Raw genomic sequence first — 144,179 nt, 5'->3', positions numbered from 1 at the left:
GGGGTCTTCAATGAGAAAGGGTTGTTCAAGAGTGGAGGTTTCATCCACATCGGTCAGGAGGAAGAAGCTGCTGCTGTCTTGGAAGAGGATGCAGAGGATTCTGACAATTTCATCATCCCTGGAGGGGTCTGCAACAATTGGGTCGCTGTGGATGTTCCTACAGTTGTCCACAAGTCCACGTAATGATCACTTTGTTTAAAAACCCTTCTCCCATGCCAAAAGGAGAAGTGATGACATTGTTGGCAACATAAATACAATGATATTTTCATTCAATAAATTCATGTTAAATGTTTGTTTTTCCAATTATTTTCCCTTTTTGCTTTTTGCATGAAATTGGTGATCACATAAAACCCTAAAAAAGAATAAAATCAATCTTTTCATCTGCATAATGATTTGCCTTGTTTGATTTCTAAAAGCTTTTCATATCCAAAATCGTTATGCAGGTTGATCAAACCCATTGAACATAATGATCCAACGTCATCTCCTAATTTTGAGTTCCCTGTATTTGAGGCAGAGGAAGATGATGTTGAAGAGATTCCTGACGAGATTACCCGTCTACTTGAGCATGAAAAGAAGATCATTCAGCCGCATCTTGAGAATCTGGAAACAGTCAACTTAGGGTCTGATGATTGTGTGTGAGAGGTCAAGATTGGGGCACTCCTGGAGGAATCTGTTAAGAAGGGGTTGATTGAATTGCTGCGAGAATATGCCGATATCTTTGCTTGGTCGTATGAAGACATGCCAGGTCTAGATACAGATATTGTGCAACATTTCCTACCCTTGAAGCCTGAGTGCGTGCCTGTGAAGCAGAAGCTCAGAAGAACTCATCCTAATATGGCAGTGAAGATCAAAGAGGAAGTTCAGAAGCAAATTAATGCGGGGTTTCTGGTGACTTCTACGTATCCTCAATGGGTGGCCAATATTGTGCCCGTGCCTAAGAAAGACGGAAAAGTCCGGATGTGTGTGGATTATAGAGATTTGAATAAAGCTAGTCCGAAAGATGATTTCCCTCTACCACATATTGATATGTTGGTAGATAATACAGCTAAATTCAATGTCTTCTCATTTATGGATGGATTTTCTGGATATAACCAGATTAAGATGGCACCCGAGGATATGGAGAACACAACATTCATCACACCTTAGGGAACATTCTGTTATCGAGTGATGCCCTTCGGTTTGGAGAACGCCGGAGCCACGTATCAACGAGCTATGACCACCTTGTTCCATGATATGATGCACAAGGAGATTGAGGTCTATGTTGACGATATGATTGCTAAGTCAAGAATGGAAGTTGAACATGTAGAGCACCTGTTGAAGCTTTTTCAGTGTTTGAGGAAATACAAGCTTCGTCTGAATCCCAACAAGTGTACATTTGGAGTCCGTTCTAGCAAGTTATTGGGCTTTATTGTCAGTGAAAGAGGTATTTAGGTTGATCCTGCAAAGGTCAAAGCAATACAAGAGATGCCTGCGCCCAAAACTGAGAAGCAAGTCCGAGCTCCTCCGGAAAGGTCAAAGCAATACAAGATATCCCACAAGACTGCCACATGTGCGTCGATATTCAAGCTCCTCCGGAAAGATCAGTCTCATGATTGGACCGAGGATTGCCAGAAAGCTTTCGATAGTATCAAAGAGTATCTGTCTGAACCTCCAATCATGTCTCCGCCTGTAGAAGGAAGACCTTTGATCATGTATCTGACAGTTCTTGAAGACTCGATGGGTTGTGTCCTTGGTCAGCAAGACGAATCAGGAAAGAAAGAATATGCTATTTACTACCTAAGCAAGAAGTTCACTGATTATGAGTCTCGATACTCAATGCTTGAGAAGACATGATGAGCTTTGGCTTGGGCCGCTAAGCGTTTACGCCAGTATATGATAAATCATACAACTTGGTTGATATCCAGAATGGATCCAATCAAGTATATATTTGAGAAGCCTGTTTTAACTGGGAGGATTGCCCGTTTGCAGATGTTGTTATCTGAGTATGATATTGAGTATCGAGCTCAGAAGGCTATTAAAGGTAGTATCTTGGCTGACCACTTGGCACATCAGCCTATTGAGGATTATCAGTCAGTTCAGTATGACTTCCCAGATGAGGAGATTGTGTATTTGAAGATGAAAGATTGCGATGATCCTACAATCGATGAAGGTCCAGAGCCTGGTTCTAGATGGAGTATGGTATTTGATGGCGCTGTAAATCAGTATGGAAATGGTATTGGGGCAGTGATTATTACTCCTCAGGGCACACATATTCCTTTTACAGCAAGGCTAACTTTCAAATGCACGAATAATATGGCTGAGTATGAGGCCTGTATTATGGGATTGGAAGAATGCATTGATCTAGGGATCAAGCATATTGATGTTTATGGTGATTCGGCCCTCGTTGTCAATCAGATTAAGGGTGAATGGGAAACGAATCAGCCTGGTCTTATTCCATATAGAGATTATGCGAGGAGGATTTCAACGTTCTTCACTAAGGTTGACTTCCATCATATTCCTCGAGATGATAATCGGATGGCAGATGCTCTTGCTACGCTCGCTTCGATGATTGCGGTTAAATTTTGGAATGAAGTTCCCAATATCACTATGATGCGCTTGGATAGACCAGCTCATGTATTTGCAGTTGAAGAAGTAAAAGATGATAAGCCATGGTACTGTGACATCAAATGTTTCCTCCAGAACCAGGTTTATCCGCCTGGGGCATCTGTGAAAGATAGGAAGACTTTGAGGAGATTATCAGGTTGTTTCTACCTCAATGGTGATGTGCTTTATAAGAGAAATTTTGACATGGTTCTGCTCAGATGCATGGATAGACACGAAGTAGACCTGTTAATGACTGAGGTCCATGAAGGTTCATTTGGTACACATTCCAATGGACATGCCATGGCTAGAAAGATGTTGAGAGCAGGCTACTATTGGCTGACAATGGAGTCTGACTGCTGCAAATACGTGAAGAAATTCCATAAGTGTCAAATTTATGCGGATAAGATTCATATTCCTCCGACACTTCTAATGTGATTTCATCACCATGGCCTTTCTCTATGTGGGGAATTGACATGATTGGCATGATTGAGCCGAAAGCGTCTAATGGACACAGGTTTATTCTCGTAGCAATTGATTACTTCACTAAGTGGGTTGAAGCGGCATCATATGCAAATGTGACCAGGCAGGTGGTCGTGAAGTTTATCAAGAATCAACCCATATGCCGTTATGGTGTGCCAGATAAGATCATTATTGATAATGGATCTAACTTGAATAACAAGATGGTGGAAGAGCTGTGTAGTGAGTTCAAGATAGCACACCATAATTCTTCTCCTTATAGACCCAAGATGAATGGGGCTGTTGAAGCTGGTAATAAGAATATCAAGAAGATTATCCAGAAGATGGTTGTTACGTATAAAGATTGGCATGAGATGCTGCCATTTGCTTTGCATGGATATCGTACATCTGTCCGCACCTCAACAGGGGCAACCCCTTTCTCTCTTGTTTATGGCATGGAGGCCGTACTCCCAGTAGAGGTGGAGATCCCATCAATGAGAGTTTTGATGGAGGCCAAGTTGATTTATGCTGAATGGGTTCAGAGTCGTTATGACCAGCTGAATTTGATTGAAGAAAAGACATTGAATGCCATGTGTCATGGTCAGTTGTATCAGCAGAGAATGAAGAAAGCTTTTGATAAGAAGGTCAAGCCTCGTGTGTTCCGAGAAGGTGACCTTGTGCTCAAGAAAGTCTTGTCTTTCGCACCCGATTCCTGGGGCAAGTGGACTCCAAACTATGAAGGTCCATATGTTGTTAAGAGAGCCTTTTCAGGCGGTGCTTTGATACTTACAACTATGGATGGGGAGGATTTCGCTCGTCCTGTGAATTCAGATGCAGTCAAGAAATACTTTGCCTAAAAATAAAAACAGAACAATTCGCTAAGTCGAAAACCCGAAAGGGCGGCTTAGGCAAAAATGAGCGTCTCGGTGGATTGAAAACCCGAAAGGGCGATCCAGGCAAAAGTTAGAGACATAAAAAATGAATACATGCATTCCGCTAGATTGAGTACCTCATCTTGGGGCAATCTAGGCAAAAATTATGGATTTGGCAAGTAACTGCATCCTGACAAGACCGTGTTCTACAACTGTCATCCGTCAGAGATTCTTGTTCATTTGTCGTCAACCAAAGCTTCGAATACATCGAATTCAGAATTGGTGGAGAAATGGTCATTATGTTCAATGTATCCCGTTTCCAATATATATCACCAATTTCAAATTTGTAAAGATCTATGGGATCTTGCCATTTGCAGGCTACCATTCTATCAAATAAATTTGAGCCTTTATCCAATTATTTGCACTCTTATTTGTTTCTATTCAACAAATGTTTTGCATGTTTTAATTGAGAAAACATCATTGTTTTGAAAAATGAATTTTCATAACTTGTTTTTAAACAAAGTGAACATTCACAATGATGAAAGGATACTTAAGGGATCCTCAGTGCTCTTCCAAGGGTGGCATGATTTTCAACAGGGTAAGACATTTGTTCATGTTCCTGGCATGACTGTATCCTCTTCTCCCAGAAAAAGAGGGAATATCCCCAGCGGGTCCTCTTTCATTTACCGTTTGCCGGTGATGTTTGTTGCTCCCTTTGGATTGGTCATCATTATATACCTAGTTTTGGTATCCCGATGCCTTTCTCTTTCGATCAATTTATCCTTTATTAACCCAGTAACTGGTTGTGGATAATCTTCCATGCGAGTATATTATCTATGTTCCGACGGTAATAGATAATATACCTCATGCACTCTTTGGTCGAAGCCTTTTGTTCTTCCCTAGTCGAGTAAGATTCGTATCCCTATTTTGGAATCGAATGTCCATCCCATAATCGAGTTTGCGTTCTGCCCTCTTTTTGGATGATGAGTGTTTTGGGAATATTCCCCAATTCATGCTTTGGTTGGTCACCTATTATATGCCCAGTAACCGGTATCTCTGGTGTTCCTTCCTTCTGCTCCCTATTATGACTTTGGTCCCCTGTGGAGTCAGATTTTCCTGAGTTGAGATATACCTTTTAGGTTTTCCTCAGATGATTTGGTTGATTGATATCTCTCACCCTTATACCGGTCTTAGATATTCATTCTTCCCGAGCTTTTTGTTCTCTCACGCTTATACCGGTGATCAGATCACATGTCTCATTATGCTTGTTACCTAGTAATCGGTAACACCTCATCTCGCTGCTTCCCCAGGAGCCTCTTTTTAGACATCCCCATCGAAGTCCCTTAGTGGATTGTTTTTGTCCGGATTTTTATCCGAAGTATCCATTGCGGATAGTTTTGCTGTGTTGGCATATTCCCCAATACATGCACCTTCGAGTCAGCTCGAGTCTTTCCAATGGATTTATTCCCTTTGGGATTTCTTTTCCCCAGCTTTGAGTCGTGACCTGCTCGCGCAATTTATCTCCTTTTCTATCCTCATAAGAGTCCCCGGTAGAGTCCCTTCCCCATGGAGTGGATTACTCATCGGGATTATCAAATTCTTTCTGATCTTTTCTTCTTTGTGGACGCATATCCCCACAGAGTTTGTTTGTTTTGCATACATACATTTGTATTATGAGGTCTCTTAGGGACCAAAATTTGTCTCTTTGTTATTATTTAAGCCCATTCTACCTCGTCAAGACGAAGATTTTAACCTTCACTTCTCCGACTAGAATGACCTTAAATAGGGGCATCTGTAAGACCCCAATTTTGTCCCTAAGATCCCTCATGGCATCATAACATTGCATTGCATAGTCTCAAGGATCATTGAGCATATTGGCTCCCTTTCCCTTTGGGTAGGGATCTCCTGTGAGTGGTTTGAGATCACCAAGCATGCTTGAATTCTTTATCATTGCTTTTCTTATTTTGTTTACTAACCAAAAGCACAAAAATATGTCACTAACATCTTTTGTTTGTAGCTTAAGCAATCACCAGGTCAAGAGCTTCAAGAAGATCCTTTGTGCAAGAGATGAGGTATTTTCTTGGGATGAGGATCACATGATTATTATAAGGAGCTTACATGATCTAGGGTTTCATTTTGAAGAAATTTCACCAAGTGGTAGAGGCTCAAGTTAATCAGGACATTTCAAGGTCATCTGAGGACCAAAAGTCAACTGTGCAGTCAACTGAGCGCTATGAGATGGGGAAATGAGTTGAGACACTTCAATCATGTTCAAATAGAGTATATTCATTATTCTAAACATCCATCTTGAAGATTCAAAGGTCATGGCAAAAGTTACTAAAAATGGAAAATGACCTATAATTCAAAGTTTCCAAATTTGGCAAGTTTTTGGTCCACATTCAACTTGACTTGTCAATGTAAAAGAAGTTTCAAATGGATATTTGGTGAATATGAAAGTTGTAGAGCTTTGTCTCCCCTTTCCAAAAAGTCCTAATTCATGTCCATATGATGAATGGTTGAGAAGTTATGATCATTTGATCACAAGGTGTACATGGAAATTCAAAATGGCATAACTTTTGATACAATGCTCCAATTTGGTTCATTCTTTTTGCAAAATGCTTCACATGTTCAAGACCTCTCAAAATGACCTCATTTGGCTCAATTGTGCAAAGGAATCATGACCAAGAGTTCACTAGTTCACACATGTGCAAATTGAATCAATACTTCATTATTCATTTTTTGGCTTAAGATGCAAGCAAATTACTCTTCAAGCATGACCATTGGATGTTCTTAAGTGGATTGAGAGCTTAGCATGGGACTGTACACGTGGATTATGGCCTTATGAGCTCATTTTGCATTTTTGCAAATTGCTCCAATACTCACTAATCATGATTAACCAATGGAAAAGAGGATTAGCATGGTCATTAGCAAGGCATATAAATAGTGAAACCCTAACCCTAACTGCATAACAGAACCATTTCAGATCAAAATCAAGAATTCTCTCAAATTTTCTCTCACTTCGAATCTTCATTTTCTTCATACAAAGCTCAAAGATCTTGACATATTCTTGATCCTCATCCTTCATTGATCAAGAATCATCATCTGTTTGGACCAATTCAGCCAGAAATCGTTCAGTTCATGTGCATTATCATGTTGATGGATTTTGGAAATTGAAGCAGAATCAAGAGGTGTCAACCACTGCTTTTTGCTTAAAGCTTCGTAGGAAGATCAAAGGAGAAGATCTGGAGCATATGAGCGCTTGAGAACACGATTTCAGCAACCTTCACTTCAAGGTGATGCAAAATTCATCATCTCTTTTTGCTATTTTTAGATCATAGAATGGTAGATCTTGATTAGTAGAGCTTGTAGATATGATTAGAATTGAAAATGGTTAAGTATTGAGCATGTTATGTGAACTGGAGGTTTAGATCTCAGAAATGTTTGTCTTCGACTTGAAAAACCTAGGTAGAATAAGGATGATCCATCAGCATATTTGGAATCTACATTGAAAGGCGGTTCGAATGATATAGGCTTTGTGTATTTCTGGAAAAAAATTGTGACTGAGCCGCCGGAGCTGGCCGGAGAAGACGACCGGAGCTTAGCTCCGGCGTCTGCGTGTTAGGGTTTAGTCTGACTGTGTTTGCCATGTGTGATGCTGCATGTATGTTTGATTGGCTGTGATTTGTTTGACCTGAGCCACGCATGCGTTTGACTGATGATTGTGCATGCTGACTATTAAATGAAACGGTGCGTTTCATCTTTTAAACGTGAGCCATTGGATTGATGAGCGCGCCAAGATCTGTGGCTGTGGATTTTTCTGAGTTTTATTCAAATTATTTCGTTTCCCTCCATTTCTTATTATATTTCAAATATTTTGTTTGTTTTTTAAAATTCATAAAAAATTCAAAAATGATCCAAATGAGTCCCAATAGTTTTTCATAGTTTTGTTTTGATCTCTACTATTTTTTATGTTAATTTCATGAATTATTGATGTCTGGATTTTATTTGTGAATTTTTGAATCCATGTGGTGCTAAATTGATATATTGCATTCAATGCATTGTGAAATCTTCATCTTTAAGCCATTTGATCCAATTGTTTGCATGCTTGACACTCACACATGATATGAATTTTTTGTCACTGGTTTGGAATTTTTCTCACATGTTATCTTCATTTTTGATACATAGAGAATAATGTGACAATTTGTGTCACATTTTTGACATTGAATTGTTGCATTTTTGTTCATATATCATTTGAACCTTTCTAGATTTGATCTTTTGCATATTGATTGTTCATGACATGAGGAACTTGTACAAAAAATATCAAAGTCATTGCATGCATTTCTGATTTGATATGGATTTTATAAGTTGGAAGTTCATTTTGTGCATATTTTTTGGTCATTGCATTACATGAGCCATTTGAGACACTTGCTTATTGATTTGATGCTGGTCCTTTTGAGGACATTTAGTGGAGTGTTTGAATGTGTAATGTGTAGAAGATTGGGTTCTGTTTTGGTAATTTGGTTAGGTTTTGAATTCATCTCTTATGCCTTTGTTTGTTGATGTTTTGTAGTGTTATTTAGAAGCACATAAACTAACTTTGTTGTTTGTTTTAGGTTTGGATACTCATCATGGATATTGTGAGATACAAAATGCATTTGAGTACTGACCTATTGTTGCTTTGTAGGGTTCTAATTGATGTGGTGAACTCATGAGCTCATTTGAGTGCTATGGCACTTATGCACTGAATTGTGTAACTATTAGAGGGTTTCACTGTCTGTTTTCTGGTTGTATGACTGAAGTACTAATTGTTTAGTCTTTGTACAGGTACCTTAGTTGCTTGCTTGCTTTAGCTCTTGCTTGAGCATTGGATTGTGGTTGATACACCACTCAGGTAGTTAGCTTCTTACTTCATGTAGTCTGAAGTCCTGTCACCTTTTTGGCAGGCATTTTGCTGGCAAGTCCTCCTTCAGAGGCTCTGTTTGTGTTTTGTTTAAAATTGTGCTCAAAGACCTCCAAGAAGAGGCATGTTATTCTTGATAAGACCTCCAAGAGTTGAGTCAATTGACGGATAAAAGGGATTAGTAGCCAATCCCCCGTTATTCAGTGTGTCGTTCTTTATGCTCGCACTACGTGCTGATGCTTCTGAACATGTACCCAAGATCTTTGTCCAGTGTCTGTCAAGTGGAATAGGATTTCACTTTCTGGATCCCCACGCTTTCTTTGTCATGAGCTCACCCTGGCCAGGGTTAAGAGCATGAGGTCTCATCCTCATTACCACATTTTGATCAGCTTCACCCTAACGTTCAATGTTAGTGGTTAAGAGCTACAGATTACCCATTACAGTTTGGCTTGTTTGTCGAGGTTGACATGACCCCTCTTGACTAAAGCCCACCCATTGTTTGAGCCTCTAGTATGGGTATAGTGTATGATGTTTGTTTGCTTGTGAACTTTAGATGTGTGTGCTCTTGAACTAAGAGTTTCCATTTGAGCTTAATTGGAGAATCATTACCATGTTCATCTAAGTGGAAGATACAAGATACATTGAGGATCTCTTATGAGACTAGTTTGATTGCTTATGCTTTGTGCTTGCTTATTCCAAAGGATGGGATCTACTTGGATCATCAATATGATCTCAAGAGAGAAACTCCTAGTGTGGTTTCATTTCATAACCATCATCTTTTTGTTCTCCTTAGGACTTAGCCATTCTTCTTCATCTCTCCACCCTAACCCAAGCCAAAACCTTTTTGTGCAAACATTTGACTTTTGCTTTCAACATTAGAAACCTAAGCCTTATGCTTTTGATTTTCAAACTTTCTTTTTATAACACTCATTTTGAATTGAATCTTTAAAGTCAACTTTGACCATTTTTGTATATACTTCTAATTGGTAAATATAACTCATTCAAATTTCTTTTGTGGTTTCAATAGCCACTTCTTAATCAAATTTTTCATAACCTTTAGCTATTAGGTTTGAGTTATCTTTGTGGTAGATGTAATACTCACCTATATCCTTAGTGATGGACAATGAGTCTTCCATGCTTATTATAGGGTTAACCCCTCACTAGCATGTTGAAGCTATCCTCACATGGTGGATTTGTGGTTTCAGGTTGAGTTTTCTCCCTTTGATAACAAAAGACCTTAAGGCTTTTGGACCAATCAATCCACTCATTTGTTTTTTGAGATTTTTACCCCGAACTACGAGGTTTTGATCCTAATCTTTTTATAAGAGGGTACGTAGGCAATGGGTTTATCCATCCAAACACAAAATGTAAATAACTTGTACATTCTCTTCTCATCTCTTCAATCATGTTTGCACAAATAAAATTTTCACAAAACAACAACCTTTGCAACAAGTGTGAAAAGGGCTCCCTAGGAGTACCTAGGATGTTTTGGGTGCCTAACACCTTCCCATTGCATAACCAACCCACTTACCCAGATCTTTGTTTCTTTTACTAGTTTTGTTTGTAAAACTATTAGGTTTTTGTTCGCTTTCTAACCATTCCTTTGGATAAATAGAAGTGCGGTGGCGACTCGACTTTGTATGATTTACCTTGGATTTAGTCAATATCTCCAATGGTAACAAATACACCACTACAGGTAGTCTACTATATCTAATTGCAAGTAGACCTGATATTTCCTATGCAGTTGGAGTGTGTGCTAGATACCAAGCAGAACCCAAAGTGAGCCACTTAAATCAAGTCAAGAGGATTCTCAAGTATGTCAATGGGACTTGTGACTATGGTATGCTATACTCTCATGGCTCTGAGCCTGTCTTATCTGGGTATTGTGATGCTGATTACGTTGGGAGTGCTGATGACAGAAAAAGCACATCAGGAGGATGTTTCTTCTTGGGAAACAATCTCATATCATGGTTCAGCAAGAAACAGAACTGTGTATCACTGTCCACTTCAGAGGCTGAGTACATAGCAGCTGGAAGCAGTTGTTCTCAACTGGTGTGGATGAAACAGATGCTTATTGAGTACAATGTCTCTCAGAATGTCATGACATTGTTCTGTGACAATCTCAGTGCCATCAATATTTCCAAGAATCCCATCCAACACAGCAGGACCAAACATATTGACATTAGACATCACTTCATCAGAGATCTGGTGGAAGACAAAGTGATTACCTTGGAACATGTAGCCACTGAACTACAACTCGCTGACATATTCACAAAGGCTCTGGATGCTACTCAGTTTGAAAATTTAAGGGGCGAATTGGGAATATGCCTGTCTGAGGATTTATAGCAACCAATGATGTTTGGGATGTATTGTTTAATACCTCAATCTATTAAACAATTGAAAGTGTGCTATGACTGGACAACAGATCACAGCTATGTTACTTGCTGCAAGTGTGGTAACAAGATGTTAAGGGGATATCCTAACATGAGACAGCCTATGTGCCTGCTGGATTTCAAGAAAGTGTTCATGCAGGAGTGGCTCAAGATGTCAGACTCAAAGTCATGGCATCTGATATGGGTGTATCTGCTATAAAGCAGTGTGTGACTACTTGATCAAAGCTTTGAAGCAAGATCAAGTGGGTGGTGTCTTGATCAAAGTTGTAAAGCAAGATCAATAGGGGGTATTCTTGATTGAAACTGTGAAGTAAAATCAAGATTGTGTTTCTGTCATTTGTGTGTAATTCTGTTTATTTTGGTCTGTAATTTAAAGTGTTGCTTTGGCAACATTTTTGACAAAAAGGGGGAGTAACACCTGTGATGCCCCAGGACAACAAATTATTTGCTATGTGATTAAACAGATATTGAAGATCCTCTAATCTAGAGGTTGTGCTGCAGCTGATGCTCCACTTCTATGTGTGATGAGTGTGAGTGTGTTATCTGTATGTGTGATGTTGTTTGAAGTTTTTATTTAACTTCTGTATGTGTGCTGCTGTTAGAAGTTTTTATTTAACTTCTATATGTGTTGAGTGTGTTGCTGCTCTGAGTGTATTAGCTAGGTAAATTTCCCTGCTAGATGTGTGTTTTTCCGCTGCTGTGAACTCTGTTGTGATGCCAAGTTGTTTTAGCCAAAAAAATTCCAAAGGGGGAGTTTGTAGATGTTTGATTGGCTGCATTTTGTGTTAAAACATCTAACTGTACTATGATGTCTTAACTGATGTCATGACATACTTGAGTAGTATGTTGCAGGTTTAGCTAATACAAGATTCACTGAATGTCAAACTAGATGCTATGACATGCATCCCTGACAGCAGATACTGAGGTTTAGAATAGTTGGTTGTCTGTTATAACTCAGTATTTATCTCAGTCTGTTTATTCAAGAGAATACCAGACCTGGCATAAGGCCTACTGTCTAAATGTCAAACTGGATGTTATGACATTCATCAGTGACAGCATATACTGAATAATAGGAAGGTTGGTTTTTCTGGTTCAGTTTAGTATGTATCTCAGTCTGTTTATCAAGGGGATAACAGACCTGGCATAAGGCTCATTGTCAAAATGTCAAACTGGATGTTTTGACATTCATTATTGTAAGCTGATATTGAAGTATAGACTGGTTGGTCTGCTACAGTACAGCATTTAGCACAGTCTGTCTTCAGGAAAATAACAGACTTAGCATATGGTATATGTTCTGGTCGTCAAACTGAATGTTGTGACATTCATTCCTGACAGCATATGCTAAAGTGTAGGATGGTTAGTTTTTCTGTTTCAGCATTTTTCTCAGGCTATTCTTCAGGAGTCCAACAGCTGAGCTAAAATCCTGGAAACTAACAACTAAGCTACAATTAATGAACCTAACAAATAGCCTATTTGTTAGTACCCTAATATGTGGAAATTAGGTTAACTTGCTTAACCTTAGTTTTAGGAAATACAAGTACAAGGCCCAAGTGTTGCAATATAAAAGGATGGCAATCCTTCTTTTAGAACTCGGGGGTTTTTAGGCGTGAAGATTTTATTGGTCCATCATACTTCACTGCTGTATTTTTGTGTGTGTCTTGTATTAGGTGTATCTTGTGAGCCAAGCAATTATCACCTAGATGATTGCATTGGACTAGGGTGTTCATTGAGTTGTAAGTGTTGTGTCACTCTAAGCTTTTAAGCGTGAGTGTTGTGTATCTTGATTAAAGTTGTTAAGCACAATCAAGAGTTGTTTGAAGTGTGACTTCATCATTAACTTTAATCTAATTAAATGTTGTAATCACTGAGGTGATTGAGGGGGAGTGAGTAGGAACTCTGATCTTAGTGTAAGATTGAAATTGCATTGGGTAGGTATTAAGTGATAGGATTAAACAGTTGGTTTGAGGTCTGAATTAATACTACTAATAGTGGATTTCCTCCCTGGCTTGGTAGCCCCCAGACGTAGGTGTGTGTGACACCGAACTGGGTAAACAATTCTTTGTGTTATTTACTGCACTTAATTTTTAAGTTCTGCATAATTCTTGTCTGCGTAGAGTTGGATGTCATAACATCCCGTGTGACATCGAAAGTCTGTTAACTAGAATTTCAATTGGCATCAGAGCAGGCACCCTGCCTGTTAATTTCTGGGTGAGATCTAGGGAAGTTACTTTCTAGTACAATGGACAAGGATGTAGGATACTCAAATAGACCACCCATGCTGGATGGTTCTAACTATGATGACTGGAAGCCTCGTATGATAGCCTTCTTAAGGTCTCTAGATAGCAAAGTCTGGAGAGCTGTCAACAAAGGATAGGAACTATTAGGTGAGAAAATGGCTGAAGAGAAAGTTGTAAGAAAGATTCTCAGATCATTGCCAAAGAGATTTGCCATGAAGGTCACAGCCATAGAAGAGGCTCAAGATATCAGCAATATGAAGATTGATGAGTTTATTGGTTCTCTCCAAACTTTTGAAATGGGATTGTGTGAGAATGTTGAAAAGAAGAACAAAAGCGTAGCTTTTGTATCAAATACTGAAGAGGATTCAGAAGAAGGAAGTAATGGAGGTGATGAAAGCATATCAGAAGCCATAGCCATTCTTGGGAGACAGTTCAACAAGTTCATAAAGAAGATTGATCAAAAAGGTAGACCAAATGTCAAGAACATCTCGTCTGACATCAGGAAAAGATCAACTTCTGAAGAAAAGTTCAACCAAGGCAAGGGAATCCAGTGTCATGGATGTGAAGGTTTTGGACACGTTAGAGTTGAATTTCCTACTTACCTCAAGATGCAAAATAAGGGGCTAGCTGTCACCTGGTCTGAAGGAGATTCTGAGAGTGAATCTGAAGGAGAATCTTCTAAACATGTCACGGCACTAACTAGTGTCTGTGCATCTGATGATGACTCAAGTAGAGATGAACTTGCTGCATCATATAAAGAGCTATGTGTCAAAAGCGCAGAAGTGCGTGTCCAAGGAGAAAAGCAGAAGAACCTCATCAAGGAGCTGGAGGATGAGAAAAAGAAGCATCTGACAGTCATAGATGGTCTAAATGGTGAGATAACCTTGCTGACCTTCAAGCTATATCAAATGACAAAATCCATCAGAATGCTAAATAAAGGAACGGACACATTGGAAGAGATCCTAAAGGTGGGACAGAAGTCAGGAGCCATGTCTGGTTTAGGCTTTGTGAAGAAATCCTCAACTGAACTCAAACGCTCAAAGGCTGAAGTTCAGAAATTCAAGCAGAAGTCACAACCAATGTCTCAACATCAGGGAACCAGGATGAGTAACCATCAGAAGAAGAAATTTCAGAGATGGAGATGTCACTACTGTGGTAGATTTGGTCATATAAAAGCCTTCTGCTACAGGTTGCATGGTTATCCTAACCAAACCCCTCATGTCAGACCTAAGCATAAGGCATATAAGCACAATGCCCCCATCAAGAAACGTCAATGGGTTGCTAGGTTAGCTCACACAGCTCTAAGGGCCTCTACCAGAGAAGACTGGTACTTTGATAGTGGTTGCTCAAGAGATATGACTGGTATGGAGAATTTATTGGTGGATATACAACCTCACACTACCAGTTATGTGACCTTTGGTGATGGTTCTAAAGGAAAAATCAAAGGTGTGGGTAAACTGGACAGCTCTGGAGTTCCAGAACTGAATAATGTGATGTTAGTAAAAGGACTAACCGCTAATCTTATCAGCATAAGCCAGCTGCGTGATCAAGGGTTCTATGTTCAGTTCACTAAGGAGCTATGCGTTGTGACGAATGGAGATAATCAGGAAGTTATGAGAGGATCCAGATCCAAAGATAACTACTATCTATGGGAACCTAAAGTCTCAAACTACTCCACAATTTGCTCCTCAGCCAAGGAAGAACAAGAGGTGAAGCTGTGGCATAGACGTCTTGGTCATCTTCATTTAACGGGAATGAAAAAGATCATATCCAAGGAAGCAGTTAGAGGAATCCCAAAGTTGCTTATTGATGAAGGAAGAGTCTGTGGAGAATGCCAGGTTGGCAAGCAAACCAAGATGTCACATCCTAAGCTGGGACGTCCTACAACATCCAAAACTCTGGAACTTTTGCACATGGACTTAATGGAACCTATGTAGGTTGAAAGTCTGGGTGGAAAGAGATATGCATATGTGGTTGTTGATGACCATTCCAGATACACTTGGATAAGCTTCATCAGAGAAAAATCAGATGCATTTGACGTCTTCAAGGAATTGTGCATCAGACTTCAAAGGGAAAAGGACAGTTGTGTGGTCCGAATTAGGAGTGACCATGGGACAGAGTTTAAAAATTCCAAGTTTGATGAGTTCTGCTCGTCTGAAGGGATAAGTCATGAGTTTTTCTCTCCTATAACTCCTCAGCAAAATGGGATAGTTGAAAGGAAAAACAGAACCATTCAAGAATCTGCCAGAGCTATGATTCATGCAAAGAAGCTTCCTATGCACTTTTGGGCTGAAGCTATGAATACAGCTTGCTATGTTCACAATATAGTTACCTTGAGAAAAGGAACCTCGTCCACTCTGTATGAAATATGGAAAGGCAGAAAACCCACTGTGAAGTACTTTCATATCTTTGGAAGCAGATGTTACATTCTTACAGATCGTGAACAAAGAAGGAAAATGGACCCCAAAAGTGATGAGGGTATATTCCTAGGATACTCAACTAACAGCAGAGCCTACAGAGTGTTCAACTCCAGGACCAATGTCCTGATGGAATCCATAAATGTTATTGTGGATGATAAAGAGGAAGGAGTCGATGTCATAGAGGATGTTGGAACATTCCTTGATACTTCAACAGACATATCAGTCAAGTCTGAAGAAGTACAGGAGACTCCTTCTGAATGTGAGGTAGATGCATCCAACAAAGTGCCGTCTATCAGAATTCAGAAAGATCACCCTAAGGATCTTATCATAGGGAATCCCAATAGTGGTGTGACTACCAGATCAAGGGAAATTAGCTCAAATTCCTGTTTTGTATCCAAGGTTGAACCAAAAAATGTGAAAGAAGCCCTGACTGATGAATATTGGATCAATGCCATGCAAGATGAACTGGAGCAGTTTAAAAGGAATGAAGTATGGGAGCTAGTTCCACGACCTGAAGGGACTAACATCATTGGTACCAAGTGGATTTACAAGAACAAGTCTGATGAGAAAGGAGTAATCACTAGGAATAAAGCAAGACTAGTGGCACAAGGGTATACTCAAGTTGAAGGGGTTGATTTTGATGAGACGTTTGCACCCGTTGCAAGACTTGAGTCAATAAGATTGTTGTTAGGTATGGCCTGCATTCTGAAGTTCAAATTGTTCTAAATGGATGTGAAGAGTGCCTTTTTAAATGGCTACTTGAATGAAGAAGTCTATGTGGAACAACCTAAAGGGTTCTGTGATCCTAACCTGCCTAAACATGTGTACAAGTTGAGGAAAGCTTTGTATGGGTTGAAGCAAGCTCCTAGAGCTTGGTATGAAAGGTTGACTGAATTTCTGACCTCTCATGGGTACAGGAAAGGAGGGATAGATAAGACCCTATTTGTGAAGGATGAAGATGGAAAAATCATGATTGCCCAAATTTATGTGGATGATATTGTCTTTGGTGGAATGTCAGAGCAAATGGTGAAACATTTTGTTCACCAGATGCAATCTGAGTTTGAAATGAGTCTGGTTGGGGAATTGACTTATTTTCTTGGAATGCAAGTTAACCAAATGGAGGATTCTATGTTTCTCTCCCAAAGAAAATATGCCAAAAACATAATTAAGAAATTTGGTATGGATAATGCTAGACACAAAATAACTCCTGCACCTACTCATTTAAAATTAACCAAAGATGAAGGAGGTCCCAGTGTTGATCAATGCTTGTATAGAAGCATGATAGGTAGTCTACTATATCTAACTGCAAGTAGACCTGATATTTCCTATGTAGTTGGAGTGTGTGCTACATACCAAGCAGAACCCAAAGTGAGCCACTTAAATCAAGTCAAGAGGATTATCAAGTATGTCAATGGGACTTGTTACTATGGTATGCTATACTCTCATGGCTCTGAGCCTGTCTTATCTGGGTATTGTGATGCTGATTGGGCTGGGAGTGCTGATGACAGAAAAAGCACATCAGGAGGATGTTTCTTCTTGGGAAACAATCTCATATCATGGTTCAGCAAGAAACAGAACTGTGTATCACTGTCCACTTCAGAGGCTGAGTACATAGCAGCTGGAAGCAGTTGTTCTCAACTGGTGTGGATGAAACAGATGCTTACTGAGTACAATGTCTCTCAGAATGTCATGACATTGTTCTGTGACAATCTCAGTGCCATCAATATTTCCAAGAATCCCATCCAACACAGCAGGACCAAACATATTGACATTAGACATCACTTCATCAGAGATCTGGTGGAGGACAAAGTGATTACCTTGGAACATGTAGCCACTGAACTACAACTCGCTGACATATTCACAAAGGCTCTGGATGCTACTCAGTTTGAATATTTAAGGGGCAAATTGGGAATATGCATGTCTGAGGATTTATAGCAACCAATGATGTTTGGGATGTATTGTTTAATACCTCAACCTATTAAACAATTGAAAGTGTGTTATGACTGGACAACAGATCACAACTATGTTACTTGCTGCAAGTATGGTAACAAGATGTTAAGGGGATATCCTAACATGAGACAGCCTATGTGCCTGCTGGACTTCAAGAAAGTGTTCATGCAGGAGTGGTTCAAGATGTCAGACTCAAAGTCATGGCATCTGATATGGGTGTACCTGCTGTAAAGCAAGAGTGTGTGACTACTTGATCAAAGTTGTGAAGCAAGATCAAGTGGGTGGTGTCTTGATCAAAGCTGTAAAGCAAGATCAAGAGGGGGTATTCTTGATTGAAACTGTGAAGTAAAATCAAGATTGTGTTTCTGTCATTTGTGTGTAATTCTGTTTATTTTGGTCTGTAATTTAAAGTGTTGCTTTGGCAACATTTTTGACAAAAAGGGGGAGTAACACCTGTGATGCCCCAGGACAATAGATTATTTGCTCTGTGATTAAACAGATATTGAAGATCCTCTAATCCAGAGGTTGTGCTGCAGCTGATGTTCCACTTCTATGTGTGATGAGTGTGAGTGTGTTATCTGTATGTGTGCTGCTGTTTGAAGTTTTTATTTAACTTCTATATGTGTGCTGCTGTTAGAAGTTTTTATTTAACTTCTATGTGTGTTGAGTGTGTTGCTGCTCTAAGTGTATTAGCTAGGTAAATTTCCCTGCTAGATGTGTGTCTTTCCGCTGCTGTGAACTCTGTTGTGATGCCAAGTTGTTTTAGCCAAAAATTTGCCAAAGGGGGAGTTTGTAGATGTTTGATTGGCTGCATTTTGTGTTAAAACATCTAACTGTACTATGATGTCTTAACTGATGTCATGACATACTTGAGTAGTATGCTGTAGGTTTAGCTAATACAGGATTCACTGAATGTCAAACTAGATGCTATGACATTCATCCCTGACAGCAGATACTGAGGTTTAGAATAGTTGGTTGTCTGTTATAACTCAGTATTTATCTCAGTCTGTTTATTCAGGAGAATACCAGACCTGGCATAAGGCCTACTGTCTGAATGTCAAACTGGATGTTATGACATTCATCAGTGACAGCATATACTGAATAATAGGCAGGTTGGTTTTTCTGGTTCAGTTTAGTATGTATCTCAGTCTGTTTATCAAGGGGATAACAGACCTGGCATAAGGCTCGTTGTCAAAATGTCAAACTGGATGTTTTGACATTTATTATTGTAAGCTGATATTGAAGTATAGACCGGTTGGTCTGCTACAGTACAACATTTAGCACAGTCTGTCTTCAGGAAAATAACAGACTTAGCATATGGTATATGTTCTGGTCGTCAAACTGAATGTTGTGACATTCATTCCTGACAGCATATGCTAAAGTGTAGGATGGTTAGTTTTTCTGTTTCAGCATTTTTCTCAGGCTATTCTTCAGGAGTCCAACAGCTGAGCTAAAATCCAGGAAACTAACAACTAAGCTACAATTAATGAACCTAACAAATAGCCTATTTGTTAGTACCCTAATATGTGGAAATTAGGTTAACTTGCTTAACCTTAATTTTAGGAAATACAAGTACAAGGCCCAAGTGCTGCAATATAAAAGGATGGCAATCCTTCTTTCAGAACCCGGGGGTTTTTAGTCGTGAAGATTTTATTGGTCCATCATACTTCACTGCTGTATTTTTATGTGTGTCTTGTATTAGGTGTATCTTTTGAGCCAAGCAATTATCACCTAGATGATTGCATTGGACTAGGGTGTTCATTGAGTTATAAGTGTTGTGTCACTCTAAGCTTTTAAGCGTGAGTGTTGTGTATCTTGATTAAAGCTGTTAAGCACAATAAAGAGTTGTTTGAAGTGTGACTTCATCATTAACTTTAATCTAATTAAAGGTTGTAATCACTGAGGTGATTGAGGGGGAGTGAGTAGGAACTCTGATCTTAGTGTAAGATTGAAATTGCATTGGGTAGGTATTAAGTGATAGGATTAAACAATTGGTTTAAGGTCTGAATTAATACTACTAATAGTGGATTTCCTCCCTGGCTTGGTATCCCCCAGACGTAGGTGTGTGTGACACCGAACTGGGTAAACAATTCCTTGTGTTATTTACTGCACTTAATTTTTAAGTTCTGCATAATTCTTGTCTGCGTAGAGTTGGATATCATAACATCCCGTGTGACATCGAAAGTCTGTTAACTAGAAGAGTTTCTTATAGCTGAAGGGGTTGAGGATGCAGATAGGATGAAGAGGATACATCGTGCTTGGAGAAAAGTTCACGATATACGGAAAAAGCAATTGGGAAAATAGAACTTCATCGCCATATATTCATATACAAGAGGTATTGAAACCTATTAAGTATTTGAGTTCCATCAAAGTGTTGCATGGGTTCCCCAAGGAACAATCCAGAGATTGGAGATTTACTAAGGCTATCATTCAGGTTCCACCAAATTGGTTATGTGAATGTCACAGGGGTCCCACATAAGGTTGGTTTGAATACCAACAGAGTACCAGAGTCATCAAGTCCTTAATAATCCCCATATTCTACTAACTCTATGGTCAAAATTATGGTCTCTCTCTATATTTTATCTTCTTTTCCCGGGAGGATGAAGACTCACTGTCATTATCATCTTAGTTTGAAGCTGATTAAATAGAGGCAGTTGTCGTACCCCAAATTATGACAACCATAATTCTAGTCATCTTGACTTAAGATGTAGGACATTAACTTATCAGGGTCTCATGTAGGTCATATGGTTAACCCCAATAACCTAAAAAGTCAAAGCGGGACCATTTTGATTTTTTAGGAGTTTTTTATCTTATCACATGGTTTAGTTGTTATTTTGGGACTATTAGGGGTATTATCAATTTAACATATAATCATTACCTAATTAACTAATTAGAATACAATAACTAGGCTAAGGGTTATTGTTTATTATTTATTAAAAATACTTTTAAATAAAAAATTTAGGTCATTGGGTCATTCAGTCATTTGTTTAAGGTTTAGGGAAAAAAACTATTAATTATTTTGTTATTTATTGTTTAGTTAATATTATTATTAACTAATCAAGCAATTTTTATTATTAAGATTGTTTTGTAGAATATTTAATTATTTAAACTTCTATGATTAGGCCACGGTCTAATTGACCCCTTAGGATTATTACATTTTATTTAACATAGTTAAGTAGAATTAATGGGTTAAACTTTATTAAATCAAATTTTATCATCCAATTGATTTTTATTAACTTTATTATTAGGATTATTACTTATTAGTCAGCAGTAGTCAGATCAGATTATTAAGTTATTGTTTATTTTTTAGATAATTTATTTTTTCGTGTCACTTAGGGTGTTGCTAATTAGGATGAACCTAGTCAAACTAAGTGATCAGGTCAACTAAGGTCTTAAGGCCCAAATCTTTCAAGAAACCCAAATTTGCGCATAAGGAAGATCAGAGGTGAATCAAAATACTGAATAAGCAAGTAATCAAATATTTACATTCATAAGTGTAGATACATCAACAAATTTGATTTACAAAGAAATTGGTCTTAATATATAATCAAATCAGAAACATTAAAATTGCTAATTAAATCAAATCAGTCAAAATTATAGATTTCCTAATACTAACAATATAATTAAAACGGAAACCCTAAATATTAACCTATAAATAAGAATCAAAATCAGAAAGAAAGGGGACGGAAAAAAATCCTAAACCCTAAGTGGTTGTTGCTGCAAACCGAACCAAATCCACCAAAGCTCTTGAATTTTGATACTTAGGGTTTTACACTAAAACCCTAAGCATATGAGGTTAGCCTTCATCTCCATTGGACCTCGCATACACATAAGAAATGAAAAGAGAGTTAAAAGAAGTGTAGGCAGAAGAAAAAAATTGAATTGAAGGGATTGTTACCTTACCAGAGAAAAACTCATCTCTAAAGGTTAGTGGCTTTGATCTTTCGCCTTGATTATTATTGAATGCTTGTGTTTGATGATTGATATATGTGTTTTTTTGTACTGTTGAATAGGGTTGAGGTTTGGTAAAAGAGAATTTAGGGTTTTTGAATTGTTTGTTTGGTCTGTTGTTTTGATGTTTGATTGGGGTTGAGAAGATCGTGATCTATGGTTAGGTGGTTGTTTGAGGTAATTCTGGTTAGTTTCGGGGTTAATCTGGATTAGGGTTAGGTTTGGATGGAGGAAAAATACGAAGATTCATCTTCTTCGGGTTAGGGTTCTTCAATTTTAGGGTTAGGATTCTTCATTTTTGGGTTAGGGTTCATCTGAACCCATTTAGGATTCATCACTTGGGTTGGGGTTCGAAGGGTTGAAGTTAGGGTTCATAGGGTTCAAAGGGTTGTTGGGAATTTTGGATGATTATATGAAGTTTCCAGTTGAACTTCAACTGAAAACTAGGAAGGGCAGTGTTTGTAGAGGTGGTCGGGTGTTTAGAGGATGGTTGGAGTTGGCCTCAGAAGAGAGTACAGAGAGGGAAAGTAGATAGAATGAAGAAGTAGAGAGAGAAGAAAAATGGAAAATGAAATGGGGACTGAAGGAAATTCGAGTAAATACCCCCTATGTGGTCCTTTTGATATGCGTCAAGTGACGCTCCATAGTGACTTCAAATCAGTTTACTATCTCAGTCAACTAATGATCCTATGCACGCAATTATACCATGTTCCCTCTGTTCACTTACGTTCAAGGCCTTGTGATTATCTTACTTTGCTTAACTCCCTGATCCAACAATCCAGATAGGATTTGCATAGAGCCCTCAGATCAATCTCATGCTTTGGATTCATAGTCAACACTTTGACTCTCTTTTGGACCACACTTCAGCACCTGGGCCTCAAAGAGCTTTGGGATTTATTTTCTTTCTTTCCACACCCCATCAACTAGTGGCCCAATACATTTGCAACTAAATTCATACCCTAATTCTGTTTTTATTTTATTATGTAGTTTTTATTATTTTGATTATATATATTTTTTTAATTAGGACTATTGTTGGGTTAATTTCAATGATTAATTAGAATAATTAGGATAATTAGAAATTAGGTAAATTAAATAATTTATAATAAAAAACATTTCTTTTATTTCAGATAAAATCCAAAAAAAAAATAAACAAATAAATAATTAATATTTTGCATTTTATGATTAATTAGTATAATTTAAGAATAATTAGGGTATAACTCTTTAGAACAATTAGGACTAAGTAATTAAATAAATATATATAGTAACAATTAGGATTAAGTAATTATGATAATTTTGTCAAGTTTTCTTATTCAAATAAGTAATTATGTATATACACAATACACCCTTATTTTCTAAATCAAGTTAAGAACATTTTTTTTTGCAAAATCCAGTTGATTGGTTGGTGTAACACCTTACCAATCAATAAAATCAATCTAAAATCAACTTTCAACACACTTGAACTTCATGCTCTCTATTCTTGTGCATTGAGACATTTTTATCAAACTTTTCTCCATCCTGATGCGTTGAGAACTTTCCAAAATCTGAAACCAACAAACACATAAATATTTTTAAGACAAATTACGATACTCTGATCCTTCATATTTCTTGAGGGTACGTAGGCACATAGTTGTAACACTCTGGAGAGTACAATAACAAGAAATATTTTCTTTTTCCTCTTTCATGATTAAATTTTCTCTTATTGATAACTTAATTTTCTTGTAAATAATAATGAAATAATCCCCTGTAAATAAACCATTAGGCAAGTAGTAGATAACAATTAAGCAAACATCTAACAGATAACATAGTAACCCTAGAACTAGAGAAGACTCCCATTGAGTACAATGGAAGTGAGTGGTGCCTAACATCTTCCCCTTGCTTAACTAACTCTCAAATCCTATGTCTCATCCTTACTTTTAGGTTTTATAATTATTTCCCTATTCCTTAGGAACAAGTAAAGGATGATGGTGACTATGTAATTTTTCAGCCATGACAACTATCTTTTTTATTATATTTCTTAGTTTTTGTTTAAATGGACAATTAATTGTTGAATAAATAATGACATTATTTTTGTAAATAAACTTGCAAAAATACTAAAACCCTTGGTCCAATGCCAATTGTTTTTTTTTCAAAACCTTAGTCCAACGCCAAGTGAATTTTCTCTCAAATATTTTCCGCATTCCGCTTTGATGGAAATTAAAACCTCGATCAAAATCGAGTGTTTTTCCCTAATTAAAATTAAAACATCTAATCATACTTAAGCATTATTCATTAATGATGAAAAGGGAGATGGTCTAGAGGCTTCGATTCCTCTCCTTGATTGTTTGGATATGAGTTTCCTTACTCGACCATTCGAGCAATCGTCATCCATTAAAAATTTCTAATCTGATTCACTTCAAATATCTTTTATAATTAAATCTAATAAAACACATTTTCGTAATAACTTGGAAGAAAAAGGAGGTGGTTTAGATTCCTCTATCCCATTTCCTGGATATTTGGATACGAGTTTCCTTACTCTACCATTCGAGTATTCATCGTCCATCCAAAATACATTAACATTATCCAAATATTTTCATAATTAAATATTTTCACAATTAGAGCTTTCGATTCCTCTTCTCGATTGTTTGGATACGAGTTCCCTTACTCAACTATCCGAACAATTGTCATCCAGCAAAATATTCAACACATCAAACCTAATTTCTCTCCCCCGTGCGATCAAACTCTTTTACAAAAGAAAATTATTTAGTTCATTCTAATGTGAATACAAACTATAGCTTAAGCCTCCCACGCGAGCAAACAAGCTAATATCTAACCGTTAGAATGGGATCTAAACACTTGTTCAATAAAACCAACCAACAAACAAACGGTAGCCTTCCCAAGAACTGTGTAGCCTTGACTTTTCTATCGCACCTAGAGATACATAGAAGTGAGACCTGCAATCTCGATAAACACATTAATAGAAAACCTTTTTGCGACCACTTTCATTTTCCTTTTACATTCTTTATCACTTGAAGAAAACAATTGACATAAGCTAACATTCAATCATAAGTTTAACTAAAAGGTTCCCTTTGAGTACAAGGAATATGAGGGGTGCTAATACCTTCCCCTTGGTTAATCGACTCCTGAATCTGAATATGGTTGCAACGACCATAATTTTATCTTAATGATTTTATCGATATTTTACCTTTTCTTATTTGAAATAAATAAAGTTCAGTGGCGACTCTATTCAATATCATTTTCCGTTAGCATGTGATACGCTTAACGAAGGATCGTATTTTTCGAGATACAAAAAATAGGCACATGATTATAACTCAAATAATTCACCAAACACCACCATGAGTTAGCTTGGTGTGATAGATTTTTAATGCTTCAAACTGTGTCTCCTTTGGACTTACAAAACAGAAGTTACGGCAAAAATCGACAAGTGGGTCAACCATCCAAAACAGGGACCAATCGATTTTCCAAAACCTATTGACTTCATTTTTTTAAAATTTAAACTGAACCAATTGATTACACAACATGACCAATGGATTGCACAAGGAGGCCAATCGATTGATCTATGCTGAATTTGCCCAGAAACCCAATTTGAAGGTACATTCAGTATCATTTTCATTCCCTAACTTCCCTTCATCATTCTAATGAATTCATCCAAATTTAATATTCCCAAAAACTTGAATTAATAGTAATTCATATCATCATAATCATCTACATATACAACACTTATTTTATCACAATCCATGGGAATTTCACCAACACATTTAATAGCAACTTCATCAATTCATGAATAAAACTAAAAATTCAAGCATTCATCCATGGCAGAAAAGTACAAATACATGATTATGATCATTCAAACAATTCAATCATAACATCACATATAAACTCAAGATCAACAATTGATTTTCAGAAATTCATCATATAATAATTCATCAAAAGAAACTTAGAACCCTAATGAGATTAAAGACTTCTCATCACTACCCCATCATGTAATAAACCTAAATTAGTAGCTCTTTCTCCCCCCTTACCTTGATTTTCCAGAAAAAAGTTCCTTAAAACTCTTCAATGAAGTTCTTCTTATGCCCTAGCCTTTGCCTCTTCCTTTTTTCACCAAATTCTGATTTTACGTAAAAGCTTTCCAACACTCTTACTAGCCTTTTTATCACTAACTTAATCTCCTCCAATTAGAGACTTCCAATAATACCCTCACTTATCCTCTTATTTACCACGATGCTCCTCTTGGCTCTATTTTATCCACTAACTCTTATTTTTGTCCAATTTCTTATTTTAATTATAATAATAATAATAATAATAATTAAAATTCGGATTATTCTAATTAGTATCCAATTTATTTTATTTTCTCTCCATGCCCTACTAATTCCATTACACCCCATCAACACATAAGGTCATATCATCTATTTAAATTCACACTAATATAAAAAAATTAAATAAATTAATCTCAATAATTTGAGTTAACTAATTTAATCAAATCTGGGGTGTTAAAAATATCTTTGTTGCCCCTCAAGGCGATCATGTGACTGAACTTCCACAAGGAGATTCTGGGCGCCCTCTCGGGACTCAGTATCTCCTCGGGTGAGATCTCTCCCAATAAATCACGCCTAAGGGGCGCGATATATTTCAAGATCTAGAGACTTGGTGTCAAGACTTTCTAGACGGCTCGATAGAAGTCTCTCCAGAAAGGTTAAATCTTTCCACCTAGGGGACTCAGTGTCTCCTCAGCCAGGCTACAAGACACAATCTCTGAGGTACATAGAATCCTCATAGTTGATAAAGCTCTCACCTGGGAGACTTGGTATCTCCTTGGGAGAGATCACTCCCAAACAATCACACATAAGGGGTGAGATATATGTCAAGCCTTATAGACTTGGTGTCAAGTCGTGCTAGAGGGACAATAGAAGTGTCGTCGGAAAAGTTAAAACATCCTGCCTAAGGGACTATGCATATCCTTAGTTGGGCTACATGATACAACCTCTAAGGGACTTAGGATCCCCAAAGTCAATGAAGCTCTTGCCTAAGAGACTCAATAATTCCTTGGGCCAAATCACTCCCAAAAAATCACGCCTAAGGGGTGCGACCTATTACAAGCCCCGGAGACTTGGTGTCTAGTCTTGGCAGAGGGATCGATAGAATTCCCTCCTTAAAGGTTAAAATGCCCCGCCTAGGGGAATCAATGTATCTCCATTTAGGCTATATAATAAAACCTCTGAGGGACTTAGGATCCCTAGAGTCGATAAAGCTCTCACCAGAGAGACTCAGTATCTCCCTAGGTGAGATAACCCTAAAAAAATCATGCCTAAGGGGCGTAACCTAAATAAAGCTCCAAATACTTAATGTCAAGTCTTGATAGAGGGATCGATAGAGGTCCTACCTTAAAAGATTGACTATCTTCCTGAGGGACTCAGTGTCTCTCCTATCTGGATGCCTGATATAATGTTTAAAGGGCTTCGTGCATCGGCAGCCAAGTCATATGGTCGTAGGTCAATAAAAAATAGGAATTCCTAAAGGTTGATAAAATCCTCATAAGGGAAAATGCCAGTCCTCGGAGTACTCCCATTAACCGAGGGTGAAAAGCATTTTTCCCTTTGCTGAAGGACTTGCGTTTGAGGGACTGTGTAGTGTTATATTTTCAAATAACCTTGCCTGGGTTGACATCTTGAGACCGCCCTATGGAAGGGGCAATGACACAAGGTCGTACAAAGGGAGGTATCACCTCGCCCTTAGGTTTTCCTAGCCCATGGGAAGAAGAAATATGGTATAAGACGTGTCTTGGGTAATGGGAAAGGCAATATTATTTAGTGACCTACATATCACTTGGAAATAGGAATTCAATAGCCCTCCTTTAAACTATGTGGACAGAGACCTTTTCCAAGAAATCCCTAGGAATCAGGAATCTTTATAAATACCCCATCCCTCAAAGGGATGAGAAAGTTAAGTCAGATTCACTCAATACTACTCAAGACTACTCATAGAGCAATTAGCTCCTAGTAACCCTAACACCAATAATTCAACCGACTACATGCAACCTAGAAGCACTGGCCGCCAGCAGGGCCTCTCACCTCACATGATCTGGTCCCTGAAACAACCTCAAAAACCACCATACAGGGCTACTTGCCACCACGAGCTATCCCGTACCCAATTCGTGTAATATACATACTAGGACCTCTGAGTCTCCTTGCCCTTACAGGGGGAGCATGCACACACCCCTTACTTTTTTAGACAGTACACCTCTTTAGGCAAATTTTGACAAGCCCATAAGTTTGAACTAGAGTCTTATGCTCATTTCTTGTCTTTTGAACTGCATGTTTTTTAATAAGGCTAGTTATAATTTTGTTGGCTGCTTCAACTTATCCATTTGGTTGAGCATAATAAAGAGTAGAAGTTAAAATTTTGATTCATGAGTTTGTAGCAAACTCAACCATCTTTCGACTATTGAAAATTGTGCCTTGATTAGTGGTTAATGTTTCACGAATTCCAAACCTATAAATAATATGATTTTGAACAAAATTGACTACTACTTCCTGATCAATATTAATCAAAGGAACGACCTCTACCCACTTGGTAAAATAATTTATACCAACCAAAATGTATTTGTGACCTTTGGATGATGTAGTTCGAATCTCACCAAGTAAATATAAAGTCCAACCTCTAAATGGCCAAGGACTAACAATAGAGTGTAATCACTTGTAGGAACATGCTGAATACATTCATGTTATTAACATTCTTGACAACCCTTCATAAATCCAATACAATGTTTCAACATATTTGGAAAGTGCAAACCTTGTCGAAACAACAACCATTTCATCTTGTGGCCTATTTGATGAGCACCATATGACCCACTATAGAGAGTTGAAATTTCAAATAAGCTTCATTATCACTAAGGCATTTAAGCAAGATTCCATCAGGATTCTTTTTAAACAATTTGTTCCCAATAATCACATAACTTAATACCTTATATTTGATTTTTAGTCTATCACCCCTATTAGGTTTTCCAAAAAATACATAATTGAGTTTCGCTAATCATTTACCGACAGATTGTCAATGGCAAACATTTCTACATAATTCTTCAATTCATCAAACTGTCTTACCCTTATAAGTTTTGACTTTGACAACTCAAAGGGGAAAGGATTGGTAGAAGTCAACTTTTCTTTTACTTCAATTAATTCCTCTAACCTTTTCTTTGAAACTCTGTAACCAAAAGCAATATGTACAAACTCATTGGCTTATTGGTTTTCGATTCAAGGAACATGCTTGATGTCGACTTCATCAAATGTTCTTAATAATGAATTGGACTTAAAAAAGTACATCATCAGATTCTCTTTGATCGATTTATATTCTTTTGTCAACTGTCTCACAGTCAACTCTGAATCCCCTTTAATTTCGACTATTTGGCACCTAAATTCAAAATAATCTCAAGGCCTGCTATCAAAGCTTCATATTCATCCTCGTTATTAGATCAGAAATCTTTTATTTTGAATTTGAACTTCGTTGGATTCTCTTGAAGGAAAACAATCAAAATACCAATATCAATTCCATTTTATGTTTGGAACCATCAAAGTATAATTTCCAAGGTTTTAGACCGACATAATTTTATGTTTCTTCGACTATTATGTGATCAACAATAAAATCAGCAACAACTTGGCCTTTCACGACCCTTAAGGATGCATAAGTTAAGGAGTATTAGGTCAAGGCTAAAGCCAATTTCTCAATTCGACTATGTAAAATAGGTTTTTATAGCATATGCTTAATAATATCAAAATAGGAATAAATAAAAACATCAGTAGGCTTTATATAACATTTCAATTTGATACATGAAAAGTACATCCAAAGACACAACTTTTTTATTGGGTTATACCTAGTTTCTGCATCATTCAATACTTGACTAAGGTAATAAATGGCTCTTTCGATGTCATCATCATCCTCTTTAGATAACATACTTCGTATTGTCAATTCAGGTGCAGAAATATACAATTTTATAGACCTATTTCTTATGGTAGGTAACAAGATAGAAGGATTCGTCAAATAATTTTTAATGTTATCAAAATCTTCTTGATGCTCTGGTTCGCGTCTGAACTCTTCTTCTTTCTTCAAACGCAACATTGGTAAAAATACCTTTGTTCTTCTACTTAAAATTGAAATGAACCTCCTCAAGAAATTAATCTTGCCTAATAGAGACTGAAGTTGTTTCTTATTTGACGATGAGCTTATGTTGAGTATTTCCGTTTTCTTATTTTGATCAATTTCTATCCCTTTTTTATGAAATACAAAGCCCATAAAATCGGCTGCATGGGCGCCAATATAACATTTTAATAGATTCATTTTTAGTCCATATCTCCTCATTCTTTTGAATGATTGTCGAGGTGGTTCAAATGGCCATTTTTCAACAAGGATTTCACAACTATGTTATCATATAAACCTGTATAATGGTTTCAATTAAATCAAGAAATATAATATTCATTACCCTTTGGTATGTTGCGCTGACATTCTTCAGACCAAAAGGCATCACTACCTATTCATATGTTCTCAGGGTCCATGGGTATCGAAATTCTGTTTTTGGCACATCTTCTTATACAATGAAGATTTGGTTATTCCCTAAGTAGCCATCTAAAAAATTTAAATATCCAAGTCGTGTTGCTAAGTTGACCAATATTTCTGCAACAAGCATTGGATATTTGTCTTTTGGAGTAACAACATTTATGTCTCTAAAATCGATACAGACCCTAAGAGTTCAATTCTTTTTAACAACATGGACTATTTTTTATGACCATTCGACATATCTGGAAGTTTGTATGAACTATTTTCTTAGAGGCCTTTCAATATCATCATTGATCTTTGACATCACCTCTGGTGTAAATCATCTCGGTGTTTGCTTCACAAGCCTCTTATCAGGTCGAATTTGCAACTTTAATTCCATGAAATCTTGACTATGTCCTGACATTTCATCATAGTCCCAAGCAAAGTAGTTCTTGAATTCTTTAAGTAACTCGATCATATGTATTGTCCACCTTGGATCAATCATTGTACTTATATATGTTGGTTTCTTGATTTTTCCATCTCATAGATCGACCTCCTCTAGAGGGTCTTGTGCTTAGATTTTCTTGGCTGAAACTGACATATCTTATTCAAATCCCAAAGGCTAATTATCATATATGAAATCAAGCCTCTGGCCTTCTGATTTGTCTTTATATTTCTTAGCCATATTGAATGGTATTCTTCTATTAACTCAAAAATAAGATTTTCACCGGTCCCTTTTGTTTGATTTACTTAAATTAGATTGGTCTCGAGATCTAATCTTTGTTGGAAATCGTCCTTTAAGGTTGTCTTTATGCAATTTTTGGCCACATAGGCTGCAATTCGAGCCAATGTAATCGACTCATTCATCAATAACATTTATTAACCACCCACTAGCTGCAATAGTACCTTCCTTAGGTCCATTTTCCATGACCTCGTGTTCCCACATGAAACCATGAGTGAGATGTAGCTTCATTGAATAGAAAACATCTCATTGTAAATAAAATCATGTCTAAACAGGAAAATATGAGTAAATGTTAGCTAATCATTTATCAAAAAAAAATTTGTAGACATGATTTACTTCACTCATGAAGTAACTTTGGCCGACTTTAACATTTTTGATGATATCGTCAGATCTCCATATTAAAAGTCTCTGGTGTAGAGTTTAAGGAACTGCTCCGACACCATGTATTCATTCTCGTCCTAGCAATAAATAATAATATGCTTTGGATGAAGCGACAACAAATAATGTTGGTCTTACAATTGTTCCTACGACAATATCAACTTGAATAACTCCCAAGGACTTGCCAGTTTTTCTTTGATAATTCGATAACACCGTATTGTGAGGCCTTAAATTTGTATCATATTTGCCAATTCTTTTTAATAAGGAATGTGAAATTAAATTTATTGCATCTCGCCCATCCACTATAAAGAGGCGCTTCAAGTATTGTTTCATCCCTTCATCAGGCATGTAGAAGACGTCATTTTCTTCTTATACACAACCATTATTCATGACATAATAGTATAGAGACTTAAGATTCGCTATTTCTTCAGCAAAATAATCATCCTTTCATTTTGTTACCTCAGTAATTTTGTCAAACTTTATAGGTAGCAAAAAAATAATGTTACATATTATATTCAGCTCATCTTCTGAACTAGAATCAAAACTGTTAGTCAGCATCTCAGCATCTTCAAGTGGCATAGAAACTTTACCATTGGGTTTAACTACTGGTGGCAAATAGGGAAAAATTATTTCCTTCATGGGTCTCTTTGCCACTCTATCATCTATCAGTGTTGGAGATTTTCCACTATTTCTTGACTTTTCCGCCTCTAAAGCAACTTTCTTTTATCGTTGGTTCCTTCTCCATTATGTTATAGTAATCAGATTTTTACCTAGGCAATTTTCTGAACCATATGGGTACTTTTTCAACACCTAAGAGTTGTCGTGGTAGGATGAACATGCGCCAACTTCGATCACCTTCAATTTTTGTTGACCATCGTTGGGTTTTACAGTAGGCCGGATCCATTCACCAACAAGAATATTGGCAGGTGGAACATAAGTTTTGTTCACGCTTCTCTAATGGCTTGAAGGTCCTTCGTATTTCTTATAAGGAACTCCCCTTTTGTCGAAGGCAAATTGGGGTTGTCTTTCATCCTGAATGCTTTTCCTTGGTTGCTGATGTTTGATATTCTCGAGGCTTTTCGTTGCCTCGTTGTCGAACACTTCGTTGCAAAGAGGACATAACATTATTTCAAAGCCTTTCATTTTTCACATGTTTAAAAAGTCGATTAAATCCTCCTTAGCCTTTGGATAAACCATTTTGATTTTCTTAGTATAATCCAGCATAGTAACCTCTTTGACCTCTATGTCGAGATCTTCAATAGTCTCGACCATCATAATTTCTACAGGCTCGACCAAATGTGCCTCCCTGGACTTGTAGAGGGTTAGTGTCGAAACACTAAACTAAAAATTCTCAAACTAACACCTGGCAAATTAGAAACAAGTGGAATACATGACTGACTCATTTTACACTTAGATACATTTTCATCTCTTACATCTATATAAATAAGGGAATATTTGTGCTTACTTTTTTTGACAAAATTAGATCTCACTTGTAATTCTCTATCCATTTTTAAAACACACTAGAATGAACTTTGTACAAAATACACTAAGAATACCTTTTTTTTAGATTTACTTCTTTTCGATGGATTGATTATTGAGCAACTCTATTTTATACTATTTTGCCAACTCTCTTGTCATTATATTGGTATATACACTTAATAATTAAGTACATTATTTTTATTTCTTTTATATTATTTTCGATTTTAAAAAATAAATGAACCTTTTTCCTATTCGCAAGTATGTTATCCAAAATACTTCTTAGAGATAGTGGGGACAAAACGGATCTGATTTGTCGGGCATTCTTGTTTTGCCCGCATTTTTTTACGGGACGGACCAAAATTTTAAGTCCTCATCCTTTTGTATGTGGATTTTTAGATTTTTAGGTTTAAAATATACAATGCCAATAAATCTTCTCCTTCTCCGCATTCATTTGTTCATACGGGCTAAAATTTTAGGTTCGTACCTTCAACTACATGCTCATGCTCGCCTACCCCATTCCATTTTATTGCATATTTTTAAGGGGTGGAGTTATGGAGCGAGCAGTTTGCCACCCCTACAAGAATTTTTTTGACCATTTCAAATAAGTCGATTTCACGACTAGTCTGTTGTGTTGCTTCATAGAAATTTCCTTTCATACTTAATAAATATAACAATAAATAAAGCAACTTCCAGCATTCCAAACCTCAACCAGAAAAATAATCATCTCTTCTTCACTCTCTTGACACACAACCATGTCAAACTCCAAAAACAACAAATTTCACCCTAAAATCACTCTATTATCTCTCTTTTTGCTATTCTCCACCCTAGTTGTTAACTCATACAATCCTGATTACACTTTAGCAATCAATTGTGGCACCTCAGCAAACACTACTGCATACAATCGAACTTGGGTTGGTGACAGTAATGATAACTCCAATATCTTTTCCTTCATTGAACCAAAAACCACTGGCTCATCACTTACACCACAACCTAATTCCCTTTCCAGTCTCGAAACTCCATTCACAACCGCACGTATTTCTCTCTCAAATTTCACATACTCATTCTCTAGCATCACTTCTTCCCCTGTTTTCATTCGCCTTCATTTTTACTCAACTTCGTACAACTATAGTTTTGAACCTTCTAATGCAGTTTTTTCTGTTATAGTAAACAACAATCTTACCCTTCTTAAAAACTTCAACCCTTATCTTTGGCTTCATGATGACGATGAGGAGAAAATCACCAAAGAATATTGCATCCAAATCGAACCATCTGAGAAGCTAAACATAACTTTCATTCCCAACGACAAAAACCAATCAAATGTTTATTATGCTTTCATTAACGGAATTGAAGTTGTGTCTCTGCCTTCTTTTCTCTATTACACTGATCTCGATGACACAAACTATCACTTCAACTTACTCGGCTTTGACAACAGCGCTAACCCATACCAAATTCGAAGCGACAAAGCATTAGAGATGGTTTATAGAGTCAACGTTGGTGGTACTCAAGTTCCAGCAAATGATGATACAGGTATGTTTCGTTATTGGGACAACGATTTCTATAGGTACTTGCAGAAACGGTATCCACAAAGTGAATCATCTGATTTCAGCCATCATCTTAACTATTTACACAATACCATTCCAAATTATACTGCACCAGAAATTGTATACATAACTGGAAGAAGTTATGGAATGTATGAGACAGAGAACTTTAATGTAACATGGAATTTTGAAGTTGATTCTGCTTTTACTTATATGGTAAGGTTACATTTTTGTGAGTTTGACTATCATATGAAAAATAAAGGGGATAGAGTTTTTCAGATTTTTATAAATGATGTTATGGCTGAACAAGGTGCTGATGTGATTTATTGGAGTGGTGCTCCTTTGGTTCCGGTTCATAAGGACTATGCTGTGATTATGAACTCTCAAGAAGGAAACTCTCAAATTGAAAGAGTCAATCTATCAATCAAGCTTCAACGAGCACCGCAAACTATCTACACAAAATACCTTGAGGTCTTACTGAATGGAATTGAGATTTTTAAAGTAAGTGATGGAAGTAACAATCTTGCAGGATTGAATCCCAAATATTTATCACCAAAAGAACCAGTATTATCAAATCAGCCGCCGAAGTCAAAGAAATCACACATGGTCATGGTTGTTGCAGTTGGAGTTTCGTGTCTCTTTCTAGCATTTGCTGTTGTGGGAACAATAGTTTTTGTTAGAAGGAGAAGAAGATTTGAATCTCATACACAAATGGAAGAAAGTTCATGGAAAACAAGGAAAGAAAGTTCCTCAACTTTACCATCCCATTTGTGCCGCTATTTTACAATAGCGGAGATCAGAGCTGCTACAAACAACTTCGATGATGTTTTCATCATCGGAGTTGGAGGGTTTGGCGACGTGTACAAAGGTTACGTTGATGGAGCTACCCCCGTTGCTATAAAACGTTTAAAATCGGGCTCTCAGCAAGGCGAAAACGAGTTCTTGAACGAGATCGAGTTGCTTTCTCAACTTCGTCATAATCACTTGGTTTCCCTTATTGGATATTGCAACGATGGTGCAGAGATGATTCTTGTTTACGACTTCATGCAGCGCGGTACTCTTCGTGAGTATCTCTATGGTTCGGATTCGGGCAATGAACCTCTTACATGGAAGCAAAGACTCGAGATTCTACTAGGTGCTGCGAGAGGGTTGCATTATCTTCATGCGGGCGCGAAGCACACTATCATACATCGTGACGTGAAGACTACCAACATATTGTTAGATGAGAAATGGGTGGCTAAGGTTTCCGATTTCGGGCTATCTAAAGTCGGGCCAACAGGAACGTCGATGACCCATGTCAGCACTGTGGTGAAGGGTAGTCTCGGATATTTGGATCCCGAATACTACCTACGACAAAGATTGACGCTTAAGTCCGATGTGTACTCTTTCGGTGTAGTGCTTCTTGAGGTGTTGTGCGCGAGGCCTCCTTTAATTCGGACTTTAGATAAGAAAAATGTGAGTTTGGTTGTTCGTTTTCAAAGATGTTACAATGAAGGTGTGATAATTGAAGAGATGGTGGATCCATTCATAAAGGATTCTATAACAGATGAGTGTTTGAGATGTTACTGCCAAATGGCGTTGAGTTGTTTGCATGATGATGGAAGTCAAAGGATGTCGATGAGTGATGTTGTTGGAGCTTTAGAGTTTGCATTGCAGTTGGAGATGACTCAGGAAAAGGAAAAGAGTGAGCAGAGGATACAATATCCAAAGTTTGCGAGTGATGATGGGAGTGAGATGCGTTTCACGAGTAGTAGTGGTGACTATGGGTCTCATACAAGTAAGGTAAGCACCATTTCAGCAACCAGTGAAGATCAACCTTTGTTTTCTACTCATGTGTTTTCTGAAGTTGGGTATCCAAAAGCACGGTAGATAGGTGATAAATATGAAAATCCTAATAATTGTAGTGTGTAATTTCGTAACCACATGTCACTGTTACGAAAAACACCTATCGCAACGGTTGGAAAATGGATACCACCACGCTGAACCATACGTTGTTAGGTAAGGTGTGATTGTATGTACGATAATTTACACCACGTCCATGCGATCATGATTTAAAGATATATAGCGCGCGACCTACCACAATGATTAATTTAAACAACTGTTGTGATATTCTTCAAAGCATAAATTTAACAACGCTTGGTATAAACAACCGTTGTGATATATACAATTGAGTTTATTATAAATTATGGAATGCTTATTTCGCTAATGCTCACTAAACATATAATCTTTCAATATAATATGGAACATTATAATATGACAAATTAAGTTATATTAGAAGAACAAGATCACGTTCAATGTTTGACAAGAGTTATTTAACTCCTTATCCGCATTTTTCCCTTTAACAGTTAGAACTTTGTTTAATGATTGTAGATCTTCAACCGCCCATTCCTTCACCTCTATCTCATTTTTAAAAATATTATTTACTTTGCAAACAAAATTAGAGTTTAAGAGAGTAGCAGTTGAAGATCTACAATGATTAAATAAAGTTCTAACAGTTAAAGAACAATATGAAGATAACAAATTAAAGAAATCTTGTCAAGAATTAAACGTGTACTTGTTTTCTAATATAACGTTGACATATTATAATTTTCTAATGCAATTTGAAAAGTTATATATTCGGTAAGGGATTGGAAAAATACTCAAACCACATAATATATAATAAACTCATCTTTTAAATAAAAATTAACAACAACATTCATCAATAACAAACCATAAACAACATACACGAAGAAGGTTTCAGAAACTTACATGTTCCATTATGGCATTTATAATTAAATAAGAATGAAGCTGAAGTTAGAGATGCAAACTTGTGTCTATTTTGAATGGATGTTATTTTGGATCTTTCACACAAGTTGGCAACGCTCACTTTAGCATCAACCTCGTTATTGAAATAAGCATCCCTATCTACAAGCCAAAACAAGCAGAAAGTTCAAACATTATGAAATAAGCTATTGAAATATAAACAATAATAGATAAACAAATTTAATGACATAAACTATAATGAAGACGGACCTGTAAAGTAGAAATTTGCTAAGATTTGATAACACAAATGAATACTTCAAAGAATACGAGTTGGATGGATAAGTTTCGGGTTTCCATATGAGAGATACGGGTGAGAGAGATGTTAGGGTTTTGTTTTGAGAGAGACGAGTGAAAAAGATGTTAGGGTTTTGTTTTAGGAGAGAAAACTATAATTTAATGAAGCAATATATAATCTCACTTTTATATAAATAAGTAACATATTTCACCAAGGTTGAAAATATGAATCGTGATGAAATGATTGCAACTTACACCACAGTTGATTATAACAACTGTGGTGATATACAAGATCAAGCCCATTATGTCTGGAAAATTGTTGGTGTTGGGATTCAAATCATTTCACTCCAGGTACCTTTCACTATGGTTGATACATATGACCATTGTGAAATGTCCTTTAGTAAATACAAAAAAACACCTAAAAAGGAACTATTGCAACGGTTAATAGGAAGACCGTTGTAAAATTGGTGTTACGAAATTTTTATTTTGTAGTAGTGTGTATTATTCGAGATGGGTAGTGGGTGTTAGACTTAAGCCGAATTGGACGTACTACAACGCTTCTTGGGTTGCCAACCTGCATTGTACAATTGGGGATATCTGCTTCTTTCAGGCATTCACCACTCTTATTTCACTATCGAATTGACTTCCTTTTAGGCCTAGTAAATTATCTCAATCCACTGTCCCTCAAACATGAGGCCTTGGAAAGGGAGAAGTCATTTAACTTGACCATATTTTCATCTTAAAGATCTTATGATTACCAAGAAAATACTCGGGGCACGTCCCTCAAGAGAAGTCAGGGGTGAGTCCCTCGAGGAATACTATAGGAGGTGTATTCCTCGGGCATTGCTTAGATGCATATCATATGTCGAAAATCATGTTCTAGAGTTTTGAAATGTTTATGGAAATTAGTTTGATGTTTCCTGGATTTGTCATAGTGTTTTCTGAAGTTTTATACTGCCTTTGTTGTGCTAGGAATTCACTTAAGACGATTCCCTTAGAGGGAGAGTTTCCTGGGTGATGATTCTTTAGTGAAGGTCTGACTAATATTACCTTATGGGCCGGAAATGGAAATTAGTTTGATGTTGCCTGGATTTGTCATATTTTTTCCCGAAGTTTTATACTGCCTTTTGTGGTAGGATTTTTCTTAAGGCGACTCCCTTAGGCGGAGAGTTTCCTAGGTGATGATTCTATAGCAAAGGTATGACTAATATTACCTCATAAGGCATAAATGATTCTTTAGCAAAGGTATGACTAATATTACCTCATAAGGCATAAATGATTCTTTAGTGAAGGTCCAATTTATATTGCCTCATAGGGTGTCAAGGATCCTTCGTTGAAGTTCCAACATATAGTTCCTTATAGGGCGACAAAGATTCTTTAGTGAGGTTCCAAATTATATTTCCTCATAGAGAGGCAATAATTCTTTAGTAAAGGTCAAACATATATTACCTCATATAGTGGCAAGGATCCTTTAGTGAAGGTCCAACATATATTGCCTCATAGATTGATAAGGATCCTTCATTGAAGGTTCAATGTATATATACTCATAAAACAACAAGGGTCCTTCAATGAAAGTCCATCATATATTTGCTCATAGAACAAAAAGGATCATTTAGTGAAAGTCCATCATATAATGGCTATTGAACAAAAATGATCCTTTAGTGAAGTTCCATTGTATATTACATCATAGGGAAAAAAGATCCTTCAGTAAATGTCTAATGTGTATTGCCTCGTAGGGTTATGAAAAAAGTTACATGAGAAAGAATATTAAAAACTTAAGAAGTAAAATATAATTTCAACTAACAGGAGAGCTACTGCAAAATATTTAATATTGCAACATCATTTTAACTTGTCTTTTTCTATAACTCAAATACAAACACTTTCTATCATTTTGAGAATCATTTATATTGTATTTTGAGAATTATTTTGAGCCCTCCCTTTGGGTTGTTCTAAGACTGGAAGGTAAATTCTTATTTTTATTGAACAAGTTAGTCTAAGGACAAGAGGGGAGGGGGTGAGTTGTGGTATTAAAAATTTGCGATTAATTTAAGATTGATTTCTAAAAACAACAATTTGTGTTAGTATAGTTAAAAAGAGAGATAAAATCAGTGGAAAATGGAAGGAAAGAAATATAAAGGAAATTAAGTGACTGAAAGTAAATATAGAGGAATAAGAGTGATTGCACCAGGATTTATAGAGGTTTAGACGATCTCTTGACCTAATCCTCTACGCAAGAAACAAACTTCTTGGGAGTTTCACTAATACAATATTTTGAGATTTCCCTAGGTTATTCCCACAAATCTTATTAGAATCGAATGAGGGATTTTCCCAGACTCATTCCTCAAACCAAGTCGAGCTTTTCACAGGCTAAGCTCACGAACCAAGAACGATATTTTGGCTGGCTAATCTCGAAAACCAAACATAGGTTTTGTAAGGAAAAACTTAACAACCAACCAAGAGAAACTTTAAGAAAATCACACTTTTGATAAAATAGTTGAGCACCAGTACAACTATAACCTCATACATGTATTTCAATCACAAAGACACAAAAGCAAATTTTAGTGAAGAAAAATATGAGAGATAGAGGTTAAAATGAGAGAAGAATGATTTAAAATCAAATTATTGTGTGAGAAATAGTGAGGAGTTGCCCTTCTTATATAGGAGAAAATGTAGATCAAAAATAAAAATGATATATGGGCTTCTTAATGCTCATAATCGATTATGCCTCAAGGATAATCGATTATGCAATGTAAAAATAGAAAATTTCAAATTGCACCGTTGTTAATCGGCTATCGGCCCTAATAATCGATTTTGAGGCATTACATTGAGATATTGACTAGGCATATTAGTTAATCAATTATTCAGTGTAATTTTTAGTCATAATTGATTATTTGGATTTCTAGTTAACTAGTTATATGCGAAAAACATTTTTTTGGTGATTTTATCAAAAAGAGAGGGTCCTCAAGCACATATTGTTAGTGTGTGAAATTTTCCTTAGCAACTATTGAGTTACTCCATCATTTCACATTACTCTGGTCACTTAGACATTGTGTTAAGCGCACAGTCGACCAAGAAAGTCTTCACACTAACTCTATTTTACAACTTTGAATATTTAAGTTCCTTGCTACATTATCTTTGACTTTAACACTTCAATGGAAACTTGAATCTTCTTCCTGATGAGGTTTGAGACAACTTCATCAGAGACAGTTGGAAATACATCACAAGAGACCAACTTTATTAAGCACATGATCAACCATCATGATCCAACTAAACATCAGATTCATCATCAAAACCATTATGACCACTCAAAGGATCAAGGAGTCATCAACTATAGTACATGTAAGCACATAAATCCATAGTTTTTGCATTGGGGTTTTGTACCAGGGTAGAATTCGAAAATTTGTTAAGTATTTGATTTAGTATTTTATCCGTTTGTAATTCTTATGAGTATGTTAGTGAAGATATATTTGAATATTTCATTTTTCATTCATATATTATTTTTTATTCTCTAATTTTGACTTTGTTATTTTTCCATTTTAAATCGATCTAATTTTTGAGAAAATTTATTAATACGTAGTTCCTTTTACAAGGAGGATTTTTATGCGGGCCGACACTTTTTCAGGGTAGGCTGGCGTGTAGAAGGTTGAAGTTGGTCTCGTTATGGGAAATGTTTATCAATATGAAATCCCTTTTATACGAACGGATCTTGATGAGCACATGGAAATGGTCATCGTTCTTTTGAGTGACTCAGAGGCAATGCCGACCTTTTTTGCGAATTATTTGGAGATATGTCGGGCATAGACCCGAGCATAGCATTCCATCATTTTAATATAGATCCTTTCGCCTAATACGTGGCCCAACGAAGAAGGCACTCCCCCGAGAAGGCTGAAGCAATCATGAAGACACTCAATGGCTTGCTTGATGCTAACTTTATCTCCAAAGTGAGATACACTGAATGGCTCTTTAATGTCGTACTAGTAAAAAAACTTAGGAAAATGGACAAAGTTTGCTGATTACACCGGTTTCAACTAGGCATGCTACGAAGATTCGTACCTGCTCCAAAACATAGAGAAGTTAGTAGATAGTTTAGTCGGTTACAAGCTTTTATCGTTCATGAATGCATAATCTAGATATAATCAAATATCCATGTATGAGTCAGACAGAGATAAAACAACCTTCATGACTGAGGAAGAAAATGCTTTCCTATAATCTACATCTAAAAAAAAAGGAATGTCTATAGCTGTCCCACATATATATAAGGCATCTCACAGAAAAACTTGAGATATTCGTCATAATACAACCCTACGCATCTATCACCACGCCGCCGTACCGAAAATTTATTCCACCCCTTTAAAATTCTATTTCTTCGAACAATTTTTTTATTTCGTAGCGGAACAATAGAATATATATCCTAAACAAATCCATGCCAAAATCACCTTAAATTTCAGCGACAATTTAAATCAAATTTAATTGCCCCTAACTATTGTTTCACCAAGTGGGACACAAGAAAAATTCCTTAATTCAACAAATTTGGATAAAATTTATCAGCTATAATATAACTATTTTCCAAAACACCTTATTTTGATTTTTTCAAAGAATACAAAAATTGTCCTACCACTTTAAGAAAGGAAACAAAAAAAAGCCTAGTCCTCATACATGTGGTCCTCGAACGTCACCGACAAATTTCTAATATTAATGGTCAATTTTACTGAAAAAAATAAATTAATTAAAAACGACGTTTGGGAGCTTTCTCTGCGACTTTGTTCTGAGTGTTTCAAACCCAAAGATATTCCAATGACTTCCCCTGGCCATCGTCTTTCTCTGCAGTTTTTAATTTAATTTTAGACAATCGTATAAGATATTTTATTTAATTTTTTTAGCAAAATATCAAATAAATTTAGTTTCAAATATTGATCAAAACATATTTTATTTTCTAAATTAAATTTTAAAAAATATAATATTATTTTTATTTTAACATAAAAAAACTTTAAAACAGTTGAGTCTTACTTATATTGTTGAGATAATTATGGATTGTTGAAATAACTATGCATTGTTGAGATAATTATGGATAGAGATAATTGTTTGTTGAAGGAAACTATGGAGTAGAGTTTTAGATGAATTAAAACCATGTATTATTTATGGCTTGTAACAGTGTAATCTAATCAATTCAAAAGACAAGAGAACTATAACTAATCTATATTCGTAGACGTAGACAGTTTTGCTGAACTACGTGAACAAAGTTTTAGTGTGTTTCTCTCTACTCTGATCTGTATTTGCGTTACTGTTCTAACAATTGGCATAACAACCCAGCTAATCCTAGAGGTGCAAAATTCTAAGTGACTCGGTTTGACGTAATGAGAAATTTTAGTTTATGGAAGAGAAGGGTTAAAGATTTGTTGGCTCAACAAGGTTTATAGAAGGCGTTTGTGATGAGAAACTGACGAACATTGCAACCATTGATTGGAACGAGATGAAGAAGAAAGTCGCGGGAGTGATGAATCATATCTTGGACCTCACAACTCTGAAGGTTGTCTGGGATAAATTAGAAAACCAGAACATGTCCAAGACGCTCATGAACAAATTGTTTGCGAAACAACATCTTTATAGCCTGAAGAAATTTGCAGGCTCATGTCCAAGATTTCAACACCATCCTCGTTATTTCTACATGGCTTTGTGTGAAGGTTGATGATGAGGATAAAACCATTATTTTGCTGCACTCTTTACCAAGTGCTTATGATCACTTGGTGACCACTGTCACATATGGGAAAGAAACAATCATGATGGGTTATATTTCTTCTACCATTTAACAACATGCACAATGTCGCCAAAGTGTAGAGGAAGGTGGAGGAAGTTCGGGTGAGGGTTTGTTTCTAAAGGGATGTCAAGACTATGGCAGAGACAAGGGTAAGACAGTGAGTTCTGGAAATAAAAAGAGTTTCAAGTCCAAGGACAAAAAAACAATAGTCATTGGAAGGGGGGTCGTCCAAACAAGTCAGCAACAATAGTTTAGCAAATGTAGTTCAGTTTGATGGTTCCTGCAGTGAAGAAGATTTTCTTTGCATTTCATCTGCAAAGTGCATTGATGCATGAATCTTTGATTCTAGGTGCTCCTACCATATGACGTCGCACCGAGACTGGTTCAACTCTTTTAAATCAAGTGACTTTGATTTTCTCTATTTAAGTGATAATAAAACTTACATCATCACTAGAAAGGGGCAAATTAAAATTGTTTTAGATGATGGTGGCGTGAACATGTTGAGTGAGGTGTGTTATGTTCTAGAAGTGGCCTATCGGATTGCTTTGTTGCCGTACTTGTCTAATCTTCATAATGTGTTTCATGTGTCTCAATTGAGGAGATACATTCTGGATCTGTCTCATGTTATCCAAGTGGATAATGTGCAGGCCAGATATAACCTAATTGTTGAGGCATCACCCACGAGGATAAAGGATTGAGAAGTGAAGATGTTGCGTGATAAATAGATTGCCTTGGTGAAGGTAGCTTGTGGAGGACCAATTGGTGGAAACATGACTTGGGAGCTGGAGATCCAGATGAGAGAGTCATATCCGACTCTGTTTGCTTAAGATAATTTTCGAGGGCAAAATTTTTTTAAGTGGGAAGAGTTGTAACACCCCAATTCTTGAATTATAGAATTATTTAGATTATCATGTTTTGCATAGTTATTTAATTGTGAGTGATTAACTAACTATGGGAGTGGGGGTGTGTTCCCTAGAATAAATGGTATATAGATAGTTGTAGGTGATGAGTAGAAGTGAGCCAGAATTACTAAAAATTTATTTAGTAATAATAATTTACTAAATTTAATTAGTTAAAAGGAAAATAGAGCTTTTGGGGGTGAAAGTGGGAATTGAGGAAAAGTTAATGGGAGAAATGAGCAATTATTTTGTTAGTATGGGAGAAAACATGTTAAACTTTTTCCGAAATATCATATTATTAAGAAAATAGTCTTATAAATCTCATTTGTTGATAAAATTGCAAAACTTACTAAATTTATTATTCAAAACACTAAAGTTTAACAAATTCGATGTAAATGTAAGGATAAAATATAGTAAAATGGTGACTAATCAAATATAGACAAGTATGTGCCATCACGTGGCACGGGGATTTCCACAACCCAACCCATGATGGACGAGTCCAATGTTGTTGTTGTGTTTAATATGTTTGAAAAACCGACATAGAAAATACATAATACAATCATAACACGAGACATAATATGGAAACTCCAAAACAGGAGAAAAGCACAATTATTGTCAAATGACAACCAAAAAATAACACAATGTGAAAATTATTACAATACATGAATTACCCCTAACCACCCCCACGACCTCCGGTACACTTACACTCTCCAAAGCACATATTTTACTGCATCTCTCACAACCCTCTAACACAAAAGTATAAGTGAAAATAAAAATAAGTCAAATACAAATTTAAAGTGTTTTGACAGGTGCATATTGTAATAAAGAATGTGAGTCCATTATATAGCCTTTGTCTCCCTTTTCCTTTAAAAAACTAAGAATAGTGAGAATGTTTCAACGTGTATATTTTTAACCAACACCAACAATCTCCACCTTGATAAAAAATGATACATCAACTTTCATTGTATACACAAACGATCATAGTTCAAAAGAACTATCGAACTCCATGATGAAGAGTATAGTCACTTGAAGTCACACCTCTCCAAAAAATTTCACATTTTCGTCACATACCATCATTCTTCAAAAACTATGATACTTTATCGATAGAAGAATATACTTCATTTTAAGGTAAATCACTCATAAATTTTCACATTTTCTTTACCAACAATCGTAGTCCAAATGAACGATAATAATTCATCTATTAAGAGTATATTTTATTTGAAGTTACATCACTTCAAGAATTTTCATATGTAAAAAATTATGACGAAAATTTATGGTACAACTTCCATGTTGGTAGGAAGTTCTTCAACCACTAACATAACCTTACCACACACCTTGCATCAATTTCAATCAACACTCATGCTCTAACCAAAACATTGTGTAATCCGATTGTATTAATACTCTGTGTAATTGTATCAACGTATTTTTTACAGCTCAACAACACTGCCCTTCTTTTTTGATGTGGAAGACCAAATAAAGTCGCAATCATAGAGCATACGAAGAATTGATACTCTTGGATCGAATAGCTCTGATACTAATTGTTGGAAAAAATGATATAGAGAGAATAAACACAATCACAAACAAAATATAATGTGAAAATTCTAAAATTGGAGAAAAAATATGACCATTATCAAATGCACACCAAAAAATAACACTATGAAAAAATTCTTACAACACATATACTACACTCAATCACTCCCACGATTTCCTAATACACACACTTTTCCAAACAAATATTTAACTATAGCTCACAACTATCAACCACAAAAATATAAGAGAAAAGAAAAAAAATCAAATAGAAGCTTAAATATTTTTGTCTACTTCATTTTGTAACGAAGAATTAAATTCTCTTATATTATTTTAGACTCCTTATTTCTTTTCAAAATTAAATGATACTACCTCCGTTTTTATTATATATCATTTTGGAAAAATATTATGTACCACAATATAAGTCGTTTTATAAGTCGTTTTTATTAAAGTAAAGAAAAATTATTTTTCTAAAATAAATAATATGTTAATAGCCTAGCTGTGCTGCCCCTTTCAGAAACGGAAAAGAAAGCATGGTCATGTAGCATGTGGTCATGGAACCTCCTCTTACAAAATAAAAAATAGTCAATTTAATTATTTAAAAAACGACGTTTTGGAGCTTTCTATGTGGCCCTGTTTCAATTATCTTTGATGCCAAAATATTCCAAAGACTTCACCAAGTCTTTGTCTTCATTAGATCATGAAACTCTACTTCAATAATTGCTCCCAAAACCTAAAGGATGCTTCAACGGTGCCACTACAATTAACCTGCTACAAAATAGATCTAATATTCTGACATAAAATCTATTCTCAAATGCGAAAAGAAAAAATAAATAATAAAGTAGAAATATTCATTCAAATTAATTTAATTTAAATCAATTTATCATTCAAATCTTTTGTGACCAATTTCACTCTAGATAAGCGTTTCACAAGAAAATTGTATGATTATAGTAGGTGTTTCCTAGATAATTAGTCAGTACTTTCATGGCAGTACTTCAAACCCTCACAAGCAATAACTCAATCGCTGTTACTATGGTAAGTCTGTTCTTCAAATACAATGTGATGATAAAATTAATGCAGCAACGTATAATTATGAATATAAGAAAAGATATAAGAAATTGTTAATTTAGTTTGGTTAAAAATCACCTACGTCTTAAATAAGTTAATGCAAGAAAAAAAATATATTTTTAATAACAAAAATACAAATTGATCTTAATTGAACTCTTCTAATTCAAAGCATCTTTTTCTAGTATCGGAGAATTTCTATTTAGAATTTCCCTTAAATATGAGACCCCTCTCATTATCTATCAAGCACTCTCCGAAGTGTTTGGACATTTACAATATCTTATGAATGATGGAATGTATTACAACTCAAACAAACTTCATTCCTCAATATAGGAATATGATTAGCGAATAAGTTTAACATGAGACACTAAAACACAAACAAAAGACTCAACACAACTAAACATGTCTTGCTTGTTTCTCAATGTCTGAGTCTTTACATGGAGAGCTCCTTCTTAAATAGTCATAAAATCCAGCTGCAAAGCCATTAGAGTTTGTATATTTTCGTGTGGTTGAAGCAAATCTATAAGTGCAAGGAATGATTCTTCATTAAGTTGAGTTGCAGTCTTCAATTTGATAAATTTAAACATATTAGATTTATGATTTTTAATTCTTGGAGAATGATCTTTTGGAAAAAATTTCCATATTCAAAAAAGCGCATAAATCAATTAAGAATGATCGAACAAGAGTGGAAACAATTCTTCAACAGGCGCATGATTTACTTGGCGCAAGTTAACTTCAAGTCGAGACAAAATGTCTCACAATATGTGGAACGTCTTCCTCCATATATTGCCTCCATGTTTGTATAAATTTGTTTTGCATAAAGATGTCAATCATTAATCATTAATCACCAGCATTAAAATTTTCTCCCTCTTATTGCCTAAAAATGGGCAATGGGTAACAAAATAGAACCATCTATAGAGAAACAAACAAGGATGCGCATGAGTCATAGCAGAAAACCAAAAACGGAACCATCCCAATAAGGGATAATCATAGCCACTACCCAAACATGCGGTAGCTAAAGTTCAAGAGACTAGAATTAACATCAACAACATCATCATTACTCAATGCATCATCATTTTCTTTAATCACAACACGAGAAATAAGCTACGGAAAGACTATAGGTAACTTCACAGCAAAAGATTCTGCTTGCTTCAAATTTGCTAAAAAATATACTCATCAAAGTCAAAAGTTGCCATAGTGCCTATTTGATATATCAATCTAGCCAAAGAAAGGGTGATACTGGAACTATGACTAGTATGAGCCTAGTTGGAGACTCCAATTCTACTTAGCATCACATGTTAGTGTAAGCCCTAGAGGCCAATACTTTTGGTACTTGTATCGAATTATTTATTAATAATAAAAGGCTTTTTCTTTATTATGTTTGTTTAATAAAGTCCCTAGAATAGCTAGTCCGTTTAATGTATCAAGTGTGACTTAATCATGAGATCACATTAAACATAAGGACATTATTCTTAAAGTATCCGTAGTCGAGCTTTATTATGAAGTGGGATAACATTTAAAGCATTAAGACTATTATGTATATAGACTGATGATCACATCTCATGGATCATGGATAAGGAGTTATCAAGTCTTAAACATAGGTATGAATATTAAGAGTAATATTTATACAAGATTGACCCGCTATGAGAATACTATATAGAATGTTATGCAAAGTGTCATAAGTTATTCTCGTGGTGATAATGGTGTATACCACCCTTCGACCTGAAACCACTATGGACCCTAGATGTAGAGTCGAGTGCCTTGTTGCTGATCAAACGTTGTCCGTAACTGGATGACCATAAAGATAGTTGATGGGTACTCCACAAAGCATGCTAAGGGACATGAGTGACATAGATGGAATTTACCCATCCTGCGTAACAGGATAAATATCTATGGGCCCAATATTGAACTGGACAAGGATGACACGGTCTATGCCTTGTGTTCAATATAGACATAAGGGCAAAAGGGTAATTATACACATAAGTATTATCACAGAAGGATTTGTCAGATCACGTGACATTTTCGTGTCTTGGATAGCAGTGATGTGTTGCTAGATACCGCTCACTGTTTATTATGTTAAATGCGTGATTTGATATAATTGCCAATGCCGCGAAAACCTACAGGGTCACACGCAAAAGGACGGATTGATGAGAGATAAAGTAACTAAGGAACACCGTAAGGTACGGTGCACTTAAGTGAATTGTGGAACATCGTAAGGTACGGTGTACTTAAGCAGAATACGAAATATGGTAATGTACCACGCGCTTAAGTGATTTTGGCATATTATAAGATATGGGTCAAATACACTCAAGTGGGCTTTTTAGCTTGCAGCCCACACAAGTGGTTCTATAAATAGAACCCTTGTGCATAAGCATTTTGTGCAGTTGCAATTTCGTTCTCTCTCTCTCTCTCTCTCTCTCTCTCTCTCTCTCTCTCTCTCTCACACACACACACACACACACACACACACACACACACACACTCTCAAAGCCTTCATTCGTAGTAGCTAGCACTGAGATTGAAGGAATCCGTTCGTGTGGACTGAGTAGAGGCGTTGTCGTCGTTCAACGTTCGTGATCGCTCCGTAGATCTGCATCAAAGGTTTCAATCGTCACAAGAGGTAACGATTCTATCACTGATCATGCCCATTCGTAAGGATGACTAAAGGAGAAAATTTTAAAATTTCGCTGCGTTTTGGATCGCTTTTCTCCTTTAGTGGTATCAGAGCCACTTACGAAACCATGCATCTGATAGCTGTTTATTTTCTGTATTAATATGATTAAAAGATAGAATGAATCAAAGAATAAACGAGTAATTAAATTTGGCATCATGCGTGTACGATTTGGATGATTGATGTTGACTATGCTTCGGAATCCGACATTAGTATGGTGAAGCAGCGATACATCGATCGTCCATAGATTACGCAATTGAGATCGATCAAGTTATATATATGATATAAGTAATCCTAATGCATAATACAGTATATATGATATACTGTTTCTGTTCTGTTCATTCAAACACTTAATGGTTGTTTTCCTTTGAGCGATCAATGGTCATTTGTTTCGGAATCCGACATTATTATGGTGAAGCAATGACCTGTTGATCAATCATACTGAATCAACAATCGAGGTGTGTTTGACGGTATGAAATTGGTGCATTAGGGTTAGTGATGGCACAAGGGTTGTGTTGTCAAAGAGTTGTGAATTGAGGGCTTGTTGGATCACGTCTGTTGACTGTTTCAAAGCGCTGACTTTGGCCGCGTGACGTTCATCATGGCCCTGTGACGGTCGTAACAAGCTGGATGTGACGGTCATAACATGCTTTGTGATGGTCGTCACATTCACAGAGTCAGAATTCTCGGCGTTTCTGTTTTGTGACCGGGCAGCGGACCCCGGCTAACTCTGAATAGTGTGATCGGTCGCCGAAATTTAATTTGGTTTTAATTAATTAAAAGAATTAAAATTAATAATAATAATGTGTTTATTATTATTTTCTCGTTATCGGTTATGGCCTTAGTTTTCCTTCATTCTGTTTTGGGATTTTAAAATACGACCTGCGTGTCGTGCCTCTCTTTTAATCTCTTAATGTAACTTCTTCTCTCATCTCACTCCCTCATATGAAAAACGAGTTTCTTTTATGTAATGTAATGTTATGAAGAAAGAGAAGAATTCAATATCAAAGGAGGACAACCTTGAAGATCTTGCTTGGAGAAGCTTAGATCGTTATTAGGTTAGCTTAGGTTCTCTCATTGGCTTGGGAGAACAATTGCGCTAGGGGCCATAACTGTTTCATTATGAATGTATGTTGATGCATGTGAATGTATGTTGATGCATGTGAGAGACGATTTATATGATAAATAAGCCGGTGAGATCAGAACAATTGCAATTCCCTCAAATTAAATATTAAGTTTATGCTTTCCAAGTTTTAGCACTCATCAAGACTAGTATCGGATAATGTAGGTTTCGCCTACGCGAGGTGCATGTTCTATATTAGTAAGGTGCGATGGGATAATTGTAATATCCAATTGCTAAAACAATGGATCAAACTTAACTAAACAAACTATAATAAGATTATATGTGTTTAGAAGCAAGAGTTGGAAATGATCCATGTGATGGATTGGAATAAGGAGTTATTCACCCAACTAAAATATTCGAGAGTTGTATTAGATACAATTGGAAGGAGTTCCTACCTAAATAACCTAGTTTTGTGTAATCCGCCTACGCGGACTTAAAACAAAGTGAAATGTCGATCTCGACCCACTAGAAAATCTTCCAACGGGATTTTCCGAATCAAATGGTGAGGGTCATTTGTTTTAAGTAAAATAGTGGGAGCATATTTAGTTAAAGGCCTAGTTAAATATGTTATTTTATACTTATATTTTCATTAATTTCATGTAGATTACCATGACAACAAACACCTCTAACAACATTTTGCGATCAATCCTTGACAAGGAAAAATTGTCTGGGACAAATTTTCTGGATTGGCACCGAAATCTGAGGATTATCCTCAAACATGATAGAAAGCTGTATGTCTTGGAGAAACCAGTTCCTGAAGAGGAACCTCCTAGTTCTGCACCTAAGGCAGAAAGAGATGCTTATAAGAAGCATGTCGATGATGCCAATGAAACTGCTTGTCTCATGCTAGCTACCATGAACTTAGAGTTGCAAAAGCAACATGAGAACATGGCAGCGTTCGATATGATCGAACACCTGAAGATGCTCTATCAAGAGTAAGCAATGCATGAAAGGTTTGAAGTTTCAAAAGCCCTTTTTCAAGGCAAGTTAGTTGAGGGAGCCCCTGTAGGTCCCCATGTGCTCAAGATGATTGAGTATGTGGAAAACCTTGAAAGGTTGGGTTTTCCCCTCGGAAAGGAACTTGCGACTGATTTATCTTGCAATCGTTGCCAGATAGATTCAGTCAATTTGTCCTAAATTTCAATATGAATGATATGGACAAATCTCTTCCTGAACTGCTAGCCATGTTAAGAACTGCTGAGCAGAATCTGAAGTCAAAAGGGAAGTCCATTCTGATGACCGGAAATGGAAAGAAACAGAACAAAAAACCCACCAAGCAGGGTGATAAAGGGAAAGGCAAGGAAGTTGCCAAACCCAGACCCACTGTTACTGCTTTGAAGCCTAGTGGAGGCATAGCAAAGGCAGGAACCTGCTTCCATTACGGTAAGACCGAACACTGGAAGAGAAATTGCCCAAAGTACCTAAAAGATATGAAGAATGGAGTTGAGACTTCAACTTCAGGTATTTTTGTTATTGAAATTAATTTATCTACTTCTGCATCATGGGTATTAGATACTAGATGCGGTTCTCACATTTGTACAAATGTGAAGAGGCTAAAAGGGAGTAGAGATTTGGCAAAAAGTGAAGTTGACCTACGATTTGGCAATGGAGCAAAGGTTGCTGCTTTAGTCGTAGGAACTTATGCATTAACTTTACCTAGTGGTTTAATAATTCAGTTAGAGAACTGTTATTATGTACCTGCAATTAGCAGGAATATTATTTCCGTTTCTTGTTTGGACAAGTTTGATAATAAAGAACAATTGTTGCTCAATTTATTTGAATGATATATTCTATGCTACTGCACAAGTAAACAATGGACTATATGTCCTTGATCTTGAAATGCCTATTTATAACATTAATACTAAAAGGATGAAACCTAATGAGTTAAATCTAGCTTACCTTTATCATTGTCGATTAGGCCACATAAATGAGAAACGCATTTCCAAACTCCATAAAGATGGACTCTTGGAATCTTTTGATTATGAATCATATGAGACATGCAGATCTTGTTTAATAGGAAAAATGACAAAGTCTTCATTCACAGGAAAAGGTGAAAGAGTGAATGATCTTTTGGCCCTCATACATACTGATGTATGTGGACCACTGAACATACCATCCATAGGAGGTTTTCAGTACTTCATCATATTCACTGATGATTTCAGTAGATATGGTTATGTGTATTTAATGAAACACAAATCAAAGTCCTTTGAAAAGTTCAAGGAATTCAAGAATGAAGTACAAAACCAACTAGGTAAGAATATTAAAACTCTTCGATCAGATCGAGGTGGTGAGTATTTAAGCCTAGAGTTTGATGACCATCTGAAAGAGTATGGGATCCTATCCCAACTTACTCCTCCTGGAACACCCCAATGGAATGGTGTATCTGAGAGAAGAAATCAAACCCTGTTAGACATGGTCCGATCCAAGATGAGTCACGCCGATCTTCCAAACCCCTTTTGGGGACATGCACTATTGACAGCAGCTTACACACTTAACCGTGTTCCATCCAAAAAGATTGAGAAGACACCATATGAGATATGGAGTGGTAAGAAACCACATATGTCTTACATGAAGGTTTGGGGTTGTGAAGTTTATGTGAAACAACAAACTTTAACTAAGCTTGAGCCCAAATCTGACAAATGCTTATTTGTGGGGTATCCTAAAGAAACAAGAGGGTATTACTTCTACAATCCTTCTGAGGGCAAAGTGTTTGTCGCTCGAACTGAAGTTTTCCTAGAAAAGGATTTTATTTCCAAAGGAATCAGTGGGAGGAAAGTAGAGCTTGAAGAAATTCAAGAATCACAAAAGCATTGATACACCTATGGAGGAATTAGAGCAGGAAACGCAAGTAGTTGTGGAAGAGCAACCTGCTCACGTAGAACAAGACCAACATAGGTCAGGCAGGATACGTCACCTACCTGAGAGATATAGATATCTCATAACTGATCAAGGTGATGTATTACTCATGGATCAAGATGAGCCTGTGACCTACCAAGAGGCCATAACTAGTCCTGAGCCTGAGAAGTGGCTAGAAGCCATGAAATCTGAAATGGATTCCATGTACACAAACCAGGTTTGGACCTTGGTAGAGCCTCCTGTAGGAGTTAACCCTTTAGGATGCAAGTGGGTCTTCAAAAAGAAGACTGACATGGATGGTAAGGTACATACCTATAAGGCAAGACTGGTAACAAAAGGATATAAACAAATTCATGGGGTTGACTATGATGAAACCTTTTCACCAGTTGTAATGCTTAAGTCTGTTCAGATTTTACTTGCTATCGCTGCATATCATGATTATGAAATATGGCAGATGGATGTCAAAACTGCTTTCCTTAATGGGAATCTTCTTGAGGATGTCTACATGACACAACCTGAAGGATTTGACATACCTGAAGAAGCCCAAAAGATATGTAAATTACAAAGATCAATCTATGGATTGAAGCAAGCTTCCAGAAGCTGGAATCTCCGTTTTGATGAAATAGTAAAACAATATGGATTCATCAAGAACGAAGATGAGCCTAATGTCTACAAGAAGGTTAGTGGGAGCATGATCGTTTTTCTGGTATTATATGTAGATGACATATTACTCATTGGAAACGATATCCCTACCCTACAACAAGTAAAGTCTTGGTTAGGGAAATGCTTTTCTATGAAGGACCTAGGTGAAACAGCCTATATATTAGGAATCCGAATCTATAGAGATAGATCACAAAAGCTGCTTGGCCTAAGTCAGAGTACATACATAGACAAAGTGCTGAGACGCTTTAATATGCATAATTCCAAGAAAGGATTAATACCTATGTAACATGGCATGTGTCTATCAAAAACATAATCCTCTTCAACTAAGGAAGAAAGGGATCACATGAATAAGATTCCATATGCATCTGCAATAGGATCTATCATGTATGCGATGTTATGTACTCGACCAGATGTCTCGTATGCTTTATGTGCAACAAGTAGGTACCAATCTGATCCTGGTGATGCTCATTGGGTAGCTGCAAGAATATCCTTAAGTATTTGAGAAGGCCTAAGGACTCATTCTTGATATATGGAGGTCAAGAAGAGCTGGCTGTAATTGGATACATCGATGCTAGCTTCCAGACAGATAAGGATGACTTTAGATCGCAATCGGGTTATGTGTTTTGCTTAAACGGTGGCGCTGTAAGCTGGAAAAGTTCAAAGCAAGATACAGTTGTTGATTCTACAATCGAGGTCGAGTATATTGCTACCTCAAGTGCAGCAAAGGAAGCTATTTGGATCAAAAAGTTCATTAGTGAACTTGGTATGGTTCCTAGCATTGTGGATCCCATTGGTCTATATTGTGATAACAATGGTGCTATCGCACAAGCTAAGGAACCAAGATCTCACCAACGATCCAAACACATACTTAGGCGTTATCACCTCATTCGAGAGATAATAGATAGAGGAGATGTGAAAATATGCAGAGTACCTACACTTGACAATATTGCTAACCCACTAACAAAGCCTCTTGCGTAGCAGAAGTATGATGGCCATACTAGATCTATGGGCATTAGGGGTATGCTTGATTGGCTCTAGTGCTAGTGGGAGATTGTTGGTGTAAGCCCTAGAGGCCAATACTTTTGGTACTTGTATCGAATTAATTATTAATAACAAAAGGCTTTTTCTTTATTATGTTTGTTTAATAAAGTCCCTAGAATAGCTAGCCCGTTTAATGTATCAAGTGTGACTTAATCACGAGATCACATTAAACATAAGGACATTATTCTTAAAGTATCCATAGTCGAGCTTTATTGTGAAGTGGGATAACATTTAAAGCATTAAAACTATTATGTATATAGACTGATGATCACATCTCATGGATCATGGATAAGGAGTTATCAAGTCTTAAACATAGGTATGAATATTAAGAGTAATATTTATACTGGATTGAACCGATATGAGAATACTATATAGAATGTTATGCAAAGTGTCATAAGTTATTCTCATGGTGATAATGGTGTATACCACCCTTCGACCTGAAACCACTATGGACCCTAGATGTAGAGTCGAGTGCCTTGTTGCTGATCAAACATTGTCCGTAACTGGATGACCATAAAGATAGTTGATGGGTTCTCCACGAAGCATGCTAAGGGACATGAGTGACCTAGATGGAATTTTCCCATCCTGCGTAACAGGATAAATGTCTATGGGCTCAATATTGAACAGGAAAATTTCTCTCGAGGAATTGCATTGTGTTGCAAATCCATGTCTGATTCTAATGTGGTGAAAGAAAATTCTAGATATTAGGAGTGAAAAATAAATGAAGAAAGAAAAAGATTACGACATTCAAGGAGTTGAAGAAGATGTTGTATATGTTGAGAGAATCAAACTGCTGGAGATGAAGGACAAGGAAGGTAGAAGATTAAGGGATGCTAAATCATCAGTTGTGTAATGAATATCGTATCCTATAATATTAGATAATGTAGTAATTCTATCAAGAGGAGAATATTGTGGAATTTAATTAAGTTCAAGAATATGGATGTATGCATGATTCAAGAATCGAAAATCAAATTATAAGAGGAGTTATGGTTCTCTATGTGGTAGCAAGTAGGTGGAGTGGAAAACTAAGTGGCAGTGGGGATGTTTGGAGGTTTGTTTCACATGTCAAAAAATATATATTTTCTCTTGAATTTTAGTTTCAAAGGGGAAGGCTTTGTATGCCTTTGTGTGGATTGGGATGGTAATTAATATTTCATAGTAAATGTATATTCATCTTGTATGTTGGAGGGTAAGGGTAGGTTATGAAGAGAGATGCTTGACTTTAAACATAGATATTCTAAGGGTGAGTGGTGCATAGGGGGATTTTAATGCAATTAAGGAGCAGTCTTAACATCAATTAACTTTAAGAGTTCTATTAGTTTATTGATAATCTTAAACAGATAGATGTGTCTGTGTTAGGGAGTAGATTCACCTGGTTAACTTGGGAGGGACTTGTATGAGTAAGTGTTAGCTAGGATTTTTTACAAGAGAAAAAATATCAGTACAATTAGAAGACTTGGAACAAGTTAAGGTCAACTAGATGTTTGTCGAAGTTTCAAGAGGAGAGGTATAAGTAGGACTTAATATTTTTCAAGAAAAAGGAATATTTCCTCTAACATTTCGATGACATGGTGGCTTGGGTTTTTCGATGATAGCAAGGTGCGTCGATTAGTAATTATTTGGGAACGAAGAGGCATTTTATTCAAAATGAATAACTACTTCTCAGTCTTATCCTAAGGAACACGTGGAGAATATTCAGAAGCGAGGTACATGCAATAATTTATATGGCGAACGCTGAAGATACGAATGTTAGAAAAAAAATTATTTTACACCTATATAAATAAGGATTCTAGTGCTAGGATTATGGGTGTTCATTTGATTTCACTACAGAAAAACTCAAAAAGACTCAAAGTACCCAGCGTTAGAGAAAAACCTGTTCACTAAGAAAATGTATGAATCTTGAAACACCATTTTTATTCAAATGAAAAGCTTTTTATTTCATTTTATGTTCTTTTCCAATTCAATTTCATTTCTCTTTTAACTTCATTGTCACTTTACACTTACTTTACAAATTTCTAGCCTTTTTTAGCATTGTCGAATTACCTTTCACATTGTTTCTCTAGACGATTTTGACCAAGTCAAAATACTTTCCTTTTTTACACAAACTATAAAAAAACGATTTTAGCACTATGGCCTAAGATTCTCTAGTTGATCCTATAAGTAACCTTAATAAGAGACTAGCGGTTGTTTACCAAATTTCATAGTAAACAAATTGACACGCCCAGTGGGATCTGTACTAAACTTTTTTCTTTTATAGATATTCGCAGTTTTCTCTTATAAACTTGTTCTGCATACATGAATTATTATGTGCAGTTTGTATGCGTTTAAGAAGTGGAAAGTCTTTACCAAAACTAATGTGTCCTCCTATAGATAACACCAATTCACTGAATAATCCTTCAAATGTATTAGAACAACCAATCTGATTGACACTTAAAGGGGAAGTTATTTCAACGCTCGTTAGGAAAACTGCCTGAGTGGTATCGTCAACGCTAGTTGGATCGGTACCATCAGAGGGGATAACACCCTCACCACAGTCAGGGAATAACCTATTTAATCCTGCAGTCGCAAGGCTTTTATTTGGGTTCTCAATGCCAATGAATAATAGGGAATACCTCTATGGCATGCCAACATCGATGATGGTTGTCCTTCACACTAATATGTTAACTTTTAGTGAAAATACAATGGTCACTGGCCAATTCTACAATCCATATAATGCCTCAGCCTCCACCATGAACAATATGGTTCGACTAGGAAGGATAGTGTCATACCCCAAAATTTGCCCGTTAATCTTACAAAACATTTTTCGAAGTACTCCAACTCATTCTGCAAGGGATTGACCTTAAAAGAACAAAGGCCCAGCTCACGAGTGGCCCAATCCAGAAAATGGCCCAAACTGGCCTGCTCGCTAGGCGAGCAACTCCTTCGCCTAGCGAACCCTTCGCTACACGCTCGCCTAGCGAAGCTTGCGAATATCAGAATTTTTGGGCTTCATTCTGAGCCCATTAGGTCACCACAATCACTATAAATACCGACACTTCAGTCACGAAAAAGGGGAGACGAAAACGGAGAAGGGAGAACCCTAGCAAGCAAGCCCTAACGCTCACAAACGGCAAACCCTGAAGGAACTCAGCGGCATCAAGGTTACCTCTACCCAATTCAATCCGATTTGCCAATCCAAGGTCGCAATTCAATTTGCAAACAGGTTTGCATCGCTATTACCGCCTTATGTTCTTAATTTGCATATGGCATTATGATTAAATTTATGAAAATATCTTAAGTTTGGCATGTGAATTTTAGTAGGTATCTGAATACATTAAATGATTAACCATGTAATTGCTGTAATGAAAGCCATAAGGCATAAAACTGGCTGAAGTTGTACTGTTATCAAAACCGAAATCCGCAGCCGCTCGCTAGCACATCGCTAAGCGAGCATGCAGCGAGTATTCGCTAAGCCTTCACTAGGCGAAGCAGGAGCGAACGTGACAGTAGCTGACTTTTCTGTTCTGATTTTTTTTGCCCGTCTGACATGTTTTATCATAGCCATGCATTGTTTATCTGATCCTATTACTGTTGTGATTTCTTTTGTGGTGTAATTCTCGATTGCACCCTGATTTGGTATTCTGACATGTTTGCTGAGTTTTGTAAAGGTTCACATATCCCCGAAAAAGATAGCTTGGTAGGTATTCCACTTTATTTGTGGGATACCCTTGTGGAGATTCACCCTAAATCACTTAACTGATTTCAATGTATTAATTTTAATGTGGAGACCCACCCTAAATTACCTAGCTGATTTTAATGTATTGATTCCATTGTGGAGATTCATCCTAATTACCTAATTAATTGTAAAACTTTGTCTTTAAATAAGTGATCTTGGACCTCTCTTTATTACCCTACGACTACGGTATTACGGTCATGTCCCGCGAATGTGGGGATATACTTAGCCAAGACCCTTCGATTAAATCATCATAAAATAAATCATAGTCCCTCGGATGTTGCCTTCGAATATATGATTTTGTCCCTCGATGACCCTTCGGTGTAGCCTACGGTTAAATGATGAGTGTCCCTTCGAATGCTAAGGTATCCTTACAACTGTTGCCTTCAATGACCAATCGATGACCCTACGATGACCCTTAAATCCAAAAGGACAAGACTACTTACTTCTCAATAGTAAGGACAGTTTTACCCTCATAAGGATAGGAAATGCCCATAAAGACCTTGGGTGGGTATAACTCTTAAATGCTGAATCACAACTCAACATACTTTTCATACCTCACACTTTGCAAACTATCTACTAGAAAATCACCACTTGGTATACATTCATACTAGAATCATTACCAAGTTATATTTTTCTAAACCATTTCCAAAACTAAACGAGATAACCACTTTGTATACATTCATACGAGAATCATTACAAAGTTAAATTCTCCTTTTCAAAACATTTTTAAGCAATCCACAAACACTTTTTTCAGACAAACATAAGTGATCCAGCAATTAAGAGCCCATGGATAACCATGGATACAAAGGGTGCTAACACCTTCCCTTTGTATAATGTACCTCCCGAACCCAAAATCTAACTAAGGTCTTTCCTGTTCTTTTCCACCTTTCCTTATTGGATAAAAGAAAAGTCGGTGGCGACTCTTGCTATCCGCGACATTTGCTGTCCAAAGCAAAAACACATCAAAGTCAGTTCACCGTATGACAGAACTGGCGACTCTGCTGGGGAATACGAGAGAGAGGTTACCTTAAAAAAACAAGATCACTTATTCAAATTATCTGATTTACTTTTAAGGGATTGCTTGGGTATTTTATGCTTGAGTGAAAGATCCTACACCCGGATCTAGTGTACCTTAGGTAAGTAGCAATAGATCATCGCGACTATCCGGCGTATACTGGAATGGTTAAAATGATGGCTACGGTTAATGTGACACTTTGGATGTCCTGATGTTCCTCATGTTTACTTGAGGAAAAATTTGGCATTCGCGTGGTGTCATCAAAGTATTAACCAGACCTTTAGAACCCTAATTGACTCATCCTAGCCATTAGAAAGTAGTGAGATAACTGACTCCGGTTCCGACTGGGGTTGGTTGATACTCGATACTACACTCTTTGAGATTGGACTTTAGGGAAGCTTTGGTCAACCACTTGGTGTTGCACTGAAGTGGACCTAAAGAAAGGTCGATGATTTGAGATCCTTCTAGAACCCGGTTACTATTCTAGGACAGGTTGAACCAACCAAACTTCAGTGGGGAGGGTATTTACCTATGGAACTCATGCAAGCCTTAAAACCTAAGAATGATTGTTGTGTGACTTGTTTGTGCTCGTTACTTATTTAACATCATAACATCATAACATCATAACATCATAACATCATGACATTGTACTAACCATTTCAAGGACTTAGGGATTTAGCTTTGCTCCGTTAAACAGGTTATGGCTTCCAGGAAGACCATCCGGATCAATCTTGTAGTGATCTCTCCTCAACTCAAGGATTTAGTGTCAGAACTTCCTGATCAGACTCAGTTCATCAAGAAACATGGTCATCTCCTCAATTTGGTTACCACTGGTTTCAACGAGGATATGGTGAGGGTTCTATTCCAGTTCTTCGATCCTAAACATCATTGCTTCACATTCCCAGATTATCAGCTGGTACCCACATTAGAAGAATTCTCCAGGATGCTGGGGATACCTATCCTTGATCAAACACCTTTCAGTGGTTTAGAAAAGATTCCGAAGTCTGAAGAAGTTGCCGCAGCTTTACACATGACAAAGTCCGATATTGAAACCAATTGGGTAACAAGAAGTGGAGTTAAGGGTTTACTTGCCAAGTTTATGATAAATAAGGCCCGAGAATTCTCAATGGTTATGAATGTACATGCTTTCGAAGACGTTCTAGCATTACTAATCTATGGTTGGGTGTTATTTCCTAATCCAGACCAATTCGTAGACATGAATGCTATTAAGATATTTCTCACTCATAACCCTGTGCCTACCTTGCTTGGAGACATTTTGCATTCCCTTCACACTCGTACTATGAAAAGGCAAGGGACTCTCATGTGCTGCATACCTCTATTGTCTAGGTGGTTTATTTCACACCTTCCTCAATCAGTCTTGAAGAATGAGCAAAATCTGAAATGGTCTCAAAGGATAATGTCGCTCTCCCATTCAGACATCCGTTGGTGTCCTCATCTCAAAGAAAATGTTATCATCATTGACCGTTGTGGAGAATTCTCTAACGTACCACTCCTGGGGATAAGAGGAGGTATTACTTATAACCCAACTTTAGCCCTACGCCAGTTTGGTTATGCTCGAAGAGATGGTCCACATGAAATAATTATCCAAGGCACGACGTTTGACTATGACAACGATTCCCAAGGTCTCCGTCAAAGATTTGTACGAGCTTGGGGCATGGTGAAAAGAAGTACTTTAGGACCGAAAAACTCTATTCCTATGGAACCTTATCTCAGATGGGTACGCGCCAGAGCTCGTGAACTTAGCATGCCATATCTTGCAGTCGGACCGCTGATTGTTGAACCAGGAGCTGAAGGAGGTACTTCTCAGATTATTCCTTATCCAGATATGCCTACCGATGTTGAAGAGTTGAAGAGATCCTGGATCCAGTTGAGGGAGGAAAGGGATACTTTTGAAGCTCGGTTCTGTGCTGAAAGGAAGAAAGTGTTAGAACTCACCAGCCAGCTTAATGAGGAACGAAGATTCAATACATATCTTCGCCCAAAAAGAAGCCGTCCCTGGGAGACTTGAGCTTTCATTGTATTTTTATTATCTCCTTTTTGTAATGAACATTGATTAAAAAAAATTACTAATAAAAGTCTCCCTCTTTTTGGTGGTTTACGCAAAGTTAAATTCCAAAAGTCCTTGAAAACATTTCATACATTGCATAGCATGACATAACATTGCATAACAGGTATTCTAAAGGATCTATATTCTCACGATCTTCATTGCAAACAGAAAAGTGGCTCTCGAACAAACTGTCAAAGATCTCCAGGCTCAGAATGCTCAATTCCAGGAGATGATGCTGAGCTTATCCAAGGGGCAGGAGGAACTGAAGGCTCTCTTGCTCGAGAAGAAGAAAGACCAGAAACCTGTGAGTTACATTAATCCGGGAAGAAGGCGCAAAGGACAGGCTGCGGGAATCAAGATTAGACTCCCGAAAGATCAAGAAGAGGAGACAGAAAATGATTCGGAAGATGAGAATGCTGATCCCCTCAACCAGGAGGACGACGATGAAGATTATGAAGATGAACAGTACTCTCCGAAAGAGGATAAGTATAAGTTGCTGGAAGAACGTATGCTAGCTATGGAGGGTCAAAAGGCGCCCGGTCTGGATTTCGAAAGCTTGGGACTGGTCTCTGATGTGGTCATTCCTCGCAAATTCAAGATCCCCATTTTCACTAAGTATGATGGTGCGTCTTGTCCTCAGATGCATTTGAGAGCTTATGTGTGAAAGATTCAGCCGTATACCACTGATAGGAAACTATGGATCCATTTCTTCCAAGAGAGTCTGTCTGGCACGCAGTTGGAGTGGTATTATCAGCTCGAGAGCTCTAACATCCGCACCTGGACTGATTTAGCGACAGCTTTCTACAAGCACTACCAGTATAATTCTGAATTGGCACCTACTCGGCTACAGTTGCAGAATATGACTATGGGATCTAAAGAAAGCTTAAAAGAGTATGCTCAAAAATAGAGAGATTTGGCTGGCAGAGTCAAACCCCCCATGACTGATCGAGAATTAGTGGACATGTTCATGGGTACACTGACTGGTCCATTCTACAACCATCTACTGGGAAGTTCTTCATCAGGTTTCACTGACCTTATATTGACGGGTGAACGTGTTGAAAGTGGTATTCGAAGTGGAAAGATACAGGCAGCTACTTCCGCAAGCACCAGAAAGACCCATCAGGGAAAGAATGAATCAAATGCTGTGTACGGTGAAAGGAGTCATAATAAGAAAAATCGTGACCATGCCGTTGGAGCAGTTACGATTGCAGCACCGCCATCTCAAAACTTCCAGCACAGGCAAGACAGGCCAAGAAGGCAGTTTACCAAGATCAATATGACTTTAGCACAAGCACTGCAGGGTATGCTAAAGGCAAATCTAATTACCCTCAGAGGCCCTCCTGCGAATGTCAACACTACTTCTCCTCATTATAATCCCAATGCCAGGTGTGCATATCACTCCGATAGCCCCGGGCATGATACAAACGATTGTTGGTTGTTGAAGAATAAAATTCAGTATATGATCGACGCGGGAGAAATTGAATTTGATCCTCCGGAGACTCCTAATGTCATCACTGCTCCTATGCCTAACCATGACAAGACTGCTAATTCTGTGGATGACGATTCTCACATTGCTAATGTGGCGGACTTAACATCTCCTCTCCTGATCATCAAGAAGAATTTATTGCAAGCTGGTTTATTTCCAGGTTGTACTGAAAGTTGCGACCTTTGTATACTCCGACCCAATGATTGCTTGAAGTTGAGAAGTGGTATTCAACGGTTGATGGATGATCGCACAATCCTCTTCGAAAAGATCCATGAGGTGGAAAACCCTATTGAAGAAATATCTGTGATTGCTAGGTCCAAAGTTCCAGTGAAGATTACTGCTACCAGAGCACCTGTGAAGATTACTGTTGAGCCCAAGGTAGCTCCCCTAATCATTACTGCGCCTGGCCCAGTACCGTATTCCTCCAGCAAAGCCATTCCGTGGAATTATGGAGGTGATGTTTACATCCATGGCGTAAAGCAAGTGGGTAATTCTGCTAATCCTAATGACATTGTTGGGACTAGTAAAGTTACTCGAAGTGGAAGGATTTTCTCTCCAGAAATCTCACCTCCCGTCCCTGAAATTCGAGGAAAGGAACCAGCGATCAACCCTGCTCAGTCGAAGACACCGGTCGAAGCTACTACCGAAGATGTTGCCAAGCAGGAAGTGGAGGAAATGCTGAAAATCATCCGTAAGAGTGATTTTGATGTGGTAGAACAGCTGGGGCATACTCCGTCTAAGATCTCGATGTTATCCTTGTTATTATCTTCTGAATCTCATGCCAAAGCGTTGATAAAATTCCTGAAGACTGCTCATGTACCTCAGGAGACCTCCGTCGATCAGTTCGAAAACTATGTTGCTCACCTGGCTGTTGACAATGGCCTAGGCTTTTCTGATGCTGACCTGACACCAGCAGGAAAGAATCACAATAAAGCTCTGCATATCTCCATTGAGTGTAAGGGGATCACTTTGTCTCATGTGTTGATCGATAATGGCTCTTCTTTGAATGTGCTACCGAAAGCCGTGCTCGATAAACTTGACTGTAAAAGCATTGAACTGAAGCCTAGTGACATTGTGGTGCGTGCTTACGATGGTGCGAAGAGTGTTGTCCATGGTGAAGTGGTTCTCCCTATCAAGATAGGACCTCAAGTCTTCAACACCATCTTTCCCGTGATGAACATTCGTCCTGCCTATTCCTGCTTGCTGGGACGCCCTTGGATTCATGGGGCAAGTTCTGTAGCTTCATCTCTCCATCAAAAGCTGAGGTATCCAATAGAGGGTAAGGTTGTCACTGTGTGTGGAGAAGAAGAATATATTGTCAGTAGTGTGCAAGCCTTCAGATACGTCGAGATGGATGGTGAATTCTTTGAGACTCCTTCTCAGTCATTTGAAGTAGTTCCTCCGACTAATCCTGTCCTTAAGCCAACTTCCTGTGTGCCCAAGGTTATTCGTGCTCCTCCTGCCATGATTTCTCTGAAAGATGCTCAAGTCGTGGTTGAAAACGGTGGTCGTGCTGGTTGGGGTAAACTGATCAACGTACCATACAAGTCTGACAAGTCGGGTCTGGGATTTAACTCTGAAAATATGGTCAAAGATCAAATTAATGCTGTAGAAGATGCTGATAGCGATTGCGATCTGGATAGCTGGATTTTCCCAAAAATTGGTGACGGACTCAATAATTGGAAGGCTGAAGACACTATCCCGATTTCCTTTAGTCAGGAGCAATTGTTATTGTCTGTTTTAGTGTTGCAATTTTTTAAATTTTACAATTGAACTTCTTAAAGCATTGTGTCTATGCCCGAGACACAATAGCTAATTTGTTAAGGGTTTTGTCATTTTCATAAGCATATTCACATTCAATAAATCAATGGACCTTTTGCATTCAAATATTGCGCTCTTTATCTTTCCTGTCATCTTCCGAAAAGCTATGTTTTCTTACACACACTCACGTAACGAATTGCAGATCCATACCCACTCTGGATCCTGTTGATAATAGTTCTGCTACTGTTTATTATGACTTTGAAAATCCGATCTACCAAGCTGAGGATGGAAGTGAGGAAGATTGTGAAGTACCTGGAGAACTTGCCAGACTGGTATTGCAAGAAGAGAAGACTATACAGCCGCATGAAGAGTCAATCGAAATTGTAAACCTGGGTACTGAAGTGGACAAGAAAGAAGTCAAAATAGGAGCAGGCTTGGAAAACAGTATTAAAGAAAGATTGATTCAGATGTTACATGACTATGTAGAGATTTTTGCTTGGTCTTATGAAGACATGCCAGGATTGGATACTGATATAGTAGTACATCGTTTGCCAACGAAGGAAGATTGTCGTCCTATTAAGCAAAAGGTTCGCCGCATGCGTCCTGAAATGTCTGAGAAAATCAAAGCTGAGGTTATGAAACAATTTAACGCCGGTTTCCTAGCCGTTACTTCTTATCCTCAATGAGTTGCTAATGTGGTACCGGTACCGAAGAAGGATGGTAAGGTGCGAATGTGCGTCGATTACAGAGATTTGAATAAAGCGAGTCCCAAAGATGACTTTCCACTCCCGCACATTGATGTTCTGGTAGACAACACCGCTCAACACAAAGTATTCTCCTTCATGGATGGATTCTCGGGTTATAACCAGATTAAGATGGCACCTGAAGACATGGAGAAAACTACGTTTGTGACGCAATGGGGCACTTTCTGTTACAAAGTAATGCCATTCGGTTTAAAGAACGTCGGGGCAACATACCAGCGTGCTATGGTGGTTTTGTTCCATGATATGATTCATCATGAAATAGAAGTATATGTGGATGACATGATAGCGAGATCTCATACTGAAGAAGAACATCTCGATCATTTGTACAAATTGTTTGAGAGGTTGAGGAAATACAAGCTGAGATTGAACCCGAACAAATGCACCTTTGGAGTAAGATCCGGTAAGCTCTTGGGATTTATTGTCAGCGGTAAAGGAATTGAGGTTGACCCAGCTAAAGTGAGAGCTATTCAAGAAATGCCAGTGCCCCATATAGATAAGGAAGTCAGAGGTTTCTTGGGACGTTTGAATTACATCGCCCGGTTTATCTCCCATTTAACTGCTACCTGCAAACCCATCTTCAAACTACTGAGGAAAAATCAAGAGATGATATGGAATGACGAGTGTCAAGAAGCTTTTGACAAAATCAAGAAGTATCTCCAGGAACCTCCGATCCTGATACCACCAGTTGAAGGAAGACCTCTAATCATGTATTTGACCGTGTTAGAAAATTCAATGGGGTGTGTGTTGGGGCAACATGACGAGTCTGGTCGAAAAGAGCATGCCATATACTACCTTAGCAAAAAGTTTACCGACTGTGAGACAAGATACTCACTGCTCGAGAGAACTTGTTGTGCTTTGGCCTGGGCTGCTCGCCGACTAAGACAGTATATGTTGAATCATACCACTTTGTTGATTTCTAAGATGGATCCCATCAAATACATATTTGAGAAACCTGCCCTCTCCGGAAGAGTAGCAAGATGGCAGATGATTTTAACAGAGTATGATATCCAATATACTACCCAGAAAGCAATCAAAGGAAGCGTGCTAGCCGATCATTTGGCTCATCAAGCAGTGGATGATTACCAATCTATGAATTTTGAGTTCCCAGATGAGGATGTCATGCTTGTTATTGATTATGAAGAACCTGGACCGGATGAAGGACCCGAACCGGGATCCCGATGGACTATGGTTTTTGATGGATCTTCTAATGCATGGGGCAATGGTGTTGGTGTTGTAATCATTTCCCCCAAGGGTTGTCATACGCCTTTCACTGCTAGACTATGTTTCGATTGTACCAACAATATGGCCGAGTATGAAGCATGTATTTTGGGACTCAGAGCTGCTATAGACCTGCGAATCAAGTTTTTGAGCGTGTACGAGGACTCAGCACTAGTAATCAGTCAGATCAAAGGAGAATGGGACACTAAACATCCAAATCTCATCCCTTATCGAGAGCGGGTGTTGACATTAATCCCATACTTTGAAGAGATTACATTCGAACATATCCCACGAGAAGAGAATCAGTTGGAAGACGCCTTGGCCACCATGTCATCCATGTTCAGAGTCAGATGGGACAATGAAGCTCCCAGAATCACCATTGAACGACTAGATGAACCAGCATACTGTTATGAACTTAACGCTGCTGAAGTAGAAGAGAAACCTTGGTTCCACGAAGTAAAAAGATATTTAGAAGCTCAGGAATATCCTGAAGGGGCATCCATCAATGACAGAAAATTTCTGAGGAAGTTTTCCGCTAAATTCTTTTTGAGTAACGGAATATTATACAAACGTAATCATGATTCGACTTTGCTTCGTTGTGTGGATAAAAAGGAAGTAGAAAAGATTATGGAAGACATGCATGACGGTATTTTTGGGACTCACTCTAGTGGACATACAATGGCCAAGAAGATTCTGAGATCAGGGTATTATTGGTCTACCATGGAAGCTGATTGCCACTATCACTCCAGAACTTGTCACAAGTGCCAGATCTATGCGGATAAAGTACATGTGCCTCCTGCTCCATTGAACGTGTTGACAGTCCCTTGGCCCTTTGCAATGTGGGGCATTGATATGATCAGAGAGATCAAACCTACGGCTTCTAATGGACATCGTTTCATCCTTGTTGCTATTGATTACTTTACAAAGTGGGTAGAGGCAGCCTCATTTGCTTCTGTCACCAAGAATGTGGTGGCACGATTCATCAAGAGTAATCTCATTTGCCGATATGGCGTCCCTGAAAGAATTATCACTGATAATGGCACTAATTTGAACAACAAGATGATTACTGAACTCTGCACGCAATTCAAGATAAAACACCATAACTCTTCTCCGTACCGGCCTAAGATGAACGGCGCCGTGGAAGCTGCTAATAAGAATATCAAGAAGATCATACAAAAGATGACAGTAACGTACAAAGACTGGCATGAGATGTTACCATTTGCTCTTCATGGTTATCGCACTTCAGTACGCACTTCGACAGGGGCAACTCCTTTCTCTTTAGTCTATGGAATGGAAGCCGTCCTACCGGTAGAGGTTCAGATTCCCTCTCTAAGAATCATGAAAAAGACAGGTTTAGACGAGGATGAATGGATTCAGACTCAACTCGATCAGATAAATTTGATTGATGAAAAGAGACTTGCGGCTGTTTGTCATGGGCAGATATATCAGAAGCGCATGACCCGAGCATTTAACAAAAAGGTCAAGAGACAGGCGTATCAAGTCGGCGACTTGGTGATCAAGCGTATCATTCTACCACAAGGTGATCCCAGGGGCAAATGGACTCCCACATACGAAGGGCCATTTGTTGTTAAGAAGGTATTCTCTGGTGGAGCCATGATACTTGCTACGATGGACGACGAAGACTTCCCACATCCCGTGAACGCAGACATAGTCAAAAAATACTACGCATAAAAGAGACCCGCTAGGTCGACGTACCTAGGCAAAAGTAAGGGCATCCCGACGAACCAAAATGGTTAGGGAAAAAATTAGGGATAAACATATAAAAATGTACACCCGACGAGTCGAAAACCTGAAAAGGCGGCTTGGGCAAAAAAGGGTATCCTGGTGGACTGAAAACCTGAAAAGGTGGTCCAGGCAAAAATTAGGGATTAAAAGCGTATGACTATGTCCCGTTCTCAGTCAGCTTCACCCAAGTCAAAGGGACTGAACAAGCCAATCACTTCTATCCGACAACAGGAGATGAGATGCTTGAAGACATAATGACAGTAGCAGAATTAGAATCGATAGGACTTTTCCTTCATAGCTTTTTCTTTATGTTCTCGACAATTTCCTCTGACTAGGATTTCTGTCTCCATGTACACAAATTGCCTGTTTATAGGCCCTCTTTCAAAATCAGTATAACCTTATTTCCAAAAAAAAGAGATGCTTTTGTTTTACTTTCTCTGTTTTGTTTGCGTAAATGTCCATTGACTTAATTTGAATTAGTATGTGCATTTGAATATGATCAATGTTTACCAAAATGCATGCATAAAATAGACAATAACAATTACTACTAGACTTCAGGATCAAGGAGGAGGTCTAACCATGCTTCCAATGAATCCGCTACCAATTCTATTCCCCCGGCAAGCCTGTTATTCCCCAGAAGGAATTGGCATTATTCCCCGGCAAAACCAGCCATTTCCCAGAAGAGGTCAGAATCACCAGACAGGCTGATCATCTCATCCATCCCCAGCCAGGCTCTGTTGAATATCTCTACCATCAGACAGAAATCAAGTACCCCCGGCTAAGAAAAGGTCATCAATACAAGTATCTCCAACCAGAAGATGGGGATTTATTTTCCCCAGGGAGTCTCCAGGAAAAACCTTTCAGACGCATAATTCATTCATTACATCATTTCACAGCATACGCATGCATACATTGTTCGCATTTATTTTCATAGGCATAAAACATCTCATGCATCATGACATGGCATGAAGCTAACTTTATTTTTCAGGTTAATTATCCTCCTGAGACAGTCAAAACAAAGGTCCATCCAGACGGACATCTTTATCAATTACATTCAAGATTCAACTACATCTCTCAGATACAATCCAGATGAGCATTCACTCTGGCAAGCACTCTGATATCCTCCCGATGGTGGCATCTTTAAGCCCACCCCAGATATTTATTGCAAATACAACAACAAATATTATCAGATACAGCCTAACGTACGGTTCATTCTGATTCAGCCCAACATATGATTCCTTCAACTCAGATACGATCTAACGTACGATCCATTCTGACTTTTAGCAACTCCAATACGGTCTGACGTACGACCCATTTGGATCTTTAAATCCTCAGATACTGCCTAGCGTACGGTACATTCCGGGGTGTAGTCTAGCGTACGACTACTTTCTTCTTCAGATACAGCCTAATGTACGACTCATTCTGCAACTCCAATACGGTCTAAAGTACGACCCATTTGGATCTTCCACTCAGATGCGATCTAACGTACGATCCACTCTGACCCCTTTTCAGATACAGCCTAACGTACGGCTCATTCTGCAACTCCAATACGGTCTAACGTACGACCCATTTGGATCTTCAAACCCTCAGATACTGCCTAACGTACGGTACATTCCGGGGTGTAGTCTAGCGTACGACTACTTTCCTTTTCAGATACAGCCTAACGTACGGCTCATTCTGCAACTCCAATACGGTCTAACGTACGACCCATTTGGATCCTCAAATCCTCAGATACTGCCTAACGTACGGTACATTCCGGGGTGTAGTCTAGCGTACGACTACTTTCTTCTTCAGATACAGCCTAACGTACGATTCATTCTGCAACTCAGATACGATCTAATGTACGATCCATTATGATCCTCAAATCCTCAGATACTGCCTAACGTACGGTACATTCCGGGGTGTAGTCTAGCGTACGATTACTTTCTTCTTCAGATACAGTCTATCGTACGGCTCGTTCTGCAACTCAGATACGATCGAGCGTACGATCCATTCTGATCTTTCCTCCCCAGCGAAATCACCCGCCTAATGAATAACTCATTCTACGATTCAGATACGGTCTGGCGTATGGTCCATTCTGATCCCTTATCCCCAGCAGCGTATAACACACTCTGACTCCCCAGCGAAGTCGACAGCCTAATGGATGACTCACTATACGGTTTAGCGTATAACCCGGTATGACTTCGTCTAATGTACAACGCACTCTGAAGCTCTCGTCATCAAACTTCCTGGATGGCATCTTTAAGCCCATCTCCATCAAGACTAATTGACAAGTGCAAATTTTTGGGGCATTCTAGTGTTCAATAATCTTCCACCTCCAGACCACGAATGGCATACATGCCATCCTAACTCTCTCGGTTCAAGAATATTGAACAGGGGCAGCTGTCATACCCCAAAATTTGCCCGTTAATCTTACAAAACATTTTTCGAAGTACTCCAACTCATTCTGCAAGGGATTGACCTTAAAAGAACAAAGGCCCAGCTCACGAGTGGCCCAATCCATAAAATGGCCCAAACTGGCCTGCTCGCTAGGCGAGCAACTCCTTCGCCTAGCGAACCCTTCGCTACACGCTCGCCTAGCGAAGCTTGCGAATATTAGAATTTTTGGGCCTCATTCTGAGCCCATTAGGTCACCACAATCACTATAAATACCGACACTTCAGTCACGAAAAAAGGGGAGACAAAAACGGAGAAGGGAGAACCCTAGCAAGCAAGCCCTAACGCTCACAAACGGCAAACCCTGGAGGCAAACCCTGAAGGAACTCAGCGGCATCAAGGTTACCTCTGCCCAATTCAATCCGATTTGCCAATCCAAGGTCGCAATTCAATTTGCAAACAGGTTTGCATCGCTATTACCGCCTTATGTTCTTAATTTGCATATGGCATTATGATTAAATTTATGAAAATATCTTAAGTTTGGCATGTGAATTTTAGTAGGTATCTGAATACATTAAATGATTAACCATGTAATTGCTGTAATGAAAGCCATAAGGCATAAAACTGGCTGAAGTTGTACTGTTATCAAAACCGAAATCCGTAGCCGCTCGCTAGCACATCGCTAAGCGAGCATGCAGCGAGTATTCGCTATGCCTTCGCTAGGCGAAGCAGGAGCGAACGTGACAGTAGCTGACTTTTCTGTTCTGATTTTTTTTGCCCGTCTGACATGTTTTATCATAGCCATGCATTGTTTATCTGATCCTATTACTGTTGTGATTTCTTTTGTGGTGTAATTCTCGATTGCACCCTGATTTGGTATTCTGACATGTTTGCTGAGTTTTGTAAAGGTTCACATATCCCCGGAAAAGATAGCTTGGTAGGTATTCCACTTTATTTGTGGGATACCCTTGTGGAGATTCACCCTAAATCACTTAACTGATTTCAATGTATTAATTTTAATGTGGAGACCCACCCTAAATTACCTAGCTGATTTTAATGTATTGATTCCATTGTGGAGATTCATCCTAATTACCTAATTAATTGTAAAACTTTGTCTTTAAATAAGTGATCTTGGACCTCTCTTTGTTACCCTACGACTACGGTATTACGGTCATGTCCCGCGAATGTGGGGATATACTTAGCCAAGACCCTTCGATTAAATCATCATAAAATAAATCATAGTCCCTCGGATGTTGCCTTCGAATATATGATTTTGTCCCTCGATGACCCTTCGGTGTAGCCTACGGTTAAATGATGAGTGTCCCTTCGAATGCTAAGGTATCCTTACAACTGTTGCCTTCAATGACCAATCGATGACCCTACGATGACCCTTAAATCCAAAAGGACAAGACTACTTACTTCTCAATAGTAAGGACAGTTTTACCCTCATAAGGATAGGAAATGCCCATAAAGACCTTGGGTGGGTATAACTCTTAAATGCTGAATCACAACTCAACATACTTTTCATACCTCACACTTTGCAAACTATCTACTAGAAAATCACCACTTGGTATACATTCATACTAGAATCATTACCAAGTTATATTTTTCTAAACCATTTCCAAAACTAAACGAGATAACCACTTTGTATACATTCATACGAGAATCATTACAAAGTTAAATTCTCCTTTTCAAAACATTTTTAAGCAATCCACAAACACTTTTTTCAGACAAACATAAGTGATCCAGCAATTAAGAGCCCATGGATACAAAGGGTGCTAACACCTTCCCTTTGTATAATGTACCTCCCGAACCCAAAATCTAACTAAGGTCTTTCCTGTTCTTTTCCACCTTTCCTTATTGGATAAAAGAAAAGTCGGTGGCGACTCTTGCTATCCGCGACATTTGCTGTCCAAAGCAAAAACACATCAAAGTCAGTTCACCGTATGACAGATAGGTTACATCCCTCAAATAACGCCATCTTTAAATATGACCTCCATGATGGCCATGAGGAAACAGATGGATGAAAGTAACTTAGAATTGGTTAATACTTTAACCCAAAAAATGGGAGCCATATTTAACTCTTTGATTGAAAACACAATCCAAACCTATATGTTAGGTTTGTCATATTGTTATTGGCTACATTTTGGAAAAACAAGTATATCTGACAGATGTTGAACAAGATGTCCTAACATGTTGTTTCAATATTTAGTGTAACTGAGCTTAAGTTGTTTGTGAGATTTATTCTCTTTAATGATTTATATAAAAATCTTTTAAGATTTAGCTCTTGTATAGTATTGCGCGTTTTCCTTGTACCTGAAGAATATGGTATCTTGACTTGTTTAAGTAACAATGTCAAGACATTTTAGGAAACATTTGATTTGATTGAAATCATATCTTCAGAAGATTGAGCAGAGATCGTTGATTTGTTTCAAATCAAAGACCTAAGCCCATGCCTCTCACTGCTATTTATAGAAGTGTTCTAAACCTCAGAATGTATCGAAGTAGTGCAATATTTTATTATCATTAAGGTGTCGCGTGTGTGCTTTGTGTGAGCCATTCGAGTATTACATTGATACTTGAATTGGACCTAGTGTATTGAGTTGTAACTAACAATCCCTCAGAAGCTTTTAAGTAAGAGTGGATTATGTTCTTTAGTTGTTAGTTATCGTGTGGTTGAGGGAAGTGAGGGGGGTCTCATATGTAGGTGTGTCATGGATAGAAAAGTCAACAAGTAGAGATTAAGTGAGAATTTTGTAAAACCTGAGGTTGTTCAGGACTTCAAGCTAATTCTGTGATAGTGGATTTCCTTCGTGGCTTGGTATCCCCCAGATGTAGGTGACTTTGAACTAAACTGGGTTAAAAACTGATTGTGTTATTTACTGTTATACTGTTATATTTATCATGTTATTGTTTATGGTGTGATAATATGCAGACCATGAGGTCGTGACATCGTGTACGACATCATGGATCTGCTTGCCATAATTCTAATTGGTAATAGAGCTGGCACCCTGCTCTATTTCTGGGTGAGATTCAGGGAAGATACTTTTTGGCTCCATGGACAAGGAATGAGGATTTATCACTAGACCCCCCATCTTAGATGAATTCAACTCTGACTACTGGAAGGCAAGGATGGTGGCTTTCTTAAAATCCATGGATAAAAAGACATGGAAAGATGTCATTAAAGGATGGGGACATCCTGTTGTGAATGACAAGGATGAAAATGCTACTACTGAACTGAAACCTGGAGAGGACCGGTCCAAGGAAGAAGATGAATTGGCTCTTGGAAACTTCAAAGCCTTGAATTCCCTATTCAATGAGGTGGACAAAAATATATTCAGGATGATTAATACTTGTAATGTAGGTAAAGAAGCTCGGGAAATCTTTAGAGCTACTCGTGAAGGCACATCCAAAGTGAAGATGTCTAGACTTCAGCTTCTCACTACCAGATTTGAGAATCTAAAGATAAAAGATGATGAGAATATTCATGTTTTTCACATGAGTATTCTTGAAATAACTAATTCATCTAGTTCCTTGGGAGAAATGATATCAAAAGAAAAACTGGTGAAAAAATTCTAAGGTCTCTACATAAATTTGTAGACATGAAGGTCACAACTATTGAGGAAGCTCAACACATCAGCTCCATGAGAGTAGATGAACTTATTGGGCCTCTCCAAACCTTTGAAATATGTATTAGTGACAGAACTAAAAATAAAACCAAGAGCATATCATTTGTATCCAACACTTAATATGAATAAAACCAATGTGGCTTGAATATTGATGAAGGAATGACCAATGCTATAGTTCTTCTAGGAATAGAATTCAACAAGGTTATTAAGAGGATTGATAGGAAGTCAAGACCAAATGTCAAGAACATCGCTTTTGACATCAGGAATACTAATGACTTCCAGAAAAGAACAAGAACTGAAGAGAGATCCAATCAAGGTAAAAGAATTCAGTGTCATGGGTGTAAAGGTTTTGGACACATTAGATCTAAATGTCCTGCCTATCTCAAGAAACAAAAAAGGGATTATCTGTTTCTTGGTATGATGAGGATAATTCTAAAAGTGGACGTGAGGATGAAGTTGATAAAGATGTTACTGCTCTAACTAGAAGATATGAATCTGCTGAAGATTCATGTGATGAAGAACTACCTTATGGGGAATTGGTTGCTTTCTACAGATATATATGCATCCGGAGTGAAGAAGTATGTTAGCTAGGAGAAAAACATAAGAAAATTATATCTCAACTACAGGCTGAAAAAGAAGGATTTTAATTCACCATCTCTAATCTCCAAAATAAGGTGATATTGTTGTCTCTCAAACTTAACAACATGACAAAAACTGTAAGATTGCTAAACAAGGGATCTAACATGTTATATGAAGTTTTACAAATTGGAAAAGCAGCTAGAAATCTAACAGGGATTGGATTTAAAAATCAATCTCTGCATAGCCAAGGAGAATCATATATTACCAACTTTGTTCTTCCAAGAAGTGAGTCTAAACCCGTAATGTCTAAACCTCTGGCTCAACATCATGCCAGTCATCAGAACTCTCAAACTAAAGGAAGACCATCTCGCTAGAGATGTCATTATCATGGAAAATATGATCATATAAAGCCCTTATGTTTCAAATTGTATGGTTATCCAAGGTACCCAACTCAACCTAGAGTTAATCAAAAGAAAGAATGGATACTCAAGCCTGTCAACACCAGCTTGATAGCTCACACCTCTCTTAGAGCTTCAACTCGAGAAGACTGGTACAATGGATGTTCCAGACACATGACATGTGTCAAGAAGTTCCTTAAAAACATCAAGCTATACTCAATCGACTATGTCATGTTTAGGGATGGGGCTAAAGGAGAAATTAAAGGGGTTGGAAGACTAGCATGTACTGGACTCCCAAGTCCCAATAATGTCCGGTTGGTAAAAGGTTTGACTACTAACTTGATTAGTATTAGTCAACTATGTGATAAGGGTCTTTAAAGTTAACTTTATAAAATAAGAGTATCTTGTCACTAATGATAAAAATGAAGTGTTAATGAAGGGAGTCAGGTTTAAGAACAACTGTTACTTATGGTCCTCTAAATAAACAAACCACACTTCCACATTCTTGATATCCAAAGAAGATGAAGTTAACCTATGGAACCAAAAACTTGGACATCTACATATGAGGGGAATGAAAAAGATTTTGTCAAAAGAAGCCATCAGAGGTATTCCAAGACTCAAGATCGAAGAAGGTAAAATTTGTGATGAGTGTCAAATTGGGAAGCAAACCAAGATGTCATATCCAAAGTTATAACATCATACGACTTCAAAAGTTTGGGAAATTTTTCATATGGACCTAATGGGGCCTATGCAGGTTGAGAGACTTGGATGGAAAAGGTACGCCTATGTAGTTATTGATGATTTTTCAAGATTCACGTGGTTGAACTTCATCAAAGAAAAATCAGATGTCTTTGAGGTGTTCAAAGATCTATATCTAAGGATTCAAAGAGAAAAGGAATGTGAAATCATCAGGATTCAAAGTGACCATGGGGAGGAATTTGAAAATAGAAAATTTGCTGATTTTTACTCCTCTGAAGGTATTGGTCATGAGTTCTCCTCTCCTATCACCCACATCAAAACCGGGTTGTTGAACGCAAGAACAAAACTCTCCAGGAGTCAGCTAGAGTCATGCTTCATGTCAAGCATCTACCTTATCATTTTTGGGCTGAAGCAATGAATAATGCCTGCTATATTCATAATAGAGCCACTCTAAGAACAGATACCTCAACTACTCTTTATGAATTATGTAAAGGAAGGAAGCCCACAGTTAAATAATTTCATGTTTTTAGAAGAAAATGCTATGCCCTAGCTGACCGTGAATAAAACAGAAAGATGGATCCTAATAGTGATGAAGGTATATTTCTGGTGTAAGACCCCAACTTTTACCCTAAGATCCCTCATGCTATCTCATCATATGCATTAGCATTGGGATCACACCTTGGCATCCTCCTTACCCCTCATTCATTGGTTTTGTATTAGGAGAGATAACCAAGCACATTTGATTGTATCATACTTCATTTTTCTTTACTTACTAACCAAAATACCAAAAATATGTCATTGTATAGTTTAACTCTTTTGTAGGTAGTGTGCATGCTCACCTTTGATCTATCAAGATCATATCTAGGGTTCGAGACCTTCAATGCAAGGAGCTCAATCAAGAAATGGTTTACTATGGATCTAAGTATCATATATGGATCCCCATGATCTTCACATGTTATTTTGATCAAGAAATCATCAAGAGTTTGGAGTTGGTTTTCCTTGGAAACCCTAATTCATCTGGGTATCTTGTGTGACTTCTTCAACAAGTTTCTTCAACATTTGATCAAATATTTCAAAGTATACTTCATATTACATCATCTTATTCATATATGATCCTCCATTAGTCCCAAAATCCAAGATAATATCAAGCTAGCAAGTTGGTTCATGGTGGTTGACCAGAGGAATCCAACTGGTCAAAGTTGGGGTTCCCTAGACCCTATCTCCTACAATGTTTATCATATGAAAATGATTCCAAGAGAAACGTTACTCTAAATAACATTCCAAAAAACTCTCATGTTGAGGTCAAGAGCTAGTTTTTCTTTGAAAGTCATTTTTTATAGTGAAAGATTATAGGTCATTTTGTCTAAACCCTAATTTGGAGGTCAACTTCCCAAGATCATAACTTGCTCAATTTTTATGAGATGAAAGCCATTAAAATTGCATGATCAAATTCAAGGTGTCTAATTCAACTTTGATGTTTGGAGGAAGTGCAAATTTATCTTGCAAATGCATGTGCCAAGAGGAAATATTATAGGTCACTTTGGGCCAATACCATTGAACACGTGATTTTCCTCAACTTCTAAAATGAATAACTCCTTCATTCTAAATCCAAATTAGGTCAAATGTGTGACCAAATTAAAGGGGTTTGATAGCGCTATAACTTTGATGAAGGGACATTTCTCATTTGAATCGCATAGGATAAGTTATTCAAGGTGGCAGAAGTGAACACATGGCTTGATACTTAGAATTCTTTTTGATATGTTTGATTTTCAAAACTTCCACCTCAAAATTCATCATTATCCAAGTTTCAAATGAAATAGTGTTCAACTTGAAAGTTTTTCCTCTTGATCTAACCTTTCCAAAAAGGTCAAATTCATCTCATTTGGACAAAATATGAATGACTTAAGCATGGCTTAAAGTTGAAGGACCATTTGGAAGATTTCAAGTTCCACTTTTCATACACGAATGCATGGCTTAACAACATGATTTCAGCATGGCTTACACTCATTTTTGTACCTAAGTGCATCACTTGATGGGCCAATCACATGCCTATGCAAGCATGCAAGAGAGATTTTCATGTTTTGCCAAAAATGGAAGTGTGCAAATATCAGTCCCATTGGCCTATAAATAGAAGCTCTCTTGCTCAGAAATAGGGACCTCATGCGCTAGCTTTGAATCAGCAATCCTAAACCCTCACCATTAAAGGATAATCTTGAAGATTTTCTTTGAAAATCGAGTTTGAATCTCCCACTGTTTTTGAGATTGAAACTCCAAGAGTCCATCCCTTTCCTTGATTCATTTCTATTCCATCAAGCATCTGAAGCAAGGCCAAACATAATTGAGAGCAAGATCGTGCCAATTTGAAGCTCCATTGATGGTGATTTTTCAGATTTTTCCACTCTTCGATTCTCTCTTATTTCTCCACTATTCTTGTTGATTTTTGGTTGTTTAAAGTCCTGCAAATGTAGGCAACAAGATTGAGTTGCTTAGAGGTCAAATCGAAGCAACTCAGATCATGATCCTCAAAATTCAACTCCATGTATCTTCATATATACTTGGAGTTAGAAAAAATTGAGGCCAGTCCGGTGATGGTTTAAATCCATGTCTTTCTTTTTCATTTTGGTGATGGTTGAAGGTGGACCAGTCCGGTGAGGTCCACTGGAGAAGAAGACCGGAGCTCTGCCTCCGGCGATGCGTTGGCAAGTCTCTGAACCACACGATTCATTCAAAATGTTTTAATCCTGAGCATTGGTTATGATTACCATGCATGCAATGTGTTTGACTCAAGACCACATGGAACACGCGCTAGGGACCATCTGATCTGCCACCTCAATTAATGAGGGAGATCAGATGGTCCACATATTTTATAATTTCTGAGTTTCTATTTTAATTGATTTATTTTCATTAATTCATATTAATTTTAATATTGATCCAAAAAATATGGGACTTTTATCAAAAAATTTCAAATATTTTCCTCTTTCATTTTCTAAATTAAAATTATTTTTTGGATCAACATTGTCATACCCCAAAATTCACCCTATCCCGAAACAACTTTCATCAGATCTATGATCCCATTACACATACATTTATTCATTACTACATCACCATAATTATATTAACATTCATAACCAAAGGCATATTGCATGAGCTCAAGGCATGAATTTAAAAAAAAATAGGGAAATCGATTTACCCAATTAGGTAAATCGATTTCCACTGCGCAGACATAAAAAATAAGCCTTTTTTTGCACAAAGGGTATTTGGTTCCCCCCACTTACCCACTTGCTTTCCCTATAAATAGATGCACTATTCCTCCTCATTTTTCATGCTTTCTAGCCCCCAAAATTTCTGAAAAAAATCATTCAACCCCCTTTTTCTCCAAACCTAAATCAAAACCAAAAAACATTTCTCTCCCAAAAGTTACCCCTACCAACTTTTCTTCCATTTTCACATTTTTTCCTCAAAATTTCTCACTCTAACACTCATAACTCAGCCCCTTTACTAAGCTTTCACCATAAATATTTTCATCCCAAATCCCTTGCTTCACATTAAAGCTCAACACCATTTCTACATAGCTTTTTTCACATTTTTTTGGGTAATAATTTTAACTTAAACATTTTACCTTTTGGGTTCTGTTTTTTTGATTAAAAATGGTTGCTTGTTCTTGGTTGGTCTTTTGAGATGATTTATATTCAAGCTTGCAAAAATGATTAACTTTGGTTTACTCACTTTTTTTGAGATTTTTTACTCTTACTATGTTTTTACATTAACGTGCTAATCCATCTGCTTATTGTTACTAACTACTAATTACTAACTCCTAACATTTATATCATTGCACTTTAAATTTATTTTATGAGATTAATTGTTATGCACTGTCAGTGTAAAAAATTTTACACTATCAATACATCAGAATCATCCGTTTGGATTACTTTACATGTGATTATAGAAAAAGTCAAACTTCTCTAAAAAATCAATGGCTGTGATTAACTGACAGTGTAAAATATTTTTACACTGTCAGTGCATTTCAATTAAACTCTTATTTTATTGTTCATTTTATTTCATTTATTTTATGTTTATGTTCACTAACTACTAACTTCTAAAATTTATATTATTGGACTTTATTTTATTTTATTTTTTTGCAATTTATTTTATTGTTCACTTTATTTAAAGTATTTTATGTTTATGCTTATTGTTGTCTAACTATATCATTTATATTATGCTAATTAATTTACTACCTTATTATCTTGCTAAATAAAAGAGGAGTAAAAATAAAAGAAAGAGAACAAATCACTTTTTTAAAAATATTAATAGATGGATTTAAGGTTTCATAATTTTCTTTGTTACAAATCTATTGTTTGTTGATTTTTTAAATCATTTTCAATACTTTGCATCAATGATAAGATATCCCTTAATGTGTCATATTATAAGTCTTTTTGGCCTAGAAAAATAGTCTTAAAAAATATTCATTTTTGTACATGTTACTAACCACTAATTGTACTTCATTAATTTTGTTTATCATTAACTTTTTATTGTGACTTTGGTATTATTGACTTATATGTGTTTTATATCATTTATATTCACTAACCATTATTATTGTGATATTGTTTCTTTATCTTGTAATTTACTTTTATGTCATTACCTTGTAATTTACATTAAAGTACCCATCATCATCATCATTGTACAAATTCATCATGCATGTTTATTTACTTTTTATTTATTTTATTGTTATTAAACATTAAAAACAACAAAAATATGATAAAATGATAAGACAAAAATATTCATTCCACTCCTAATCAACTTGGACTTAGAGGATTTCATTTTAGGTCCCTTGCTTGGAAGCCTTTTCCTTATCTTTGTGATGCTTTGTAAATGTTGGATTTTATTTATAACTTAAATTCATGTTGTAAGAATGGCACCATGGCACCACCTTAGGAGGACATGTTTGTAAGACCATTATCCTTTCTTTAGCCTAGGTCACTTTCACACATAAAAGGCTTTCTCTTGGGCTACCTTACAATGAGGCCCCTTTAATTTCTTGTTGGTTACTTTGCATTCATGTTGCATAAGCCAAATTTCATAATCAAATAAAACAAACCCTTGATTCAATGTCAAGCGGCATTTTCATAACCAAATTCAGAAATACTTAACAATTACGATTATTATTGTGTGCCACGAGCCTTAAGTGGTGGAGAATGAGTAAGAATGTAGCATTCCTAGCCTTACTCTGATTATTTTGGACGCAAGATGCTTGGCTTGTTGTCTAGAATAATCACCTCCGCTCATAGACTTTAGTACAATATAATGACAAACACTCATTTCATAAAACCCTTATTCAAGGTAAAAATAATACAACTCATCAAACTCATTTTTGTGCCTTAGGGCATCATCCCGAAAATCCTTTTTTCAAAGATAAAATCAACCAACACACAGACATTTTCTAATCCGAACTACGGAGCTCTGATTCCTCATCCCCGAATGAGTGATACGTAGGCACAAGGGCCTCAATCCTTGACAAGCACTATAATAACAAAAACACCCCCCTTTTTTCCACACATTCTCTTTTGAAAATAAAACAATGATAGATAAATCCCATGTATGTAAAACAACCCAAATTGTTCCTATGGAGTACCATGGACGTAAGGGGTGCTAATACCTTTCCCTTACGTAACCAACTTCCGAACCCAAATCTCGGTTGCGAGAACGATTCCTTATTCTCTTTTAGCGCTTCTCGCACGCACCTCCTTTCCGAGGGTTTTATTGACTATTTCCACTCTCCTCTCTTATAGAGGTAAACTAAATAAAATTTGGTGGCGACTCTTCTGACTTTGCCTCTCTTTGGCATCTCTTAAGTCCTGGTTTCGTTATCGTGAAATCCCAGTAGCGACAGCTGGCGACTCTGCTGGGGACACAAAATTCCCTAAGCAAGTCTAGCCTAGTTTGGGTTGTTTCTCTTTTACATGCATAGAGATTTATCTATTATCTATTTTTTTTATGTATATACTGCTTTTGTTGCTAACCTGTACATATTTTCTTTGTTTGCCTGTTGGTCCGAAACTTTGGTTCTGTGACGAAGAATTTTTGGAAGCAATAATGATTGCAAAGGAAAAAACCTTGTGTGAAGGACTACCCACCCGAGTCTAAGAGTTTTGCTTGAGATAAGAGAGGTTGAGTAGTATTGATCTGCGAGGTGCCTTCCTTGTTAGGTTCATACGAGAACCTCACTTAGTGGTAGATTGTCTTAAGGGGATTGATGACCGTTGTGCTTTCGGCGTAAGCATCTTTTCTTTTACTAGAGTCAATGACCCTAAGACCCCTTTTAGAACCTTTAAAACTATGGCTAGCCTAGGCCGATGGTTGCTAGTATAGGCCACCGAGGTGCCTTCCTCGTAAGGGTCGATACGAAGATCTCACTTAGAGCATATGACTTTGATGGAGCAGTCGCCTAGCAAGTAAATTGACATAAGCGACTGACAGTCAAGGAAGTCCATGACTCTAGGGGCAGTGTCTTACACCCAATTTTCCAACAGCCTTAGATCACACAAAGCGAGAACCTTGGTTTACTAAGCAGTCATTATTAACTCCATGCTTCGTTACGATGATCCAAAACCATGAACCCATGCCTAAAATCTTGTGGAAATAATAAACCAATCATTCATTCATCATCAAAATCATAAGCAAAGCTCTTAAAAAAATTTTGTTTGTTCGGACACAGAATTACAAGACTATTTTCCGACACAATTATGGATACTTCAACAAGGAAAAACACTTCTACTTTCCGCTTCAAGAGTCCCGACATCAGTTCATTAAAGGTCCTCTGTTCAAAGGTCGTAGCTCTCAAAGACAACAAGTTTAGAGCCAATTTTGGGAACATCGTAGATCTTCTAATCGAGAAGGTTGACTATGGTGTTATCACTACAATGTCCCAATACTATGACGTCCCTTTAAGATGTTTCACTTTCCCCGACTTCCAAATCTCTCCAACCTTGGAAGACCTCGAGAGACTCCTCAATCGACCAATAAAAGAATACAACCCTTTCCCAAAGTTAGAAGAAGGCTTCTGTTTGACCGAGCTCTCACTCACCTTAGGTATCAACGCCAACTAGCTAGTGGATAATTGAGGCGTTAAAGGATCCATCAAAGGTTTAAATCCAAAGTTCCTAGAAGCCCATGATTGGGAAATGATTAAAAAAGGAAGACCCGACTTTTGTAGTGCAACCTTGGCACTTTTGATTCATGGAATTATCCTCTTCCCAAATGTGGACAAGTTCGTGGATCAGTTAGCAGTTGAAGTCTTTTTAACAAAGAATCCAGTGCCTTTTTTACTTGTAGATTTCTACCATACCTTCCATACAAGGCATGAGAAGAAGTGAGATACTTTCCTTTACTGCGCTTTGTTGGTTCTATGTGTTGGCATCAACTTCGATAAAACCTAGAGTTATCACAAGTTGTCACAAGTGTTGTCTTGACATGTGATATCAGTTTTCTGCAGGATGTTTAAATATACTTGTGCAGGATTTAGCTGAGATGTCAGACCCAATGTTCAGACATGTGTATACAGAATATTCAGTCTGAATGTTATGTATCTTAAGATTGCGCTTTTCATGCAAATCTATGTGTGATTGATGTGGAGATTGAACACGCCATTAAAGGAGTAATTTGATTTAAAACCAGATTGATTTATTTTCCAATAGGACCTGTAACACCCCAATAAAATAAAATAATTATTTAAATTTAAGATAATAGTATATTATTAATTTAATTTAATAATTGGATTATTTTATTATTGGAATAAAATAAATTGGAAAAATATATAAGTTGGAATTAAGGAAAAAGTCCCATTTGGAGTAAAAAGGTTTCACGTGAAAACAGAGAAATCGTGAAAAGGGAAAAGGGCAGAGAAGAGGAGAAAGGAGCTGAAGAGCAAAGGTTGAAGAACGGAAAGGCTTGAAGCTCAAAGATTCGCCGGATTGTTAAGGTAAGGGGGGTTTATCGTCGATTAATGGGTATTATGGGATAATATGTAATGGGTAGTGAGAAACCGTTGAATCGACCCTAATTGGGATTTGGAATGCTGAAAATTTGTGATGAATAGGTTGAGTGAAAACCGTAATCAAATTGATAATTGTGTGTGTAATCAAACCGATAAATTGGTGATGAATGGCGACGAGTAAGTTTGAGTGGGAAGGGTCTGGAATGGGCACATGAGATCCCTGCCCAAAGAAACGCGTCTGGTGAACTGTCATGTTCGCCTAGCGAACATAACCTTCGCCTAGCGAAGGAACGCGCCTCAACCTCGCCCTAGCGAGATTGAGAGGTTTTGCTACTGTAATGTTCGCTGTGGACTCGCTGGAGCTTCGCCTAGCGAGTGAGTGCTAGCTGTGTTTTTCACCAAAACAGAATGAGTTCGCTATTACCTTCGCCTTGAGCTCGCCTAGCGAATTAATTTACCAATTTCCTGGAGCTGTTCGCCTTGAGCTCGCCTAGCGAACCAGAGCTTCGCCACTGCCTCGCCTAGCGAGCAAGGCAGAAGAAGTGTTTATACATGTGTTGCTGAGGTGTTTCATACATGTGTTGAGGAAGTGTTTTATACATGTGTTGATGATGTGTTGATACATGTATTGATGATGTATGATGATATGCAAAATGTTGTGAATGTATATATTATGCATGTATTTGTGGATGGACTGTTGTATGGCTTAGAGTGTGAGCATATGTCCATTGTGAGTTGTTGTTGATGCTGCATTGCTAGATGATTAGTGTGCATGGCATAGCCTGTGGGGCTGTAGCTAATTCCCATTGTGAGGAATTGGTGAGTGAATCGTTGTGAATTGTTGTTGATGTTTGCATGCTAGATGATTAGCTTGCATAGTCTAGCCTTTGGGGCTGTAGCTAATTCCCATGGTGAGGAATTAGTGAGTGAGTCATTAGATCTCAATGAGTGGGACTAGTGAGCTTAGTAGCCGTATCCGGAGGGATCGGTGAGCTTGAACTATATGTTCAAGGATAGTCGGTACCGCATGTGTGGAGTCTCATTGCATGAGTCATGTATGGCGTATAATATGAATGGATGTACTCCAATATTATGCGTGTGTCGTGTTGCTATTAAGTATGATTATGAGTGGTATTGATGTTGAGTATGATGATTGAGTTGATATGCCGTTACTGAATGTATTAATCTGACTGGGGTGATGAAATGTGTTATTTACTTAGCATTACATGTTGTTCTATAATGCTTATTATATTGATTGAGGAACTCACCCTTACAACTATTTTTCAGGTAACGAGAAATGAGTTGAGTAGAAGCAAATGCTTGGAGTCTAGTGTAGTCTCCCTAGTGGGTCATGCTCTGATAGATGTAACATCGGGCGGGAACACTTTGATTATTATTGTTGTTGTGGTTGAACTAAATTACATGTGATGTTACATGTTTTGCATGATTGAGTTGATCTCTATCCGCTGCGTAATTGTGCAAATACTTTATATTTAAATTAAATAAAAGAGCATGATTGTTATATTGTTTAAATGGTGTGGAATGTTTGTGTGACACCCTTGGTGCACTATTACTCTGATTAATATGTTGTTATTTTAAATTGAAATTTTTGGGGTATTTTAGAAGGGTGTTACATTAGTGGTATCAGAGCATAGTCGGTCGTGTCGAGTCGTAATTATTCTGTTTTCCCTGTACGGGATAGGTGTTGTGTAACCCTATCAGTACTTATTGTTTTAGTTTGTTGGGTTTTCAGAATAGAGATGGCTGGAAGAGGTAGAGATGATGCTGCGATTGCTGAGGCTCTGGGTATGCTGGCTGGAGTGCTTGGAGGGAACCCAAATGTTGTAGGAATGGGAGCTGCTCGTCAACTGAGTGAGTTCCAGAAGAACAATCCTCCAATGTTCAAGGGAGCATACGATCCAGATGGTGCTCAGAAGTGGTTGAAGGAGATCGAGAGGATCTTCAGAGTAACTGAGTGTGCTGATAACCAGAAGGTCAGGTTCGGTACACATATGCTGTCAGAGGAAGCTGACGATTGGTGGGTTGCTACCCGCACTGAGTTGGAATCTGCTGGGAATGCTGAAATCACTTGGGCTGTGTTCAGAGAGAGATTCCTGAGGAAGTATTTTCCAGAGGATGTTAGAGGGAAGAAAGAGATAGAGTTCTCGGAATTGAAGCAGGGTAACCGGTCTGTTACTGAGTATGCTGCGAAGTTCACCGAGCTGTCAAAGTACTATACTCCCTATAATGAGGCTGCTGGAGAATTTTCGAAATGTGTGAAGTTTGAGAACGGGTTGCGTCCTGAGATCAAACAAGCTATTGGATATAAGAGGATCAGGGTGTTTTCTGACTTGGTTGACTGTTGCAGAATTTTTGAACAGGATTCCAAGGCTAGAGCAGAAAGCTATCAGCAGAGGGTTGATAGGAAGGGTAAGAATCAGATGGATCGTGGAAAACCGTATGCAGCTGGCAAAGGTTTTCAGAAGCAGAGTGGGATGAAGAGGCCTAGTGGGGGAGACTCTAGTGCTCCTGCTAAGTGTTATAAATGTGGTCGGGCTGGACATCGTGTTCATGAGTGTACCAGTGCTGAGATGAAGTGTTTCAAGTGTGGGAAAGGTGGTCACTTGGCTGCAGAGTGCCGATTGAAGACTGTAACTTGTTTCAACTGTGGAGAGTTGGGTCATATCAGTCCCCAGTGTCCGAGGCCGAAGAAGGAGAATCAGTCAGGAGGCAAGGTTTTTGCTCTATCAGGTTCTGAGACTTCTGCAGATGATCGTTTGATCAGAGGTACGTGTTATATTAATGGCTTTCCTCTTATAGCTATTATTGACACGGGTGCTACTCATTCTTTTATATCTGTGGATTGTGCTGTGAAGCTTAAGTTAGAGATATCTGAGATGCGTGGAAGTATGGTGATTGATACTCCTGCAAAGGGTTCAGTGACTACTACTTCGGTTTGTTGGAGTTGTCCTTTGAATATTTTTGGTAGAGATTTTGGGATAGACCTTGTGTGTCTTCCATTAGTGCAGATTGACGTTATCTTGGGTATGAACTGGTTGGTGTTTAACCGAGTTTATATCAACTGTTTTGATAAGACGGTGATATTTCCTGAGACTGAGGAAGGGCAGAGTCTGTTTCTATCAGCCAGGCAGGTGAATGAGGAAGTGGCAGATGGGGCAGAGTTGTTTCTGCTGTTGGCAACTTTGGAGGCTAAAGATAAACTGGTGATTGGCGATCTAGCTGTGGTGTGTGATTTTCCTGATGTGTTCCCGGAAGAGGTGAATGAATTGCCGCCAGAACGTGAAGTTGAGTTCTCGATTGAATTGGTACCTGGTACTAGACCGATATCGATGGCTCCGTACCGTATGTCTGCTGTTGAGTTAACTGAATTGAAGAGTCAGTTGGAAGATCTGTTGGATAAGAAGTTTATTCGTCCGAGTGTGTCACCGTGGGGTGCACCAGTGTTGTTGGTTAAGAAGAAAGAAGGTACTATGAGGTTGTGTGTGGACTACAGACAACTGAATAAAGTGACGATCAAGAATCGGTATCCTTTGCCGAGAATTGATGATTTGATGGATCAGTTGGTTGGTGCAAGTGTGTTCAGCAAGATAAATTTGAGATCTGGGTATCATCAGATACGTGTGAAGACTGAGGATATTCAGAAGACTGCTTTCAGAACAAGGTATGGACATTATGAGTATTCTGTAATGCCTTTTGGTGTGACTAATGCGCCTGGAGTATTCATGGAGTATATGAATAGGATTTTCCATCCGTACCTAGATAAGTTTGTTGTGGTGTTTATTGATGACATTTTGGTGTATTCGAAATCTGAAGAAGAGCATGCTGAGCATTTGAGAGTGGTTTTAGGAGTGCTGCGAGAAAAGCAGTTATTTGCTAAACTGTCTAAGTGTGAATTTTGGTTAGAAGAAGTTAGTTTTCTTGGTCATGTGATTTCAAGAGGTGGTGTTGCTGTTGATCCTTCTAAGATAGAAGCGGTATCTAAGTGGGAAGCTCCGAAGTCTGTTGCTGAGATTCGAAGTTTCCTTGGTTTGGCTGGTTATTATAGGAAGTTCATTGAGGGATTTTCTAAGTTGGCGTTACCGTTGACGATGTTGACTAGAAAGGGGCAAGCGTTTGTTTGGGACTCAAAATGTGAAGAAGGTTTCCAAGAGTTAAAGAGAAGGTTGACTACTGCTCCTATTTTGACGTTACCGAGTTCGTCGGAACCATTTGAAGTTTACTGTGATGCTTCATTGTTGGGTTTGGGTGGTGTGTTGATGCAGAATAAGCAGGTTATAGCTTATGCTTCGAGACAGCTGAGGGTTCATGAAAGGAACTATCCGACGCACGATTTAGAGTTGGCAGCTGTAGTGTTTGTTTTGAAGTTGTGGAGGCATTACTTGTATGGATCAAGATTTGAGGTTTTCAGTGACCATAAGAGTTTAAAGTATTTGTTTGATCAGAAAGAGCTGAATATGAGACAGAGGAGATGGTTAGAGTTTCTGAAGGATTATGATTTTGGGTTGAATTACCGTCCGGGTAAAGCAAACATAGTGGCTGATGCATTGAGTCGGAAATCATTACATATGTCTATGTTAATGGTTAAAGAATTGGATTTAATTGAGCAGTTTAGAGATTTGAGTTTGGTGTGTGAGAGTACTCACAATAGTGTTAAATTGGGAATGTTGAAGTTGACGAGTAATATTTTGGATGAGATCAGAGAGGGTCAGAAATCCGATATGCTTTTGGTTGATAAGTTGACTTCAGTGAATCAAGGTCAAGGTGGTGAATTCAGAGTTGATGAGAATGGTGTTTTGAGATTTGGTAATCGGGTGTGTATTCCGGATGTTACTGAGCTTAAGAAGAGCATTCTTGAAGAAGGACATCGTAGTGGTTTGAGTATTCATCCTGGAGCTACGAAGATGTATCATGATTTGAAAAAGCTATTTTGGTGGCCGGGAATGAAAAGAGAAATCGCGAGTTTTGTTTATTCCTGTTTGACTTGTCAGAAGTCAAAGATTGAGCATCAGAAGCCGTCTGGGCTAATGCAACCGTTGGCTATTCCAGAGTGGAAGTGGGATAGTATCAGTATGGATTTTGTTTCTGGTTTGCCGAGGACAAATAAGAATTTTGAAGCCATTTGGGTGATTGTTGACAGATTGACGAAATCGGCTCATTTCATTCCGATTAGAATGGATTATCCGTTAGAGAGATTAACCGAGTTGTATATTGAGAAGATTGTAAGTTTGCATGGTATTCCGTCGAGTATTGTTTCGGACAGAGATCCTAGATTTACATCGAAATTCTGGGAAGGTTTGCAGAAGGCTTTGGGAACTAAGCTGAGATTGAGTTCTGCATATCATCCGCAGACTGATGGTCAGACTGAGAGGACGATTCAGTCACTAGAGGATCTTTTGAGGGCTTGTGTTTTGGAAAAAGGAGGTGCTTGGGATTGTTATTTGCCTTTGATTGAGTTTACCTACAACAATAGTTTTCATTCGAGCATTGGTATGGCACCGTTTGAAGCTTTGTATGGTAGGAGATGTCGGACACCTTTATGTTGGTATGAGTCCGGTGAGAGTGCTGTGGTTGGACCGGAGATTGTTCAACAAACTACGGAAAAGATTAAGATGATTCAGGAGAAGATGAGAATTGCTCAGAGTCGTCAGAAGAGTTATCATGATAAGAGGAGGAAGTCACTTGAGTTCCAAGAGGGAGATCATGTGTTCCTTCGTGTTACTCCGGTAACTGGTGTTGGTCGAGCTTTGAAGTCGAAGAAGTTGACACCTCGATTTATTGGTCCCTATCAGATTTTAGAAAGGATAGGAGAGGTAGCCTATCGTATCGCTTTACCGCCGTCGCTTGCGAATTTGCATGATGTTTTTCATGTGTCTCAGTTGAGGAGATACATTCATGATCCGTCGCATGTAGTCCAAATAGATGATGTACAGGTGAGAGATAACCTGACTGTTGAGACATCACCTATGAGGATCGAGGATCGAGAGTTGAAGCAGTTGCGGGGTAAAGAGATTGCCTTGGTGAAGGTAGCTTGGGGAGGACCAGCAGGTGGCAATGTGACCTGGGAACTTGAGAGTCAGATGAAGGAGTCTTATCCAGAGTTGTTCACTTGAGGTACGTTTTCGAGGACGAAAACTCTTTTAGTGGGGGAGAGTTGTAACACCCCAATAAAATAAAATAATTATTTAAATTTAAGTTAATAGTATATTATTAATTTAATTTAATAATTGGATTATTTTATTATTGGAATAAAATAAATTGGAAAAATATATAAGTTGGAATTAAGGAAAAAGTCCCATTTGGAGTAAAAAGGTTTCACGTGAAAACAGAGAAATCGTGAAAAGGGAAAAGGGCAGAGAAGAGGAGAAAGGAGCTGAAGAGCAAAGGTTGAAGAACGGAAAGGCTTGAAGCTCAAAGATTCGCCGGATTGTTAAGGTAAGGGGGGTTTATCGTCGATTAATGGGTATTATGGGATAATATGTAATGGGTAGTGAGAAACCGTTGAATCGACCCTAATTGGGATTTGGAATGCTGAAAATTTGTGATGAATAGGTTGAGTGAAAACCGTAATCAAATTGATAATTGTGTGTGTAATCAAACCGATAAATTGGTGATGAATGGCGACGAGTAAGTTTGAGTGGGAAGGGTCTGGAATGGGCACATGAGATCCCTGCCCAAAGAAACGCGTCTGGTGAACTGTCATGTTCGCCTAGCGAACATAACCTTCGCCTAGCGAAGGAACGCGCCTCAACCTCGCCCTAGCGAGATTGAGAGGTTTTGCTACTGTAATGTTCGCTGTGGACTCGCTGGAGCTTCGCCTAGCGAGTGAGTGCTAGCTGTGTTTTTCACCAAAACAGAATGAGTTCGCTATTACCTTCGCCTTGAGCTCGCCTAGCGAATTAATTTACCAATTTCCTGGAGCTGTTCGCCTTGAGCTCGCCTAGCGAACCAGAGCTTCGCCACTGCCTCGCCTAGCGAGCAAGGCAGAAGAAGTGTTTATACATGTGTTGCTGAGGTGTTTCATACATGTGTTGAGGAAGTGTTTTATACATGTGTTGATGATGTGTTGATACATGTATTGATGATGTATGATGATATGCAAAATGTTGTGAATGTATATATTATGCATGTATTTGTGGATGGACTGTTGTATGGCTTAGAGTGTGAGCATATGTCCATTGTGAGTTGTTGTTGATGCTGCATTGCTAGATGATTAGTGTGCATGGCATAGCCTGTGGGGCTGTAGCTAATTCCCATTGTAAGGAATTGGTGAGTGAATCATTGTGAATTGTTGTTGATGTTTGCATGCTAGATGATTAGCTTGCATAGTCTAGCCTTTGGGGCTGTAGCTAATTCCCATGGTGAGGAATTAGTGAGTGAGTCATTAGATCTCAATGAGTGGGACTAGTGAGCTTAGTAGCCGTATCCGGAGGGATCGGTGAGCTTGAACTATATGTTCAAGGATAGTCGGTACCGCATGTGTGGAGTCTCATTGCATGAGTCATGTATGGCGTATAATATGAATGGATGTATTCCAATATTATGCGTGTGTCGTGTTGCTATTAAGTATGATTATGAGTGGTATTGATGTTGAGTATGATGATTGAGTTGATATGCCGTTACTGAATGTATTAATCTGACTGGGGTGATGAAATGTGTTATTTACTTAGCATTACATGTTGTTCTATAATGCTTATTATATTGATTGAGGAACTCACCCTTACAACTATTTTTCAGGTAACGAGAAATGAGTTGAGTAGAAGCAAATGCTTGGAGTCTAGTGTAGTCTCCCTAGTGGGTCATGCTCTGATAGATGTAACATCGGGCGGGAACACTTTGATTATTATTGTTGTTGTGGTTGAACTAAATTACATGTGATGTTACATGTTTTGCATGATTGAGTTGATCTCTATCCGCTGCGTAATTGTGCAAATACTTTATATTTAAATTAAATAAAAGAGCATGATTGTTATATTGTTTAAATGGTGTGGAATGTTTGTGTGACACCCTTGGTGCACTATTACTCTGATTAATATGTTGTTATTTTAAATTGAAATTTTTGGGGTATTTTAGAAGGGTGTTACAGGACCAGCTGTCGTGAATAAGAAGATACACAAGGAAAATAGATTTAGGGTTTTATGATGTCCAGGCCCATTCAAAAGCTTCTATTTAAAGGCCATGTAAAACCTAGTTTTGATACACAAGAAACGAACGAAATAGTGAGAGAAAATAAGGGTTTTAGTCTTGTGCGAGCTTGTGTATTGTGAGCCATTCATTCATCCTATTGATGATTGAATTGGACTGACTTTTGAGTTGTAATTTGTCCACTCTAAGCTTTGAAGCATGATTGTGTGTTTACTTGATTGAAGCTTTTAAGCAAGATCAAGTATGTGTTCTTGAAGAGTGTCTTCTTTCTTTGTAATATTTGTTTTTATATCACTGCTGTGATTGAGGGGGAGTGAGTAAGGTCTCATATCTAAGAGTTCTTAGATAGAAGTCACATGGGTAGAGATTAGGTGAAAAGACTGTAACTTGAAGTTGTTTACTGAGAGTCTTTGACCTAATCCTTTTTAGTGGATTTCCTTCCTGGCTTGGTAACCCCCAAACGTAGGTGAGTTTGCACCGAACTGGGTTAACAATTGCTTGTGTCACTTGCTCTATTGTTTCCTTGTCTTTTATCCTGTTTATATTTTAATTGTTATTCAAATATTAGTGTCGTGACATTACCTTCGACATCTCATATCTGATACCAGAATTTCAATTGGTATCAGAGCAGGCATCCTACTCTGGTTCTGGGTGAGATCTTAGGACGTTACTTTCTGGTACTATGGATAGAGACAGAGGATCTGTTCACATACCACCAATTCTGGATGGATCTAACTATGACTACTGGAAACCTTGAATGGTAGCCTTCTTGAAATCTTTTGATAATAAGGCTTGGAAGGTTGTTCTAACAGGCTGGGAACATCCCATCATTACTAAGGAAGGAGAAGTTACAACTGATAAGAAGGCCGAGGAAGAATGGACCAAGGAGGAAGATGAACTAGCTCTTGGAAACTCCAAAGCATTGAATTTTATATGCAATGGGGTTGATAAGAACATCTTCAAACTGGTGAACAACTGTGAGGTGGCTAAAGATGCTTGGAATATTCTCAAAACCATCCATGAAGGTACCTCTAGAGTGAAGATGTATAGATTGCAGCTGCTTACCACCAAGTTTGAGAATTTGAGGATGAAAGAAGATGAAAGTATTCATGACTTCAATATGAATATACTTGAAATTTCTAATGCCTCAGGAGCCCTGGGTAAGAAGATGTCATATGAAAAACTTGTGAGGAAAATTCTCAAGTCACTTCCCAAGAGATTTTCCATGAAAGTGAAAGCCATAAAAGAATCTCAAGACATCTGCAATATGAGAGTGGATGAGCTAATTGGATCCCTCCAAACATTCGAGTTAGGGATGAGTGATGGATCTGAAAAGAAAGCCAAAAGCATAGCCTTCATGTCAAACACTGAAGAGAAAGAGGAAGACAGTGGTCAGGATACTGGTGAAGATCTGGAAAATGATGTAGCATTACTAGGGAGACAGTTCAACAAACTCTTGAAAAGGATGGATGTAAGGTCAAAGTCTAATGTCAAGAATAACTCATTTGACATCAGTAGGTTCAATGATGCTGGAAGAAGAACAAAATCTGAAGAAAAATCCAAACAAGGCAAAGGAGTTCAGTTCCATGAATGTGAAGGGTATGGACACATTAGAGCTGAATGTTGGACCCACCTCAAGAGACAGAAGAAGAGTCTTGCTGCTACTTGGTCTGATGAAAGTGAAACAGAAGGAGAGTCTGTCAATCTTGTGACTACCTTGACTGGAAGATGGGGTTCTGATGAAGACTCAAGTAATGATGAAGTAACCATTTGATGAATTAGCTACTACCTATAGAAAGTTGTGTTAGATAAGTGAAGAAGTGTGTCAACAAGTGGAGAATCAAAAGAAATTGATAACCCAACTAGAGGATGAGAAGACAGAACATTTAGAAACCATTTCTGAGTTGAAGATCAAAGCCGTGTTCCTGAACTCCAAACTGGATGAGATGACAAAGTATGTCAGAATGCTAAACAGTGGATCTGACACCTTAGACAAAATCCTCCAGACTGGAAAGATGGCAGGAGACAAGTCTGGCCTTGGGTTCAATGAATCCACTCCTGAGTGTAGTCACATTGGTAGCAAACCAAAGATGTCACATCAGATGTCTCAACATCACAAGGAAAGACAACATAAAGGAAAACACCAAAGATGGAGATTTCATTACTGTGGAAAATTTGGCCACATAAAACCTTTCTGCTTTAAGTTGTATGGCTATCCTAGTCCTACTCATCATCAACCTAGACCCAAACACCACATCCCTGTTAACAGAAAACAGTGGGTTCCTAGGGTTGGTACTACTAACTTGATAGCTTACACTTCCTTCAGAGTTTCATCCAAAGAAGACTGGTATTTTGATAGTGGATGCTCCAAACACATGACTGGAAGCAAAAACCTGCTAATTAACCTTCAACCTCATGCCATCAGCTATGTGACTTTTGGTGATGGAGCAAAGCGTGAAATCAAGGGGATTGGAAAGCTAAACTGCCCTGGAGTCCCTAACCTTGATAACATGATACTTGTTAAAGGATTGAATGCAAATCTGATCAACATCAGTCAACTGTGTGACCAAGGTCTAAATGTGAACTTCACAAAAACTGAATGTTTGATTACTAATGAAAAAAATGAGGTGATAATGAAAGGAGTCAGGTCTAAGGACAACTGCTATATGTGGAATTCTCAAGAAACTAGTTATTCATCAATGTGTACTCTAGCTAAAAAAGAAGAAGTGAAACTATGGCATCAAAAACTGGGCCATCTACATCTTAAAGGAATGAAGAGGATTATATCAGTTGAAGCTGTCAGAGGAATCCCAAAATTAAAGATTGATGAAGGAAGAGTTTATGGTGAGTGTCAGATTGGAAAGCAGACAAAGATGTCACATCAGAAGATCAAACATGACACCACATCTAGAGTGCTGGAACTTCTCCACATGGACTTGATGGGACATATGCAGGTGGAAAGTCTTAGTGGGAAAAGGTATGCTTATGTGGTGGTGGACGACTTCTCCAGATATACCTGGGTAAATTTTATAAGGGAAAAATCTGATGTATTTGAGGTGTTCAAAGATCTCTGCCTAAGACTTCAAAGAGAAAAAGAAAGTCAGGTTATCAGAATCAGAAGTGATCATGGGAAAGAATTTGAGAACAGTAAATTTGCTGGATTCTGCTCATCTGAAGGAATTAGTCATGAGCTCCCATCTCCCATTACCCCTCAGCAAAATGGTGTGGTAGAAAGGAAAAATAGAACTCTCCAAGAATCTGCCATAGTTATGATTCATGCTAAGAAGTTGCCTTACCACTTCTGTGATGAAGCTATGAACACGGCCTACTATGTTCACAATAGAGTAACCTTGAAGAAATGGACCCCAACTACTTTATATGAAGTTTGGAAAGGAAGAAGACCTACTGTCAAGTACTTCCATGTGTTTGGTAGTAAATGTTATATCCTGACTGATCGTGAACAAAGAAGGAAAATGGACCCCAAGAGTGATGAAGGAATATTTCTAGGTTACTCAATAAACAGCAAAGCATTTAGGGTTTTTAATTCCAGAATAAAAGTAATGATGGAATCTATTAATGTTGTTGTTGATGATCAAGAGACTGATGTCACAAACGATGTTGAAACATCTCTGAATGATGCCCCAGCTGATCTCCTAGACAAAAGTAATGAGAGTGAATCCACTTAAGCTGAACCTGAAGCTGATAAAATTAATAAGGGACCCTCTATCAGAATTCAGAAGGATCATCCGAAAGATCTCATTATAGGAGACCCAAATAAAGGGGTCACCACTAGATCAAGGGAAGTGATCTCACATGCATGTTTTGTGTCCAAAATTGAGCCCAAGAATGTCAAAGAAGCCTTAACTGATGAATTTTGGATCAATGCCATGCAGGAAGAGTTAGGCCAATTCAAGAGAAATGAAGTATGGGAATTGGTTCCAAGACCTGAAGGAATAAATGTTATTGGAACAAAGTGGGTTTATAAGAATAAATCTAATGAACAAGGGGTGGTTACTAAAAATAAAGCAAGACTGGTAGCACAAGGATACACTCAAGTTGAAGGAGTTGACTTTGATGAAACATTTTCCCCTGTAGCTCGCATGGAGTCCATTAGATTGCTTCTTGGAGTGACATGTATTCTAAAGTTTAAATTGTTCCAAATGGATGTGAAAAGTGCCTTCTTAAATGGTTACTTAAATGAGGAAGTGTATGTTGAACAACCTAAAGGGTTTACAGACCCAAATCTTCTAAAGCATGTGTATAAGTTGAGGAAAGCCCTCTATGGGTTGAAACAAGCTCCCAGAGCTTGGTATGATAGACTCACAGTGTTTCTCATTGACAATGGATACAGGAAGGGAGGCATTGATAAGACCCTATTTGTCAAAAATGAAGGAGGAAAACTCATGGTGGCTCAGATATATGTGGATGACATTGTGTTTGGTGGGATGTCAAATAAGATGGTTCAACATTTTGTTAAACAAATGCAGTCTGAATTTGAAATGAGCCTTGTTGGAGAACTAACCTATTTTCTTGGGCTACAAGTCAAGCAGATGGAAGATTCTATCTTTCTGTCTCAAAGAAAATATTCCAATAATATTGTTAAGAAGTTTGTCATGGAGAACGCAAGCCACAAAAGGACACATGCTCCTACTCATCTGAAGTGTCTAAAGATGAAAATGGTGTCAGTGTGGATCAAAGTCTCTACAGAAGCATGATAGGGAGTCTGCTATATCTCATAACAAGCAAACCTGACATTGCTTTTGCTGTAGGTGTATGTGCTAGATATCAAGATGAACCAAAGGTGAGTCACATAAACCAAGTGAAAAGGATCCTGAAATATATCAATGGCTCTAGTGACTATGGGATGTTATACACTCATGGATCTGGATTTGTGCTAACTGGATATTGCGATGTTGATTGGGCTGGAAGTGTTGATGATAGGAAAAGCACATCAGAAGGATGCTTCTTCTTGGGGAACAACTTAATATCATGGTTTAGTAAGAAACAAAATTGTGTGTCTCTGTCCACTGCTGAAGCTGAATACATAGCAGCTGGAAGTAGTTGCTCTCAACTGGTGTGGATGAAACAGATGTTGACTGAATACAATGTCACGCAAGATGTCATGACATTGTACTATGACAATCTGAGTGCTATAAACATTTCTAAGAATCCTATTCAGCATATCAGGACAAAACATATTGATATTCGTCACCATTTTATTAGAGAACTCGTGGAGGATAAAATAGTAGCCCTAGAGCATGTTGCTACTGAGATGCAGCTAGCTGATATTTTTACAAAGGCCTTGGATGCAAATCAATTTGAATTTCTAAGAGGGAAATTAGGGATTTATATTTATGAAAATCTGTAGCAATTAAGATGGAGTGGAAAAGGTAATCAAATTATTGTCTGCTTACTTAAAATAAAGCGCCCTATTTATGGTAAATCATCACCTAGTATTGGAAACACCATCTATTACCTTTTCACATGCAACCTCACTACCTACTCAAACATTTCCAACTCCCTGCTTCTTCCTCAAACTCCGCTGCTAGGGCAACTGAAATCCTTCCACAAAAACGACAAGATGTCACAACATCAAACTCCATGTGGTTCTAAAACTACTAAGCCTACTCACAAGGATAGAACTCCTTCCACGGACTTTCTCGATGATGAAATTTTGGATGTGGTTCCTCTGTCTGTTACTCCATGCGAAGCCCTTGACTCAAACCATCCCATGGATGCATCTGCTTCTGCATACCCCACTCAAGGTAACAACTCTAGTATCCCTTCTAGCTCTACTCATGCCACTAGTTCTAAGGAAGATATGCACCACACTGATCGTGTCATAAGAAACCTAGTCACTAGAATCCTCAATGAAGGACATTTTATGAAGGGAGTCTCTACTCCTCTGTCTAGAATGTACCCCTCTCTTGAGGTTGATCCTCATAGTGAGAAGGATGACGGTTCCTCTAGATCTGAGAAGGATATGGCTGCTGAAGGTTTATGCTCTTTAGGGCAAACGGTGACTGGTAAAATTTGTGGTATCTACAACTACAAATACTTCACATTCTGAGAAGCATGATTCTGCAAACAGTGTGATTGACCTAGAGGATGATAGGTCAGATGATCAAGCTGATAGCTTACTTCATCACTTAAAGCCTAGTGTGGCTAAGCGGATGAAGACTAGAAAAGGTAGATCTGTGGATGAAATGATGTCAGCTAAAACAGCTAAGAAGACTGCTGGTGTAGGTCCATCCAAATCTTGGAGAAAAGTTGATGTGAAGAAGAGGAAGGTGAGAGAAGTTTCTGAGTCTGACGAAGATGTTGAGGAAGATGTCCCTGACATCTCCCATGTGAAGAGGACAACTGTGAGGAAGTCCCCTGTGAAAGTTGCTGTTGTGCATTTGGACAATATCTCTTTCCATCTTGAAGATGGAGCTATCAAATGGAAGTTTGTGATCCAAAGAAGGGTGGTTGTAGAAAGAGAGTTAGGAAAGGATGATGTTGAGGTCAAAGAGGTCATGGACCTAATTAAGAATGCTGGGTCAATGAAGGCTGTGGTTGGGTTATCTCAGTGCTACGAGGGATTGGTTAAGGAATTCATTGTCAACATTCCTGGAGATATTGCTGATAAAAACAGCAAGGAATTTTGTAAAGTTTTTGTGAGAGGGAAGTGTATCACATTTTCTCCCACTGTCATTAGCAAGTTTCTGGGAAGAGGTATAGAAGGTGCATGTGAACTGGAAGCTACAGACAATGAGGTCTGTAGGGAAATTACAGCAAGGCAGGTGAAGGAGTGGCCTAGTAAAAAGCATCTTCCTGCTGGGAAGCTGACTGTTAAGTATGCCATATTGCATAAAATAGGATCTGCATATTGGGTGCCTACCAACCACATTTCCATAATTTCAAATACCTTGGGAAGATTCATCTTTGCTGTTGGAACCAAGCTGAAATTTGATTATGGTAGATTTATGTTTGAACAAATTGTCAAGCATGCTTCTACTAATGCAGTAAAGCTGCCTATAGCCTTTCCCTCAATGATTTGTGGGATTATCCTGAGTCAACACCCTGGGATTCTGAGTACCAATGACCTACCAAGTAGAAGAAAACCTGCTCTATCAGTACACTATAAACTGTTTGAAGGTAGTCATGTCGAAGACATTGTCATGACATCTGTTATGAAAAAGCCAACCTCAAAAGGTGGACTTATTACTGAGCTGAAGGAAGTGTGTAAAGAGCTGGGTGCAGGAATAAGGGTAGCAACAACTAGGAAAGAATCGTTGGAAGCCCTAACTGATAGCTTAGAGCAAGCTGAAGGTGAGAATACTGAACAGGCAAAGGAAGCTGAAGCTCAAACCTCTTGTGAGAGGTCTGCAACTAAAGATGATACAAGTGGCAATTCTGTTTCTGATGCTGATGAAACTTCAAGCTCAAGCTCATCTGATTAGATCTTTTGAAGTTGGCCCCCATTCTTCTGATGATGTTTTTTCTTGCTGTGATGGATGTTCTGGTTTTTAGCAGCTATGTTTTGCTGCTTTGATGTTTGTTTTTTGGGATTTTTTGGTTTGTTGGATTTTTTAGCTTGTTTAAAGTTGTGTATGTACTTGGATCTGTAACACTTAACCTTTGACATTCTGATTGTTTGACTAAATAGACATTTATTTTGTCTCTTTGGTCTCTTTTGGCTAAAAAGGGGGAGAAGTAGCTAAAGTAGCTATATGATGCTTTACTATAGTAAATATGCTACATGATGTTACAGATGATGTTGGAGATGATGTTAAATGGGGAAGTGTTCTGTATGTTACAGATAATGTTGGAGATGATGTTAGATGGGGAAGTGTTAGTGTTTTGTATCTTACAGATGATGTTGGAGATGATGTTAGATGGGGAAGTGTTCTATATGTGAAAAGCATACTGGTGCTAGCTGAAGGGGGAAGATGGTGTGTTCTGAGCACAAGCGCATGTGTGGTTACCCTGTGTTTACTATTAATGTGTGAATGTTTACTTCTGCTGCTGAACTGATACTGTGATTATTTTCTTGTGAAACGTATGATCTGGTGTATGTTTTAGCCAAAATTTGACAAAGGGGGAGTTTGTTGGTTCTATGTGTTGGCATAAATTTTGGTAAAACCTAGAGTTATCACAAGTTATCACGAGTGTTGTCTTGACATGTGATATCAGTTTCCTATAGGATGTTTAAATATAGTTGTGCAGGATTTAGCTGAGATGTCAGACCCGATGTTAAGTCATGTGTATACAAAACATTTAGTCTGAATGTTATGTATCTTAAGATTGCGCTTTTCATGCAAACCTGTGTGTGATTGATGTGGAGATTGAACGCGCCATTAAAGGAGTAATTTGATTTAAAACCAGATTGATTTATTTTCCAATAAGATCAATTGTCATGAATAAGAAGATACGTAGGAAAATATATTTAGGGTTTTACGATGTCCAGGCCCATTCAAAAGCTTCTATTTAAAGGCCATGTAAAACCTGGTTTTGATACACAAGAAACGAACAAAATAGTGAGAGAGAATAAGGGTTTTAGTCTTGTGTGAGCTTGTGTATTGTGATCCATTCATTCATCCTATTGATGAATGAATTGGACTGACTTTTGAGTTGTAATTTGTCCACTCTAAGCTTTGAAGCATGAGTGTGTGTTTACTTGATTGAAGCTTTTAAGCAAGATCAAGTATGTGTTCTTGAAGAGTGCCTTCTTTCTTTGTAATATTTGTTTTTATATCACTGTTGTGATTGAGGGGGAGTGAGTAGGGTCTCATATCTAAGAGTTCTTAGATAGAAGTCACACGGGTAGAGATTAGGTGAAAAGGCTGTAACTTGAAGTTGTTTACTGAGAGTCTTTGAACTAATTCTGTTTAGTGGATTTCCTTCCTGGATTGGTAGCCCCCAGACGTAGGTGAGTTTGCACCGAACTGGGTTAACAATTGCTTGTGTCACTTGCTCTATTGTTTCCTTGTCTTTTATCCTGTTTATATTTTAATTGTTATTCAAATATTAGTGTCGTGACATTACCTTCGACATCTCATATCTGATACCAGAATTTCACGCTCATATGCTACATCTTTGGACGAGGGCCCGCATGCCTCAAAGTGGACCCTTCGTCGAAAACAAACTGACATGGCCGCAAAGGTTCGCATCTCTCTCTGCCAACTCAATTCTATGGTACAAGAGGGAATGGGATACAAAGGACATCATCACAAGATGTGGAGAGTTCTCTAACATACCCTTAATAGGAACACAAGGGTGCATCAACTACAACCCTGCTATACTTAAGAGACAACTAGGGTACGCCATGACGAGTCCCCCCGAGGAAAGAGATTTCATTCCATTTGTCATCAATACCGTGGATCCGCTTGATTCAAACATGAAAAGAGTGAGAAAAGCTTGGACAAGCATAGTCTGTATTGACCATGAATGGGGTAAGAAAAATATCCTAGCCAAGGAACCCTACTATGTGTGGGTAAAAGAGAGGGCTAGGATGGTTAGTGTCGTTTCTATTTGATCCTTCTTCATTCCCGTTGATGCCCGAGCCCGAGCCTATCCTACAAGAGGACATGGACAAACGTACCAGCCAAATCAAAGAGCTCGAGTTGGAAAACACTCAACTACGAGTCCAACTCAATCGTGCCAAGGAACGTAACCACGTCTTGGAGGATAAGGGTAAGTAAGTCTGTGAAAAATTTGAAGATAGCAAGAAAGGCTTCGATTAGCCGAGGGACAAAGAGTTTGGGTTGGTGGAGCTCTACAAGGAGCTAATTCTGAGCTAGACTTCCGCAACAAGGAGTTGGGTCGAGCGTCCCGAATCATCAAGGACCTTGAAAATACTGTCGAAAGGTCTAATGCCATGAAGAAATAAGCGAGGGAAGATTACGAGGCCCAGATTCTCGAACTAAGGACCATTCTAAAAGAGTATAAGGACTTTCTAGCCAAGGAGCAACTAGAGAAAGAAAAGATTCACCGAAGCTTCATGCGTGAGCAGTTCAACCTTGGACGAGCTTGCGAGAAAATCAAGAACTTGAAGAGGGGAATCTATGACCAAGCCTATGTAGAGTTTCAAAAAAACTGCAGACATTGGAAGGAGTGTTGCCATGGATTCAAAGCTGCCGTTGCTCAAAGGGATGAAATCATCCGTAATCTCCAAGCCCTTTACGAAGAATGGAGGGACAAGTACACCACCATGACGGTATTAACTAACTATGCCCTTTAAGACTTTCCCGACAAGTTAAAGGAGGCGGATCTGATCATGTGCCCAAATAATACCCCTGAAGAGGTCTACTACTTCGTTAGGTTCTGCAAAAGAATAATGGTCGAACTCATCACCGACATTGAGGCTCTTCGCAAGTCTCAAGGGGCCACTTTTAGGGTGGATATCTAGTTGGTTTATTTGCTTCCGTTACTTGTATTTTGCAACTTCTATGTATTGCAGTCTATTTTCTCTTCAAAGAATGAATGAAAGTTGTGATTTTTCTCTATTATGTTTTCCTCTATTTATGATTGTGAACGTGAATCGTCAAGTAGTTTTTGCAATGAATAAACACGAATAACTAAAAAGAGATTTGCTTTAACACACAAAAGTCATTCATCATTTGCATCCTTCAAAACACAAAAACATAAAAAAAACCCATCCATCCACCTTTTTCTTCTGACTAGAACCACTCTCCAAAGCTGACTTTTCGGTACGATACACGAGGAAGTCGACAAGCTGTCATTGAGCAACTTCAAGAGAACCAAGTTGTCCTTCAGGAAGAAGTATCCCAGTTGCGGTCCCAAATGCGGCAGTTGATGGAGACTATTCAAGAAGTCGCAAGAGGCCAAGAGGTTATGGCAAAAATACAAGAAGAAATGAACCAACGTGCCAGTACTACCAATCCTCCTACCCCTCCAGCGGTCGAGACTCCGACTCCAGTTCTTCAAGTTAATCCTCCAATTAACATTAATGCACCCAGTGGTGTTCCAAACGATAATCCTCGTCCTCATGTTTTTGAGATAGACGACCAACATGATGTATTCTTCAGCCCAAGGGATGCTTCTCAGGATGATACCTTCAGTTCGGCAACCAACGAGGTGGAGAGGAAGGTGAAGGTTATCAAGGAAAAGTTCAAGGAAATGGGGAACACTGATGTTTTGGGCCTTGATGCGACAGAAATGTGCTTGGTACCTGGGGTCATCATTCTGGCCAAGCTTGAATTTCTGGACATTGAAAAATATAAGGGAAATAGCGACCCTAGGACGCACGTTAGGGCATACTTCCGAAAGATAGCTGCTTATTCCAGCGATGATCAACTTTTAATGCATTTTTTCTAGGGTTCCCTCAATGAGGTATCTTTGGATTGGTACATGCAACTTGAGGGCAACCATATTCACACATGGAGGGAAATGGCCGAGGCATTCCTCAAGCACTATCAGTAAAACATTGATATGGCACTTAATCACACACAGATGCAAAATCTGACTCAGAGGTCTGAGGAGTCCTTCAAAGAGTATGCCCAACGGTGGAGGGAATTAGATGCTAGGGTACAACCCCCATTGCTAGAAAGAGAACTGGTAGACATGTTTATGGGAAACCTGCAAGGTCCATACCTTGATAGAATGGTAGGGAGCACCTCTTAGGGCTTTTCCGACCTGGTCTTAGCCGGTGAAAGGATAGAAAATATGATTAAAATGGGAAAGATCCAGAACTCTGCCAGTACTTCTAGTGCATCGAAGAAACCTTTTATTCCCTACGGTAAAAAATGAGAAGAAGAGACCAATGTCGCCTCCATCATTCGAACAAGAAATCCCAGTTATCCACAAGTAGCCGCCATAGCTCCCGTCCAACCAAGTCAACAACAAACATTTTCAATTCCTGTTCAAACTCAACAACAACAACGGTATCAACAACAACCGCAATGTCAACAACCACAATATCAACAACAACAACACAGGATGCGAAGGCCCGAGAGAAGATTTGACATAGTTCCCATGCCTTATAGCCACATTCTACCGTATTTATTGAGGGGATCACTTGTACAACTAAGGGAGTTAGGATCCCCACCAGCGGTTCTTCCTCCCTGTTATGATGCAAATGCCCGCTGTGAATTTCATTCTGGCGCTCCTGGGTATTCGTTCGAGAATTGTAAAGCATTAAAGTACAAGGTTCAAGATCTTATTGATTCTAAGGCAATCACGTTCGCCCCCAAGGGTCCAAATGTAAAAAATAACCCGATGCCCCCTCACAATAATGCATCTATGAATATGATAGAAGCTGACAATGGAAGGAGATTGATGTCCTGTGTGGACGAGTTAAAAACACCACTCATCTAGATCAAGAATGCTTTAATGAGGGATAATATCATTCCCATCTGTAGTAATGACTATGAACACTGTCTGATTAACCCACAACAGTGTGGAACGTTGAAGTGTTCCATACAACAATTAATGGACCAAGGGATCTTGGTGGTAGATTTCCCGTCCACAAAAGAAGATGTGTCTACCCTAGAGATGCCATACGAAGAAGTCCCTCCTCTACAAATTCCATATGACTTCTCTCAGTTAACTTTGTCAATAAATCATGTTACTCCGATCATAATAACGGTTCCCGCACCATTCCCGTATGTTGACACCAAGGCAGTCCCATGGGTGTATGACACCTTAGTCTACATTCATGGCCATAAAATTCAAGAAGAACTGTTGAAGTCTAGTGATCCAATGATCAATATCATCGGAAGCGGCGGAATTACAAGAAGTGGAAGGATATTTGCATCGACACTAACTCCAATTGGAACTATCAATCCTTCAACTTCAGACAAAGGCAAACAAATTGATGGCACTAATCAAAGACAATACCCTGCACCTTCCAATGGAGTAGACGAGTTCTTACGCATCATCAAGAAGAGCGATTATCGAGTAGTTGATCAACTTAACCAGACACCCTCAAAGATCTCAATGTTGTCTTTATTAATATGCTCGAAGGCCCATATGGATGCTTTGGTAAAATTTCTGAGGATAGCTCACGTACCGCAAGATATCTCTGTTTTTCAGTTTGAAGGAGTAGTTAACAATATCGCTACTAGCTTAAGCTTGGGTTTCAGTGATGAAGAGCTTCCTGCCGAGGGGAGGAATCATAACAAGGCTCTCCATATTTATATTGAGTGTGTGGACACAGTTCTATCAAGAGTTTTGGTAGACACTGGGTCTTCCCTCAATGTGATGCCTAAGAGCTCCTTTGCTACACTAACTATTGAAGGACTCGTAATGAAGTCGAGTGAGCTTATAGTAAGAGCATTTGATGGGACTAGAAAGACTGTAATCGGTGAGGTGAATTTGCCTATGAAGATTGGTCCTCATACTTTCCTGATCACTTTTATTGTAATGGACATCTATCCAGCCTACAGTTGTCTGCTTGGAAGGCCTTGGGTCCATTCAGTCGGTGTAGTCACTTCAATATTCCACCAAAAATTGAAATTATTAGCTGATGATAAACTAGTTGTTGTCAAGGGTGAGAAGGACATTATGGTAAGTCACCTCACATTATTCCGATACTTTGAAGGAGAAGAGGAGATGAGGGAAATCCCATTCTAATCATTTGAAGTTATCAATGTTGAAATGGTTTGCCCAACAAGGGATGAATCAAAAGATATCGAACCTCCAATGGCATCTCTTAAAGACTCCCTGACAATCATAAAGGATGGACACCCCCAATGATGGGGAAGATTTCTTGAACTTCCTGCCAACAAGGACCGTGCCGGTTTAGGATATAATTCCCATAATTTAAAGAAGCCTGCGCCGATAGCTACAAGGGGATCAGTGCTCCCGCTATCCGAAAACTTCTCAAGCGTTGGTTACCTTGATGACAATCGTATCTGTGCCGTGGGAGAAGAAGAAGAAGAAGAAGAAGAAGAAAATGCTGGGTTGATCTTCACAAAGACTGATGGAAAAGGTGCCACCAAAAGGACCGAGATTGAAATACCTAAAGTGACCTTGATTGAAATGTAATTCCCAATGTTATTTTCCTTCCTTTTTATCAAAAGAACCCATGTCAAGCCCAAGGCATGGGGGAATCATTTGTAGGGCGTCGTCAAATTTCCTTATTAATCATTAATGAAAAAGGTTCATGTTCGCAATTAATTTTGAGATCCTTGCCTTTCATTTATTTATTTCACCTTTTTCAAAATGGCATTTTTCTTTTTAAAAAAAAAAATCTTTTTAAATCATCCTTTTTTTCATACCAATAAAAGCGCCGACCTTAAATCATACAGATCATCCTCGACAACCACCAATGATAATTCTGCTGCGGTCTCATACGACTTTGACAACCCGATTAATCAAGCTGATGAAGAGTGTGAGGAAGAGGCCGAACTCCCAGAAGAATTGGCAAGGCTGCTCAAGCAAGAGGAAAAAGTCATCCAATCGCATGAAGAATCAGTGGAAGTGATTATCCTTGGGACAAATGAGGAAGCGAAAGAAGTCCGAGTCGGCTCCGCTCTATAAGACGAGGTGAAGGCAAAATTGATTGAGCTCTTGAAGGAATACAAAGATGTGTTTGCATGGTGATACCAAGATATGCTCGGTCTCGATACTGACATTGTGGTCCACCATCTACCCCTTAAAGAAGAATTCCCTCCAGTAAAGCAAAAGCTACGAAGGACCCATCCCGACATGGCCATGAAAATCAAGGAGGAGGTACAAAAGCAGCTCAACATCGGCTTCCTAGCGGTCTCCAATTATCCTCAATGGATAGCTAACATTGTGCCTGTACCTAAGAAGGATGGCAAAGTAAGAATGTGCATAGACTATAGACATCTAAGTAGAGCAAGTCCCAAAGATGACTTTCCACTATCACACATTGACGTACTAGTAGATAATACCGCTCAGTTCTCTATTTTCTCTTTTATGGATGGTTTCTCCGGTTATAACCAGATCCGCATGGATCCAGAAGATATAGAGAAAACCATTTTCATAACACCATGGAGAACCTTCTGCTACAAAGTGATGCCTTTTGGATTGAAGAACGCTGACGCCACATTCCAATGAGCCATGGTCACACTCTTTCACGATATGATCCATAAAGAGATTGAGGTCTACGTCGACGACATGATAGCTAAGTCTCAAACCGAAGAAGAATACCTTGTGAATCTAGAAAGGTTGTTTGAGAGGCTGAGGAAGTTCAAATTGAGGCTTAATCCTAACAAATGCATATTTGGGGTAAGATCCGGCAAATTGTTAGGTTTTATCGTCAGTCAACGTGGCATCGAAGTAGATCCCGAGAAAGTAAAGGCCATACAAGTTATGCCTGCACCCAAAACCGAGAAGGAAGTTCGAGGATTCTTAGGTAGATTGAACTACATTGCTAGGTTCATATCTCACCTCACTTCCACTTGTGATCCAATCTTCAAACTTCTTCGAAAGGATCAAGCCATCATTTGGAACGATAATTTCCAAGACGCATTTGAGAAAGAAAGGAATATTTGCAAGAACCTCCTGTGTTGATGCCTCCTCTACCTGGTAGACCATTAATCATGTATCTCACCGTTCTCGAAGGATCAATGGGTTGTGTCCTCGGCCAAGATGATGAGACTGGTAGAAAAGAGCATGAAATATACTACTTGAGCAAGAAGTTCACTAATTACGAGAGTAGGTATTCGCTGCTTGAAAAGACTTGTTGCGCACTAGGATGGGCTGCCAAACGTTTAAGACAGTACATGCTCACTCATATGACATTGTTGATCTCTAAGATGGATCTTGTCAAATACATCTTTGAGAAGCCGACTCTAACCGGTAGAGTAGCCTGATGGAAAATGGCTTTAACCGAGTACGATATCCAACATGTCACTCAAAAGGCCATCAAAGGGAGTGTATTGTCTGATTATCTTGCATAACAACCATTGGAGGACTATCAGTCTATGCGTTTTGAATTCCCCGACGAGGATATCATGTTGATTAGGGATTGCAACATCCCCGGTCCCGAGGAAGGACCCGAGCCTAGATCCCAATGGACCATGGTTTTTGATGGAGCTTCTAATGCTCATGGCGATGGCATTGGGGCAGTAATCACTTCTCCAAATAATTTCCACCTCTCCTTCACCGCTCGATTATGTTTTGAATGTACAAACAATATGGCCAAATACGAGGCTTGTATCTTTGGTGTTGAAGCTGCTATCGATCTTAGAATCAAAATCCTGGAAGTCTATGGAGATTCAACCTTGATAATCAGCCAAGTCAAAGGAGATTGGGATACTAGAGATCACATGCTCATTCCTTACAAAGAGCATGTCTTGAAACTAGTCCCCTACTTCGATGAAATTACATTCCACCACATCCCTCGAGAAGAGAATCAGCTAGCTGACGCTTTGGCAACTTTGGCGTCCATGTTTAAAGTTAAGTGGAAGAACGAAGCGCCGTCCTTTCACCTGAACTACTTGGACGGACCTGCTTACTATCTGGCAGCAGAACACGAAGCTGACGGTCATCCTTGGTTCTATGACATCATGAAATTCTTAGAGAACCAAGAGTATCCTTCGGACGCGTCCATCACCGACAAGAAGTGTCTTCGAAAATTATCATCCAAATTCTTCTTAAGTGGAGGGGTATTATACCAGAGAAATTATGACTCGGTTTTGCTTAGATGTGTGAACAAGCAAGAAGCAAACCAGATTATAATGGAAATAGCCAACTACCTCAAATGGACACTACTTCATCCTTATAGCCATTGAATATTTCACGAAATGGGTAGAAGCAGCCTCGTACGCCAACGTTACCAGACAAGTGGTGACTCAATTCCCCAGGAAAGAAATCATCTTCTGTTATGGGGTCCCCAACAAGATCATTACTGACTCAATTCCTTCCTTAAGGATTTTGGCAGATGCTAAGTTTGATGAGTCTGAGTGGAAGAACGAAGCGCCGTCCTTTCACCTGAACTACTTGGACGGACCTGCTTACTATCTGGCAGCAGAACACGAAGCTGGCGGTCATCCTTGGTTCTATGACATCATGAAATTCTTAGAGAACCAAGAGTATCCTTCGGACGCGTCCATCACCGACAAGAAGTGTCTTCGAAAATTATCATCCAAATTCTTCTTAAGTGGAGGGGTATTATACCAGAGAAATTATGACTCGGTTTTGCTCAGATGTGTGAACAAGCAAGAAGCAAACCAGATTATAATGGAAATTCATGAAGGATCCTTTGGGACGCATGCTAGTGGGAGCACTATGGTAAAGAAAATTTTAAGGGCCGAATACTACTAGATGATTATGGAGATTGACTGTCATCGCCACGTCCAAACCTGCCATAAGTGCCAGATCTACGCCGATAAGATCCATGTGTCGCCAACACCTCTCAATGTCCTAACTTCACCTTGGCCTTTCGCCATGTGGGGCATTGACGTGATCGAATGCATATAGCCAACTACCTCAAATGGACACTACTTCATCCTTATAGCCATTGAATATTTCACGAAATGGGTAGAAGCAGCCTCGTACGCCAACGTTACCAGACAAGTGGTGACTCAATTCCCCAGGAAAGAAATCATCTTCTGTTATAGGGTCCCCAACAAGATCATTACTGATAATGGATCTAACCTCAATAATAAAATGATGAAAGAGCTATGCCAAAATTTCAAGATCGACCACCACAACTTATCGCCTTATAGGCCTAAGATGAATGGCGCTGTTGAGGGAGCTACCAAAAATATCAAGAAGATCGTGCAAAAGATGGTGGAAACCTACAAATACTGGCATGAAATACTCCCATTCGCATTACACGGCTATCATACTTCCGTACGCACTTCCACTGGGAAACTCCCTTCTCCCTTGTGTACGGCATGAATGCAGTCTTACCGGTCGAAGTAGAGATTCCTTCCTTAAGGATTTTGGCAGATGCTAAGTTTGATGAGTCTGAGTGGGTACACGCTCGATTTGACCAACTAAACCTCATTGATGAGAAGCTCTTAGTAGCCATCTTCCATGGCCAACTCTATCAAAAGTGCATCAAGAGGGCACATGACAAAAAGGTTTACCCCGCAGCCTAAAGGCCGGAGACCTCGTATTGAAGAAGATTCTTCCAATCCATACTGACCCCAGGGGAAAATGGACGCCAAACTACGAAGGCCCGTATGTTGTAAGAAAGGTCGTCTCCGGAGGAGCCTTGATCCTTGCAACTGATTGCCGACGATCTTCCATCCCCGGTGAATGCAAATGCAGTCAAAAAATAATATGCTTATATATATATATATATATATATATATATATATATATATATATATATATATATATATATATATATATATATATATATATATATATATATATATATATATATATATATAAGAAAGGTCGTCTCCGAAGGAGCCTTGATCCTTGCAACTGATTGCTGAAGATCTTCCATCCCCGGTGAATGCGAATGCAGTCAAAAAATAATATGCTTAATATATATATATATATATATATATATATATATATATATATATATATATATATAATATATATATATATATATATATATATATATATATAATTAGAAAAAAGAGAAAGTCCGATATGTTGAAAATCCAAAAGGGCAACTTATGCAAAAATGGGTATCCCGGTAGACTGAAAACTCGAAAGGACGGTCTAGGCAAAAATTAGGGATTTAATAAGAGCAAGAGGATGCATCCTGCAAGGAATCCTTCTTCATTCCTTGGCGAGTCAATTATGTGGCTCCCCCAACAAGTCAATCCTATTACCCTCCTTCAAAAAGCAAGATCAAAGGGCGACCAAAGGCATAGAGGCTATAGCAGAGTTGGAATTTGGTGGAAACCCGAGATGTTTCATTGCCATTACAATTATCGTTTTCTTTTCGCAATCACCTATTTTAGGAATTTCTTCCTTTGTACAAAATCCCCATTTTTTTGGGACCACTTATCAATAAAATCAGTTCCCTCACACGTGTTCCATATTTTTACTTTTCTTGCTTTGTCTGCGAAATATGACTTTTTGCTTAAATAATATTACATTGGAATTTTTTTCGATTAAAAGACCCTTTACAAAAAAAACTATAAGGGAGACAACATCGAATTACAATTATTTCCGAAATTTGCTAAAGGTAACCAAAACACATTTGGAATTTCCAACCCGAGGGTGTCACACAGTTCCTTGGACTTGGCCAATCATTCCTCCCCCAGTAGGAATTCTCAAACATTACATTCAGCGCTTACTTGGACGTCGAGCTCCAATTTCTCAAGTATCGGAAAGTCAATACACTTCCCTCAATCACCCTTTTTAAACCCAATCACCATTGGGATTCCCCAAATATACTCCTCCGCAAAGCCTAAACATACTTGGCATAACTTGCAAACTCTATATTTCATATATTCCCCATGAAAGCCCAAACACGCATTGGCATACATAACATCACATCATAAGTATCTCTTTAACTTACTCAAATTAACTCATCAGAGTTCAGGATTTTCCAACTGTTGTTAGGAATTTCCCCCAATAAAATAAATGTTCACCCTCAGAACATTCCCCAAGCACAACCACGCGTTCCAGCCGTTGCTGGGAATCGTTGCTAAGCTGTTTCATTTCATTGTCAAGTTTCCCCAGAGGAGTCAGACATTCTAGCCATTGCTGAGAAACATCAATGTACTTCTTCTATCCCTAGAAATTCATCAATACATTTTCCCCGTAGAGTCAGGTATTCTTAGGCGTTGTTAAGAATCGTCACTGGATTCTCATATTTCAGACTATAGGCCTTTTGGGCTCATTCCCCAAGCCGATTCAGACATTCCTAGCCGAGAATAGTCCTTGAATTCATTTTCTCCAGTAGATGTCAGGTATTCCAGCCATTGCTAGGAATCTTCACTTGACATCTGTATTCTCCTCATCAGAGTCAGGTATTCTAGCCTTTGCTAAGAATCATCACTGAACTGTTTGATCTTTCCGATGGATTTCAGGTATTCTAGTCATCGCTAAGGATCATCATTGTACCGTCATGAAGTTGTATCTCTAGTCGGGTTGAGTATTCTAGCGTAAGAATCGCCATTGAACAACCCTTTTTCCCCTAAAGAGTCGGGTATTCCAACTGTCGCTAGGAATCGTCACCGTACCTTATCTTTTCTCCCCAACTGGTTTAAATGGTACAGCCGTCGCCACGTATCATCATTTGAAATCATTTATCATCCCCACTAAGTTGGGTATCCTAGCCATTGCTAAGAATCATCACTAAATTCATTTGTTTGACCCCTAATACATGTTAGGTGTTCCAGTCGTTGCTAACAAACACCATGTTGTTTTTGCCTCGCCGTTGCTAGGAACGATCACCATTGTTCTCCTTCCATAGTGAAGTTTTATTCCCTTAACTTTTTTTCTTGGGATTTTCACATCAAATTTTTCTCATTAAGAAGATACTTAGGGTGCATACATCATATTGCATGCATAATCATCATAATCACACATAATCCCCAACAAATTCTAACATTCTCTCGCAGAAAAATTTCTAGTTACTCCCATTAGTATTTAATTTTCTCATACCTTAAAGACATTGGAATCCCTCTCTATCCATATATTCAGGCCCGAGAAAGTTAAATAGGGGCAGCTGTCATACCCCAAAATTCACCCTATCCCGAAACAACTTTCATCAGATCTATGATCCTATTACACATACATTTATTCATTGCTCCATCACCATAATCATATTAAAATTCATAACCAAAGGCATATTGCATGGGCTTAAGGCATGCATTTAAAAAAAAGGGAAATCGATTTACCCAATTAGATAAATCGATTTCCACTGCGCAGACACCAAAAATAAGCTTTTTTTTTGCACAACGGGTGTTTGGTTCCCCCCACTTACTCACTTGGTTTCCCTATAAATAGATGCACTATTCCACCTCATTTTTCATGCTTTCTAGCCCCCAAAAATTTTGAAAAAAATCATTCAACCCCCCTTTTCTCCAAACCTAAATGAAAACCAAAAAACATTTCTCTCCCAAAAGTCACCCCTACCAACTTTTCTTCCATTTTCACATTTTTTCCTCAAACGTTCTCACTCTCTAACACTCATAACTCATCCCCTTTACTAAGCTTTCACCACAAACATTTTCATCCCAAACTCCTTGCTTCACATTCAAGCTCAACACCATTTCTACATAGATTTTTTCACATTTTTTTGGGTAACGATTTTAACTTCAACTTTTTAACTTTTGGGTTCTATTTTTTTGATTAAAAATGGTTGCTTGTTCTCGGTTGGTCTTTTGAGATGATTTAGATTCAAGCTTGCAAAAATGATTAACTTTGGTTTACTCACTTTTTTTGAGATTTTTTACTCTTACTATCTTTTTGTTCATCTTTTGTGGTTGCTTTGTGTGTGTTATCATTTTCTTTTATTGTTGACTTGTTGTTGTATTTGTTTGGTTGATGAGGTCTATTAGATAATGACCATGGTTGTTTAGAGTTGATTAAATCTTCAATGTTTCAAACCTATTAATGGTTGATAAATAGATCATTCATGATACTTTGAGGCATTGATAGATTGCCTCTATTTTAACCATATTTGGGTCATTTGATGCATAGATGAAACCATGTTTTTACATTAACTTGCTAATCCATTTGCTTATTGTTACTAACTAATTACTAACTCCTAACATTTATATTATTGCACTTTAAATTTATTTTATTGTTTATTTCATTTCATTTATTTTATGTTTATGTTCACTAACTTCTAACATTTATATTATTGCATTTTATTTTATTTATTTATTTTGCAATTTATTTTATTGTTAACTTTATTTAAAGTATTTTATGTTTATGTTTATTGTTGTCTAACTATATCATTTATATTATGCTAATTTATTTACTACCTTATTATCTTACTAAATAAAAGAGGAGTAAAAATAAAAGAAAGAGAACAAATCACTTTTTTAAAAATATTAATAGATGGACTTAAGGTTGCATAACTTTCTTAGTTACAAATCTATTTTTAGTTGATTTTTTAAATCATCTTTAATACTTTGCATCAATGATAAACTATCTCTTAATATGTCATATTTTAAGTCTTTTTGGCCTAGGAAAATAGTCCTAAAAAATATTCATTTTTATACATGTTACTAACCACTAATTGTACTTCATTAATTTTGTTTATCATTAACCTTTGTTATTGTGATTTTGGTATTATTGACTTATATTTGTTTTATATCATTTATATTCACTAACCATTATTATTGTAATATTATTTCGTTATCTTGTAATTTACTTTTATGTTATTACCTTGTAATTTATATTAAAGTACTCATCATCATCATCATTGTACAAATTCATCATGCATGTTTATTTACTTGTTATTTATTTTATTGTCATCAAACATTAAAAACAACAAAAACATGAGAAAATGATAAGACAAAAATATTCATTCCACTCTTAATCAACTTGGACTTAGAGGATTTCATTTTAGGACCCTTGCTTGGAGGCCTTTTCCTTATCTTTGTGATGCTTTGTAAATGTTGACTTTTATTTGTAACTTACATTCATGTTATAAGAATGACATCATGGCACCATCTTTGGGGGACATGTTTGTAAGACCATTATCATTTGTTTAACTTAGGTCACTTTCGCACACAAAAGGCTTTCTCTTAGGCTACCTTACAATGAAATCCCTTTAATTTCTTGTTGGTTACTTTGCATTCATGTTGCATAAGCCAAATTTCATAATCAAATAAAACAAACCCTTGATTCAACGTCAAGCGACATTTTAATAACCAAATTCAAAAATACTTAATAATTACGATTATTATTGTGCGCCACGAGCCTTAAGTGTTGGAGAATGAGTAAGAATGGAGCATTCCTACCCTTACTCTGATTATTTTGGACGCAAGACGCTTGGCTTGTTGTCTAGGATAATCACCTCCGCCCATAGACTTTAGTACAATATAATCACAAACACTCATTTCGTAAAACCCTTATTCAAGGTAAAAATAATATAACTCATCAAACTCATTTTTATGCATTAGGGCATCATCCCGAAAACCCTTTTTTCAAAGATAAAATCAACCAAGACACAAACATTTTCTACTCCGAACTACGAAACTCTGATTCCTCATCCCCGAATGAGTGATACATAGGCACAAGGGCCTCAATCCTTGGCGAGCACTATAATAACAAAAACACACCCTTTTTTTCCATACATTCTCTTTTGAAAATAAAACAATGATAGATAAATCTCATATATTTAAAACAACCCAAATGGTTCCCATGGAGTACCATGGACGTAAGGGGTACTAATACATTCCCCTTACGTAACCGACTTCCGAACCCAAATCTCGGCTGCGAGACCGATTCCTTATTCTCTTTTAGCGCTTTCCCCGCGTGCCTCCTTTCCGAGGGTTTTACCGACTATTTCCCCTCTCCTCTCTGATAGAGGTAAACTAAATAAAATCGGTGGCGACTCTTCTGACTTTGCTTCTCTTTGGAATATCTTTAGTCCGGTTTCGTTATCGTGAAATCCCGGTAGCGACAAACATTAATATTTTTCATGATTTAATTGTTTTAGAGCATATTTTTAATTGTTTAAAAATACTCTTAAATCTCCAAAAATAATGATTTTTTTTCTCCAAGGTCCTTTGACCTTTTTTGACCTATGATAAATCTCTTGGCCATTTATTTGATGGTTTGAAGATATTTTAGGTTTTTGATCAAACATAATTTAATTTAATTCATTTTAATTAATTTTTAATTGTTTAATTGTGAATAAATTGTGTTGAGATATTTTTATTGACTTGTGAAGTTTGACTATTGTGTTCGGGCCTTGGTCAAGGTTGATTTGACTTTGTTGGATTAAAATCTTTGGATTTAGGGGATTGATGAAATGTACATTTCATCTCCCAAAATGAATGAATGATTTTTAATTTTATAAAGTTCCTCCCATGACCAATTTGTATTTGTCTCATTTCCCCTCCCTCTTCATCGTCAATCCCCTTCTATCCCATCCATTCCATTGACCAATGATATCTCTATATCCCAAGGCTAATTGGTCCATAAATCAATACAAGTGTGGATGAGATTAGGTCCACCCTTTTGCCATTTTTCTTTTAAGTGTGGTATATTGTAGGAGTATGGTTCATTATACCATATCTCTAACATGCATTAACACTAAAATTTCTATTGCCCGACCTTAGATAGTTGTGACTTCTACACAAGTCCAATTACGATTGCTTAACTTGGCGCTAAATTTTGACCCAAAAGCATAGCATTCTAGTAAGTGAGATTGTAAGTCTCCCCACTTTCATGGTATTGTTTGGAAATTTGGCATTTTTTCCTTCCTTTGGAAGATGTCTTGGTTCAAGGATCCATGCTTGTGAATAGAGGGTTGAGTGTTCTCCAAAGAATGACTTAAACAATTGAAAAGCAAAAACAATACTAACATCTAATCAACTAATATTTTACTAACTTTAATTTCAAGTCATTTACTTTATGCACTTTAAATTCAAGCCCTTTTATCATTTGCCATTATACATACCATTCAATTTGTTTATTTTAATGCCATTTTTACTTTGCTCACTTGAGCTATATATTGTGGTCTTAGGACCTTAATGTACATAATAGTAACAAAAACCCTTAAAAAATGTTTGTGTGGACTGTTGGATTTGATATGAGACTTGGACATAGAATTAGACAACATTCTCTATGCAAAAGGACTTGGTCAATGCCAACTTTTCTGAAGCCAAGTTATTGAGAATTGAAATTTCATTTGATGCAAGTATTGAGATCCCTTTTGAGTTCATCTGCTACATGGTCTGGATGCAAATGTTACTTTGAACCAGTGTCTAATGCTTCTTTATGAGCCATTCAAGGAGTATGTCATCTGATACATGAGAAATTATGAAGAAGACTATGAAGTTGCTTTCTTGGATGTGGCTAACTTTATTTGATGTCTTACTCTTCATCTTGCTATTTGTGTATTGATATTGCTTGATTTCAAAGTCCAAAGGAAAAGTGGGTTTCTATATGATATTATTGTCTATTGGATTGAATCCCATAGTTCAGATCTTTTCAACTCTGAACTTTTAAATTTTTGCTTAGGATTAGTCTCTTCATCTCCTCCCACTTCTTAAATTTCAAAATTCTCCCCTCTTTTCAAAAACCTTCTTTGCTTGTGATTTCTAAACTTAGACTTTATTGCAAATTAGAAACTTTGGCCTTATGCCATTGCATTTTTAAACTTCTTTTTCTTAATCAAACTTGCAAATGAACTTAACCATACTTGACTTAAAATTTTCAAAAGACAAAAAGAACTCACACACATTCAAACTCTTTTAGGCCTTTTGTGCCTCTCTTAAACTTAATTTTTTTTGTTAAAAGCAGTTCATCCACTTTGAAATTGATACCATAAACTACGAGGTTTTGATCCCTTATTTTATGTTGGTACATAGGCACAAGTCCGAAGGTCTTATCAAACACAAAAATATAAATAATGAATTCTTTTCTCATCCCCACACTCTATTTATTTCAAACATCTTTTATGCTAAAACACATACACACATAAAAAAGGGCTCCCTTGGAGTACCTAGGACACTTTGGGTGCTAACACCTTCCCTTTGTGTAACCAACCCCCTTACCTGTAATCTCTGGCATTTTATTAGTTTTAATTTGAAAACTTCTTATCTTTGGGTTTTGTTAGTACTTTTACCTTTTCCTTTGGAAACAATAAAAGCTTGGTGGCGACTGAAGGAGAATTGTCATCCAAGGCGCAACAGAATTTAAAAATTTCTCCATTTAGTGATCCTTACGAATGGGCATGATCAGTGATAGAATCGTTACCTCTTGTGGCGATTCAAACCTTTGGTGCAGATCTCTTGTAACGATCAAAACCTTGGATACAAATCCACGAAGCGATCACGAACGTTGAACGATGACAACGTCTCTACTCAGTCCGCACGAACGGATTCCTTCAATCTCAGTGCTAGCTGGTACGAATGAAGGGTTTGAGTGAGAGAGAGAGATACGAAATTCCAACTCTTCAGTTGTGTTATATTCCCATACAATGCTTCTGCACAAGAGTTTTATTTATAGAACCACTTGTATGGGCTTCAAGCCAAAAAGCCCACTTAAGTGTATTTTGGCCCATATCTCAAAATATGCCAAAATCACTTACGTATTTGGTACCTTACCATACTTTGTATTCTACTTAAGTACACCGTACCTTACGATGTTCCTTAGTTACTCTATCTCTCATCAATCCGTCCTTTGTGTGTGACCCTGTAGGTTTTCACGACGTTGACAATTATATTAAATCACGCATTTAACATAATAAACAGTGAGCGATATCTAGCAACACATCACTGCTACCCAAGACACGAAAATGTCATGTGATCTGACAAAACCTCATGTGATAATAATTATGTGTATAATTACCCCTTTGCCCTTATGTCTATATTGAACACAAGGTATAGACTGTGTCATCCTTGTCCAGTTCAATATTGGGCCCATAGACATTTATCCTGTTACGCAGGATGGACAAATTCCATCTAGGTCACTCATGTCCCTCAGCATGCTTTGTGGAGTACCCATCAACTGTCTTTATGGTCATCCAGTTACGGACAACGTTGGATCAATAACAAAGCACTCGACTCTACATCTAGGATCCATAGTGGTTTCAGGTCGAAGAGTGGTATACACTATTATCACCATGAGAATAACTTATGACACTTTGCATAACTTTCTATTTAGTATTCTCATAGCGGGTCAATCCGGTATAAATATTACTCTTAATATTCATACCTATGTTTAAGACTTGATAACTCTTTATCCATGATCCATGAGATGTGATCATCAGTCTACAAACCTAATAGTCTCAATGCTTTAATGTTATCCCACTTCACAATAAAGCTCGACTACGGATACTTTAAGAATGGTGTCCTTATGTTTAATGTGGTCTCATGATCAAGTCACACTTGATGCATTAAACGGACTAACTATTCTAGGGACTTTATTAAACAAACGTAATAAAGAAAAAGCCTTTTATTATTAATAAATAATTCGATACAAGTTCCAAAAGTATTGGCCTCTAGGCATTACACCAACAATCTCCCACTAGCACTAGAGCCAATCAGGCATTCCCCTAATGCCCATTGATCTAGTATGGCCATCATGCTTCTGCTACGCAAGAGGCTTTGTTAGTGGGTCAGCAATATTGTCAAGTGTAGGTACTCTACATATTTTCACATATCCTCTATCTATTATCTCTCGAATGAGGTGATAATGCCTAAGTATCTGTTTGGATCGTTGGTGAGGTCTAGGCTCCTTAGCTTATGCGATAGCACCATTGTTATCATAATAGAGACCAATGGGATCCACAATGCCAGGAACTATGCCAAGTTCACTAAGGAACTTTTGATCCAAACAATTTCCTTTGCTGCACTTGAGGCAGCAATATACTCGGCCTCGGTTGTAGAATTAGCAACTGTATCTTGCTTTGAACCTTTCTAGCTCACAGCGCCACCATTTAAGCAAAACACATAACCATTGGAATCATGCATATTAAAGCGTCTCAGCACTTTGTCTATGTATGTACTCTGACTTAGGCCAAGCAGTTTTGTGATCTATCTCTATAGATTCTAATTCCTAATTTATAGGCTGCTTCACCTAGGTCCTTCATAGAAAAGCATTTCCCCAACCAAGACTTTACTTGTTACAGGGTAGGGATATCGTTTCCAATGAGTAATATGTCATCTACATATAATACCAGGAACACGATCATGCTCCCACTAACCTTCTTGTAGACACAAGGCTCATCTTCGTTTTGATGAATCCATGAGTAATACATCACCTTGATCAGATATCCATATATCTTAGGTAGGTGACGTATCCTGCCTGACCTATGCTGGTCTTGTTCTACTTGAGCAGGTTGCTCTTACACAACTACTTGTGTTTCCTGCTCTAATTCCTCCATAGGTGTATCGATGCTTTGTGATTCTTGAATTTCTTCAAGATCTAGTTTCCTCCCACTGATTCCTTTGGAAATAAAATCCTTTTCTAGGAAAACTCCAGTTCGAGCGACAAACACTTTTCCCTCAGAAGGATTGTAGAAGTGATACCCTCTTGTTTCTTTAGGATACCCCTCAAATAAGCATTTGTCAGATTTGGGATCAAGCTTATTTGAAATTTGTCATTTCACATAAACTTCGCAACCCCAAATCTTCATGTAAGACATATGTGGTTTCTTACCACTCCATATCTCATATGGTGTCTTCTTAACCTTTTGGATGGAACACGGTTAAGTGTATAAGCTGATGTCAATAGTGTATGTCCTCAAAAGGAGTTTGGAAGATCGGTGTGACTCATCATGGATCGGACCATGTCCAACAAGGTTCGATTTCTTCTCTCAGATACACCATTCCATTGGGGTGTTCCAGGAGGAGTGAGTTAGGATAGGATCCCACACTCTTTCAGATGGTCATCAAACTCTAGGCTTAAATACTCACCACCTCGATCTGATCGAAGAGTTTTGATATTGTTACCTAGTTGGTTTTGTACTTCATTCTTGAATTCCTTGAACTTTTCAAAGGACTATGATTTGTGTTTCATTAAATACACATAACCATATCTACTGAAATCATCAGTAAATGTGATGAAGTACTGAAAACCTCCTCTGGCTGGCATGTTCAGTGGTCCACATACATCAATATGTATGAGGGCCAAAATATCATTATCTCTTTCACCTTTTCCTGTGAATGGAGACTTTGTCATCTTTCCAATTAAACAAGATCTGCATGTCTCATATGATTCATAATCAAAAGAGTCCAACATTCCATCTTTATGGAGTTTGGAAATGCGTTTCTCATTTATGTGGCCTAATCGACAATGCCAAAGGCAAGTTGGATTTAACTCATTAGGTTTCATCCTTTTAGTATTAATGTTATAAATAGGCATTTTAAGATCAAGGACATATAGTCCATTGTTCATTTGTGCAGAAGCATAAAATATGTCATTCAAATAAATTGAGCAACAATTGTTCTTTATTATAAATGAAAAACCAAACTTGTCCAAACAAGAAATGGAAATAATATTCCTGCTAATTGCAGGTACATAATAACAGTTCTCTAACTGAATTATTAAACCACTAGGTAAAGTCAATACATAAGTTCCTACGGCTAAAGCAGCAACCTTTGCTCCATAGCCAACTCGTAGATCGACTTCACCTTTTGCCAAATCTCTACTCCTTTTCAGCCCCTGCACATTTGTACAAATGTGAGAACCGCATCCAGTATCTAATACCCATGATGCAGAAGTAGATGAATTAATAACAAAAATACCTGAAGTTGAAGTCTCTACTCCATTCTTCTTGTCTTCCAGGTACTTTGGGCAGTTTCTCTTCCAGTGTCCGGTCTTACCGCAATGGAAGCAAGTGCCTTCTTTTGCTATGACTCCACTAGGCTTTAAAGCAGCAACGGTGGGTTTGGGTTTGGCAACTTCCTTGACTTTCCCTTTATCACCCTGCTTAGTGGGCCTTTTGTTCTGTCTCTTTCCATTTCCGATCATCAGAATGGACTTCCCTTTTGACTTTAGATTTTGCTCGGCAGTTCTTAACATGGCGAGCAGTTCAGGAAGCGATTTGTCCATATCATTCATACTGAAATTTAGGACAAATTGACTGAACCCACCTGGCAACGATTGCAAGATCAAATCAGTCGCAAGTTCCTTTCCGAGGGGAAAACCCAATCTTTCAAGGTTTTCCACATACCCAATCATCTTGAGTACATGGGGACCTACAGGGGATCCCTCAGCTAACTTGCCTTGAAAAAGGGCTTTTGAAACTTCAAACCTCTCATGCCTTGCTTGCTCTTGATAGAGCAACTTCAGGTGTTCGATCATATCGAACCCTGACATGTTCTCATGTTGCTTTTGCAATTCTGAGTTCATGGTAGCTAGCATGAGACAAGAAGTTTCATTGGCATCATCGACATGCTTCTTATAAGCATCTCTTTCTGCCTTAGGTGAAGAACTAGGAGGTTCCTCTTCAGGAACAGGTGTCTCCAACACATTCAACTTTTTATCATGTTTGAGGACAATCCTCAGGTTTCGGTGCCAATCCATAAAATTTGTCCCAGACAATTTTTCCTTATCAATGATTGATCGCAGGATGTTGTTAGAGGTGTTTGCTGTCATGGTTATCTACATAAGGATTAATGAAAATATAAGTATCATTGACATATTTAATTAGGCCTTTAATCAAATATGCTCCCACTATTTTACTCAAAACAAATGACCCTCATCATTTGATTCGGAAAATCCCGTTGGAAGATTTTCTAGTGGGTCGAGATCCATATTTCACTTCGTTCTAAGTCCGCGTAGGCGGATTACACAAAACTAGGTTATTTAGGTAGGAACTCCTTCCAATTGTATCTCATACAACTCTCGAAAATTTCAGTTGGGTGAATAACTGCTTATTCCAATCCATCATATGGATCATTCCCAACTCTTGCTTCTAAACATATATATAATCACATGCATTCAACATACATACATACATAATGAGACAGTTATGGCCCCTAGCGCAATTGTTCTCCCAAGCCAATGAGAGAACCTAAGCTAACCTAACAACGATCTAAGCTTCTCCAAGCAAGATCTTCAAGGTTGTCCTCCTTTGGCACTGACTTCTTTGCTTTCTTCATATCATTACATTACATAAAACAAACTCGTTTTACATACGAGGGAGTGAGATGAGAAAAGAAGTTACATTTGGGAGATAAAGAGAGAGGCACGACACGCAGGTCGTATTTTAAAACCCAAAGCAGAATAAAGGAAAACTAAGGCCATAACCGATCACCACAAGACAATAATAAACACTTTATTATTATTATTAATTCCTTTAATTAATTAAAACCAAATTAAATTTCAACGACCGATCACTCCACGCAAAGCCGAAATTTTAATGAACAATTCATTTAAAATCGACGTCGTTTTTCGCATCAACACTTGATACTTTTAAAGCACTGAGTTAGCCGAACGGGTGAATTTTGCATTGCGTTAACCGGTTAACACTGTTTGAAATCTGTTCAAAAATTATTTTCTGCCTTGCGTTAATCGGTTAACCAAATGTGTTAACCGGTTAACACTGTTTGAAAAACTCTTAGAAAACTGTTTTCCGCCTTGCGTTAACCGGTTAACCAAAAGCGTTAACCGGTTAACACTGTTTGAAAAACTCAAAATTTTATTTCGTATTGCGTTAACCGGTTAACCATATGCGTTAACTGGTTAACACTGTTCCAAAAAAGTGTTCAGAAAGCACAACTCTTGTGCAGTCATAACCCCAATCGCATAACTCTCTAACAACACAACCCTTGTGCCGTCACTAACCCTGATTCACCAATTTCAGACTGTCAAACACATCTCGATTGTTAATTCAGTATGATTGATCAACACGTCATTGCTTCACCATACTAATGTCGGATCAAGAAGCAAACGACCATTGATCGCTCAAAGGAAAACAATCATTGAGTGTTTCAATGAACGAAACGAGAACACTATATCATATATAATGTATTTTGCATCAGGATTACATATATCATATATATATATATATATATATATATATATATATATATATATATATATATATATATATATATATATATATATATATATATAACTTGATCGATCTCAATTTAATCTTTGATTCATTCTGTCTTTAATCATATTATTACAGAACAAAAACAATTATCAGATTCATGGTTTCGTAACCAGGCTCTGATACCACTGAAGGAGAATTGCCATCCAAGGCGTAGCGGAATTTAAAAATTTCTCCATTTAGTGATCCTTACGAATGGGCATGATCAGTGATAGAATTGTTACCTCTTGTGGCGATTCAAACCTTTGGTGCAGATCTCTTGTAACGATCAAAACCTTGGATACAAATCCACGAAGCGATCACGAACGTTGAACGATGACAACGTCTCTACTCAGTCCACACGAACGGATTCCTTCAATCTCAGTGCTAGCTGGTACGAATGAAGGCTTTGAGTGAGAGAGAGAGATACGAAATTCCAACTCTTCAGTTGTGTTGTATTCCCATACAATGCTTCTGCACAAGAGTTCTATTTATAGAACCACTTGTGTGGGCTTCAAGCCAAAAAGCCCACTTAAGTGTATTTTGGCCCATATCTCATAATATGCCAAAATCACTTAAGTATTTGGTACCTTACCATACTTCGTATTCTACTTAAGTACACCGTACCTTACGATGTTCCTTAGTTACTCTATCTCTCATCAATATGTCCTTTGTGTGTGACCCTGTAGGTTTTCGCGACGTTGACAATTATATTAAATCATGCATTTAACATAATAAACAGTGAGCGGTATCTAGCAACACATCACTGCTACCCAAGACACAAAAATGTCATGTGATCTGACAAAACCTCCTGTGATAATAATTATGTGTATAATTACCCCTTTGCCCTTATGTTTATATTGAACACAAGGTATAGACCGTGTCATCCTTGTCCAGTTCAATATTGGGCCCATAGACATTTATCCTGTTACGCAGGATGGACAAATTCCATCTAGGTCACTCATGTCCCTCAGCATGCTTTGTGGAGTACCCATCAACTGTCTTTATGGTCATCCAGTTATGGACAACGTTGGATCAGCAACAAAGCTCTCCACTCTACATCTAGGGTCCATAGTGGTTTCAGGTCGAAGAGTGGTATATACTATTATCACCATGAGAATAACTTATGACACTTTGCATAACTTTCTATATAGTATTCTCATAGCGGGTCAATCCGGTATAAATATTACTCTTAATATTCATACCTATGTTTAAGACTTGATAACTCTTTATCCATGATCCATGAGATGTGATCATCAGTCTACAAACATAATAGTCTCAATGCTTTAATGTTATCCCACTTCACAATAAAGCTCGACTACGGATACTTTAAGAATAATGTCCTTATGTTTAATATGGTCTCATGATCAAGTCACACTTGATGCATTAAACAGACTAACTATTCTAGGGACTTTGTTAAACAAACATAATAAAGAAAAAGCCTTTTATTATTAATAAATAATTCGATACAAGTACCAAAACTATTGGCCTCTAGGGCTTACACCAACAGCGACTCTGGTGTAATTGACGTTAAGTTTATCCATAGCTTAATGGTCATGAATTTACCGCTACAGAAATTAAGTGGCGACTCTGCTGGGGAGTAGTCTCTAGTGGGTTTAGCCTACTTTTTTATGAATGTATAATTGTGTATTTGATGTTTGTCTATTTGTATGTATGATATAATCTTCTTTTTGTGCTTGGTGATCTCTAAGTGGTGAGATAAGTTCTAACCCGAACTTGAGTGCAATTAAGATAGGAGCATGGTATAGTCATGTTTGACTTGTGTGGAGTAGTCCTTAACAAGTTGGCTTGAGACCCATCTACTCAGTGGAGACCCCTTTAGAGTTATGAATGTCACACAAGTTATTTGTGGTTAGGCATTACTTTTTCTGATTTGGGGTCCAAGAAGCTGAGGACCATAGAACATTTAACCAAACTTGGCCTATTTAGGACGTAGTGCGGAGACTGTTCAGATGTAGACTTGATAACAGTTGTTACGCGATACTACACTCAGAGGAGTTTCTCTTGAGAATATTATGGGTAGATAAGTCAGTCATCCTAACCTGTAATATCTGCTAGATGGAATTAAGACTCTGGGAACTTTTTAGAACATGATCTACAGGTTTTTATCCTTAGTACACTCCTTTGGGATGGTTCTTAACCCGACTCCATGCTCGTGACTTACAACAAACCCTTGATTCTTGGTTGATCTAATCAAGTCTTGTCAATATCAATGGAACTTGGGTGTTGATAAGGTGAAAACCATAATCCACCAAAATGGATGATTGATCTTGACAATGACTTGATTCATCCCTTGACCTTTATTTTCCTTGTGTGTGATCCCTTATTTGTGATTGTTGCATTCATGCATTAACGCGCATCATAACATTCATCACACGAAAAATTACTTCAAGGAACTGAGGTTTTACTCGCAAATATTTTTAGACCATGGATTGTGGACGAAGGAACACTAAGAAGTACAGTTTCAGATGTCCGGATTTGAAAGAGTTAAGGAAGCTATCATCTTTTGTACTAGATCCCTTGGATTTCAAGCAACATCATGGAAAGCTTCTATCTGTGTTGTCTACTGATGTAGTGGAAGGACTCTTGAGTGTGTTGGTTCAGTTTTATGACCCTCTCTAACATTGCTTCACTTTTCCCGATTATCAGCTTATGCCTACGTTGGAGGAGTATGCTCATCTCTTGGGAATAGCTGTTTCTGACAAGGTGCCTTTTAGTGGATTGGAGGAGATTCCCAGATCTCATATTATAGATGAAGCTCTTCATCTGAAGAAGTCTGAGATTGAGGCTCGTTGGGTGAAGAAAGGAGGAATGTTTGGGTTGACTTCTGAGTTTCTCATTGGGAAATCTACTGCCTTTGCTCAAGCCGGTAGTGTGGATGCTTTTGAAGTTATCTTTGTGTTGCTCATCTATGGTTTCACTTTGTTACCTAACATTTATGGTTTTGTTGATGTTAACTCCATTAGAATTTTCTTGATTGGGAATCATGTGCCTACTCTGTTAGGTGATATGTACTTCTCTTTGCATTTAAGAAATTCTAAAGGTGGTGGAACTATTGTGTGACGTGTTCCTCTTCTGTACAAGTGGTTTATTTCGCACTTGCCTCAGACGCCTGCTTTTGTGGAGAACAAACAATGTCTACGGTGGTCTCAGAGACTTATGTCTCTCACTAATGATGATATAGTTTGGTATGATTTTTCATTGAGTATCTTGGATATTATTGACAGTTGTGGTGAATTCTCTAATATATCCCTTATTGGTACACAAGGAGGAATCAACTACAACCCTGCTTTGGCTCGTCGTCAACTTGGGTTCCCCTTTGTGAGACAAACCTAATAACACTCAGTTAGAAAGGATTTTCTATCAAGAGGGTAAAGATCCCCTACTTTTGAAGCAGAAGATGATTCATGCTTGGCATAATGTGCATAGGAAAGGAAGATATGAGCTTGGTCCACGCAACTGTGTAGCTTTGGAAGCTTATACTCTTTGGGTGAAGAAGAGAGCTTTGGAGCTGAAGATGCCATACGCTTGTGAAAGACCTATGCCTTTGGTTGTGGCTGAGCCATTAACTTTCCCTAACCAAGATGTAGAGGAGTTGGAAGACGCAATCACCAAGATGAAGCAAGAAAGAGATATGTGGGAAGAGCGGTTCCATGCTTTGAGCAGAAAGCATGAGGAGTTGCAGCTTGAGTCTAAAGACAAAGATGCACTTATTGAACTTCTTGAAGACCGAGTAGTGAAAATACAGAGAGAGCCAGAGGATCCACCTTCCTTTAGTATGCCTCAGCCTTCTGTTGCTTGGAAGAAGATTGTTGATCATCTTGTCCTCGAGAAGGCTCAGATGAAGACTTCTTTTGAGTCCGAGATCCGACGCATCCGAAGGAAGTACGCGCCTGCAGCCAGATCATCTGACACCGTTGTTAGGGGATCCTTAGGATGATTATCTCCTTTTCTCTTGTATTTGTATTTTGGTTTCTGAAATTTTACTCAGTGTAATCCTTCCAAATTATATGAATAAAAGAGATTTTTATGGTCAATCAAAATGTTACAATTGTTATTATTATATATTTGCAAATAAAATAGTATGTTCCTTGAAAATAAAAACAATCAAAGCATTGCACTTCATGCATCATTTGCATAGCAGGTTTTTCTTTCGCCAGATGTCTTATGGGTTATTCTTATGTGCTTCATCCAAGCTGATTCATCCATACAATACTCGCCTCAATCATCCGAGAATCATGGAACACGTGGAACAAGAGAACCGTGAGTTGAAGGACGAGATTGCCCGCTTGACTGCCATGATGGAGTCTGTTCTTGCCGCTCAGAGTCAATCTTCTCAAATGCTTGAAACTTCTCCTCCTCAGAGGACTGTCATTTTAGAGGTTGCTACTTCAACCGTGCCTACCACTCAATTTGCTACTACCATGCCTGTTAGATCCCCGTGGGGGATGCCTCCGAACTTTGTGCCCGAAGGTTTTGCACCTACTTTTGCTTCCTTGCTAGCATCTAGCCCAGTCATGTCTATTCCACCTCCAGTTGTTCACACTATGCCTCGTGTTGAAGACATCATTTACCATTCTGAGCCGTATGAGGGTCCGGATGTTTATGAGAAGATGGATGAGATGAAAGACCAATTCCTTGAGCTGTGAAAGGAGTTGAAGACCTTGAGGGGAAAAGATTTGTTTGGTAAGAGTGCTGCGGAACTTTGCTTAGTGCCAAATGTCAAGATCCCGATGAAGTTCAAAGTCCCTGACTTTGAAAAGTATAAGGGAAATACCTGTCCGCTTAGCTATCTCGTCATGTATGCCAGGAAAATGTCAACGCAAACTGATAATGATCAGTTATTGATTCACTACTTTCAAGACAGTCTGACTGGTGCCGCTCTGAGGTGGTACATGGGATTGGGTAGTGCAAGTGTTTGCACATTCAATGATTTGGGTGAGGCATTTATGAAACAGTACAAATATAACATTGATATGGCGCCAGATAGGGACCAGCTGAGGTCAATGTCTCAGAAGGATAAAGAGATGTTTAAAGAGTACGCCCAGAGGTGGAGAGAGCTTGCTGCTCAGATCAATCCTCTTTTGGAAGAAAAAGAGATGACCAATATCTTCCTAAATACCCTGAGTTCATTTTATTATGAACGAATGATTGTCGCACCTCGAAAAATGCGATCCCTCGCGATGGACGCGGAAAATTTTTAGTTCGAGCAGAGTCGCCACCGAACTTTATTTATCCCAATGAAGGAATAGGAAAATATCGATAAAACCTTTAAAAATAGAATAATGGTCATCACAACCATATTCGAGTTCGAGAGTTGATTACCCAAGGGGAAGGTATTAGCATCCCTCACGTCCGTTGTACTCAACGGGAACCTCTTAGTTTAATTTGCGTTTTGAATGTTAACTTATGTTGTTTGTTTTCTTTGAGTGATAAAAATATTGAAAAGAGATGGATGGGAACCTTAGAATGGGGAAAAAGGAGGTTTTTTTATTGGTGTGCTCGCGAAGATACAACAATCTCCTGCCTACGTATCCTTATGGTGCAATAAGGAAATCAGAGCATTCGTAGTTCGGGGAACTACGGTTAATTGGTGTGTTTTGTTTTATGAACGAATGTGTAGATCGGCGTTCTAAAGGCTAAATGTTGGCTTGTCTACTCTCAGCAGAGGCCTAAGCACTGGTTTGTTGTACGCATAAGAAAGGATTGACAGTGTTCTTTTTGAAAGAAGGGTTTTGGTCACACAGGGGGTGACAAGTTGAGTTAATATGTTTGATGTCTTGTTTAATTGGTTTCGATCGCACAGGAGCGAGGACAAATAGATTTGATGTGTTAAGATATTTTTGATGTCTTGGTAAGGGGGTTGGTTACATAGAGGGAAGGTGTTAGCACCCAAAGTGTCCTAGGTACTCCTAGGGAGCCCTTTTTGTGTGCATATGTATTTTGTACAAAGTGATGTTCACAAACAAATAGAATGGGGGGGGGTGAGAAAAGAATTGATTAATTATATTCCTGAGTTTGACAAGACCTTCGATCTTGTGCCTACCTACCAACATAAAAATGAGGGATCAAAACCTCGTAGTTCGTGATATAAATTTCAAAGTGGATGCATTATTTTTAACAAAAATTTAAGTTTGAAAGGCAGAAAGGCCTAAAAATGGTTTGAATGAGTTAGTTCTTTTTGGCTTTTTTGAAAGTTTAGGTCAAATATAATAAAGTTCATTTACAAGTTTAATTTAAGAAAATTGGTTTGAAAATGCAATGGCATAAGGCCAAAGTTTCTACCTTTTTGCAAATGGTCAAAGTTTAAAACAAAAGTAGTTCACACAAAGAAGGTTTTGAAAAATGGATGGAGAGATTTTGAAATTAAAGAAATGGGGAGAAGATGAAGAGACTACCCTATGCACAAAATTTAAAAGTTTAAAGTTAAAAAGATCTGACCAAATGGGAGCAATCCAATAGACAAGTATGTCAATAGAAACCCATAATTCCCTTGGACTTTTTAGAATTAAGCAACACACAGATTCACTATCACGTCAATCTTGAAGAGGAAAGGCATCAAATAAAGATGGCCTCATCCAAGCCTATCCACTTCTATGATCTTCTTCAAAATAGCCTATGTAGCAGATGAATTCCACAGATCACAGGTTCAACATAACAACTTCACAATGGTCAATGTTGCAGATGAATCTGGAGAGGTCTAGAATGATGTATCAGATGGATTCAAACTTGCAAGTTCTTGATTCTTCAATAAATTGGCATTGTCCAAGTCCATTAGCAAAGGAATGTTTCCTAAGTTCTAAGTCCAATTAGGGCACGATCAAACCAACAGTCCACTCAGTCTTTTAGGGTTTTTGTTATTATTATGTGCATTAATGGTCAAAGACCAATTAACAAACAAAGCAACAAAGTATATCACATAATATGGTCCAAGTGGACAAAGTAAAAATTGCATAAACATAAACAATTAGAATGATATGTACAATGACAAATGGTAATAGAACAATAAAAGTAAATTACATTAAAAGTAAAAGATTGAAAGTAAAAGTTAATGGTTAGTAAGTTAATAGTTAGCTTTGTTTTGCTTTTTGATTCAAGACATTATTTGGAGAACACTCAACCCACTTTCCACAAGCATGGATCCTTGAACCAAAACATCTTCCAAAGGAAGGAAAGAATGCCAAGTTTCCACACAATACCATGGAAGAGGGGAGACTTACAATCTCACTAACTAGAATGCTTATGCCTTTTATGTCATAAATTTAGCGCTATGTTAAGCAATCGTAATTAGACTTATGTAGAAGTCACAACTATTTGAGGCCGGGCAATAAACTTTTGGTGTTAATGCATGTTGGAGACATAGTATTAAGAACTATGCTCATTAAACATACCACACACAAAAATATGCAAAGAGTGTGACCTAATCTCATCCATACTCATGTTAATCTTTCAATCAACTAGCATTAGGACCTTGAGATGTCATTGGCCAATTGAAAATGAATGGATGAAGAAGAGGAATTAGATGAAGAGGAAAAGGGATGAATGAGATCACAAATTGGTCAAAGGAGGACTGTTACCAAATTGATATTATTCATTCATTTTGGGAGATGGAATGTACATTCCATGAATCCCCTAAATCCAATAATATTAACTTGACAAAGTCAAATCAAACTTGACCAACGCCCAACAACAAATAAGAAACTCACTTAAGTCAATACAAATGGTCAACATAATTAAAATGACATTTATTCAATTAAAAATATTAAAATAATGCATTAAATTCAAAAATGTTTTGTCCAAATCCTAAAATCTCATCAAAACACCAAATAAATGGCCATGAGATTTATCATAGGACAAACAAGGTCAAAGAACCTTGGATAAAAAATTTAATAATTTTTGGACACTTAAAAATATTTTTAAACAATTAAAAACAAATGAAAAATCAACTAATTCATTAAAAATATTTATAATGATCCAAAAAATAATTTAAATTCAGAATATGAAAGAGAAAAATATTTGAATTTTTTTGGTGAAAGTCCCATATTTTTTGGATCAATATTAAATTTATTATGAATTATTGAAGAAAATGGAATTAAATGGAAATTCAGAAAATGCTAAAATACGTGGACCATCAGATCTCTCTCATTAATTGAGGTGACAGATTTGATGATCCACAACACGCGTTCCACCAACACCTTAGTCAAGCGCGCTGTAACATGAGTAATCAAAAGGAATGGCTGAGATTAGAACATGAGAATTAGATCACATGGTCCAGACCAAAGACACATCATCACCGGAGCCAGAGCTCCGGTTGTCTTCTCCAGCGAGCTTTGCCGGATTGGTCAACATGAACCATCACCAAAATTTTCAACAGGGACACGATTTTAAAGAGAAAACATCATTGAGCACGAATATCACCTCCATTTCTTCCAATTCCAACTATATTGAGAGATATGTGGAATTGAAAAATGAGGTTCATGATCTGAGTTGCTTCGATTTAGCCTAAAAGCAACTCAAACACCTTGCCTACATTGGTAGGACTTCAGCCAACACAATAATCAATAGAATTAAGCAAGAAACAAGGAGAATCGAAGAGATCGAATTTTCTGCAAATTACCTTCAATGGAGGTCTGAGCTTGCTAGATCTTGATCTGAATCGTGCTTTGCTTCACTTCAATTGCTTGCCGAAGAGGAATGCAAAGGCTTAGAATCAATAGACTCCTGGAGAATTGAATTCCAAAACAGTGGAGATTCAAGCTCAAATTCAAATGAATTTATCAGGGTTACCCTCTTAATGCGACGGGTTTTCAATGGAGATTCAAAGCTGGCGCAGTGTGTCCCTTGAGAAATTTGATCAATTGGTGAGATAGCTTGTTGGAGAAGTTACTCAAGATACCCAGTCAAACTAGGGTTTCCAAGGCAAATCACCTTCAAATTCTTGAAGAAAGCTTGATCAATATATCATGTAGAAGCAATTGGGACTCATATATGATGCTTATAACCATTCTTGAGGTCATTCTTGATTGTGCTCTTTGTTCATGAGGGTCTCAAACCCTAGATGTGATCAATGAATCAATGAGATCATGCCCTACCTACAAAAGAGTTAGATAGATACAAATACATATTTTTGGTATTTTGGTTAGTGAAATGATAATATACAAGTATGATATAATTACAAAGTTCTTGGTGATCTCTCCCAAAATAAACCCAATGAAAAGGGGTAAGGAGGATGCCAAGGTATGATCCCAATGCTAATGCTTATGATAGAATGCATGAGGGATCTTAGGGTCAAAATTGGGGTCTTACAGTATCCTAATAGTCGAGAGAGGGGATAGAAGACTCTAGACCACTTTCTTTTCATCCTTAATTATAAAAGGATTTTAATGATGATGAAGGTGTTTTGAATGGATGACGAATACTCGAATAGCCGAGTAAGACAACTCATATCCTAATAATCGGGAAAGGGAATAGAAGACTCTAGACCGCTTTCTTTTTCATCTGAGAAATTATGAAAATAGGTTTATGTATGGTTGATGTATTTTAGAATGAACGACAAGTACTCGAATGGCTGAGTAAGACAACTCATCTCCAAGCATTTGAGAAGAGGAATTGAAAACTCAAGACCATTTCCCTTTCCACGTATATTATTGTGAAAATGATTTGATTAATTTGTGGAAAAATGACAATTGTTCGACTGACCGGGTAAGAGAACTCGTATTCAAACAATTGAGGAGAGAATTTGAAAACTCAAAGTCATCTCCCTTTTCATTTAGCTTATTATGAAAGTGTTTGATTTATGTTTAGATGGAGTTTAGAAATGACAATTATTTGACTAACCCAGTAAGAGAACACATATTCAAATAATCGAGGAGAGAAGTTGAAAACTCAAAACCATCCCCCTTTTCATTTCGTTATTATGAAATGGTATTTAATTGTAGTTGAATATTTTAATTGAGTTTTGAAAGAAAATACTCGATGTTGGATCGAGATTTGAGTGTGTATTTGCGGATAAATTGGATTATTTGGTGAATTAATCATCTACTCGATTAAAATCGAATAGGTCTCACTGTAAGAAAGCCCAAGAGTAAGCTATGTGAGGTTGATGGCGATGCTGGAAGCGATCGACTTACAAGGGTATGAAAATGGGCTCAACTTTGAATCGAGAATTATGTGATTTATTTGTGATTTAAAGTGATTTTGGTCCGATGATGAAACAGTTGTGAAAGAAGTCGATCGACCTTTAATTATTGAAACTAATTGATTAAAGTTTGATTGAATTGATTAACTAAATTAATTAAGATTAACTATCAAAATTATCTAATTAAATCAAATAATCAAGTTAATTAAATTTAATTAATATTAATTAACTAATTGGTCCAAATTTAATTAATTAATGTATTACAATTAAAAGAGGGATAATTAAGCGACAACGTCGATTTATTTAATTGAATCGGTGTGCTCAAACCGGTTTGTGCGAAATGACAACATGGTTAATGTCCTTCGCAAAATCATAACGCGGTGAAAATTCACAATCAATGTATAGAAACTTGGACGGCATAACGACATAGATTTGTCGAATCCGCTAATTTACTCGGGCTAAAAAAAATAGAAATAAAATAATAATATAAAATTAAATTCTTCATATTATCAATTTAGGAAGTGTAGTGGACTTATCACCTTCCAGCCAGAATAGCCCAAATATACAAATGTATTCTAAAGAAAGCTACTTAGAATCAATTAATCATAAACCAAATCTATTAATTATTCCTAAGATTTGCTTAGCTAACGCGAAACAAAAACAAATTATGCCCAACAAAATCCAATCTTTATATTGGAAAATGAAGAGATTATCTTCCATCCCTAACAAAAAATCATCACTCCTCACAATATTCTGCTATTCCATGTGTTATATATATATATATATATATATATATATATATATATATATATATATATATATATATATATATATATATATATATATTATATATATATATATATATATATATATATATATATATATATATATATATATATATATAAAAGAAACGACATGACCATCACTTAAATACGAGAGATTCTTCCATGAAGTTCGTCAAACTACCACGAATAGTGAAGAAATTGGAATTCGTACTATAAATTAAACCGGTATATGTCGGACCCAGGTCCGCTTTAATCCAAGCAAAGTAATAAAACAAAATCAAGAGTTGGTTGTGCTTGTATTACAATGGTCAGAAATTTATCGGTTCTAAAGCCAAACTTAGCAAAGAAAAATTGGCAAGGATAAAGCAAAACTAGATTGCAAGAAAATAATGCAACGTACAGTAAACACAGGACAATGAGAATGAAATGCAAAAACGAAATAATAACAGCCCAAAACTGAAACATAATTGATCAGAACACCAACCCAAACAAGCAATGAGATCTCCCTGAGTTATCCTCTATTATTGATGTTGTTCCTGCTGGAAATGTCGAGCTGGATGGCGGTTACTGCCGGCTGAGAGGTTTGGACGGCAGCGTAACATTGTCGTCAGAGAGGAAGGTGGTTTGCGCGGTTTCAAGCCGGACGGTGGGGGTGTGTGGCCGGAGAAGCGGGGGTTCGATGGTGATGAAGAGTATTATATATATATATATAGATATGTATATATATATATATATATATATATATATATATATATATATATATATATATATATATATATATATATATAAAAGAAACGACATGACCATCACTTAAATACGAGAGATTCTTCCATGAAGTTCGTCAAACTACCACGAATAGTGAAGAAATTGGAATTCGTACTATAAATTAAACCGGTATATGTCGGACCCAGGTCCGCTTTAATCCAAGCAAAGTAATAAAACAAAATCAAGAGTTGGTTGTGCTTGTATTACAATGGTCAGAAATTTATCGGTTCTAAAGCCAAACTTAGCGAAGAAAAATTGGCAAGGATAAAGCAAAACTAGATTGCAAGAAAATAATGCAACGTACAGTAAACACAGGACAATGAGAATGAAATGCAAAAACAAAATATTAACAGCCCAAAACTGAAACATAATTGATCAGAACACCAACCCAAACAAGCAATGAGATCTCCCTGAGTTATCCTCTATTATTGATGTTGTTCCTGCTGGAAATGTCGAGCTGGATGGCGGTTACTGCCGGCTGAGAGGTTTGGACGGAAGCGTAACATTGTCGTCAGAGAGGAAGGTGGTTTGCGCGGTTTCAAGCCGGACGGTGGGGGTGTGTGGCCGGAGAAGCGGGGGTTCGATGGTGATGAAGAGTATTATATATATATATATATATATATATATAGATATATATATATAAAAGAAACGACATGACCATCACTTAAATACGAGAGATTCTTCCATGAAGTTCGTCAAACTACCACGAATAGTGAAGAAATTGGAATTCGTACTATAAATTAAACCGGTATATGTCGGACCCAGGTCCGCTTTAATCCAAGCAAAGTAATAAAACAAAATCAAGAGTTGGTTGTGCTTGTATTACAATGGTCAGAAATTTATCGGTTCTAAAGCCAAACTTAGCAAAGAAAAATTGGCAAGGATAAAGCAAAACTAGATTGCAAGAAAATAATGCAACGTACAGTAAACACAGGACAATGAGAATGAAATGCAAAAACGGAATATTAACAGCCCAAAACTGAAACATAATTGATCAAAACACCAATCCAAACAAGCAATGAGATCTCCCTGAGTTATCCTCTATTATTGATGTTGTTCCTGCTGGAAATGTCGAGCTGGATGGCGGTTACTGCCGGCTGAGAGGTTTGGACGGAAGCGTAACATTGTCGTCGGAGAGGAAGGTGGTTTGCGCGGTTTCAAGCCGGACGGTGGGGGTGTGTGGCCGGAGAAGCGGGGGTTCGATGGTGATGAAGAGTATAATATATATATATATATATATATATATATATATATATATATATATATATATATATATATATATATATAAAAGAAACGACATGACCATCACTTAAATACGAGAGATTCTTCCATGAAGTTCGTCAAACTACCACGAATAGTGAAGAAATTGGAATTCGTACTATAAATTAAACCGGTATATGTCGGACCCAGGTCCGCTTTAATCCAAGCAAAGTAATAAAACAAAATCAAGAGTTGGTTGTGCTTGTATTACAATGGTCAGAAATTTATCGGTTCTAAAGCCAAACTTAGCAAAGAAAAATTGGCAAGGATAAAGCAAAACTAGATTGCAAGAAAATAATGCAACGTACAGTAAACACAGGACAATGAGAATGAAATGCAAAAACGAAATATTAACAGCCCAAAACTGAAACATAATTGATCAGAACACCAACCCAAACAAGCAATGAGATCTCCCTGAGTTATCCTCTATTATTGATGTTGTTCCTGCTGGAAATGTCGAGCTGGATGGCGGTTACTGCCGGCTGAGAGGTTTGGACGGAAGCGTAACATTGTCGTCGGAGAGGAAGGTGGTTTGCGCGGTTTCAAGCCGGACGGTGGGGGTGTGTGGCCGGAGAAGCGGGGGTTCGATGGTGATGAAGAGTATAATATATATATATATATATATATATATATATATATATATATATATATATATATATATATATATATATATATATATATATATATATATATATATATATATATATATATATATATATATATATATATATATATATATATATATATATATATATATATATATATATATAAAAGAAACGACATGACCATCACTTAAATACGAGAGATTCTTCCATGAAGTTCGTCAAACTACCACGAATAGTGAAGAAATTGGAATTCGTACTATAAATTAAACCGGTATATGTCGGACCCAGGTCCGCTTTAATCCAAGCAAAGTAATAAAACAAAATCAAGAGTTGGTTGTGCTTGTATTACAATGGTCAGAAATTTATCGGTTCTAAAGCCAAACTTAGCAAAGAAAAATTGGCAAGGATAAAGCAAAACTAGATTGCAAGAAAATAATGCAACGTACAGTAAACACAGGACAATGAGAATGAAATGCAAAAACGAAATATTAACAGCCCAAAACTGAAACATAATTGATCAGAACACCAACCCAAACAAGCAATGAGATCTCCCTGAGTTATCCTCTATTATTGATGTTGTTCCTGCTGGAAATGTCGAGCTGGATGGCGGTTACTGCCGGCTGAGAGGTTTGGACGGAAGCGTAACATTGTCGTCGGAGAGGAAGGTGGTTTGCGCGGTTTCAAGCCGGACGGTGGGGGTGTGTGGCCGGAGAAGCGGGGGTTCGATGGTGATGAAGAGTATAATATATATATATATATATATATATATATATATATATATATATATATATATATATATATATATATATATATATATATATATATATATATATATATATATATATATATATATATATATATATAAAAGAAACGACATGACCATCACTTAAATACGAGAGATTCTTCCATGAAGTTCGTCAAACTACCACGAATAGTGAAGAAATTGGAATTCGTACTATAAATTAAACCGGTATATGTCGGACCCAGGTCCGCTTTAATCCAAGCAAAGTAATAAAACAAAATCAAGAGTTGGTTGTGCTTGTATTACAATGGTCAGAAATTTATCGGTTCTAAAGCCAAACTTAGCAAAGAAAAATTGGCAAGGATAAAGCAAAACTAGATTGCAAGAAAATAATGCAACGTACAGTAAACACAGGACAATGAGAATGAAATGCAAAAACGAAATATTAACAGCCCAAAACTGAAACATAATTGATCAGAACACCAACCCAAACAAGCAATGAGATCTCCCTGAGTTATCCTCTATTATTGATGTTGTTCCTGCTGGAAATGTCGAGCTGGATGGCGGTTACTGCCGGCTGAGAGGTTTGGACGGAAGCGTAACATTGTCGTCGGAGAGGAAGGTGGTTTGCGCGGTTTCAAGCCGGACGGTGGGGGTGTGTGGCCGGAGAAGCGGGGGTTCGATGGTGATGAAGAGTGAAGTGGTCGTAGGTGAATGGCGATTTGAGGGTTGTGCATGAGGCGTGAGCTTGGTTTTGTCGACGAGTAGCAGAGGGTATTTCCGATGAAGTCGTGGTTATAGCGGTGGACGGGAAGGAGGAGAGGAGGAGGAGTCAGTGATTTCGCGGTGTTGAGGTGGTGTTCCACGACGGATGGGAAGAATGGTTTTTGGTTGGATTTAAAGAGGAAGATGAAGGTGACGATTTGAAGGGTGAAGAATTGCGAGGTTTAATGATGACGGTGGTGTGGAGTTGTTGTCGGAGCGGAGTTCCAGCGTGAGGAAGGTTGCAAATTGGTGGTCTTGTGGTTGGGTTCGTTGGCGAGGGAGTATCGACAGAAGTGGAGGCGCGAAGGGGTTGAGGGTTGTTGATGGTGAATAGTGAGGACGACGGTGGTTTGTGGAGGAAATGGATGCCGTGATGAATGGAGAAGAAGAGGTTCAGAGACCTCTCTTCGTGCTCCTCTTCTTCTTCTTTTTATATTTTTTTTTGTTCTTAATTTTTTTCAAGGAAAATGTAATTGAGGGGCTTTTTTTGAGTGACAGAAAGAGAGTGTGATAGGTGAGGGAGAGTGTCGGTGGGTGAAAATGAGTGGCTCCCCTCCTTTTTTTTTCTTTTTTTCTTTTTCTTTTTTTTTTATGTTGAGCGAGATATTGGAGGAGTCACCTCCTCTCCCTTGGATTCCAGCGCCAGTTGTATTAAAAAAAGATTTTCCACACCAGCTGTCTCTTTATTGGATACTGGGAGAGCCGTTGGCTTTTGTCAGTTTCCTCTTTCTTTTATGGAGTAGTATGTGGCAACCTCTCCTAGGAAATAAGAAGATATTCTTTTATTTACCTTATTTTCTTGTTTGCTAGTAATTATTTACATCTTAATTTTAATTGGCCCAATCGAAATGGACAAGGGTTGTAAATGTTGATTATTTGATTAATCCTGATCTAATGATCATATGAGTGAATAACTAAAAAAAAGCCTAAAATACCCCTTCTAGAGGATTTAATTGATTTAAACAACTTAAATCAATTAAATCAAATAAAATTCACATCTTTTAAAATACACATGATAAAAAATAAACTGAGAACATGGAAATTTCTATTTATTTCTTCTGAGTATTCTGGCGAAAGAATAAAATTAAAACAATTAAATATGCATAAAAGTCGAGCAAAAATTTGCTCGAAAAACTAAATCGAACGCACTAAAATGATCATCACGAAATATACTTATTGAAAAAATACAACGTTTCTTCAAGTTCTGAAATAAATTTTCACCGGTTAAAAGGCTCAAATTCAAATGAATTTATCAGGGTTATCTTCTTAATGTGAAGGGGTTTCAATGGAGATTCAAAGCTGGCGCAGTGTGTCCCTTGAGAAATTTGACCAATTGGTGAGATAGCTTGTTGGAGAAGTTACTCAAGATACCCAGTCAAACTAGGGCTTCCAAGGAAAATTACCCTCAAATTCTTGAAGAAAGCTTGATCAATATAACATGTAGAAGCAATTGGGACTCCTATATGATGCTTATAACCATTCTTAAGTTGATTCTTAATTGTTCTCTTTGTTCATGAAGGTCTCAAACCCTAGATGTGATAAATGAATCAATGAGATCATGCCCTACCTACAAAAGAGTTAGATAGATACAAAGACATATTTTTGGTATTTTTGGTATTTTGGTTAGTGAAATGATAATATACGGTATGATCCCAATGCTAATGCTTAGGATAGAATGCTTGAGGGATCTTAGGGTCAAAATTGGGGTCTTACAGCTACCCATATTTAAGGACATTCTAACTGAGGAGGCGAAGGTTAAAATCTTCATGTCGACTCAGTATAATGGGCTTAAATAACAACATAGAGAAACGAATTTTGGTCCCTAAGAGACCTCATGATGCATATGATATGGATGCAAAAGTTTAATGCTCTGTGGGGAAATATTGCCACAAAGGAAAAGAACTCAGAGACACCGAAAGTCCACAGAAGCATAATGCATTCCATAAAGGAAAACTCCCTGGGGAGACAGAGACTCTGGGGGGAAAAAGAGTTATGCGTAGGCCAGGCTACGACTTAAAACTACTGGGGGACTCGAGGAATTCCACACAAAATGGAAAGACTCAGTCGGGGAAACAAAGACATATGCATGGGAAACGAGTAAGTTAGGATAAAACTGAAGTACTCAACTCGTGCAGGGAAAAACTATTTCACTACGGAAATGCACACTTAACTCAACTGGGGAAGAAATAAACTTCAGCACAGGAGGAGCATAAATCTATTACCTACTACTTGTTACTGGGTAAGGAGATAATAAAGATCTGACAGGGAGGACATCCGTCATCGGTCAAGATGAACATATCAAGGATGACTCGCTGAGGAAAAGCTAGGAGGAATATTCATTACCGGTTACTGGGTAAGAATAGCCTTGTTGGGGAAAACACTGCAGAAAATAGGATTTACAACTACCAGTTACTGGGCAGAAGACCAAGGATGAGAGTATCCGTCATCGGTTAGGATGAACATATCAAGGATAAACTCGACAGGGAAGAAAATCCATCACCGATTAGAGTGAACATATCAAGGATATACTTTCCTGGGGATGTCAAGAAGGATACCCGTCATCGGTTAGGATGAACATATCAAGGATATACCAACTAAACAACAAAGGGGAATTACATTTATCGAAAATTGGATAGAAAACCGTCGGAGAGAGAATGCGTCACCGGTTAGGATGAGCATATCAAGGATTCATTCTGCGAGGGGACAAAGCAGGATTTACAACTAAGATCAATCAAAGAGAAAATCCGTCACCGGTTAAAGTGAACATATCAAGGATAGACTCTGAAAAGGGGAGCAAAAATAGGAATTACATCTATCAGTTACTGGATAGAATACCAAAGAAGAGAAAATCTATCACCGGTTAAAGTGATCATATCAAGGATAGACTCCGCTAAAGGGGACCAATAGGATTTACAACTACCGGTTACTGGGCAGAAGACTAACAAGGAGAAGAAAACCCGTCATCGATTAAGATGAACATATCAAGGATTAACTCTCTAAGGAACCAAAATAGGGATAACAACTACCTTTTTACTGGGTAGAATACCAAAAATGAGAATATCCGTCACTGGTTAAAGTGAACATATCGAGGATAGACTCACGCGGGGGAATGAAAGATATCCGTCACCGGTTAAGATGAACATATCAAGGATATACTTTCAGGGGACTCTATTGGAGACCAAAGGGTACTTTTGCCGGGTATTAAGCAAGAAGTAGTAAACTGCAAACTAAGAAGGATATTACCGGTTACTGGGTAATAGACTCTTAGGGGACCAAAAGATCTTTCTAGGTAAGAGCTAGAAAGAAACAATTAATCAAGACTCAACCCAATGAGGACATAACTCAAGGGGGAGTAATTCCATCCAGAAAATTTGCTGGGAAGGAAACTGAAATAACAATCATCCACGTGGAAACAAACTCATTGGGGAAACATAAAAAGTTTAAAGTCTTTTCTGCTTAGGGGTTGACACTCTTTAATAAAAAAGAGGACAAACACCAGATTTGGTATGGGGATAAAGTACCGCCATAACAGAGAATGAAAATCTCAAACAAGTCAAATATGAAGATGCAGGATATGCAAAATGTGAGTTTGTGTATGTATATGTATATGTATATGTATGATGATTATGCTGACAAAACGACCACAAATGATACAAAGGTGTTGCAAAGAAATTGAACCACCGGTACAATCCTCGGTCAATCCACAAAAATCATGGAGACAAACTGCTGGAGACAGAGAGATCAACATCCCAAAGGCCCAACCCTTGCAGGGGAAGGAGATCTGCTGAGGATAAAACATCCAGATTGTAGGGATTTTTAGGTCAAACACCATAAAATGGGAGACAACCCTACTGGGGAAGAATCCACGAAAAGCTGCTCAAAAACCAGGAGAACATTCTGACTGGGAGCAAAGATAGAGCGGTTGGTGGGGACACCAAAGCGATCTACTGGGGAAAGATCAAACATCTTCTGATGACTATTTATCTGCTGAGGAAACGCGAACTCCGTTGGGAAGGCCGAAACTCTGTTGGGGATAAAGACATGCCGCAACCAACTCAGTTGGGGAAACTGAAAGAAACTCCACTGGGGGATCAAATACTCCATCGGGGAACTGAATCCGTTAACTGGGAATAACATCACTCTACTGAGGAAATGAGTCAACACTGATGAATGGGGATACCCGAAGAGTTACTACTTGGGGAACCTCAGATGCTTCACACTTAAGGACTTGCTTTTCACTGAAATGTTGTTGATATTACTGTTACTTACTTTGGAAAAGTTTTTGCTTTTATATATATTAAAGAAAACTTGATTTGATTTAAAAAATTTAATTTTAAAATGATCATAATAAAATTTAAAACTATTGACTGAAGTAAATAGGAATAGAAACAATTGGATAAAGGCTCAACTTTATTTATTAGGATGGTAGTCTTTAAATGACAAGACTCCATAGATTTTTTACAAAGTTGAAAATGCTAATTTACATGGAAAAGGGTTACATTGAATACAAATGATCCTTAATCCTTCTACCAACTCTTGATATCCACTGTGTTCTTGACCACTGCTGGAGATGAACGGATGTCAAACCTTGTGCTCTAACAAGTCTTCAAAATCATTGAAGATTAGCGGAATGCAGTTAGTTGCCATAATCCCTAATTTTTGCATAAGTTTCCCCAAGGTGGGGTACTCAACTTATCAGGAAATTATTTTCTATTTTTATGTCTCTAATTTTTTCCTTGATCGCCCTTTCAGGTTTTCAATCCACCGAGACGCTCATTTTTGCCTAAGCCTCCCTTTCGGGTTTTCAACTTAGCGAGCTGTTCTTTTCTTTTTTAGGCGAAGTATTTCTTGACTGCATCTGCCTTC

General features: G+C 37.8%; 1 protein-coding gene across 1 annotated transcript; it reads left to right on the top strand.

Moving 5' to 3' along the window:
- The first annotated feature begins 33,468 nt into the window (after positions 1–33,468).
- LOC127128711 (putative receptor-like protein kinase At5g39000) lies at positions 33,469–36,605 on the top strand. Its single transcript, XM_051058088.1, has one exon. The coding sequence runs from the start codon at positions 33,637–33,639 to the stop codon at positions 36,289–36,291; it is 2,655 nt and encodes an 884-aa protein (XP_050914045.1). The 5' UTR covers positions 33,469–33,636; the 3' UTR covers positions 36,292–36,605.
- Positions 36,606–144,179: the final 107,574 nt, after the last annotated feature.

The sequence above is a fragment of the Lathyrus oleraceus genome, chromosome 3 (assembly GCF_024323335.1).
Source record: "Lathyrus oleraceus cultivar Zhongwan6 chromosome 3, CAAS_Psat_ZW6_1.0, whole genome shotgun sequence".
NCBI lineage: Eukaryota > Viridiplantae > Streptophyta > Magnoliopsida > Fabales > Fabaceae > Lathyrus > Lathyrus oleraceus.
This window is presented reverse-complemented; position numbering and strand designations above follow the sequence as displayed.

Bases quoted from the DNA above. Each gene is read 5' to 3' on its own strand.
- LOC127128711 (XM_051058088.1), top strand. From the start codon at position 33,637: ATGTCAAACTCCAAAAACAACAAATTTCACCCTAAAATCACTCTATTA.